The sequence below is a fragment of the Callionymus lyra genome, chromosome 4 (assembly GCF_982586985.1).
Source record: "Callionymus lyra chromosome 4, fCalLyr1.hap1.1, whole genome shotgun sequence".
Lineage (NCBI taxonomy): Eukaryota > Metazoa > Chordata > Actinopteri > Syngnathiformes > Callionymidae > Callionymus > Callionymus lyra.
In genome coordinates, this window is record NC_141821.1 from 29,818,133 (window position 1) to 29,961,914 (window position 143,782).

The following is a 143,782-nucleotide window of genomic DNA, read 5'->3' on the forward strand; positions in this document are numbered from 1 at the left end:
CTTGGTAGTTGATAGTGTCTCTGTAACTGTTGTTAACTTTGAAGTCATGATCACATTATTGGTAGTTGTTGGTGTTTCCGTCACTGTTGTTAACTTTGAAGTTGTGATCACATTCTTGGTAGTTGTTGGTGTTTCTGTAACTATGGTTAACTTTGAAGTTGTGATCACATTCTTGGTAGTTGTTGGTGTTTCTGTCACTGTTGTTAACCTTGAAGTTGTGATCACTTTCTTGGTAGTTGTTGGTGTTTCTGTAAGTGTTGTTAACTGTGAAGTTGTGATCAAATTCTTGGTAGTTGTTGGTGTTTCTGTAACAGTTGTTAACTTTGATGTTGTGATCACATTATTGGTAGTAGTTGGTGTTTCTGTCACTGTTGTTAACTTTGATGTTGTGATCACATTCTTGGTAGTTGTTGGTCTTTCTGTAACTGTTGTTAACTTTGAAGTTGTGATCACATTCTTGGTAGTTGTTGGTGTTTCTGTCACTGTTGTTAACTTTGAAGTCGTGATCAAATTCTTGGTAGTTGTAGATGTTTCTGTCACTGTTGTTAACTTTGAAGTTGTGATCAAATTCTTGGTAGTTGTTGGTGTTTCTGTAACTGTTGTTAACTTTGATGTTGTGATCACATTCTTGGTAGTTGTTGGTGTTTCTGTAACTGTTGTTAACTTTGATGTTGTGATCCCATTCTTGGTAGTTGTTGGTGTTTGTGTCACTGTTGTTAACTTTGAAGTTGTGATCACATTCTTGGTAGTTGGTGGTGTTTTTGTAACTGTTGTTAACTTTGAAGTCGTGATCACATTCTTGATAGTAGTTGGTGTTTCTGTAACTGTTGTTAACGTTGAAGTTGTGATCACATTCTTGGTAGTTGTTGGTGTTTCTGTAACTGTTGTTAACTTTGAAGTTGTGATCACGTTCTTTGTAGTTGTTGGTGTTTCTGTAACTGTTGTCAACTTTGATGTTGTGATCACATTGTTGGTAGTTGTTGGTGTTTCTGTAACTGTTGTTAACTTTGAAGTTGTGATCACATTCTTTGTAGTTGTTGGTGTTTCTGTCACTGTTGTTAACTTTGAAGTCGTGAACACATTGTTGGTAGTTGTTGGTGTTTCCGTCACTGTTGTTAACTTTGAAGTTGTGAACACATTCTTGGTAGTTGTTGGTGTTTCTGTAACAGTTGTTAACTTTGAAGTTGTGAACACATTCTTGGTAGTTGTTGGTGTTTCTGTCACTGTTGTTAACTTTGAAGTTGTGAACACATTCTTGGTAGTTGTTGGTGTTTCTCTAACTGTTGTTAACTTTGAAGTTGTGATCCCATTCTTGGTAGTTGTTGGTGTTTCTGTCACTGTAGTTAACTTTGAAGTTGTGAACACATTCTTGGTAGTTCTTGGTGTTTCTGTCACTTTTGTTAACTTTGAAGTCGTGAACACATTCTTTGTAGTTGTTGGTGTTTCTGTCACTGTTGTTAACTTTGAAGTTGTGATCCCATTCTTGGTAGTTGTTGGTGTTTTTGTCACTGTTGTTAACTTTGAAGTTGTGATCACATTCTTGGTAGTTGGTGGTGTTTCTGTAACTGTTGTTAACTTTGAAGTTGTGATCACATTCTTGGTAGTTATTGGTGTTTCTGTCACTGTTGTTAACTTTGAAGTTGTGATCACATTCTTGGTAGTAGTTGGTGTTTCTGTTACTGTTGTTAACTTTGATGTTGTGATCACATTCTTGGTAGTTGTTGGTGTTTCTGTCACTGTTGTTAACTTTGAAGTTGTGATCACATTCTTGGTAGTTGTTGGTGTTTCTGTCACTGTTGTTAACTTTGAAGTTGTGATCACATTCTTGGTAGTTGTTGGTGTGTCTGTCACTGTTGTTAACTTTGAAGTTGTGATCACATTCTTGGTAGTTGTTGGTGTTTCTGTAACTGTTGTTAAATTTGATGTTGTGATCACATTATTGGTAGTTGTTGGTGTTTCTGTCACTGTTGTTAACTTTGAAGTTGTGATCACATTCTTGGTAGTTGTTGGTGTTTCTGTCACTGTTGTTAACTTTGAAGTTGTGATCACATTCTTGGTAGTTGTTGGTGTTTCTGTCACTGTTGTTAACTTTGAAGTTGTGAACACATTCTTGGTAGTTGTTGGCGTTTCTGTCACTGTTGTTAACTTTGAAGTCGTGATCACATTCTTGGTAGTTGTTGGTGTTTCTGTCACTGTTGTTAACTTTGTAGTCGTGAACACATTGTTGGTAGTTGTTGGTGTTTCTGTAACTGTTGTTAACTTTGTAGTTGTGAACACATTCTTGGTTGTTGTTGGTGTTTCTGTCACTGTTGTTAACTTTGAAGTTGTGATTACATTCTTGGTAGTTGTTGGTGTTTCTGTCACTGTTGTTAACTTTGTAGTTGTGAACACATTGTTGTTAGTTGTTAGTGTTTCTGTCACTGTTGTTAACTTTGAAGTCATGATCACATTATTGGTAGTTGTTGGTGTTTCCGTCACTGTTGTTAACTTTGAAGTTGTGATCACATTCTTGGTAGTTGTTGCTGATTCTGTAACTATTGTTAACTTTGAAGTTGTGATCACATTCTTGGTAGTTGTTGGTGTTTCTGCCACTGTTGTTAACTTTGAAGTTGTGATCACATTCTTGGTAGTTGTTGGTGTTTCTGTAAGTGTTGTTAACTTTGAAGTCGTGATCACATTCTTGGTAGTTGTTGGTGTTTCTGTCACTGTTGTTAACTTTGAAGTTGTGAACACATTCTTGGTAGTTGGTGGTGTTTCTGTAAGTGTTGTTAACTTTGAAGTCGTGATCACATTCTTGGTAGTTGTTGGTGTTTCTGTCACTGTTGTTAACGTTGAAGTTGTGATCACATTCTTGGTAGTTGTTGGTGTTTCTGTAACTGTTGTTAACTTTGAAGTTGTGATCACGTTCTTTGTAGTTGTTGGTGTTTCTGTAACTGTTGTCAACTTTGATGTTGTGATCACATTGTTGGTAGTTGTTGGTGTTTCTGTAACTGTTGTTAACTTTGAAGTTGTGATCACATTCTTTGTAGTTGTTGGTGTTTCTGTCACTGTTGTTAACTTTGAAGTCGTGAACACATTGTTGGTAGTTGTTGGTGTTTCCGTCACTGTTGTTAACTTTGAAGTTGTGAACACATTCTTGGTAGTTGTTGGTGTTTCTGTAACAGTTGTTAACTTTGAAGTTGTGAACACATTCTTGGTAGTTGTTGGTGTTTCTGTCACTGTTGTTAACTTTGAAGTCGTGAACACATTCTTGGTAGTTGTTGGTGTTTCTCTAACTGTTGTTAACTTTGAAGTTGTGATCCCATTCTTGGTAGTTGTTGGTGTTTCTGTCACTGTAGTTAACTTTGAAGTTGTGAACACATTCTTGGTAGTTCTTGGTGTTTCTGTCACTTTTGTTAACTTTGAAGTCGTGAACACATTCTTTGTAGTTGTTGGTGTTTCTGTCACTGTTGTTAACTTTGAAGTTGTGATCCCATTCTTGGTAGTTGTTGGTGTTTTTGTCACTGTTGTTAACTTTGAAGTTGTGATCACATTCTTGGTAGTTGGTGGTGTTTCTGTAACTGTTGTTAACTTTGAAGTTGTGATCACATTCTTGGTAGTTATTGGTGTTTCTGTCACTGTTGTTAACTTTGAAGTTGTGATCACATTCTTGGTAGTAGTTGGTGTTTCTGTTACTGTTGTTAACTTTGATGTTGTGATCACATTCTTGGTAGTTGTTGGTGTTTCTGTCACTGTTGTTAACTTTGAAGTTGTGATCACATTCTTGGTAGTTGTTGGTGTTTCTGTCACTGTTGTTAACTTTGAAGTTGTGATCACATTCTTGGTAGTTGTTGGTGTGTCTGTCACTGTTGTTAACTTTGAAGTTGTGATCACATTCTTGGTAGTTGTTGGTGTTTCTGTAACTGTTGTTAAATTTGATGTTGTGATCACATTCTTGGTAGTTGTTGGTGTTTCTGTCACTGTTGTTAACTTTGAAGTTGTGATCACATTCTTGGTAGTTGTTGGTGTTTCTGTCACTGTTGTTAACTTTGAAGTTGTGATCACATTCTTGGTAGTTGTTGGTGTTTCTGTCACTGTTGTTAACTTTGAAGTTGTGAACACATTCTTGGTAGTTGTTGGCGTTTCTGTCACTGTTGTTAACTTTGAAGTCGTGATCACATTCTTGGTAGTTGTTGGTGTTTCTGTCACTGTTGTTAACTTTGTAGTCGTGAACACATTGTTGGTAGTTGTTGGTGTTTCTGTAACTGTTGTTAACTTTGTAGTTGTGAACACATTCTTGGTTGTTGTTGGTGTTTCTGTCACTGTTGTTAACTTTGAAGTTGTGATTACATTCTTGGTAGTTGTTGGTGTTTCTGTCACTGTTGTTAACTTTGTAGTTGTGAACACATTGTTGTTAGTTGTTAGTGTTTCTGTCACTGTTGTTAACTTTGAAGTCATGATCACATTATTGGTAGTTGTTGGTGTTTCCGTCACTGTTGTTAACTTTGAAGTTGTGATCACATTCTTGGTAGTTGTTGCTGATTCTGTAACTATTGTTAACTTTGAAGTTGTGATCACATTCTTGGTAGTTGTTGGTGTTTCTGCCACTGTTGTTAACTTTGAAGTTGTGATCACATTCTTGGTAGTTGTTGGTGTTTCTGTAAGTGTTGTTAACTTTGAAGTCGTGATCACATTCTTGGTAGTTGTTGGTGTTTCTGTCACTGTTGTTAACTTTGAAGTTGTGAACACATTGTTGGTAGTTGTTGGTGTTTCTGTAAGTGTTGTTAACTTTGAAGTCGTGATCACATTCTTGGTAGTTGTTGGTGTTTCTGTCACTGTTGTTAACTTTGAAGTTGTGAACACATTCTTGGTCGTTGTTGGTGTTTCTGTAACAGTTGTTAACTTTGAAGTTGTGAACACATTCTTGGTAGTTGTTGGTGTTTCTGTCACTGTTGTTAACTTTGAAGTCGTGAACACATTCTTGGTAGTTGTTGGTGTTTGTGTCACTGTTGTTAACTTTGATGTTGTGATCACATTCTTGGTAGTTGGTGGTGTTTCTGTAACTGTTGTTAACTTTGAAGTTGTGATCACATTATTGGTAGTTGTTGGTGTTTCTTTCACTGATGTTAACTTTGAAGTCATGATCACATTCTTGGTAGTAGTTGGTGTTTCTGTCAATGTTGTTAACTTTGACGTTGTGAACACATTCTTGGTAGTTCTTGGTGTTTCTGTCACTGTTGTTAACTTTGAAGTTGTGATCACATTCTTGGTAGTTGTTGGTGTTTCTGTCACTGTTGTTAACTTTGAAGTTGTGAACACATTCTTGGTAGTTCTTGGTGTTTCTGTCACTTTTGTTAACTTTGAAGTCGTGAACACATTCTTGGTAGTTGTTGGTGTTTCTGTCACTGTTGTTAACTTTGAAGTCGTGAACACATTCTTGGTAGTTGTTGGTGTTTCTGTCACTGTTGTTAACTTTGAAGTCGTGAACACATTCTTGGTAGTTGTTGGTGTTTCTGTGACTGTTGTTAACTTTGAAGTCATGATCACATTCTTGGTAGTAGTTGGTGTTTCTGTCAATGTTGTTAACTTTGACGTTGTGAACACATTGTTGATAGTTGTTGGTGTTCCTAAAAATGTTGTCAACTTTGCAGTTGTGAACACCTTGTTTTTAGTTGTCGGTATGCATGTAACCCTAGTGAAGACTGATTTAGATGTTTCTACAGATGCTGTTGTTGTTGTTCCTGCGTGTGTCACTGAAGGAAGAAAAAGACAACTCTTGCTGTAAATCCATCTAGGATACTTTAACTGGAATTGTACAGTTTACACTTTACCTTCTGCCACGTACACAATCACACACCTTAGATCTGAGTGATACTTGAATGATCTGAGAATAGACAAAACATTCAGGTCTCAATAGTCTGTTATATCATCTCTCTGTATTCTTTTTCAAAAGAGGCTATTATACAGACTTGTGAACTGCCTGGACAATAAAGCAAAAGGCATGGATTTCACCATATTCTTGCTCTGATGGTGTCCATGCCAAGGTGAAGAGTCCTGGTCCTGTTTGGTTTTGAACTGTGTTCGAGGGTCCACTGAACAGAAGCTCTGATATCCTTTCAAAAAGCAGTTAGAATAATATTTAGGACAAAATTTTCTCTTTTTTTTTTTCATTTAACCTTTACCTAGGATTTTTTTTTCTGTCTTTCTGTCTGTTCATGTGTCTGTCTCTGTCTCAAAATACGGTCTTTGATAAGCTTTTCAGGAAATTTTCATAATGGGAAAATAAGATTTTGGTGGTGCTCCGAATTACCATCTGGATTCAGGAATGTTTTAAAGTATTTGTCATTCTAGTTAAAGAGCGAGAGCTGCTTCAAATTACTCATTTATTGTGCATGTGTCCAAAGAAAAGAAAATGATAAAGAAAGGGTGATCATTTTGGATTAAGTAAATATGTATGGGCGTAAAGTAATTGTATGGTTAATGCAGCAATGATCTCTATTCTCTGGCTCAAACCGACCCTTGACTTGAGTACAAAACCTTTAGATTTTTGGTGGAGAAAAGAATGGAGCTTTATATAGGTAAACATGTTTTTTGTTTTTTTTACTTACTCAGAGATATTTGCAACAGCTTTGATGACGATTTCTAACTTCTGACCGGCATATATTTCCTGGGAAGCTCTGTTGTCTGGGGTCGGAGGAAGAAACTTGGGTAAGAACAGGCCCTCCGTGCAGGATGGAACTGGTGGATCAACTGCAAGGAAGCATAAAAGCAAGTATAAATTAAAAATGTTGCTTTGAATATCTTCAAACCCATTATGAAATATTAGTAAGTAAGTAAGTAATATTTATTTATATAGCGCTTTTCGAGACCAGGGTCACAAGGCGCTTAAACAATCAAAACAATACTCAAAGAAGTACATACTTTAAAGATCAAGATAATACTGAGAACAACACAGGAGTTCGAGAAATTCAAGGAAAAGCCTGAACAAATAGAAACGTCTTAAGATGTTTCTTAAATTTAGAACAGGAATTGTCAACGGCTCCATATTTTATAACACAATATCGTATCAATATTATATATAATCAACTAATTTGATGCCGCTTTTGTACTATAAACATAGCGTCTGGCAGAGTCAAACAAGAAAGAAATGACTGATTACAGGACAAGAGATCTCACTAAACGTGGAGGGAGTTTAGAGTAGGGGGGAAATCACATGTCATTTGTCAATCATTCTCCTCTGTCACAGACACCTTGAGAAACCCCTCTGCCCCTCAGAAAACTGATTCCAGGAATGCTGGTTGTGTGGAGTGTGATTTCTCCATTTCCACATAAGCAGTATGTGATGAACAGGAAGCTGATTCCTCCAAGCTATTGTGAACTCTGAACACTCATCCACTCTAAAAAGTACCAACATATTGGAGTTCAATCTGTGACTGGTAAATGCAGTCGTGCATTCATCCAAATATGGCCCTTTTGAGAACGTGAACGATCTGGTTTGAGCCTCAGTGGAAAAATTTAACAAAGCACGTTGATTTGATAATACATGGTGTCCAAAAAAAAAATCAGCATTATACAGATACATATGATCAATTTTGCATTTCTTGTTGTTAAAATTGCCAAATTAGCCAAATATTGTATGACACTGTGTATCTGGTTTGTCGGTGGATCAATGACTTGCTTCTCCTTCATGCATATATTTAAAAGCATCTTGTTGTGCAACTGACTCTTTAAAACAAACTGCACTGGAATCTTGCTGACACGGTTGGCTCCCGTGATTGTTGTTGCGTTTGCAGAGGTTCCAAGAGTGATGTTCTGTCTTGGAAAGTCCTCCATCACAATCTGGACCAAATATGATCCCTCTGCAGCGCTGGCGCTGGCATTGTAAGACAGTGTACATGACTGCAAAACAAAGTGAGATAATCAATTATTTTCTCCTCATAATGAAGAAAACCAGGACAAGAGGTACTCACTGCTGAGAGGCGAGCAATGTCAGGCGGGGTACAGTCGGTACATTCCCCTGCTAGAGAGTTCCCATATCTGCATTCAACTTCATCACCGTCAGGATCAAAGGCTAACAGGTCAAAGTTTCTCTCACAGTTTGAAGGAAGTCTTGGAACAAAAATGGGATAAACAAGTTAATAAACAAGTTTCTCCTTGAGAAGTTTCCGCAAGGACTTCTGGTACCTGATTTCTGGTATGATTGTGGTCTGGGGAGATCTGTTGGCTCGACCAGTGTCGGATCTATTCCTAAGTTCCACCAGAATTAAGGCTCTCACAAGGCTGATGTTATTGAAACTGTTATCTATCCAGTCACCACCATTACTCCTTGGTGCGTAAATGAAAGGGAAAATTAATTATTTAGTTGTACCCCTTTAGTACTTGTCGGTTTGTTATCAGAATCAGAAACTCCTCTCCCATTTGATTTAATGTTATTTACTTAAATCATTTAAGATTTCCGAGATTGAAAGGGGTTAAAATCGAATAACTCTTCCTACTTTTCCTGCCTCCTTAGTTATTGTTGTTGATATTTATGTTTTATCTTTTTCAATTTCAACAATAATGTTTTGGTGTGTTGTCTGGATCTTAGTTAGAATAAAATCACGAGGGGGCATTTATAGCACTCAGGGCAGACCTTATAAATCATGACTAAGTGGAAGTATTTGTGGATGATACTAATCTATCATATGAGGTATTTTAAGATACATTTTTGTTGTGTTAGGATCACCATTGCCCGTTGAAAGAGTATAGACAAAATCCAAAAAAGAAGAGAAAACCATGGTTTACCAGAGGGTGTTGGAAAAGGCTTGTGAAAAGAAAAATCGGCTCGATAGGGAATTTATCACATACAGAAGAAAGGAAAAAGTACAAAAGTATAAAAATATAAAAACAAACTGATATTAAGGATAATTGGGGAGTGCTTAATGGTTTGATCAAAAAAACTGTAGTAAAAATGATTTTCCAACACATTTTGTAAATAATGACAATTCTATTGTTGAAAATCCAGAGGAAATTGCAAATTAGTTTATTGTTGTATTTGTTTTTGTCAATGTAGGCTTAAATTTATCGAGGGAGATTAGTGATGTAAACCATAAAGTAACAAATCAATGTTTCTTTGAGGAGCTTTTGAAAGTGATCTATTTGAAGTGGTAGAAGTTAAAAGCATAAAATCCACTGACGATTATTGACTGACTATTGATATGTCGCTTATAAAGGAAGTAATGGACTCAAACCATTTTCTTATATACGTATAATTAATACCTAATAAATCTTTTTAAACTGGGAATTTTTTTTCTGATATGATGAAAATGGCTCAAGTCTATGAAAATGGTGACAAACGTATGATATCAAATTATAGACCAGTGTCTTTGCTACCTCAGTTTTCAAAAATACTCGAAAAATGTTTGTCAACAGATTGGATCATTTAAGGAGAAATAGGAATTACTGAGTGACCATCAATGTGGGTTTAAGAGCAACGATCAACATCCTTAGCAGTGTTGGAATTTGTAGAAAATAGCTATGGCTATAGATAAGAAACAATACGCTGTACGTTATTGATTTACGTAAAGCGTTTGTAACAATTAATCATTCCCTACTACTGCAGATATTGGAGTGTAATGGGATAAGAGGTGTTACACTAAATTGGAAAAGCAGTTATTTAAATAATAGGGTTCAATGTGTACAAAATAATAATACTGTGTCGCATTTTGGAAAAGTTACTTGTGGTGTACCACGGGGTTCAATATTGGGACCCAAGTTATTTATACTTTTTATGAATGATATTGGTACAGTATTTAACAAGTTGAAATGTATTACATTTGTTGATGAATGCAACTTTATTTTGTTCACAACCAGACATAAAAGAATTGTTGACAACAGTAGAAAAGGTGAAAAAGTTGATGGTGAGAAAAGAATGGTTTGATATGAATAAGTTGTCATTAAAGGAAAGTCAAACGGTGTTTGGTGGTGTCAGGTCTAATTCTGAATTAAATTAATCCTGAAGGGAGTAAACATTTTAGTATTTGAGACTTAGTTCTGGGGAGTAATGGTAGATTTTAAATTTAGTTGAAAATCACATATAGAGTATATTTAAAAGAAATAAGCTTAATCTATTGGTATTATCTACGAAGTAGGGGATTTGTTGAACAATAAATGTCTGCGTACTGTATATAATACTTCTTACTTATAATGCCATGTGTTGAGGTTTGGGGAAATACACGCAGGACATACATAGACCCTATATAATAAACTCCAGAAAAGAGTTATCAGAATAATTAACAAAGCTTCCTATTGCGAAACCACTAATTAATTATTTCTATGTAAATTATTAAGTCTGGCATCCTAAAGTTCTTAACTTAAATAACTTAAACTGAGAGAAAAACATAATAATCTTAAGAGGAGAATCTTTGTGTGTCTTTCAAAAATGTAAAGTTAGTTGAAAAAGTCAATTATTTTGTGTGTGTGTGTGTGTTTTCTTCTGCTTTGTATGATTTATATTTTGGGTTAATTCATGGATTGCATAGCATAGGCAAAAATAAGCCTTGGCTTCAGCCTGTTCCTTTTTCGTTTACAGAGTTTGTTTAAAATTCTTTTCTCCCAGCCTCTTTTCTTATCAAATGTATTTTCTTTACCAGGGTAACAAAAAGTATGCTGACACAATTTCTTAGAATTGGTAAGAAAATGAAGTATAAAATAATCTTCATCTTATAGATGGAGTTTTCAACTTAGAAATGAGCCATTTGCCATCAGTAAAATCATCTTATTTGGCTCTGATCTGCTTTGAAAGACACAAAAAAATAGCTCCATATATACTCACCACATCTCAAACGAAGCATCGGGAGGAACTCGGTGATACATGATCTCCTCAGTCTGACACCATGCGTCGCCGCTTTCGCTGTATACAACGGCATCTAGATTTCCAATCCACGTCCCACAATCCCCACTCTTACAGGACCACTCCAATGTTCTGCAAGTGTTGAAGCTTGCTTTATAGCGGAGTGCCACCTGCAAGAAAGTAATGATTAAAAGATCAACAACATTGATCAGGAAAAAATAAATAAACCTCAGCAAAATATACCTCGGAATATGTCGTTGATGAATTTCTACTTTTTGGATAGTATGTCATCACAGTCCCAAAGTAATTACTCGCTCCGTGGCCGACGAACAGCAGCAGCAACAGACACAGCCAGAACATTTTGCTTTAATGACAACTCAAATAAGTTTGACTGACAACTATATTTGAATGTCTTTCCTCTTGAAAGGGGCATGACAGGGTATGAGGAAGTGAACAGAAAATAAGACATACCTGGTTTTGTGTTGGAAAAATGTATGTAAAGCATGTGCAAATGGAACTGAAACAAGCTGAGTAGAAAGTAACAAAATGTATTTGATCAATCCTGCCACACAAATAATAAAAAAAAACAAGAGTGATTTGATGTCACTATTCTAAGATATTTTCTCTTATTTTGTAGCTCTCCTGTATACTACTAACAGTTCACAGTTTTGAGTTATACACAAGCTGTGTTGAAGTAAAATGATTAGGTATTTAAAACTTGGTTTAGTTTTATTTTGTTTATTATTTGTGTTATCGTATTTCATTCTTTTATTCTGTACTGGAACCACAAATATTATGTTGTGTTTACAAAACTGGAAATACAAGTTTCTGATTCTGATTCTGATAAGGGATGCAACATTGTAAACTTTTAGAAAATATTCGATATCTTGTATATAAATCTAGTTTATATACTTGAAATCACCACAACCGATAATATTGTTGTTTTGTTGGATGTTCTGATGAAGAATGCAAAAAAAATGTATGTATCCAAAAGTGTTATAAACGACATAATGCAAGTTTAAGGACAATTTCCCCATTAGCAAAGTCCCACATATAAAGAGCCCCTTCTATTATATTAAAAACTTGTTTTTTTTAACCATTGCTTTTTCTATTTTCTATATTTCTCTTATATTTTCTTGATGCTAAACAACATATTTTTATATTAAATATATTATAATAATTTTATATCAAGTTATAAATATATAACATATATATACACGTGTTTTTATATATATATATATATATATATATATATATATAAAATGTTTTATGTTATTAAATTATATTCATCATCACAATGACAATGACAACTTCCAGTTACATTTAACAGTTACCTTAAAATAATTATACATATAAAATAATTAACTGTAGTTATTTTGAGGTAAAGGTTTATTATATAAAAAAGACAATTAATAAAACGTATTAAATTGGCACCTGGGTAACAATAAAAAAGACAAATAACAAAAGGGATTGGATGGTAAAATGTTCTGCAAGTGTTGAAGCTTGTTTTATAGCGGAGTGCCACCTGCAAGAAAGTAATGATTAAAAGATCAACAACATTGATCAGGAAAAAATAAATAAACCTCAGCAAAATATACCTCGGAATACATCATTGATGAATTTCTACTTTTTGGATAGTATGTCATCACAGTCCCAAAGTAATTACTCGCTCCGTGGCCGACGAACAGCAGCAGCAACAGACACAGCCAGAACATTTTGCTTTAATGACAACTCAAATAAGTTTTACTGACAACTATATTTGAATGTCTTTCCTCTTGAAAAGGGCATGAGAGGATATGAGGAAGTGACCAGAAAATAAGACATACCTGGTTTTGTGTTGGAAAAATGTATGTAAAGCATGTGCAAATGGAACTGAAACAAGCTGAGTAGAAAGTAACAAAATGTATTTGATCAATCCTGCCACACAAATAATAAAAAAAAAACAAGAGTGATTTGATTTCACTATTCTAAGATATTTTCTCTTATTTTGTAGCTCTTCTGTATACTACTAACAGTTCACAGTTTTGAGTTATACACAAGCTGTGTTGAAGTAAAATGATTAGGTATTTAAAACTTGGTTTAGTTTTATATTGTTTATTATGTGAGTTATCTTATTTCATTCTTTTATTCTGTACTGGCACCACAAATATTATGTTGTGTTTACAAAACTGGAAATACAAGTTTCTGATTCTGATTCTGATAAGGTATGCAACATTGTAAACTTTTAGAAAATATTCGATATCTTGTATATACATCTAATTTATATACTTGAAATCACCACAACCGGTAATATTGTTGTTTTGTTGGATGTTCTGATGAAGAATGCCAAAAAAATGTATGTATCCAAAAGTGTTATAAACGACATAATGCAACTATTATATTAAAAACTTGTTTTTTTAACCATTGCTTTTACTATTTTCTATATTTCTCTTATATTTTCTTGATGCTAAACAACATATTTTTATCTTAAATATATTATAATAATTTTATATCAAGTTATAAATATATAACATATATATACACGTGTTTTTATATATATATATATATATATACATATATATATATATGTATATATATATAATGTTTTATATTATTAAATGATATTCATCATCACAATGACAGTTACCTTAAAATAATTATACAGATAAAATAATTAACTGTAGTTATTTTGAGGTAAAGGTTTATTATATAAAAAGACAATTAATAAAACGTTTTAAATTGGCACCAGGGTAACAATAAAAAAGACAAATAACAAAGGGGAATTGAATGGTAAAATGATTGAAATGGCGCCATCTAGTGTTGAATGTCTAAAAACTCGAAGAATCATAAAGTCAGATTGAGTGCTGTCTGTGTGACGTCATCGCCTATCAAGCCTCAAATCCTATATAAGTTTGTAAAAAAAAAGATGTTACCTTCATTTTTTTTTCTCTCTCCGTGACTTTGATGCATCCTCTGTCAGCACACCTGGCGGAAAATGATGAATTCTGAATCTACCATCACAATCTACTTCGATGCCGATGAAAACATCCCACGTGACGCATGTGAGTTCAAACATCCCTGTTTGGATAGTTGGACTGACTGAACGATTAGTAGGTTTTGATATATTTAATGCAGCAGTGTTATGGTGCAGATTGTTGGATAAAAATGCTTGCTAAAATATAATCAAAGTTAGAGGGTAATAAAATATACTCTGCTTGATGCTGAAGGCGGGAAGATCCGAACCCCTTGGTCGGGGAGATGAACGCAAATAGATCGAGCTTTCCAGAGGTCACGCTCTTCTGTTCTGGACAGTCAATTTGTTGAGTGGCAGGAAGAAAGAGGCCTAGTTGATCGTGAAGAAGCTTGTATTTCTTTTACTTGGAAGTGGTAAATAAACGACCTGAACGTACTCTGGATTGTTCCTTTCCTCCACAAATCGAAGGATAAGACCCGGGACAGGACTGATTTCGTGTTTGACTTTAATAGGATTGTTGAAGTCTATGCAAAATCTTCTTTTTTTCCCAGTTAAAAAATACAATTCAGTTTCAGAAATGTGTGCCAAAGAGCAGAAGGAAGAAGTTAAATGTATAGTTGGTCGTTTAAATCGTTTAAAACAACAGGTGTTTGTTGTCAATGACAGAAAATGTTTGAAATATATTTTTAGATTTACTCTGATTACAGTTCTTTGAAGGTTTTCTCAGAATGTACTCAATTTGAAGTTGCTGTTTTCCTATCCCGCAGTATTAACAGACACCAAGCCAGTCCTGCTCTTGCCTGAGGCCAGTTTGGACTCGCTGGTGGTCACGTGTCGCGTTTGTCAATGTTGTATATCGCTGGAAAGAAAAGCCCATCAGAATGTGGTCAAGTGCAGCACCTGCAAAGAAGTCACAGTGAGTAACACACACCCCACAACAAGGTGCTTCCACCTACACCCTTGGTTACCAAAATAGGGCGCTGAAAGTATCCCAGGTACATAAGTATGAGTTGAATAAGCACTTTACCAAACACTTCTTCTTCCAGCCAATAAAAAGCGCCCCGGTTGGAAAGAAGTATGTTTGCTGCCAGTGCAACCTCCTGTTGATCTGTAAAGCCACAGCCCAGCTGATCCCTTGCCCAAGACCATCTTGGTGAGACAAGACTTCATTTTAAAGAAATGTCAACATGATAATAACACATCTAAGTCTTTTTAAAGTCACAAAAATCATCGTCTTTGGTTGTTTCCAGTAAACGCATGATTAATCTGGGACCCATGGATGAAGACAGTAGCAGTCCTGGAATAGGGGAGCCGGTGGGAGCCAGGGTCATCTGCATCCACTGCTCCTGCTCGTTCCTGGTAGGACACGTATGCACTCGTCCGGTTTAAGTCTGTAGCCATAAATCATATATTTTAAGACCAATATATTTAGAAAGAAATGTTTTACTTTAATACATGCTTTCATATTCCTAACATAGTGGACATGGACGGACAAATCCGGGAAGACACTAGCGCAGTGTCCACACTGCAAGAAGATGTAAGTTTATCTGCCACATGAACAATATCTCTCAGTAATCATTCAATATTTTTCCTAGTTCCTACGTGGGTCATCACTACCCACGAAAGAGGAGCATTATGTGTTTTCTGATTTTCCTGGTTATTGTCTTCTCCACGGCTGGGACTGTGGTATGTTTTAAGTGCAGTGGATCAAGATGAATCCAGAGGTTTGTCTACATATTAACCTGTTTCTCTCACAGGCAGCTACATGGAAGCTCTCTGAGAAATACGTGGTGATCTATGTCGCGTGGGGACAGATGCTTCTTCCGGCCGTGTATTCCCTGACAAGAACCATCTATTGGATGTGCCTGAAAACCAGCGACGCCATTTCAAGCGTCAGTGCCGACGACGGTATAGAATGTTGAGTTCGTTCAGTGAACAAAATCAACACCTTCGCACTTACTTTACATCTTCACGAGTTATTTTGTTTGATCGACTTAGATTAAAGGAACATCATTGTGGGTGACAAAAAAAAACTAGTGATCGCTTTGTATTCAAACACAAAACTGACATTGAACATTCTAACGTGTTAATGAATACATTCATAGTAATGTCAACAGTTTAGTGAATGTGTAAACATTAAAGGTCACCTAATGTGCTGATTTAAGTGTCTCTTAAATTGTTCTAGGACCTCTATTATACTCATCAGTATGTTTATTTTATCACAAAACTCTCATTTAATAAAGATATTTACATTAGAAAATACGCTTAAGCCCCGCCCACTTAAAATGCGGCGTTTTGGCTGAGAAGAAATCTCGTCCAAGCAACCTTGCCTACTCTGCTCTGATTGGTCACAAAACACGAGTTGCATTCAAGGACTCACGTAGATTTCAAACTCAAAATAGATTCAAATAAAAATAAGGTTTGCTGCTTAATGTACACATTACAAAAACACCTAAAGGCAGAAGTAACTCTCACCATGTTTACAAAAATATTTATTTTGTTTCACGATTAACATGTAGGTTCTTAACCGAGGGCTTCTAGGGGAGACACCTGCACCAGAGTGATGTCAGAATGTTTAATTTAAACCGTAGTTTCGTTTGGCGAGATTTCAGATGGGAGAGAACTTTATTAAGTAATAACTTAAAAACGGAGCAACATCATGATGAATGACCAACTGCACTTTGAAGAGGACGACTTCAACATTTACAACATGTGAATAAGTCAGGAGAGTTGGGTTTTCACATTAGGTGCCCTTTAAACTCATATTAATTTCACAAAAGTGTCCTTTAAGGGGAATAGTATATTTCAACAACTTTCTGCATCCACATTTTGGGAATAACATTTATCATCTTTAAATATAAATCTACTGGATAGTTGAACTGAAATTGAATAGTTTTGAGTTCTAAAATCACAATGCTGAGATGGCTTTGGTTCATTTTATCAGTTCAGGTTATTTTAACTGCCCTCACGCAGAAAAAGAGGGGTTTGTTATCTTTCTGCTTAGTGGTATTTACCACCGTGTCGTTAAAGAAGGTGGTTTAGGGGCCGTTTCATTTGTCTCACTGTTCATTGAGTGCTCTGCAAACATTCTACGTTCCTTCACCGTGGATGAGCTTTACAGCAGGAAGTTTAAATGTACCGACTTACTTATTATGTTGATTCAGCGAGCGCTTCACTGACTGATTGGGTTAAAGATATAACTCTAAAACTAGTAAATTTGATCTTCATGAATCAACAGAAAGAGGGCCGCACTTCAGAGATAAAAACGTCTAAAAATAACAAAATTCAAAAATACATTTTGTGCAAACTTTTGGGAATAAACAAAAAAATACAGTTAGATATGGACAGGATACAAAATAATAATGGAAATCTACAGATAATAATATTAAAATATTAACAAAATATAAGATTACAGAAGGCAAAAATAAAATCTGTAAAAGTAGCAAATGGTAGAATGGCAAAAGGTAGCAGCAACATAGACCTTGTGTTGGAAAATGTACATGTTAAGCAAGTATAAGCTACACCTCTGCACTCACAACATACATGTTTTTATTTTATTTTCCTAATACACATGAGATAAATGATGGATGTGCTTTGAGGGGACCAAGTCTCAATCCCAAAGGATAAATAGATTGTTAATAAAAAATATGAAATGTTTGGATTGAGTAATTCTGTTGGTCTGACATCCGTAAAACAACTGAGGTATCCCAGACCTTTATTCTATCTTATAAGAGTGGGAAGTTACCAGACACTCCAGCCGTGGAACCAGGTGCAAACCATCTGGCAGGATTATTTATCAAGAGGACATGTTCAAAATGCAAACATTTCGTTGTGTCGTCTTCAGACCAGCTGAGAGAAAACCAGATCCAAACTGGGTTTCAGACTCATATTGGTAAGTGAAGAATACTAAACCAAGACTTGTGTTACCAAGTAGCTTTTGAGGAAATCAAAGGTCAGGAATGGCGAATCCAAAGCTCCCACATTTATGTGGGAAAAGAGGGAGTAGCAGCTCCTTCTAAATTGACAAGAGACCAAGGTGAGTGGTATCTGATGACTGAGACATCTGTTCCTCACATCTCTCTTGCATGAGGCGAGGGAGATGGGACCTATGGTCGAACGTCTTGAGGAAACCACCGATGGGCAAATATGTCAGTTAACAAACATGTTGTATTCCCCGAGTGAAAATAACACCAATGATAAGTGTTGCTTGTGACCATAATAAACACATTAAGTCCCACAGAGTAAGTATGAAAAGGACACGAATGAGAAGGTGCGAGTGGGAAGGTACGGGTCACGTGTGGAGGTCGAGGAAGAGTACTGAGCGTGGTTCGAGAGTGGAGAATGGGTGCGGACGTGAGCGAGGGTTTTGCAGATGGGGAACTGCAGTTGCGCAATAGAAGAACTGCACGGTTGAGCAGCGATAAGCAGCGAAGTCAAGGTGAGGACAAGAAAACAAAAGAAACATCTTCTTGAGACTCCTTTGTTTGTCTCTGTGGAATATGTCAAACATTATGTTACGCATTATATCGACTCACGGTACGAATAACCAAGATACACAGCAGGGCCGGGTCTAGACAGGCATGTATGAGGGGGCAGCCACAGATCTTGAGGTGGCATTGTGCTGTTACTTACTTACTTACATGTAAGTTTGAGGGGGCAAAACATTTATTTGAGGGGGCCAGGCCCCCTCTTGCCCCTGCCTAGACCCGGCCCTGATACACAGTATGTCGGGTCATGGGAGCAAGAACAGTTGTCATTGCATCGGGCTGCACAGTATATCAAGCCATGGGAACAGGAACAGTTGTCGTTGCATTGGCTGCACAGTATATCAAGTCCTGGGAACAAGAACGGTGGTTACAAGTTGCCATTGCATCAAGGTGTTTAGCAGTGGATGGGAAGAAAGTAGGTGATAACACAGTATGATAATAAACCATGTATCAGCATCTTGGAATGCATCTGCTGCGACATCCTGTCTGACACCTTGACCCCGATACGAACACGATGAAAATACCAAGAACTCTACGTAAAGAATAGCATTTGTGGAATATGTCAAACGTTATACATTGTATTGAGTTACGCATGAATAGATAAAGCTACACAATATATTAAGTCACGGTATGAGCAGCCAAGCAGTATATACGTATACGGTATGTATGGCTGGGCCGATCAGTATGCCAAGTCACGGTAACGAGCACTGTGTTTAGATAATGAGCAGTGTATCAGCATATTGGAGGGACTTTTGCTGAGGCCCTCGGGCTGACCTCTGCCACAGAGCCCCCGTAAGGACCTCTTGAAGATATGAGGAACTGATAACGCATGTTAAACTGTCTGTGACTTGTGGAACTTTACAATAAATTGACGCTGAAATGTACAGCGGATCAGAACTCAGAGAGCTAGGTTCTCCTCCTCATCAGGCTGGACCTTGATTTTGACTTTGTGTGGAGTTTTGATTCATCATCGACCAATCTCTCCGAAGAGTCCTACTACGTCAAATATAATTCGGGAATGACACCTTGCTAACAGAGGAAGCTAAAGTCATAACACATTCCAGGAAATGATGACGTATTTTGTGCCTTTTGTGACTTGTCGAACTTTTGCAATAAATTGACCCTGAAATCTGTAGGAGAGCAGAACTTAGTGAGCAGCTGCAGGAGCAAGTTCGGAACTTGTATTGAGCTCGCTAGGTTCTCCTCCTCATCAGGCTGAATCTTGATTCTGACTTTGTGTGGTGTTTGGATTCATCATCGACCAATCTCTCCGAAGAGTCCTACTACGTCAAATGTAATTCGGGAGTGACACCTTGCAGCAGAGAAAGCTCAAGTCACAACATTATCTTGACCTTTTAGGCATATATTTTATTGGGTATTGTTTTGATTGTTTAAGCGCTTTGTGACCCTGTATGGAAAAGCAAACAAATATAGATTACTTACTTACTTTCTTAGAAAAGCCCACTGATTGGAGGAACCAGCGTGGACTCCTCTAATCTTATCAGTTCTGGGGGCACGCTGACCACACTCGCCCCGTGACCGAAGTTGCAACAGCCGAATGAGAGAAACGATGCTGGACCAGTTACGAACATATACATCGTCATCATAATAATAATGATGATGATGATACAATTATGATGTATATTAATGTATATATAACCCTTCAGAGTCACACAGTGCTTTACATAAGAAGAGTTATAAACAAACATTAGTCAGTTCATCAGGACAAACTGCAGTAAAAATACAGTAAAAAACATGGTAATGATAATTGTCAATGCTTAAAGTGATAGTTCACCAAGAGTAATCAGTTCCTTGTTGGAGTTATAGACAAAAATGTTTGTTCATTTTAATGTCGCGACTGGAGCTCAGTTGTTTTCGTCCTCATCTTCGTCCAAAAAGACACTTAAAAATATCCAAATACCTCAATACTGCTCGTCTGTAACGTCCCTCTTGTATCGAAGCCTCGTCATGAGACATTTAGGCTGCGGGCCTGGTATCCTCCACTAACAACAAGCCTAAAATATAGACTTTTTGGGAACAATTCCTCATATTTGGATGTTTTTGTGTGTCTTTTTGGACTAAGATGAAGATGAAGACAACTGAGCTCCAGTCGCTACATTAAAATGAACAAACTTTTTTGTCTATAACTGTAAAAAAGAACAGATTACTCTGAAAATAATCCCAACCCTTAGTCGACATGAGAGTAGAAAATGAGTGAAGTTTTGAATTTTGTGTGAACTATCACCAACGTTTTATTTATAGTTTATTTATATATAGCATGAGGGCAAACAAAGAAAGTTAACATTGTATTGAATTAAATTGAATTTTCAGAATCAGCTTTATTTGCCAGTGATGTAAGAACAACACAGGAATTTGTTGTGTTGAAGTGGAAAAAGCGAGACAATCCCAGAAAGACAATCTGTAGAAAAGGGGTCCAGAGCCCTGTTGGTGTTAGTTTTCCTCTGTAAGGGCAATAAATCTTTTTGACTTTAACCTACAGTTAAAAATAAACGACTATAAAATAGCTTGAATGACTTTTGTATCATTATACAGTGATTCTGAGATACTCTGTTCATCACAAGACAATTCATCTAGAATATATATTGATGCTTGTGTAACAGAAGAGAAAATAAATATTTCTGAGGCAGTGAAAAGTGGACTTTATTTGTATGGATTGAATACATCTGTCCATCACGCAGTACTATTGCCTTAAAAAATGTACCTAACATGTGTAAATAAATTCAAAAACACACATTCTGGTTGTCAACATGCATATATAACTCAATGTAAAAAACACATTTTAACTTTGTACATCCCCTGCAGAAGTCGGTCCACCTAAAACATACTGTTATCAACTTTAAACATCTCTATTCCTTTAAACATAGTTAATATTCAAGATTATGCATAAAATCTATATTTTGCATTACAATCTATGTTTTTAGAAGAATTAAGATGTATTTTAATTAAATATTATACAAAACAAACAAAAATTGCTGAATAAACGAAAGTCCAAAAACGTATCATAAAACAACTTAATTTAAGAGTTTCTTTTTGTTCTTTTATTGCAGAGATCAAGGAGGGACAGGGAAGACCTCTAGTTTCAGGGGGCGGGGGGGGACCTCACAGGTCACGTGATCTACCACATTACACCGATAAGTGTGTGTGTGTGTCGCGGTTCGGATCTGGTTGCTCTCAGGAGGTCTGAAGGAGGTCTACACACAGTGAAAAAAGTCTCTGCAAGTTTGGAGTTCACGAAGCGGACACAGCTGGGCGGAAGTTGATCAGCCGAACACGGAAACGAGGCGTGAAATCCAAGCACGGTTTGGTTAGTGCGGGCGAACAAACAAGGTAAGAAACTCCACTATTGTCATTTATTCTCGTGTACGAACTCAAACCAGGCGCGTGTCTCTCTCTTTGATGCCGGTCACTTTCAAGCAAGACGTCACTGGTTTGTAACGCGCGAGGAGCAACAGTTATTTCCCTCGCGTCAGAGATATTGCGACATTCCGTGACATGCGCGGCTGAAAACATTCAGTACCATGCTCGAAAAAAAACGGTTTTTCGTCTCTGTTATTGAGAATAAAAGTAGTTTCACGTTCTAGTCATTGACTATAGCATGATGTCCAGCTGCACTGAGGACGGATATTTTGTTTAAAATTCAAACAAACCATTATTGTTGGTGTTTTGTGGCATTATATTTAATATAATGCTGCAAGAAAAAAACATCAAGAGAAACATGGTTGTTTTAAATGAAAAGATCCGTCCTTTGAGCAAAACAGAAAAAAGCAGAAGTTTAAACCATTATCTTAAAATAGACTTTCGATTTTACTGATCAGTAAAATTTATTTTCATAGATATCTATATAGATATATATAAACACATACACACTCATATTTATGAAGGGCCATAAATTACATAATTATAAATAAGTAAAAAAATAAATCAATAACTTCAGATGATTTGTCGAAAAACGTTTTTCTGGATTTATATATATATATATATATATATATATATATATATATATATATATATATATATATATACACACACACACACATTTTGTCTTTTATTTATTTAGACGTTTCGTTGCTAGTATGAAAATAAGGTGGGCGGGCCAGATGTCATTCTAAGGCAGTGATTAGTCAGACAAGCGTCTGCAGTAACTAGTCGACTGTATCAACGCTGCACAGTGGATGGAGAAGAATCCTTTCTGAACTGTGGCGTGAAGTAGCAAACCAACTTTCGCCAGTGTTTATGTGATGGATTTAACATCCTGGAGCCTCATGTAAGAAGTCTGTGGATCTCCTATGAAGGAATATACACCTACAGGTACCTGTCACTTTATTAGGCACACCTGCGACAGGTGGATGAAGTCACAGATTTGACAAGTTTAGGACAGGAAGCATGCAAGAAGCTAGATGCATGGACGGAATGGAGTCAATGTTGCGAGGTGTGAATAACAGAATACCAGAGCATCGTATTCTGGAAATAGGTCATCTTAAGCAGATAACGTATTATCCAGTATCTATCAGTGTTTAAGTTTTGAACTTTAAACTTTGTTTTAAAGACCAAGTTAGTTCAAACATCAGCTTTAAAATATGAGGTTAAATATATATTTTACCTTTGAATTAACATTTTACTTTGATTCAAAGTTATTTTAATCGTGTAAATCATTTGATCTGTGATTTACACGATTTAAAAGTAAGTAAGTAAACCGTTTAACGGTGCTTTGACTAAACTCAATTTGTTAAAAGTCCTACATCCTTGTAGTTTCTGTTCTCGCTGTAGTCGTTGTTGTCATTGGCTTATTTATTATCGTTGGTTTTCTTTTCTTTATTACAGTTCTTGGTTGTAGAATAGGTATTGTCTTTTTTTTCTGCACTTTATTTCCGTGTTTTTTCTCTTATTGTTTGTGTTTTTGGTTTAATTGTAGTTACCTGTGCTACTTTGGTTGTTGATTCAATCGTTGATGTAGGTATCGTTGTCGGGGTTGACTTGGCCGTTATTGTCAGTGCTTTTTTAGTTGTTGGTTTAATCGTTGTTGTAAGTATTGGTGTAGAGGTTGGCTTAACTGTTGTTATCAATGTTCTTGTAGTGGTTGGTGTAGTCGTTGTCATAAATGCTGCTTTAGTGGTTGACTTAACCGTTGTTACAGGTGCTCTTTTGGTTATCTTGTGGACTGTAGGTGTTGTTATTAACTTGACTGTCGGAGGCGCTAGTAATACCTTAGCTACTGGAGCCATTGTCGTTACCTTAGCTATTGGTGGTGTCATTATTTCTTTACTCCTTTGGTTATTTGGTAGTTAGTTTATTTGTTTCTATTTAAGTTAAAATTAACTTAAACTTCAAAATGGAAAAACTTTCAAAATGTCTTGCCTTAAATTTCTAAATGGCTTCTCTTTCAAAATGGCTTCTTTTAAATGTAGAAATTATTTATTATTCAACCTGGCTATTTTTCCAAAATGGCTTCTCTTTTAAAATTACTTATTTTTTCAAAAAGGTTACTTTTTCAAAATGCCTCTTGGACTACAAAACTACTTATTTTTCAAAATGGTTACTTTACCAAGATGGCTTCTGTTAAATTTCAAAAATGGCTTCTGTTAGACTACAAATGATGACTCTGATTCAAAATGGCATAACCTTGACTTCAAAATGACTTTTTTAATTCAAAATGGTGAATCTCTGTAATCTGAGTGGGTTGGTTATATCCTTTAGTCCCACCCCTCTAGTGTCTTTCCTTATCTTCGTATTTCGGCCTTAGTCTAGTTTTGACCACGATAGTCATCTCTGAAAACCTTTTTCAACCTTGAGGTCCAGAGGTCTCTACGGGCAACACCCTTCTACTCAATTTTTAACGGCAACACACACTAGAATATTACAAGGCCGACATTTCTCCATCAAACCTGTTACTCCAAGAACACCAGATCTCAATATTGAAGAAGAAACCAAGAAGTTGTCGACTGGAAAATTGGTGAACCCAGACCAGATCAACGTGATGATGGATTTTATTAACTGTGGGTCGAAGCCCAGCAGGTAATTCACAAAGCAATCCTTACGATCATCAGATTCTTAACATCATTCACATTGACTTTATACAGGACACAGTGAGGTCCGCCCTCCAGACCTCCTTGGTATGAGTCGTGTCTGGACACGCCAAGACGATTTCACAAGATGTTTCCCAATCTCGTTACATAAGATGTTTTCCCAATCTGTGTTTATGTGTGTGTATGTAGCTTCTCCAGTAGTTGGAGAAGCCTCTAGGATGATGTCAGTTATCTTGGACCAATAACTTTACGCCTTTCCTTTTGCTTGATCCATTGAAGATTTTGACACGCCTATCGATTGAAGATGAGATTACATGTCGAAATTCAGTTTCCTGCAATGTCATATGTCAAAATATTTACAGAACACAATTTACTTGTGGTTTTAGTTAACTTCTGCTGAAATGTTCTTTACCACTCTGCAATTCGCTGATGGTTTCCTGTCATTCACACCTCGCTGCTTCCTGACTCCATTTGTCTTTGCACCTAGATTTTTGCATATTTGTTGTTGTTGTTGTTCTTGGTTTGTCACCCTGGCATCTGGGACCGCCTACCTTATTTGCAACCTGCCAAAGAAATGTTGAAATGAAAAAAGACAATGTATAAATACACAAATAAATAAAAGACAAATGTAGAAATTCATAAATAATATATGTTAAAATAACAAAATACTAAAATAAATAAATGTAAAAATAAATAAAAGTCACAATGTATAAATAAAGAAATTTGTTTATACATTTATTTATTAATTTAGAATTATGTCATCTATCCTATATCATACATACAGATTAAACTCATTAGGATATTGTCCAAAGGTTCGTTTATTCCTGCAATTAGATTTACAAGGTGAAACTAATGTATGACATAGGTTCATATCATGTAACTCACGATATTTCAAGCTTTCATTTTATATAAATTTGATGACTATAGCTTAAAACGTAGGAAAACCTAATTTGAAAATCTCATTGGAACATTACATACATTTGATTTTGTGCTTGGACATGTTTAGTAGCAGACTTGGAAAATTACTTGGTGCTGAAACTCATAGAAAAGATATCTAATGCAGAATTGGTTCAACACCACAATAATTTTACTTGTACAAGGAGAGTTAAAATTCAAGAAGCAAACAAAAGTTAGTGGTCTTTAACCTGGTTTGTATCATTTGGAGGCACCATTCCACATTTAGGTCCAGCTCCAACCCATTCAACAGTTTAAAACACAAGCCATCATTTATGTCTTAAAATGTGTGGTTGATTAAATTTGATAACACACACAACAGCTTAGTACTTTTTCATGACTTGTCAAATCAAAATCAGCGGTAAGTGAACTTCTGTCTAGAAAGGCACTGAAACGCACCTTTGGCAGAGAAACTGTTGAAGCTACATCCTTGATCTCTGTATTAGTAAATAATCATATTGTTCAAGGTCAGTCAACAATGAATTTATTTAAGATACATTTAATTATATATATGGTCAGACAAGACCTTAAGTACGAATACAAAAATCAAGACATAAAGGTTAACAAAAAGTACAGATTATTCCGATGATCACAAAATGCCAAAATCGGACAGCTTGGTTCATCCTCCGTGATATTGTTGTAGCAGGAACCGGCCGGAGGAAGGATTGACCACAGACTTGAGCAGGTGTCTTTATTGAAGAGATGCGCAGTCTCAAAGTAACAGATCAGTCGTTTATTGAGCCAGAATCATCATCGTTCCCTTGGACCTAAGACATTTGTAAGGAGGGCAGTCCTTCGTACCAAAAGTTACACGATTTCCCGACAAATGTCTCCATTTATGTCCCCGAACCAGATGCTTACGCTCTCAATGTCCAAACCAACTTCCAGATAAGGATTGGCTAACTCGGACTATTGTGTAACTTCTCTTTTTGGCGAAAACATCTTCTCCTGACTCCAGGTCACCATGACCCAGCCCCTCTTGACCTGAACATTTCCCATGTGTTTATATTTTCTCAACTCAGTGGTATTTTAGTCAGTGTCCTAGCTATGAACTTTGAAAACATTAACTTCTCCTCATGTCTTCATCTTAGAGCTTTAAACCTGTTGGATTCCCTAACGTATCCTACCTTTGTCGAACCCGTTGCGTTAAGCGTAAGTGCTCTTTATGTAATATCCCCTTAAGAGTGTTAGTACCCGTCGCAGGAAAAGTTAGTAAGGTCGCTTCCAGAAGTGCCAAAGACAAAAAGATCATCCGTGATGAACGGCTGAACAATTGTGTTTAGCTCGTAACTTGTATTGAACTTTAACTTCAACTGGATAATATGAAACTCTCTTGACGTAACTAGTTACTTATGGAAGTAATTCATGAAGTAAAACTGGAAATTAAATGTAAGTGAAATGAAATCAAACTTAAATGTAATACATGACATAGAATCAAATTGAAAACATAAAATCAAACTGAAACGTGATGCATGAAATTCAATTTACAAAATGCAATCGAAGTGTGATACATGATGAATATGACGATATGCTGAGTGGAGGTTTTTAATATTTCTTTTGACGAGTAAAATAAGTTAAAGGGTATAATGTTCAAGGCAGTGTCCATATACCAAGATTTACCTTTAACAATTCAGTTAAAAAAAAGAAAAGTGATGATCATTTTGCAAAAGAAAGTGTTCTTTCAACAAAAACTGTCCCTTCAAAAGAAGAGAAAATGTTCCTTTAAATATCGGTTCAAAAAAGAATACATGAATATGTGGTGATGATATTCGCCCAGGTTCAAAAATGTGTTGTCCCATAGTTCAGTTGGGTGTCAAAACATGTTGATTATATTCAGGATTATATTGACTTATTGCCATCATCCTCGGTTGAGGCTTAGTCAGATTCCTCCATGTAGTCCGGGATTGGGTATAGGTCTGGTTGATTGATCAGTTGAGCAAGTTGTTCAGCCGTCATCATTTCCATCATTTTCACGTGTCTGAGCTAGCCATTTGCCAACGCATCTTAACAATAGCCTCTTATCCTTTTAAAATAAACTGAACTGAACTGAATCTGAGGTGCTGCTCTTATTCTGCTCCTTAGGTTAGAAAGTTGATCACCGTTTTGGCGCCTTAAGTTTTTGATGGAGTGATCAATGATCACGAGCATGTAACGGACAAACTGAAATTTCTCTTTCTTCAGCCTGATCCCTGCTCTGGCTCGAGGCCTGCATTTGGCAGGATGGACTCGTGGTGTGGCTTCTGAGATTTCTACACATTTGTTCCCAGAATTGTTTAGCAGGAACACTAAATGGACTGTTTTCATCTCCCTCAACATAGTTGAAAGTTCAACAGAATCCCTTTCAACAAAGTTAATTCATACAATTATTGTCTGTTTAGCTAGTGGGACCGGAGGCTTTTTCCTTTTACAAAACATGTCATCAATTAGAACATGTGACTAAGACAAATTGTATATATGTTGCAAGTACAGACTTGGAGCTAAGATCTATGCTTGGTCACAATGAACAGTCTTCTGACAGGCTGTCTATCTTGCTGCTTCTGCAGTCTTAAGCGTGTCTCGCAAATTCCTGCTTCGCAACAGAACCTGTTAGCAGCTGAGAAAACAAAAAATGTTGTGACTGCATTGCAATTTGTTTAATGTCAAGCTAGCACTTGATGCCTGAAAAGAGGCAAGGTCAGTAGCCAATCCTGATGAAGGAAACCAAAGGCCATTACATTCGATGACACTCAAACTCGCACCACTGATCAACCAACTTCCAAAGGTGCTGGTAAATTAATCAAAAGGTTTGAGGAGGAGGCTGCTTGCAGAAATACAGACCCTCGGTCAAAGTAGGTCAAGAGAGACTTTAAGAGCATCAGGTACAGTTGGGAGATCAGCAACCACCAATATGATAGATACTGGAGCAACGTATACATGTACAAGGAGTTAATAATGACAGTTGTGGACAGGAATACCAAATGTAAAAAAAAAAAAAAAAAAAAAAAACATTGTGCAAAAATGTACTAGCCTGGGTGCCATCCTATTTCTACCGGGGGGTTCGCTACCCTAAAAAGATATTCTGGGAGCGCTTGACCCACTTCCGTGGGAAATTCGAAATCATGTAATGAAGGCATCATTTGGTGCACGCTGGGCGGGGCCTCTTCCGATTGAATGACCCTTCCATACCAGGATCCAATCAGATCGCCTTAATATTCACGTGACCGTGTTGTTGAGTTGTAGTGGTGGGATCAGCAGTTCTTTTGACTGTACTGAATCACTAGAATCAGTTCATTAAAATTATTTGTTCAACTAATCACTCAGTGCTTATGGAGCCCTAACTACAAAGTGCATTATTCTCAAACTTCCTGAACACAGCCAAACAATCTGTTAATAGGTCATGATTCAGACCCGAGGTTCACAATCACTGCACTTTTGGGACAATGCAAAAAATAAATAAATACAAATGGACAAGGACCAGTACAAAAACATCTGCGGAAATGCAGCAAAAAGAGCAGAGTGTACACTTACTGCAGTAGGTTTTTTGCGAGTGAGTAGCAGCGAATCAGCCTAACATGAATCACCGCTTAGTTCGCGAATCACTGGCAGCCTAACGTAACAGACTCACCTTGTGTGTAGACGCTCACAAACAAACTTTGAAAGATTTGTTTATTCAAACAAATTGTTTGCGAACGACAAATCACTATTGTGTTGGGCTACGAAACCTGCCGCAAGGGCGAGAACGTCTTTCCCAGTAAGAAGAGATATCAGTGCCTCATGTTGCTCACGTTTCAGCTCTGAAACTCCGTCTAAATCAGCAAGAACAGACAAAACCGTCTGTTCGATCAAGCTACTGTGTCGGCCATGTTGATGATGACATGAAGGCCTTACGATGGGGCGCAGATAGCAGGGACTAATCAGCACGCTCGTCCAGATTTTGGACGAATATTCAAATTCAAAAAGGAAGCAGGTCAAGTGATCCCAGACGCTGCCGTTGTGCAGCAAATATAAATGGGATAAGATGAAAAAAGAAAACATGCCTGTTGAATTACAAGCGTTGGTCAAGTGGGCTAATCCACAGAGGAGCCTCCGGCGCGGCGCAAAATCACATTTATTACATAAGTCTATGTAGGAATCTTGTGAACTGCAATACAATATATACTGAATGAATAATAAATCCCACCCTCTTGTACACCCCACATAACGACTTATGAATGACCTGGGTTGGAAGTTCTGCAGTTCTACTCTGCTCGAGACACGGTGTTGGGGCCCAATTCACACAATGGGGGATCAAAGTCACAGCGTAGGGGGATCCTACGCTGAATGGCGCTGGCGAGAACCCTGAGTAAGGTGATATGACTTAAGCTTCCTCTGTTAGCAAGGTGTCATTCCCGAATTACTTTAGACGTAGTAGGACTCTTCGGAGAGAATGGTCGACGATGAATCCAAAAGAACCACACAAAGTCAGAATCAAGATTCAGCCTGATGAGGAGGAGAACCTAGCCAGCTCAATACGAGTTCACGAACTCGCTCCTGCAACTGCTAACTAAGTTCTGCCCTCCTGTACCTTTCAGCGTCAATTTATTGAAAAGTTCCACAAGTCACAGACAGTTCAACATACATCATCAGTTCCCCAATTCGCCAAGTGGTCCATAAGTCACAGACAGCATAACAATGTGTTATCAGTTCCTCATATCAGCAAGAGGTCTTTCCGGGGGCCACTGTGGTAGAGGTCAGCCCGTGAGCCTCAGCAAACATCCCTCAATATGCTGATACAGTACTTCTTTTCTTAAACATAATGCTCGTTATCTTGCCTTGAGCATACTGATCAGCCCTAGCCATACATACCGTATAGACTGCTTGTTTGCTCATACAGTGACCCGATACACCGCGCATCTCCATCCACCCATGCGTCATCCCATACAACGTACAACGTTTGACATATTCCACAAAGGATAAAGCTGAAACCATATTTGAAGCTACCATCCCCTCCACAACAGTTAGAACCAGAAGCTAAAAATAACTACTTAAAGCAGAAAAATTTGTTGAAATGCCAAGCCAATATTATTTTTCCATTCTTAAACCAGATGAATCCAAATATCAACTTGTACATGACCGCTGAACAGTTAAGGAAAACAAAGTTTCAAACCCAGACACATTTCTTCCTAGTAATGGATATTTGCTCAGCATTTTTCTGCATTTCATTAAATGAAGATAAAAGACATGCTTTTGCATGGAGAAGAAAACAATACAGCTACAACTGCCTTTCACAGGGATTCAAACACTGACCACATGTATTCAATGAGATCTAGAATATCAAGACATAAAAACATATTGAAAAATGTTATTGACTACTTGATTTGGTCAAAAAAACGTACAGTACTGATTAATTTTTACGAGTGGCAATCTCAATAGCCAGGGACAAAAACCCCAGACTCACACAAAGTCCAGGCTGGCGCGGTTTAGAAAATACAAAAACCATAAGATAAGTTTCAATCCTAATTTCCCCACGTGAACGCAGTCGAAGGGTGAAAGGAGTTTTAAAAGTAAAGTGTGTCCATTCAGTTTCCAAAATAAAACAAAATTGGCAGACATTAAATTACACTTGATACATGAATTATTAAGTTAAAGCAGACTAGGGCTGTGTATGGGCAAAAATCTGGCAATACGATACGAATCATGATACACATGTGATGAAAGGTTATATTGCAATACTGTAGGAAAATCGATATATTGTTTGGTTTAAAGAATTGAATTGTACAAAAACAATCCTAGCATGGTCAGTCAGATGTAGAGAATACTCATTAATGCAGAAACTTGTTCCTCACCTCAAACAAGAATTAAATGCATTATCTCTCAAAATTATACACATAACACCCCATAATGACATTTTTGCTAATTTATTTAAAAAAAAAAGAGATATCACATTTACATAAGTATTCACAGCCTTTCCCAAGAAGCTGCAAATTGAGCTCATGTACACATCTATGTATGGAAGGTCACACAGTCGACGGTGCTTGTCAGAGCACAAAACGAGAATGAAGTCCAAGGAATTGTCTGTAGACCTCCAAGACAGGAACTCTCTGGCACAAATCTGCGGAAGGTTACAGAAAAATCTCTACTGCTTTGAAGGTCCCAATGAGCACAGTGGCCTCCATCATCTGTAAGTGGAAGATGTTTGGAACCACCAGGACTCTTCCTAGAGCTGGCCAACCATCTAAACTGAGTGATCGGGGGAGAAGGGCCTTAATCTGACAGAGTGACCACCGGGTTCTTGGTCCCTTCCCTGAGTTCCTCTGTGGAGAGGAGAACCCTTCATAAGGACAACCATCTCTACCAGTCATCACCAATCCAATGCCATCCCTACAGTGAAGCATTGTGGTGGCAACACTATGCTGGGGGGGTGTATTTCAGCAGCGACCCTAAGCACACAGGCAAGATATCAAAGGAGTGGCATCAGGGATGAGACTGTGAATTTTCTTGAGTGGCCAGGCCAGATCCCAGACTTGAATCCAAGTGAACATCTCTTAAGAGATCTTATAATGGATGTGCACCGACGCTTCCCATCCAACCTAATGGAGCTTGATTTACAAAGTATTGCGAAAAAGGCCATGAATAATCATGTACACGTCATTTCTCAGTTTTTACATTTTTAATACATTTGAAAAAAATCATGTTTTGACATTTTGGCAAATTGGCAGAGGTGTTGCTTGTTCCTTGAAGGCCAACTCAAGTTCAGACAGGAAACGGGTGCGGCTGTAAATGTTTTCCATCACCGTCGATACTTTGCTCACACACACACATTCTTAGATGATTGATTACTATAATAGCAGTTTGCATACACGCTGTTTAGCACCGTAATTTGATATAATGCGTAACTTAATATAATGCGTAACTTGATATAGAATAGAATAGAATAGAAAAGCTTTATTCATCCCCAGAGGGGAAACACACTTTCACAACAGCGCAGTTGAAAAAAAAAATAAAGTGCAAGGAAAAAAGAAATAATAAAAGAGATAATATAAAATAAAAACGATCTGAAGAATATACAAATTATTTACAAAATTAGAAATTTAACACTATTAACAAAATAAAATAGAATAAAAATAAAATAAAATAGAAATAAAAACGGAAAAAAAATAAAATAAAAAACACACGAGAAGAAAAACACACTACGGATTAGCATCAGGATATTTAAAGTAGAGAGTTAAATATCCTGACACCAGTTGGGATGAAGGACCTTCTATAACGCTCCGTCCTACACTGGGGGTGCCTGAGCCTGCCACTGAAGGAGCTGGCCAGCTCCTCCACGGTCAGGTGCAGTGGGTGAAGAGCGTTGTCCCTGATGGAGGATAGTCTGGAGAGTGTCCTCCTCTCTCCCACCTCCTCCACCGAGTCCAGCGAGCGGCCCAGGACAGAGCCGGCCCTTGTGACCAGCCTGTTCAGTCTCTTCTTGTCCCGGTCCGTGCTGCCTGCTCCCCAGCAGACCACAGCGTAGTGGATAGCAGAGGCTACCACAGATTCATAAAAGGTCCTTAGTGGTCTGCACACTCTGAAGGACCTCAGTCTCCCCAGGAGGTGGAGGCGACTTCGGCCCTTCTTATACACGGCGTTGATATGTGTAGACCAGTTCAGTTTATTGTTGAGGTGAACACCCAGGTATTTGAAGCTGTCCACCAGCTAATCCACAATACACAAACTAGTATGTCCTTTGGTAAAGTTTTGCAACATTGAACATGAAATGTCATTTGAACATGAAATATCCCGGGGGGCAGCCCACAGTCCATGGACGCAGCTATAGTCAGCGCGCTCAGCAAGTCCCACTAGCCCGGGGGCGAGAGGAGAAGATGGTATCTCGTAGGCGGTGAATTGTAGAAGTCCTGTGTCTCCCAATTTCTCCCAAAATGTCCCAGTCTCTGCCTGCAGGTGGTACGCGGCCTTGGGAGCTGGTCCAGAGAGGAATTCGGAGTCCGTGGGAGGGTGCGGGGGGTAGCGGAGTTTCAGTCTACGTGTTTTCCAAGGAGAGATTTTGATAACTGGCCTCCAAGACTTTGTTTGGGAGCAGGCTGGAATTTTCCACACACTTTTCAGTGGCCCCTCTGTCAAGCCAAATGGCCGAATTATGCTTCAAGCCGAGCTCTTCTCTCCAAGATAATACCTGATGAGCGGACGAGGTCATGAACTGCAGATATCCACCAGCTCCAATAAGCAGAAATTCATTTTTCATAAGACCAAATAGGTAGATGTCTTCCACGTCCTCAACGGAAAGAATTGACAGACACAAGATCTTCCACTTTCCCCAGGAATCCATCATATATCCAGCTGTGTGCGTTTCCGCAGGACATGTTCAGTTCAGTTCAGTTTATTTAAAAGGACAATGTGCAGTAACATTAAAAACATGGCTGCACCAGATTTAGCACAATGCTACTTTCCATCTGTAGTCGAAGATGCAGAAAGTTTACATAATACATCAAATACAAATAAGGCAAAAACACAATAATATACAATTTATTATACAATAAATGTGGGCTCCCCATTGCCAGCTCTTTTGTTGGAAAAATGTTATCCATTGCATTGAGAGACCAGCTGACCAGATCCATAGTTGATTTAGATTTAGGAAGAAATTAGTGAGTTAGATAGATGAGTGAGATAGACAGGACAAGTGCAGTTGGGAGAGTGTAGGTCAGGAGGGAAAGAAAAAGTGACTCTGCATTAAAGTCACACTGTTAACAATACAGTTCGACTCATAACCCAGATACACATGAATATAAAACGGACACATAAAAAACTTGGTAATGTGCAGAGGAACGTTGTGGCCATCTTGGGAAAATCGCCGTTTCCATCTGAAGAATATAGCTGTTGAAACATGTCATTCTGCACTTGCTGCTATGCACTTAATGTGCAACTTGAAACATTATACTAATACCAAGCATATTAGTATAACGTTAGCACCATTCGAGTGACCCTGCCAGGTGAGAAGACAAATGGAGGACAGGGAACTGTCAGCGAAGAGCAGAGTGGAAAAGAACATTCCGAACAAGTTATTTAAAACCATAGTACCTGTGAATGTGTCGACATTCAAACTAAGTGCAATCCGGCTTGCAATCTTATACCTTCAACAGAAAGACATGTCAAAGATCTTCAACGGACCATGCAAAGAAGGGGGCCAACCTTGAGAAGGCAGAGACACCAACAGAAAATGACGTAGCTCAGGGACCGATAGTGTCCTTCTGTTGAAGGTATTGGATTGCACACCGGATCTTAACGCATCCTAGTGATGAATGGATTCGGCGTCAATGTTTACAGACAGGTTTGCATGAAGTACCTGGAGGCATTACCAAGTGTTGATCATATGATTGATGCGTACAGAAACTTGGTACAGACAGATGATGTATGTTTGGATACTCTATACTACCAAAGCATTTCTATTTGTCAAGAGAGGAATGATGATCCATGGCTAAAGATTTGAAAGATTTCAGACAATGCTGATAAGCATCATAGTACTCCAGCTACACTGAAATATAGTTCTTCTAATTCTGACAGAAAATAGATTCAACCCAATAGATGAATAACTATAATAAAAAAAAAATGGATCAATGACTGTCTGCTTCTAAATATAAATTGCTAATTCTGATTTTTTTTTCGACAGAAAACATAGTAGCCATTGCCACTCACTTCATTGTTTTGTTTCTTTCAGTTCTCCAACCATGCATTGAAATTGGACCATTATCGGCACTCTTTCATCCCCAGGACTCCTGGTTTAGAAGACTTGCTTAATCACCATTTAGACTTTGCTCTGACTTACCTTGTCGCAGGACTTGGAGGCCTGACTATAAAAGAAATTGACTGTGCTACATACATCCTATGGGACTGTTGTTCACCATTTCTTTAGCCTAGTAACTATTCTACTACTAACTGCCTCTGCAATCATTGAGACAGTTTTAAGGTTATAACTACAATGTCAAACCACCAGCTGTATATTGGAAGTAAACCGCCAGCTATAGAGTCTAGTAGGGGACCTTCTCAACTGGCAGAAGAATCCAGTAGATCGAGCGCTCCTTCAGGCCCCATAAGCAGGTTCTCTATTTCCTCAGATCAAAAGTTTCACCCGGCATCCATTCCAGGCCTTGGGGATATTGATCTTCCAGTATCAGCAAGAAAAACAGGGCCACCCACACGCAGTGAAAGTGTAAACTCAGCAAAGAAAATCCTTGAGCAGGCTGGACTTGGAGAAGAATACCTGTATGGGATTCTGCTTTACCCTGACGAGCAGATTAGTGCTGATAGTTTACCAACCATCTTAGACAAAATCCATGCTCAAAAATTAAAAAATCAGACAAGCTCAGGGCAATCAAGACCAAGTCCTAGCCTGGCATGGATCAAGCCAGAGCAAAAAGATGCCTGCTTTCAAAGTAAGGCTGCTGAGGAAGGACTGAAGAGAATAAAACCTAAAGGCATCGGAGAGAGTCTGGAAAGGAGCATCAGGAAAACAACCTTAGATGGTGCATGTGATGGATTGGTATTAAAAAACAGCTGTAGCTCTGGTCTTGGACATGAGGCAGGGAACATAGCCGTGTTGAGTTCTTACAAGCTGACGGACCAGACAGAAGAGAGACCTAGCATTTCAATCTCTTCAGTGCCCAAATCATTGCCAGCCACTAAGCATGATTTGAGGAAATCTACCGTGAGTCTCCCAAGTGTTGGTCTTTCCATTTCAAAGGATCCAAATTTAAAATTTGAAACGACTTTGATCACACAATCTGATCACATCAAAGAAAAGCAAATACAATTTGCACCTGACTCTATCGATCAGCCAGACCCTCGCATCCATGTACAAACTGCTCATCCACGCCAATCAGCCCCTGTTGCTGATGAGACCGAAAACAGCTGTTCTATTACTTCTAACGCTTTTACACAAGTATCGACAGTGATGAGGCTGACGCAACGGGAGGAGACGTCACAGGAGAAGGAACAGATTCAACAACCTATGTGTCATCAACAGGATCTACAAAAGAAAGCTCACACAAATTTGCATCCTCAGCAGACACTAAAACAACAGCAGCAGCAGCAGCCGCCACATGAACGACCTGAAGAACAGGTGGGACATCTGCAGTTGCCACCGAAGAAGACGATCCCAGAAGAGCAGCAGCCACAGAAAGGGGACCCAGACTTGCCTCCTCAAGATAAAGACCAAAAAGAAACTGTGAAAGATCAGGAAACACAGAAGCATTCTTTTCAGTCTATTCATTTAAGCAATTTTATATCCAAACCACCTGTGTACTATAACTTTGGTATTTCAAAACCAGACAGTCAATCAAAATGTGATGATATTCAATTAACTGCAACTGGTGCACCTCCTGCACTGACGGAGACCTCTTGTGCGCCTCCTCCAAGCTCTAGAAACAAAGAATGTCCTCCAACAAAGGTAAGAAGTAGAATGTTATAGATGGTTGTTTTTCAGTCTTTACAATTGTATTCATTATTTTATCACTGAATTGAGTTTTGGTTCTCTATTGGGATAAAAAATGTGTCAAGATGATGAATGGTTAAATGATATATCCTCATTTTATGTATTCATGTTCATCAATTGTTTACATTGACAATATTACCTTTTAACTCAGAATTAAAACATATTCTTGTATTTCATCTTTTAAACTTATTATTCCCAAAAGAAAGGTTCAAAAGGTTCTGTGACATCTGTGCCTGAACTTTGTACGAACCCTCGTGTGTGGCTCTGATGTAAAAAAATAGAGGCCTCTGTGAGCCGTGGAAAGATATATGGAAAGCATATGTTTTAAGAAGTATCTGCCAACCCAGGAACTCCTTCCATGTTGAGATGAGAACTGGGTCGGCTCGTCAAAATGTCAAAACCCAGAAATCATGTTCCATTACCCAGGTGAAAGGGTAACGTAGTGTGAAGAAAGACTGGAAGTTGAAGATTCAGCGACTGTCTGTAAGAATATATACCAAGAATGAAAGTAAAATATGTTATCTATAATGGAATCAGATTCCACAAGCTATACCATACCCTTATTTCGCTATTGTATAAGGCTTCTACTTCATGTGTAGGAGGAGGGTCCCGGGGTCTTTAAAAAGAAGGGCATGCTCGGAGGTTTTCAACCATCCTCTAGAAGAAACTTGGTGTACGCCAGGATTTCGGACAGAGACTGAACCGAGCGTTCAAACTTCTGGTATTTCTGCATTTTTTTTTAGGTCTTGTATGGCCTACTTTCGTAATCATTTTTTACTTTTAATAAATTCGCTGTTTTAATTCAAAATTTCGCTTGGATCAAATGAATGCATAGAACTCAATAGACGGGGAGGAGGATTGAGTTCTCTTTAATGGTTAATCTAGTGTTTTTTAAACCAGTACTGATATAATGTATATTTTCTAGATGTTTAACTTCCTGTTAAAAATAAATAGACCACATTGTTTTCTTTAATTTCTTTTTTTTTACCTTAATGCATAGTACAACTAATTGTACACTTGGATAGATAAACTTGATTAACCCCTCTGGAGATCTCCTTCGGGAAATTAGGCATTTGTTTGACAAAGTCTAAAGGTTAGATCCTAAACTGTTATGAGCCCTTTTTTCTTATTAGACATTTCTGTTGGTGTTATTGATAATGACCAAAATCACTACTTTTATCAATAAATAAATATTGTCCTGATTATTCTCAAAAGAAAATGACTCAATAATTTCATATATTGCTTTTATTTGCATTGTAAACATTTACATTGAACATTCAGGTTTTGTACCTGTAGAAAATTGTAATTTTTTTTTAACTTGAAAGTGCCAAAGCAATTCTGTCATTTCAGTCTTCACACAACTTTCATAACTCTTGAATTGCATTTTTGGTAAAATATGTGCTGGAAGGCAATTGATATCTTCAGTTGAACTCCTTTAAAAGATCCAAAAGCCATCGTTACATACTGAATTGACTGAAAGAGTGCATTTTGCGATATAATGTGTGGCAGCTCCTACAGTGAAGCGGCATCTATTGACCACATGCATTTATAGTTGCGCGTGATTGGTCTAAGTGCAAAATTAAGAAACGCTTGTTTATACAATAAATAATTAGGAATTATGGCACGTTTTCAATTTGTATATCGCAAGTGCCAATATCGCGATATCAATATTTTTTCGATATATCATGCAGCCCTATTGCCAGGATATAAAAATAAATTTGAAAACAAAATGACCCAAAAACTCAGAAGGTGAGGTAGGAGAGAAATTAGTATTTAGATGGATTATGGGCCAAAGGGAGCAAAAATTTGGTAAAACGTCCTCTGTATGTATTAAAAATGGTTATGAATCTAAAATCTTGTACTGTTTAACATTATTTTGGGAGTTCTCCCAATTTCATAAAAATGAGACATTTATATATTTTTGGTGGGCCTTGTGAAGGCCTAAATGTAACTGGATGAATAGGGAGTTGCTTGTAAAAATGTTACTTTTGTTCAAGAATTCATTTGACTGAGTTTTCTCTCGTAATTAAAAAAAACCCCGTAAATTTGAATGATGATCCATAGTAAGAAAGTAAGAACCAAAATCCTGAAAGAAACTGGCAGCCAGTAAAGAGATTTAAGGATCGGAGAAATGTGAGTTCTTCTACTAGAGCAGGTCAGAATCTCTTTAAACTTCTAATTTAAATGGAATTAGGTGCATTCTAAACTTTTTAAATTAATAAAGCGTCTTCATCTTTTTAAGTTGGTTGGAGAGGCAGATGTACCATTATCCGTTTTTTGTTTAACTGTCGGGTGTAAAGGGTTAAAATTCAGACACTCACTATTTGTTTCACAATACACAACCTTGCAAAATGAGTTTTGCAAACACACATTCAGTATACAATGGGGATATCATCTATAAAAACACTGTGTAATATCTGTCAATATATACTACTTAAATATTCTCTTTAAGTATTCTCACTCTATTCCTCCATTTGTAGTAAATAGTTTGCTTCTGCTTGGTGTCAAAATCTGCTCGTTAAATCTCCTCCCCATCAGACCGTTTTGGTTGCAGGTTCTCTGTTAGAGTCTTTTAGGTAGTCCTGGGGCCTGAGTACAAAATGTGGATTTTCTACTAAAAACAATTGTACACTAAAATCCAGAAAATGGTGCACATACAAAAATATTCAGATGTATGAATCTTTGCATGCACACAAATGCAAGCCCTTTTCCTTTCTACATCCCAATCAACATAGAATTAATCGCAGACTTCCCTTTGCACACCCTAATTTACATATTTAAATTAAGCAGAGTCTGATTTTTCTCCCTGAAATAAGAAAAAAACGAATGAAAACATGAATTTAAACTGGATTAACAGTTTATATTCATTCATCTAAACATTTCTGACACAGACCAGATACTTAAATTTAAATTAGTGAAGACAAGCTCATGGTGTAAATCTTTTTATAGTGTCACAACATGATCTGGAGCTTGAAATCCATGCGTTTGTTCTTCTCGTCTGGACTATTGCAACAGTTTGTTTACATGTCTTAACAAGAAGGAGCTGTCTCGCCTGCAGTTGATACAAAACTCTGCAGCAAGAATTCTGACCTGCTCTAGTAGAAGAACTCACATTTCTCCGATCCTTAAAACTCTTCACTGGCTGCCAGTATCTTTTAGTATCAACTTTAAAATTCTGGTTCTTACTTTCAGAACTATTTCTGGTCAGGCTCCTCCTTACATCAGTGATCTGATCCAGCCTTACACCCCAGCTCGGGCTCTGAGGTCTGTGGATCAAAATCTACTGATGGTTCCTGAACAGGTTCAGGACCAGAGGAGAGAAATCCTTCCAGGCTGTTGCTCCTAAGCTTTGGAATGATCTTCCTCTACCTCTGTGTTTGATGGATCTACTGACTTGATGGATCTACTGACTCCTTCAAGAAACATCTTAAGACATTCTTATTTGAGCAGGCTTTTCCTTGATTCTCTGAGTCACTTGTGTTTGTCTCTGTGTTATCTTGACCTTTTAAGTATTTATTTTATTGGGTATTTTTTGATTGTTTAAGGTCGTGAAAAGCGCTCTATAAATATAAATTACTTATTTACTTACTTTATATTTCACAAACACCGTTATTGATGCAAATACTTTATTTACAGAGATGATCAGGGGCTTTTTTGAAACGTCTTAAACTTGAGTTTAACAAGAATGAAACTGTAAATCAGTAACTTAAAGCATTGAGTATTGATGATGTTGTGAAAATGGTCTGATCATCTGAGCGTCATATGAAGTTTGATGCAGATGCAACACACATGCAAATTTTTATTTCATTTATAAAATAAAGCGTTTCGTTTACGAATTCCAAATTAACAAATCATGTCGCGCTGTATTTATGTAAGTGTCTTTTTCAGAATTGCGTGAAATGAGCGGATTAAAATATTCGGTATAAAACCATCGATGTTGTATTAATAAATACAGATCGTCAGTTTGGTGAATGAGAAGTTTTTCATTATTGATACATATGGACTTTGACATGGGAAAGTAAGTCCATGCGTTTTTTTTACGCGTATGACCTCTTGGAACATGAGGCCCCTTATCTTTCTTTCAAGCAACATTTCGGCTGGGCCGATACCGATTGAGGAAGTGGGAGTTACTCTTAGTCATCGGGCCCGAAACAGGATCATTCTGTTTTTACTATCCCTTTTGTTATCTGTACCGCTCTCTCTGCACTACTCTTGTACATCTCAGCTTCATTTGAATTTGAGCAGGTTTCTAACCGCAACATCTGCGTCTGTTCACATACAGCTGCTGTGCCACTCACAAAAATGTAGTTTTTGGAAAGTTGAGATGCGAGGTTGATTTGAGGAAGTGGTTAAGATGGGGTGTTTAAGTACATTTGAGTGTAAGATGTTGTTTAGAAGACGTGTCTTCTAAACAGACAATGTTTTAATACCCATGTCTCTCTGCTAAAATATAACTGTCAATGTTATCATCATTAACACGGTTTTTAAAACGCCTTGTTGTTAATGCTCAAGTCGAATACTGCTCCTGTAAGTCGAGCTGATCTTTAATAGTTGTTTATTAAAAATAAATTATGTCATGGGAGGAACTATGAAGAGGTTACAGCTCTCGAACACAAGTGAAAAATGATATAATCATTTGGACCTAGGATTTTTTCCGACCACAGAGACGTTGTATCACGTGCTTTTTTGCTTATCACTGTGACCCAGCTTTGGTGTCCAATACACATAACTTTTTTTTGGCTTCCTGTTTTTGCAAAATGTAGATGAATTAACCAGATCAAGCAGATTTCTTTCTCAGTCTGTGACAACAACTATTGTACCAACTATTTCTTCTTGCTAATAAATATCTTGTGATATCTTTTGAAACAATGTCAGTTTTGAGCTTAAAATATCATGATTTGAAAAAATGGGTCCTCAAATTGTGGGTACAGTTAATCTTTGGCTGAGAAGAACTTTGTGTTTACATTTGAAATAATAATGACTTTCATTTCAAAATCAACTGATTTATTATATCATGTGTTTCACTAATTAGTTCGTATTTAAGGGTATTACCTTCCTGTTGATTTGTACATTTTTCTGTGTTATTTTAAAGGATCCTTAAGTTACGTGAATTAGCCTCTGCTATCTATATGACAACAAATAATCATTGTACTGTTTTGAATACCAGGTGCAGTTGTCTTCCAACCCAGATAGCTTTGAAGACATCGCGGAAAGGTCTGAATTTCATGTTGTACCTTTTTATGTTTTTTACTGTACTGTTAATTTTTTATCTTTCGATATGCAGAACATACGATTATCTCTGTTGGTAGAAATTGAGTGTTGCATGGTTTCCAGATTATAGTTAAAGATTGTAAAGCGGGTTAAGAGATATTTTTTGACACCATGTGAACTTTTACAATAGGTGCCTGACCTTTGTTCAAGAGTATGAGTGTGTCGCTTCTTCTTTTGTCCCCTTTGACGGGAAAATAAAATGTCCTGGTTTTAGAATTCCACTTGCATGATAGCACCAAGTATAACATTTAACCATTGATGTAAACATTGAGATCTCAAAATAGAATTTCAAATTCTACCTTATGATTCAAATATAGGGCATAACAAGTCTGATGTTGATGTTTTGATTTATTATTTTTTCTTCTTTTGGTCAGTGTGACAAGTAAACATGTGAAGACCTCCAAGTCCACTGCAACAAGTGTTAAGGAAAACGATGACACAAAAGCTCCACAGAAATCCTGCAACATTAAGCCGAGAGAAAGATCACCACAGACATCAAGACACAGGTTTAATATCCGTCAATTTCTTTCCTTGATAAATGTTTTTGTCATCGTAACACTCAAAATAAACCATTACATTTGTGTTGAACTTCAGTAGTGGCTGAATATGTTTGTGGTATCCCTTGTGGTGTCTGTGGGTCAAGGTGAACGACCTCCAACAACAACACAAGGGATACCACATACACATTTGTTTTCAGGACTTTCAGGTCACCTTGACCTTGAAATAAGCACTTGTTTACCTCTTACTTTTATTTTGATTTTAGTAGTTCTTCATGCTTCATATATGTCCAAAGTAGAGACTCAACAAACGTTTACTAAAACATGTTTATTTTCGTGTTCATTCTGTGATTATGTATTTCTTTCTGCTTAGTGATAAAGATGTGAAAACGTCCACCTCAAAACGTGCGTTGGAAAACCGCGATCCAGAGAATCCCCTGCATTGCCGCTACAGACGGGATAATGACGTGAAACCAACAGGCAGATCCAGATCCAGATCACCCTGGAAATCCAGACATACCTTCAGGTTATTCCTAAATTTAATACTTGATTATTTGGTGTTGTAATATCTGTCATTACTGTGTCATACTTGTCATCTTTTTATCGATGAAGAGCTTGAAGCATTGACATTCTTTTGGATTCATTCCTAGTTTTAAGTCATCTTTCATTGGAAGTGAACACAATTGCTGCAAAAACAGAAGTAGCTGGTTATTATATATATTAAAGCATCTCTACTTAATATTTACACATTTATACATATGATTTATACATATAATTATGGTGTTTTGTTCAATGTCTTTAGAAAAAAGGAAAACAGCATTTTGGGTCCATTTTTTTTTCTTATTGCACATAGACACCAGGAGTCTCGTGACAAACGGAATCCTAGTCGAGTCTATGAGTCGGACAATGCAAAGAGGAGAAGAAGCACCAGATCACGCGCAGATACACCGCCACGTACATCCAGACGTGGATCCAGGTTCTGTCTAAATTTTCCATTTCAACATGAACGTCCAATTTATTAATTCAATTCAAATTCACTAAAGGAGCCGCGAGGGATTTACTAGTCATAGAAAAATATTCCCTGTCAGAAGTCCCCGTAAAACAACACCACCGTGTAGGAATGATTCCGTCCATCGAAGGTCCCCAAGAAGACATTCCTCTACATCCAAACCCCCAGCAGTTCACAGAAAGCAGACCACGTCATCTGACCAAGGAGAGAGGATGAACGCAGAGCAGCTAGCACAATATTTGCTGGAAATTCCAGGTAAGTGTCGCCTCCTTATAGATGAAACATTTTGAATTACTCATTTGTCAAACCTAAACTTCAACAATATTTGCCCAGATGTTCGAGCTTTGTCTGAGAAATGTGACATTGAGGCTGTGGTCAAAGCCTTGAGTGCAGTAGTCCTGGCTGATTGGGACGAAATCATGGACACACCCTCTTCTCGCATTATTGGAGTAGATAAAGTTGAATCCAAAAGATCATCGTCATTATCATCACATGACCCTCCACCTGCTCCATCACCTCCACCCGTCATAAAGAATGTAAGTATGCTCAGAAGGGTCTATCTTGATCTACTACCGTGGTTATTCTGTCTTTATCACAAACTTAAAAAGGGTAACAAGGCTTGAATGAAGCTGAGCACTTAAAAAAAATTTAATTTCAGTATTTGTCCAAGTGTTCAGATTAGTTCATGTTCATTAAGGAAAAACATTTATCATCCATCATAATATTTGTTAACTTCTGCAATCTTTTACACTTATTACAAAACAACTTATGAACACAAAGCATAATATTTAGTAGAGCATCAAAAATAAAAAGAAGGGGCCAATATTCTCCTTAAATGCGGCTTTTGCATGTGAGCAACATGGTTAGACCCTGTTCAAGGGCAAGTATGTAGAAGCAGGAGGGTACATTTAAAGTCACGAGATAAAGAGGGGACTGTCAGGTTGTTTGTCAACAGTGTGGATGAATATGAATTAGAGTAAAATATTACATAACAGTTACTTCTACAAATCATTATTTTTTAATTGCAAAACAACGATGACAAATATTCAGTTCACTGACAATCTAAACCGTATAATTCTCTGTTGTGTCATTGTTTAAGTTCAAAACTTCATATTGCTTCATAAACCCATTGCTTTGTTTTAGTGTTCTAACATTTGGACAGAGGTTCCACATTCTCTTGTCACCCACCACACAAGTGTCAATCATAGAACACACAGAAAACAAAGATAAATTACTGATGTACCAATAACGATAATGTCCGACTGTGTTTTTCACACAGGCTCATAAACCGTCCTCTCCTACCATGGTGAGACTGTTTGGAGTTGTACCCTGTGTCACCCGTGATGACGTGGTTTCTGCTGTGAGTGAATTTGGGAAAACCAAATCAGTTATACTGCTACGCTCTCGGCAGGAAGTGAGTTTGGGTTTTCTTCTTTTATTGTCTTGGATTACGACCCACTGTAATTCCCATTTAATTCCGGCCTTAACATCGGTTTCTTTTAGGTTGTGGTTTGCTTTGAGAAGGAGGAAGATGCAAAAAGATTGAAGACTCTTGAAATCAAAGGATGCACCATAACTGTCAGGCCAACGGTATGAAAGAATCTCTTTGTTTGGTTCATGCTAATTTGATTTCACTTCCATGCATTCGTCCAATGTGAGGAGCTGATGTGTGCTGCTAATTCTATAGTATTTTTAATTGAATCATTCTGTTACTCTCGTTTTATCTCACACCACAGGAACCATCATCTGAAAATATAGCGACTCCAGACAAGTAAGATAAATCATTTCTTTGAGTTCAGTTCATGTCACTATAGCAAGTACAACAATAATTTTTAGAGGTATTAACGCTAATACCTAGACACATTTAAAGAAAAAAAACAACTTGGCCTTGTTTTTTTGGGAGACCTACTAAGGTCAGAGTTACTATAAAACTGATCATGTAAACATATTTCTGACTCCTAAATAACAAGCGTATTCCAAATACAAGAAACTATAATTTAAAAGAAAATGAAATCAAATAATTTTAGGTGTTATCCCCCCAAAAAAACTTAATTTATTTATAAAATAAAATGATTAAAATAAATCTTATTCCATTCACCAGAATTAGTTATTTAAAGCTTAACAAGAATTTAAAACCTAATCAAAATCATGTAGTGAGATAAAAAGACTATTGTTTGTGTACAACTATAATAAATTTAATCTCATTATTGTTAATATATCGTGTTCACACAATCCTTTAGTTTTAGAGTACGTCTTCTCCAAAGAACTTAGAAAAAGTATAAGTAAAAATATGGTCATAAGTACGTACATGTTTCCCAATTTATGACCAAGGGCAACTTCTTCACATCCACATGTGCACCATTTTTTCAAGGTCTCATCCGTCTGATAAGGAGGGTTCAGAATGCTTTTGGACTGAACGGGGCAGGTGCATGTGATGAATGTTTTGGGGTCTGATTAAAGGAGTGGGAGGACTGTGTTTGAGGAGAGCTCCAAGGTCTTCTTCTGAGAATCTGTCCTCTAATATCAGAGAACGTGTCACCAAATGTTACTCTAAAGAAATAATCCAGTTACCTTAAATTTTCTGATTCACTTTCATAATGTCAAATACCACTGGATGGCACTGTCTGCTTTATAATCTTTAGCTCAGAACAATTAATTTAATGAAACCAATAATTATCTGTGCCCAGTAGGGGGCAGTAAATGTAACTGAACTGTATGTTCCAGGAGCTTTATTTAACTCTTGGTGTTTGTTTTATTCATTGTCCAGCAGAGTACTTCAAGCCAAACCCTCACATCTAGTTGAGACTTTGAAGCCGGAAACCATTGCTACTTTACCAGTCGTCAGCGCACTTGTCAACGCAAACCCTCCACCAAGAGCCTCTTTAACTCCCCGGGAGGCTGCAGTTGTTGACCAGGAGCACCAGAAGTGCGAAGCTCCATCCACTCCTCTCCAACTAAGGGAAAGCCAAGATGAACCGCTTTTGAAGCCAAGTAATGAGCGGCGGACTTTGAAACCAGGTTTTTTTTAATTGTTTAATGAAGTTTCTAAATGTACTTAAAGTCTTTTTCTTTTTTTTGAATTGCTAATTCTTCTTCTAAAGGGAAGCCAGAGACAACAGCGGGACCTTCGTCTTCCTCCACAGAGGAAGCGGAAGAGTCTGATAAACCTTCATCACAGAAAGTGCAGGAATGTTTCAAAAAGTTTCAACCTCACGGTGGTACGTGTTGCATTTAATAACACTCTTGACTTCACATTTCCGGAAAATGTGGAAAGTCACTGAAATATAATGGGGCTTCTTTTAATTCTTTAAATATATTGATTACATATCTGTGGCATTTCTATGATTGATACATGAATTTAAAAAAATCTTTTATTCTAACTGCATCCGTTCATTCTTCTAAAATACATATGCAGTGGTGGAGGTTGTTCACCTTGACCCGGAGACAACACAAGGGATAAAACATTTGTTTTCGAGCTTTCGGGTCACCTTGACCCTTAGATAAAAACAATGGTTTAATGCATGAAAACTGCATTTAAAAACAAAATTAATCGGCACAGCATTCACGGTAGTTTTCTCTGTTTTAAGATTGTCCCACATAGAGTTTATGTTTCACTAATTTTTACTTATTTAAATATTTATTTAGTAAACTTGACAGAATGCATCATGATGTGTCTATTGTCACTGTTACCTTTGTGAAAATATGTTATAAATACATCTTTTTATACAGCAGTGATTATATAAACACGATTTCTTTCTATTTAACTCTACGACATAACCATCAAAGAATTGTAAAATTTGTTACAATGACATAAGTTCAGAAGAAACGTTGTTTTTATTCAATCTATTTTTGATTTTAGATGTGCTCAAACAAGGACAAACAAGTATTATTCAAGTTCCAGGCCTCATTGAACAACATCAAAAGTGTAAACCAGAGTCAACTCAAGTCCAAACAAAGCAAAGTCAAGATGTGTCGCTCATGAAGAAAAATGTTAAGATGAATAACTTGAAACCAGGTTTGTATTTGTAAACTTTCAGCTCTAAAGAAGTGGTGACTAATGTATTAAAATGTACATTTTCTGAAGGTCCTGCTTCTACAGTGAAGACGGTAGATACACCTGCCTCTTCACCTTCAGCAGAGACAGCAATGGAGACTGACAAATTAAATACATGTTTGTCAGAGAATGTCCAGAAGAGCTCGACTGTAGATAAGTTACCACCTCAAACTGGTAAGTATTTAACTAGTTTTAAGTCAATAAAGAGGTTTATTCGTGGTGTATTTTAAACAATATTTTTTAATTACTTTTCTCCTTTTTGGTCAAAGAAAATACAGAAGCAATTAACCACATTTATTTTAGTTTGTATTAGTCATCAATTTTGCATTATATAGTCATTTATCATCACATGACTTCATTTACATTGAGCCATGTCTCATTTAGTCACAAAATAAAAATTGTTGACAATATTATTTAAATCTATATATAGGAGTGAAAAACAAATCTCTGTTAAGACTACTGTTCAGGCCCCAGACCAGACGAGACTGAGACCATAAATACAGCCCCTCTTATTTAAAGGTTGTTTCTTACATGTTCAACGGTTATTTTCTTTGTTCAAACCTGCATTTTGGTATTTTCTATTCACTCAATTAGCAAATGTGGCCTGACTATGAATAAGATAACTTTCTTTTTTGGATGATGTACTGTTGTACTTTGGTGTATTAAAGTGAACAAGAATTAAAGATGATGTTCTTTTTAATGATGGTTCTTCAACTCAAGTTCCAGGCTTCACTGAACAACATCAAAAGTGTAAACCAGAGTCAACTCAAGTCCAAACAAAGAAAAGTCAAGATGTGTCGCTCATGAAGAAAAATGTGAAGATGAAGAACTTGAAACCAGGTTTGTATTTGTAAACTTTCAGCTCTAAAGAAGTGGTGACTAATGTATTAAAATGTACATTTTCTGAAGGTCCTGCTTCTACAGTGAAGACGGTAGATACACCTGCCTCTTCACCTTCAGCAGTGACAGCAATGGAGACTGACAAATTAAATACATGTTTGTCAGAGAATGTCCAGAAGAGCTCGACTGTAGATAAGTTACCACCTCAAACTGGTAAGTATTTAACTTTTATATAAATTTGATGCAATGGCAATTGAAAGAGGTGTTCGCCTGTTTTAGTTGACACTATGTTCTTCTCTTTTCTATGTACTATACTTCTTCTTTTTTCTATGCACTATAGTTCTTTTTTTTCCTTGCACTATAGTTCTTTTTTTTTTTATATGCACTGTAGTTAATTTTTTTCTATGCACTATAGTTCTTTTTTTTCTATGCACTATAGTTCTTTTTTTTTTAATATGCACTGTAGTTAATTTTTTTTTCTATGCACTATAGTTCTTCTTTTTTCTATGCACTATAGTTCTTCTTTTTTCTATGCACTACAGTTCTTCCTACACTATTGAACGCAGCACACTCGCCTGCATCAATACAATATGGTAAACTTTATTAATGGTGTTTTTAAACATATTTAAGAACGTATTGTCTCATCTGTGTGACAGGAAATAAAGAAGCATTATCCTTTGTTTGAATGTCATAAACCATGTTTATTCTAGTTTTTATTATTCATCAATTTTTCATTATATAGTAATTTATCATCACATGACTTCATTTATGTTGAGCCATGTCTCATTTAGTCACATGATAAAGGTTGATGACAATATTATTAATTAATACAATGATATAAAGGAGTGGAAAATAATCTCTGTCAAGACCAATATTCAGGCCCAAGTTGTGGCTGAATTTCTAAGGTTGATTCTTACATGTTCAACAATCATTTTCTTCTTTCAAGCCTGCATTGTCTATGTCTATTTGGTATTTTCTATTCACTCAATTAGCAAATATGGCCTGACTATGACAAATATGACTCTTTTTGGATCATGTACTGTTGTTTTTTGGTGTACTAAAGTGAGCAAGATTTAAACAGTATCTTATTTTTGCTGATGATTCTTCAATTCAAGTTCCAGGCTTTACTGAACAACATCAAAAGTGTAAACCAGAGTCAACTCAAGTCCAAACAAAGCAAAGTCAAGATGTGTCACTCATGAATAAAAATGTTAAGATGAAGAACTTGAAACCAGGTTTGTATTTGTAAACTTTCAGCTCTAAAGAAGGGGTGACTTATGTATTAAAATGTACATTTTCTGAAGGTCCTGCTTCTACAGTGAAGACAGTAGATACACCTGCCTCTTCACCTTCAGCAGAGACAGCAATGGAGACTGACAAATTAAATACATGTTTGTCAGAGAATGTCCAGAAGAGCCCAACCGTACATAAGTTACCACCTCAAACTGGTAAGTAATTTTACGTCTTCAGGCCTTAGGGGATTATTTACACCAAATATGCTCCAACAGACATGTCAAAGAAGTGTTGGTGTATTTCATTTTAGTTTCAGTTTATCCTTTTTTATTCGTATATGTTGTCCACAGATGAACATTTCATTCAAGATGATCTTCTTGTGAGTGATTTCTGTATTCTATTTAAGTTCCAGGCACCACTGAGCAGCACCAGGAGTGCAAACCAGACTCCACTCAACTCCAAACCAAGCAAAGTCAAAATGTGTCACTTATAAAGGAAATTGATGAGATGAACTTCAAACCAGGTTACTAAATGACTGCAAATGATGTTGATGCAGAGAAGTGGTGTCTAAATTCTTACACTGCACTGTTTCCGTAGGTCCTGCTAAACCAGCAACAGCACAGACCATGAAGCCGACTCAGAGTGTATTTTTGTCGCAGAATGTTTGGGAGTGCATTGATATGACCACATTCAAGAATAACCTTGGTAATTATTTTATTATTGAAGCTATAAGAATCATTTCTTTCTCTGCTCTGATTGTTTTATTTTCATCTTCTTTAACAAACATTGATGCAAATAATTATTTAGATTCATTCACTTTTTCTGCCGTTTCTGCAGAGTCTGCTTGCATCTTTGACCTAATGTTGCTGAGCCAAAAAGAGGTGAGCATCTTTCAGCTGAGAAGTGGAAGTTAGAATTCCAATGAGTGAATAATGGCATTCAGAGAATCAGGCCTTGTGTAGGAAAGAACATGTAAATAGGATACATTTTAAAGAACTGCTTGAAACCAGTTGGAAGTAATATATTTGTCCCTGGTTTCTTTAGTTGATCTCAAGAAACAAGAGGCAACTGCTGATTACCAACTTGCCACCGTATCGTGATGGCGGCTACACTGAGAATGAGCTCAACGATCTGATCCGACCGTACTCGCCCGGTTCTCCCATCAACGTGGTTTACATTATGACCGAAGCACGAATGGTATGTGCACCACAGTAGTTCACATGTTGTGTTATTTTCTTCATGAGTTTTTTTTCTCACATTTTTCAGGCCCTCGTCATCTTTACGTATGCAAAGTTTTTGCACAGTCTCCTCCAGTGTTCTCTGGTTCTTGAAGGCTATAAACTGAAACTCCATGTTTTGAATGTTGACACAATAGCGAGCTCACCGGTAAGCACAACATTTTGTCTGATGTTATCTGATAATCTGTTGATGAAGTGCTTCTACCCACACCTCTTAAAAAATCAGAGTGTAATGCATACAGTATTACATTTTCCAGCATGAGTTTTTTGTTGTTTCTTTGCAGATTCTTTTTTTAAATTATGTCATCAAGGAAGTGCGTCAAGTAAGAACATGTTCATTCACTCTACGTTGCTTTACGGAGACTTCACCTGTGGCCAAATTAACGTTTGATGTGGTGATTTACTTTTGCAGGCTCAACCCCCTGATGCTTGTAAAACCATCTATTTCCCAAACATTTCGCAGAGTAAGATCAAAGTACTAACTGAAGCTTTAAAAGGCAACAATTCAGTTCTCTATATCCTGCCAGTGCTCAGCAAGGTAAGCTCTGTTTCACATACGAAAACGATAATGTTTGGTTCATTGCAAAGCGAAAAGAAATTAATTTAAAAAAGAGACGTAATTAAAGGGAAAACATAAACTATACTCGTATTTGAACAACACAACTTTAATACAAGGTTCCTTTTGTATAGTTTTTTGTGGAATTCAAAACTCTTGAGGATTCAGACCAGTTTGGACTTTGGCTCCACCAACAGAAGCATTCGTTCGGAACAGGAATTCGAAGGCTACAGTGTAAGTACCTTCAACTACATTCATTAACCAATCATGAACTGAAGTCAAACTATTTCCATATGTAATCTATATATATTTATTTTAATTGTCATACATATTACAGACAAAATGAAAGAAACAATACATTCTCAAACGATAAACAAGAGTAGGCATACATCCACTGTCCTGCATTATCTGTAAATAAACACAGAAATCCAGCCCAGAAAACAAAACGCAGAAAGTAAAGTACAATTAATTATCAAGTCATCATTTGTCTTCCAATTGTGTATTCCTCCCTCTAATCATCTTCGTGGTTTGGTTTTCAAAGATTTAAATTCCTTTTCCTTGCCCTCGATGTATATGTTAGTTTCTCCAAACCAATACTTTTGAACTGATTCCGTCATCCATAAGTAACTCTCCAACAACTTCCTTGTTATTGCATTTGCAAAACTGTTTGGGTAGATACCAAGTAAACACAATTTTACTTGTATTTTCAATCACACCATTTCTTGGCTGAATAAACAAGATATTTTAGATTTACAAGTATCAAGTTATATATCTGACTTAACACTGAAACTCAGAATTATAGAACATACATCCTCATCTTAATCACACAATGTCCATGTGTGATTAAATTAATGTGATAACATACTCTAACTTAGCCATTTTCTATCAAAAGGGCCAATAAAATAGTTCTTATTATTTCTGGCCCTTAGTCGCACATTTCTATTCCAGAAAAATAAACTTTTATTGCGAGTGTTGTTAACACAACATAGCATTTTTTGCGAATAAAATAATGAAATGAAGAAACACACTAAGTCATGAACTCACTATTAAAATGATCAAAAAGACTTTGTGTGAAATGTACTGATGCGTACATGAACAATGGATTAATTTATTATTATTTCTACCAAGTGCCCAAATGCACCGATCTTGCAAAGAATGCTGAAATGAACTCCGGGATTCCGAAAGGATGTTCTGGTCCATTTAGCTTGACGCTGCCACAGACTCCTTATACCTTCATAACTGCGACTCCAACTTTCCTCATCCCAGGTGTGTAAAACATTTCTTAATGCTCCCGATCACACTTGATTGTTGCTGACAGTGTTTCTTTCTCTCTGGTTGCCAGAGTATGTGAGCGTGAGTGATATGACAGATATTGAGGTAAGTTCCTTTATAGTCACGGTTAGTTTTGCAATATTATTTGCAGGCTTTTTCGCTTTTACATCTGGTATGAAAATAAACAAAAATAACTTTAAGGTTAACCTTACGAAGGTCAAAAGCAAATATTCTTTACCGTACCATACCACTACTGGATATGGTTTTGTGAACAATCAAGTCACATTGATCTGTGTGTACTTTGTGAACCTATGTTGTCAAGGGTCTTGTACTTCTGAAGGACAACTAGACAGTGAATTTATTTCCAAAGGCCACTAGAACGGCAACCTCTGCTCTATAACCTCAGGCTCTCAACCAATTATTCAAAGACCTCACATCGTTACCAACTGAGAGCATCACCTACAGCTCTGAATGTTATTTAACACCTCATGAGCTGTATCGTGAAACCTCGTCTATCCATCAGTGAAGTTAGTTTAGATCAGTGAAGGAGTGACCTCAGCTCATGCTGTTTGATCGTTTCAAGTGGCAGAAATTTGAATCTTTGTGGATGTTATTGGAAGTACAGTTTCCCACTGTATCTCCCACGCGTTTGTTGTCTCGACCTCAAAGAGAACCAGAAGGCAAACCGTTAAAATAACTTGTGTTTATTCTAACAACAGAAGGAGATTAAGGCACAGAATTCTGGGTCAGCGACTGTTACCTGAGGAACTCTCAGATACAGCCTACCAACTGACGACAGAAGTACAGAAACAGTCATTTCTTATACAGTCAAGCTTGGGCGAGGAGGCTTCGGATTGGCTCCGTGGACCCGGACCTCGTTTTGGGTTGGTACACGCCAGGTTGCTGGGCAGATTAGGGTGTTGTAGCAGTGTCCCCAGACGTGAACCTTTGACCCAGACCTGGAACGTTATCAGACCAGTTGCGTTTGGAGAATGGCGCGTTCGGTTCCTCTTCACAGCACTGATGTTTCCTGTTCTGTCACTCATCAGCATTTCACACTTTTAATTCTCGCTTCACACTTACATCGTGGCCTGGTGCTTTCCATGCACTCGGCCTTAAATTCAGGTTAGATTTCTTACCAGGTTAGATTGTACTCTGGGGAATGTTCAGTTTATTCTTTATTGGTTAATACATTGTATATTTTATCTATATTCTATAATGTTCAACACTTTTCTGCACAGAGACTCAACAGAGATGGGGCGAAGCTCCAAACCATCATGATGACAGGTTTTCCAGCAAAAGGATTCACCTTTAAAGACATTGCTGAGCAGATGGCAACTTATTTTCCAAATACAAGTCTGCATCTACTCGTCCACAAAGTCATCATTCTTCCTCTACAGCGAAGGGTAACAACGATCACGCTCCAAACTTTAAATAATTATCGATTAAACCATTACTGTTGTGTTATTATGATCTTGATGCTTACTTTCAGGCCTTTGCACATTTCGAGGATTGGACCTCATGTTACAACTTTGCCAGCAAACAACTGAAAAATCCTTTGTATGTCAAGGGCAACAAGCTCCACGTTCACCTTGTCATCGATGATCTATTCAAACCCTATAACGAGGTACGTCGGACCCTTTTATCATCAACACGTCCCTGTATTTTTTTTGCACTTTACCCCAGTCTTGGTCTATAATCAAGTGCGGGCTTGAGACCATAGGTGTTCTTTTTGACTGCATGAATCTTGTTCTCAACAAGAAAACTATCAAATTCATCATTTAGAAATGCTTCTGACATATTGTATTAGTTTGTTTCTGGCTTATTTTTCTCATTCATAACAAGAAATACAATTAGCTTAACCTTTTATATGATTGATATCACCTCTTAACACAACTGTTTATAGACCTGTGACGCTGTCTTCTTCTCTGGTTATCATCTTATCAAAGATTTGTACTTGTTTTTATCATGATCAGTTTCTTGTTTTGTTACTACCGCTTTTTTGCCTTTTTAAGTGCGTTATTGTCTTTGGTTGTTGGTGTACTTCATAACAGCTGTTTTGCTAAGGACTCAATTATTTTTCTTTGAAATAATTGTAGTGGACTTTTCCATTTTAAGCCAAAGTTAATGCACTTATATTTGACATGTGCAACGTTTCCTCTTTCCAGGAGAACATTTTCACATCCATGATGAAATTAAGCAACTCTGTAAGTCAGTCTTCTCTCTCAAATGTCTGCTCTCACTATAAGCAATTGTCTGAAAACATATCTTTTCATTTTCAGCCTGTCATGCAACCAGAATCTCTCGCTGACCATTTGCTGTATGTGTGGATCACTGAGTTTTCCGATGAGGTCTTTGAAAATGTTTTGAAATTCATGACATCAGTGGGTCCTTTCGTCAGCATACTGCCACTGGCCAACAGGGTAAATAGTAGTAACTGATCTTTTTTTCTTTTGTCCTTCCCTCACTCAGGAACACAATGTTTTGGAAAGCACCTAGCCCACTGTTAAGAACAGACTTTATTTAATTTCATCAATTTCTGTCATCCCCCCCCCCCCCCCAGATCTGCTTTGAAATGGCCAACACGTCTTATCGGATACCACGATTCCTTCCTTCACAACAGTTCTCAATGTACGTCGTGTTTCAGTTGATGTGATGAAATGTAATTTTAGATTTTAAGGTTAATCATCGAGTTGGCTTTGTGTGCAAAAACTTCTTAACTCTATCAGATCAAATTTTATTTCCACTTTGTCTTGCAAATACAGTATTCCAGGTCCAGGTACTTACCATTATATACATTTGTAAATCTAACCACAAATACATGTTTTATCGTAATCTTGACTCAATCTAATCCTGTTTTTCCTTTGTCATTTTAGGTCTCCAATCCTTAGAGTTGAAAGGTATTTATTTTTTAATATAATCTATTTTAACTTTCTTTCAACTGAGGAAAATCTCTAAATTTAGGAAAATGATGTCACTGACACAATCTGGAGTTATAATCCATGTGTTTGTGTCTTCTTGTTTGGACTATTGTAACAGTTTATTTTTGTGTCTAAACTGATACAAAACTCTGTAGCGAGAATTCTGACTCACTCTAATAGAAGAACTCACATTTCCCCGATCCTTAAAACTCTTCACTGGCTGCCAGTTCCTTTTAGGATCATTTTAAAAATTCTGGTTCTTACTTTCAGATCTATTCATGGTCAGGCTCCTCCTTACATCAGTGATCTGATCCAGCCTTACACCCCAGCTCGGGCTCTGAGGTCTGTGGATCAGAATCTACTGATGGTTCCTCGCACACGGTTCAGGACCAGAGGAGAGAAATCCTTCCAGGCTGTTGCTCCTAAGCTTTGGAACGATCTTCCTCTCTCTTTGCGCTTGATGGATCTACTGACTCCTTCAAGAAACATCTTAAGACACTTTCATGTGTGCAGGCCTTTACCTGATTTTTTTGGGACTCCTGTATTTGTTTTATGTTTCTTGGCCTTTTATAGTCTATAGTTTTACTTTTTAACTAATATTTTCTTTTCTTCAATCATTTTGAAATGAGTAAGTTCTCACATTGGCATAAAGTTTCAGATCAACTCTTGACAATTGAACACAAATCCAAATAAAACATTTTTAAAATAAGAATTTAATAATGCATATAGTTTTTCAAGGAATAATATTAGTCTCACAGATGTATAGTTACAGTGACTCTGACTCAATTGTGGTGTTAAAATGGTTAATAACGACTATAAATCAACCTCTTCTACTATAATCGTTCAAAAAAGGATTCATTGTGGATGGTATCATTTTACATGTGAGGAGGTTTTATCGTTGTTTTAAATTGTGAATTTCTTTTGTTAGTTTGCAGAATCTCAAACGGTTGCTACAAAGCTCCATAGACAAATCTGGAGCTCTTCCCTCATCCACGGAGAAGCAGCCTCAACCTTCAGTTCTGGACGTCCAGAATCAAGTATTTCAATCCTCACAGTCGGCCGAGGTTCCTACTTCTCAATCTGCTGGAGGCAACATTTCTAGTGCCACAGCAGACGCAAGTCATCCTGAGAGTGACGCACCCGAATCCAAAGAAATGGACAAAGTGGTGAGTGTTTCACTTCAAGGCTTACCTGGTGTTAACCATGTGCAGGTTTTTCCTCATTTACGGTCTACAGATTAATGTAGCAGGAGATATTTGGACTTCAGAAAGGAGAAGACAAACTTGTGTACAAGGAGAATGTTTATGAAAAGCAACAATGTTTTTTCACGTGAAAGTCAAACTAAACCTTTATGGTTATTTTGTTAAATGTTTGTTGTATAATTTTAAGTTTGTTGTTTTCTAACCTCATCTTTTTAAACCCAAACAGACTACCGATGACGAGTCTCAACCCACACCTAGTCCTGACGCTGCTGCTGTTGTTGCTCTTGATCAAATCTCTGAAAAATTTCCAAATCAGAAGGTCGATGCTCAATGCACAGTGATGGGCAACTCAACCATCTGGAAATCCACAACAGAAGAATCTGACAAAGAATCCCAAAGTTGTGGGTTCAAGGCAGCCACTGCTCAATCGGAAAAGAACGGCTATTGTGCTACAACACAGGGAGACGGTCAAGCAGCTGATGGAGTGAAATCAATCTGTGGAAACCAGAATGATGAGAAAAAGAAAGGAGCAACAGCAGACACGGCAACATTAGATGGAAAGGGATTAAAGGACGACAGCCGGAAAGAACCGACATCAGCCATCGACGATAGTAACGTCTCAGTTCCTGATGTGATTGAGGAAAGTTCTTCACAAGAGGAAGGTCAAACTTCAATTGTAAATGATTTTAGTAAAGATGAGAAACTACAGGAACTTGATGGGTCTAAAGCAGAGAAGAACGAGCCAACTGGAGAATCTTTGGACTCGTTCAATGACGTAGATGACGAGCAAAAAGAGTCCAAAAACTCTGATACTTCCCTGAGTGACGAATGTTCAGATGAGCAGAGCCACACATCGAAGGGCGATGAGGCAGAAATCAATTCAGAAACCATCCAGAGACTAGACGATCAAACTGCCAGTCGACCTGAGTCAACAGTTGGCCAAAGATGTTCCACAGCAGAGGACAGATCAATCACAGGGAATCTCACGCCAGAACACACTGACCCGGTTCCACAAAAGGATGTTTTAGGTGCTCCTGATGAAGATTCAACAAAAGCTAAATTGATGATCACAAGGTCTTCAAAAAGGAAACAAGTGACTGATTTTACGAGCGAACCTTTGACCGAGGAAACCAACGTGTCCCGGAAAGAAAGAGTGATGACAAGGAGTCATTCACTCTCACCTAGAAGCACTGCATTGATAAAAAACAGCGGCGTGAAAAGGGAAGTGACATCAGTGGTATTAGCTCCCACCAATACTGATCACAAGTGCAGAAGAGGAAGACCAAAGAAGATCACAGTGAGCGAAAGTGTTCTACAACATAATGATGAGGTGAAGAAGCAAGAGGCTGCTGAAAGCAAAGAAACTCCATCTGGGTGTCTAAACAAAAAAAGGGGAAGGTGGAAGAAGGAAGAAGAAATTCAGGAAGTCTGCATTATCCTGCAAAAAAACACAAGTAAGGAAAGTGATCAAGAACCTTACAAAGATCTCTCCCTGGGAAGTGTTACCTGTATAAAAGAAGAATTGATAAATGAAGCTTCAGACCAATCTGTAAAAAGAGGAATCCGTTCCAGTACCAGAACTGACCAGTTATTGAAAACTGACCCGAAGACGGTCGAGGTCGATGGAAGGAAACCTGTTACAGAGAGCATTATTAGCAACAAGAGACCAAATATCCTTCAGGGTGATCTGCATGAAAAAAACACAAAAGAAGAAGAGGGAAGAGAACAACCTGCACAGGTGAAACTTAAAAATGTTCAATTCATTTAAAATGTATTTTACTCAAGACTTTTTTCTCTAGACATTACGAAACGTATCAATTGAAGCCGTGGATGAGCCAAACAAGAAAGGAAAAACCAAACCATTAAAACGCCTGCACAAGGACAACAAAGGTCGGTATAAACATGTTTCTTTTTTCTTAACTATAAAACTTCTGAACCTATTTTCAGAGATGAAAACTTTAGGACTCGATAATTACCTCGGATAACCGTAAACACACCATCATTCTCCCCTTTTGACAGTCAAAGTAGTACGAAACATTGACAAGCTAGATAAGCAGGGTCAGGTTTTTAATGTTGCCTCACAGTGTCGACCACAAAAAAGGGACACGAAAGAGATTTGTCTGGGACAATCCAAGGTCAAAGAAAACCACAACCTTTGGCTTTTATGCAAAATCCATAGAAAAACTCTGTAGGAATTTGCAACAATGTTATGGACCAGAAAGGATTCTGGTTTCTAATCATTTTTCCAGAGAAGTCAAATTAACAAATACGTTTTTGGCTCCCCCTGTTGTTGGGACACTTGGATGGTGTTAAGTGAACTGGCCACCTTGGACTTCTTCAATAGATCAGACCTTATCCCACTGTTTCTGTGGTCCTCTCGTCTTTTTTGGAAAAATCAACGGATTTTTGTCTCACTATGTCAGCAGTCGACACCAAGCTAGAAGTCAAGACGGATGTTCCTGAGAGAAAGCGTTTCTGTCCCCCAGCCTCCTCTGGTGCAGTTGACCAACTAGCCAAATTCAAATCGAACAAACCTTTTGGTGAGACAGTCGAGACATTGTTCCTCACGCTGGATGGTTGAACAACCTTATTTACCCTCTTTATAATTGTTTTTCTCTCCGATAGGTCAGGAATTTATTCAGCTCAAGACCGGGTACTGCTGCAGTATTTGTACCACGTTCTACGTCAATGAGAGGGCTATGTTAGACCACTGCTCCAGCCAAAAGCACTGTAACAATGTGAAGGTACATACCATCCATCCAGCATTACAAGTGATATTTTCTATCGCTTTAACATCTATTTATGTTGTCTTCTTCTCACCCCCATCACCAGGCTTATTACCAGAAGAAGCTTCAACTCAAACAGATGAGCACACAGAAGAAATGACCATTTACGTCTACATCAGACGTAAACTCTTTGTCGTTGCAGAAATATGTAGCGCCTTGATGCTGCTATGATGTTCCATTAAGTTGTTGTTTTTTTTTCTTTACGTGAACATCAGCAAAACACTTTTCTACATTTTCCTTAATGTTTTTATTTAACTGTGATGGACATATGGAGGAAATGAATGTTAAAACCGTGATAGTATTTTCATCTCCAATATTTCTGTATTGTTCTTCAAACCACACTTTGATGTTTTTGTTACAACTTTTGTATTTCTAAAAATGTGTGCACATGGCTTTATCGCCCAGCGTCTGCTGTTCATACATTTTTACTATTTGATCTGCCTTAGTGATTGTTTTTTTCCTCATGCAAGAGGAGCATTAAGAATTTAAATGTCGTGTTGCCTGTACATTATATCAGTTTTATACAGTATATTGAAAGTTTTGTTTTTCAAATAAAATATGTTTGTAAGGATTTGCATGAGGTGTGTTGTGAGCAAAATGATTGAAGGATGTTTTTACCAGAGATTTTCCACCTAATTCTAAGCAGATGCTCACGTTGCTGAGGGAAAGTTCTTGGCGGTTCAACCGTATCTGAAGTGACTTTCCACAACTTTGAAGTTGCAGCTTGCTGGGACAAGAACAGATGAGAGATGACGACGACGACCTGAGTTTAGCAGGACGCGGAACTCGGATGGACGCTTGCTTCTCGCTGAAGAGATAAGGATGAGGAACCAGTTGCAGACGGACTTGGCCGGAGAAAAAGCCAGTAGTTGTCTTGACGGGCTGTTTATATTAACCAACCCCGGACAGTTGACAAGCCTTTCTGTGTTCCTATTGGCTGCTATTCAGGCTCTCTGCTGAGGTCCTTCTTCTGTGTCCTCATCCTTCCTTCTCAATCACTCTCATTCCCTAACCCGAATCATCCTGGGATCATTTAATCGACTTGTTCTAAAACACATCAATTTTATGACGAGTACAACCACATTCAAGTATTATATAGTTAGGCATCTTATTGAGGTTTATCAGATTAGTTCTCATTCTTTTTTAATTCTTTCATTTGTTTATCCAGCACTTTTCTACAAATCTATTTGCACACTAACACACATACTCATCTACACATGTTCATACATAAGGACATATCAATGTGTCTTATCCACGGAGGGTCTTGGTCAGAAAATTGGTTCTTAACATGTATAAAATATAAACCTATACATTATTCCAGGACTATTCCTTATGTCGAGCCTTCAATACAAGAAAGACGTTACAGACGAGCACCACAGAGATGATTTTAAGTTTGTCTTTTTGGAGGAGGATGAAGACTAAGACCACTGAGCGTTTAACATTTTGCCTAGAACTCTAAAATGTAATTTACTGCTCAACCCTAATCCCAACCCTTGGTCGACATGAGGGTGAGTAAATTATGAGTGAAGTTTGAGTTTGCATTGCTTATTCTAAACCTTTTTACATATATGCTGGTACGAAAGATGTATAACTGTTGATTAAAATACTAAATATATTGAATACAAAACATGTGAAGAAATATTTTCTGAAAATTTGAACGTAATTACTCTTGATAAAAACGGTTGTGTAATCACATGTTTACTTAAGTGCAGTGACATATGATCCAACGAGGTTTCATCGATTATTTGTTAAAAGCAACAAAATAACAGCGGATGTTGTTGTTCTTCAATGGGCTTTTATTCTGAAAGCAGCGGATATGGTGTCGCCATTTTGGATTTCCGGTGTTAGCGTCTTAGCCAGACCGCTGCTCAGAAGTTTGTCAGACTGTGAACCCACAAAATATACTGTGTGGACATTCTTCGCAAACAACATGAGGTATGGTATGGTTTAAATATCTTTCTGTTGAAACCATTTACACATGACGAAGTTACAAACTACGACTTTTTGTCCCATAGTAGCAATTTCACGTTAGCCATAGCTAATGTTTACTACAGCCAAACTACCACGCGTTCGGGTTTCTCCAGCTAACGAGCCACACTTAAAGTTAGGATGCGATTTTTTTGATCGTGCTTTGAATAAAAGGAAAACATACAAAGTTGATATTTAGTGAAACTCTTTAAATGTTTACCACTACAAGGATTTTTAAAAATACATACAAACAAGCAACACAATACACGTTAAAACCATGTGCAACACCACTGACGCTTAATAGGTTAACACAAATATTCATGAATGTAGAATAAACATAAGGAATGAATTTAATCTGACAGTTATTGTGTCCAATATGATACCGGTTGTCATTATCTGAAATATTTAGACATTATTTTATAACTATTTTAGGTAATAAAGGTACACTCAAATTCTTCTCCGCTGCTATAAGATACATTGTGGTTTGTAAGTACATGCAAGTCGAAAAAAGGCACTGAAATATATTAGAACAACAAAATGATTTGACAAATAAACTAGTCTGAAGCACATGTGTGTGAGGGGCCTGCTTCAGACAAATGCGAATACCAGTTCAGAGCCCAGCAGAAGTTTGGACAACTTTCACACATGGATTTTAATACATACAATCACTCAGTAAATACACATTCACTGTTCACAGAGTCGTGCTGTATTTATTGAACGCTAAGAGAGTTTTATGTGCCAAACCTCAAACTTTGATTATCCTCTAGTACAGGGGTCGGGAACCTGTGGCTCTTTTGATGATTGCATCTGGCTCGCAGATTTCGGCTTTTCAGATAAAACATAAAATATTATCACTTGTTTCAGGGGTGGGCAATACGTCGATCACGATCGACCGGTCGCGAAGCTGTTGCGAATAGATCGCGTGATTTAATAAAATATGATATAAGAAAATAGTAAAGAGAGCTCTGATTGGCTGCTGTGCATGTCAATCAAATGGTTATTGTGCCGATTGTTTGAAAATTTGATTGACATTCACAGCAGCCAATCAGAGCTCCTGCCTCTTCCACTGAACGCACGGAAAAGATCATATGAATCGAGAATAAAAAGAGCAAAACGTGCGACAGTCATTTTACGCAATTCAGGAAAACGATATAGAATTATAAGCTTGTTTTTTTTAAATAATATATCGAACAAAATAATGCGCGTTTGATCGCTTCAGGTTCTTCTCTACGAGAGTCACAGAAACATGACGTCAGGTCCATCAAAGTTAAGCTGCAGGTTTCAATGAAAGCGCAACAAATGCTGGTTTTCCTTGTGTGATCGCGGTCCTTAAAACCCACTTGTATTAATACACCATCACATGATGACTATTTGTAAATTACCTTTATCTCACGAATGTAATAAGAATACGCTGAAACACAAACACGTTAAACAGGTGCAGGTGAGACACACATTCTAATGACGTCAGAGACGATCAGACAAAGCGATGACGATGTGAAGTTACTGATGAACAGTTTTATTCTCGTTAAACTTCATCTGAAATTTAATTAATCCACTTGTGTGATTCATATCAGACATGTTTAAAATTAACAAATATAAACTGTTAGTTTGAATTCATGTTTTCATTTGTTTTTGTTTTTTCATGATCACAGAAATGGAGAAATTTTAGTCTTGTGCTTCATTTAAATATGATGGACATATTGAAATGGAGTCATGGAAAGGGATGAACCCGTCTGAATTCTTTGTTGATTTTGATGAACAAAGGAAAAGGGCTTGAATTCGTGTCAAGCACAGATTCTTACATCTGAATATTATTTATATGGCTCTCACTGAAATAAATTTCCAAATATTTTTCTTTCATGGCTCTCTGAGTCAAAAAGGTTCCCGACCCCTGCTCTAGTATATGATTGACGTGATTTAAAGTCGGTAAAGCATTGGTTGTCGTGTATTATTAAGTTAGTTGATCGCTGTGAGTTCATTTTATTTAGCCGAGTGTCAACAGACACGCTAGAAGTTTCACTCCTCTGTTTAGTAGTCGTCTGTCGTTGTTGTTTCTCTGATCTGTTCATATTCTTTGGTATGATAGATGGATAAACTTTACGTTTTATACTTTAAAGATAAATGCTTATTAAAGTAATTGGTGTGGAATCTGGTTGCACTACTTCTCCTCTTCCGAAGATCAGCACACATTTCTTTCACCAATACCCAATTCGACTTTGAGAGGTCGGGCCAGACCGATATCCCATAACAGTAGTGGGTCGGTGCATCCCTACTTATAGTCTTTCATATCACAGTCATACTCGGTTTAAAATGTACATTTTTTATATATTCATATCATTTCATCATAATATGCAGGCCTAGCAGTGTGAAATGACTATCCGGTCAAATATTGTGTTGGTCACAATGTACAGTGATTTTTTTTTTTATTATTATTATTTTTATACCATTTGTTAAACAAAAAAGTAGATTTTCACCCAGTTAATGGGTTTCAGTAAATTAAAATGGCTTAAGATGCAATAAATAATACTTGAATACTTCTACTGGATTTAAACTACCTTTTTACATTATAGCATACCATTTATCGTGGAATTTTGGTGAAATTGAAAAGAAACGTATAAAAGAACCGCGCAAATTTGATAAAATGATAAATGAACCTCTGTTTCAAAGTCTTGCTCATCAAACAGTTACAGTTAACGGCTAAGTAATTATATTTTCTAGGTGGTAAGGGTTTGCATCTCCTAAATAAGATATTTGATTGTAACTGTAACCATTTTTATTATTTAATAGCACCTTAAACTAGTCATATTTAATACGTCATAGTTAACATCATAATATTATTATTTATTTATTTTAGTTTCAACCGTGTTGTGTTTGTGGGAAAGTAGTATACATCTTCTTGAAGAGATTTGAGGCTGTTATTGATTGTAACTAGTTGTAATTATTGATTTATTGCACTTTAAACCTGCCATCTATGGAAGTTATTCTATGCATCATAACTACAAAATATAATCATTTAGTTATTTGTTTCTCTAAAATTCTATTGTCATGATACTATGTTAAATAGGAGTCCAGATCCTCAATCGGATCATTGGTTGTGACTGGGGATCTTTTATTGATTTATAGCACCTTGAATCTGACATTATTTACAATAATCTAACATATATTTATTGGGTGAAAATCCAAAATTGTTGCAGTTTAGTTTGTTTTGACTGTGCTCATTTGTCTAATGCAAGCCTTTTGTGGAATGTCATTGCAAAGCAATGCTTCACCATCTGCTGCCAAAGCTGGACATTTGCTCAACAACGTGTCGTTTTGGTTACATTTTGAACCACCACATACTTTACCCCCAATTCAAGCTACCAACTAATACAATGTTGACAGAATCATGGGCTTTGGAAGAACAGAACCCTATTTTTCTGGCGTGATTTATGTGAAATAATGTCTTAAATTATTTTTGCTTTCTCCCCCCCCTATTGGCTATTTAAAAATGACCTTACGTACACGTTTAATCGTATTTCCAAACATGTTTTTACCTAATTCAAACACGTTTAATACTCAGTGTTCGAAATACCCACGTGCAGTCTGCAATTTGCAGATGAATTTTAAAGATTGCAGAATAAAAATTAAACAACCTGCAATTTTCCAGAAGTCTAAAATCGGATACGTTATTGGTGAAAAAGCTGCGATCCACACATCTGATCCAAGCAGTTTAATAACTATATTTGCGCTGATGTCACGCGTCGGTGCTGCTTCACTAGCAACCCTGCTGCAGAGAAGACGTGAGCGGATGTTTGGAGAGGAACATTCGCTTCACAAGATTTAACACCACTAAAGCATCACGACAAAAATATTAAGAGATTGATGAAAAAATAAGTAGTTAACTTTGCTGTTCGGTAGACACGAGAGAAACTTTCAGTCGACTGCGTGAAAGTCAAAAATAACAAATTTTATTGTTAGTTTTAATGTTGACTTCATTATAGGAATCTGTCTCGTTCCAATAAATAGCGAATTTGTGTTTAATATTGGTTGAAAAAAGACTGACAGTGCAGAGTTCTGTGTGTTTGACGTCAGCGCTCCCTTAAATTTTAATTCCCCAACATCAGGACGATCAATAATGTCACAAAAATGCATTTGAAAGGTTAAGTTTAGTTTTAACACGTTAAACGCTTTACTAACTTACTTTTAAATTGTGTTAATCACGGATCAAATTATCTTTTTTTTTATTTTTTTTTTTTAATAATAATTAAAATAACTTAAAAAGTGAATTCAAAGGTTGAATATGTATTAAATTTAAAGCTGATGTTTGGACTCTTCTTGTCTTTAAAACAAAGTTTAAAGTAAAAAATTAAACACTGACAGATGTTGGATATTGCATGTTGCTCCAGGTTGTTTGAGACTTCATGCACCTTATTGTGAATATAAGTTAACATTTTTGTTCATATTTTGAGAAGCACTTTTCTACAATCACTTTCACATTTGGTTAGAGAAAGCAAATTATTAAATTCTTGTTGTTAAAGCCAAAATAAGTTTTATAGTTTTGTTCCTACAGTATCGCAATATATCGTATCGTCACACATGTATCGTGATGCATATCGTATCGCCAGATTTTTGCCAATATACAGCCCTATTATGTATCTATTAATAGACCCAGGACCTCAAAAGCCAGTGCACTTGTGTACACTGCCATCTCTGAATAAAAAAATAAACATATCCGTTTTTTCCTATGTGGAGAAACATTGCTACATGCATGTTCTCTCTGAAATGGATATTCTTCTCAGTACTGGGGTAAGAAATGAGGGATGATAGGGGGTATCAGTCAGAATCTGACACATTGGCAATGAGACGATTTATTGCGATATAATGTAATACTGTAGTAACAAGGATATATTTGTAGTATTGAGTACTTGAATTAACAGACTGCATAACTCAGGATTTCATTGCTCCTTTAGCTGCAGAGGATGTAATGACTGTTTTATTCGAAGGTTCAATTACAACACAAATGGTGTTAATATTTGCATATTAATTGTATATAAAGAAAATCTGATTAATTAATTTTACACACACTTTGTTGAAATATAAATCTATGCTCTGTATTTCCACACATTTGAATCGTCACCCCATTGTATTCGGTTACTATATAAAAGTTTACCACTTTTGAATATGTCTACAATTGTATGAATACCCCACTTAAATTAAGACATTGTTGTTGTAAAAAATATTTATTAAGCACTGTCATTTAGCATCAACAACAATTTGTTTTGCCTTTATTTAATTTGATTTTTGAATGAAATGTATTTGTAACTGATCTTGTGTCAAGCACTGTGATTCCTTTTGCATCTGGAAGTTGTTAGAAATAAAGATGTATTGTGTGTCTTTCTCAACTTCATTGACATGTTTACTGTATCCAGACAAGTGCACTTTTTTTCTTACTTCACAATGTTTTGGTGTGGAAACCAGTGTTTCAGCTGAAAATTCTCCTTCGGGCAAATTTTCAACAAAACCACAGTTTTCACATTTACATTTTTCAGCGGCCACATTCTTGCGGTCTAATTCTTTATTTCCTAGCTTTAACAAGGTCCTCTGTAGAAAGTTACATTTGCTGGACTGAGTGCAAACCTGCACAGTGAAGAATCTTTGGAAGCTACTCGGTCCACAAACCTGGATGTCCACCTCAGCGCAGAACTCACCTGGATCATGTTCTCCACAAGGTGAGGAAGGTTGCAAATAGGATAACGGCAGCCTCCCCACCACAATGGACATTTACTAGATGTAGTAGTCACATTTGGTTAATAATTTTCCTTAATTTAATTATATTTATTTGATTTATTATTGCTTTTATCCTGTTAATTGTTTTCTCGTGCTGGTATCTTTCTGTCATTATTGAAATTTTTTTTTTTGTTGTTTCCTGGTGATTGGGCAAACACTTGTGTGGTGTTAAAAGCCCAACACAAGTCCTATTATGTGATGCAATGGAATGTTGGTTTGGCATTATTACATCAGTAATGGGGTAAAGTGATAATCTATCTCCTACGTGATCATCTGTTTTGTGAGGTCATGTTGGCACATGTTAGACAACTAACGTGCATGATGAGATGCTTGCATGCCAATTTGTTTCACTTCTAAACCCATGAAGTAACATTTTGTTTTGTTTTTCAGCCATGCATTGCCATCGGACCATTGAGATATCCTCACCTTCTTCTTCAGGGTTTTTAGCAAATGTGGACCTTGGAAATGCTCCCTCGGAGCTTACTCGTGATTAGGCTGTAGACTTTGTCCATTGTGGATGGAGCAACCTAATTTCAAACTTGATTCCAAAAATCATTTGGAACACTCCGAAGACGATGTCTAATTATTCACATAATCCTTTTCTGCATGGAACTGAAAAAGACTCCTGTACTGGACCTCCTCAACCAGGAACAGGGTCATATCAAAGTGGTTTGGGACATCATTCAGGACCCTTAGGTGAATTATGTGCGTCATTAGCCCATAATTCAATGACAAGCAGTGTGCAAGGCAGGCCTGCAACTACTGGAAATGTACCATTTAACAATGGAGAGAGAGACAATGGTAGGCTTCCTGTAAAGCGGCTGTGTCACCCTGCAGATCAAGCAATTTACAGGAGTGAGGTTCTTTCTACTAATGAAGCAACAACTTCTTACCCCCCCTTTGTTGGACACTATGAAATGCAAAGGAATTCTCTGAATTTACCTCCACCTGCATTTATGGGTGGTTTTGTTCGAGCAGAAAATGTACCTCCTTTTCATGCAGCAGAGGATTACAACCGTTCTATTCCGGGTTTGGGAGATGCGGACCATAAAATGCATACATCTGTGCGGCCCCCTCCATCAAGTCAACCAAAATACACATTTGAGGCAGCTTCCAACATTCTTCAACAGTTTGGACTCGGAATTGATGACCTGGAGCCACTTCTTTCCTTCCCAGAAGACCAGGTTACCTCTGCCAATTTGCCGTTCATTTTGCAAAAAATCAGAACTTGTAAAGAAAATGCAACATCAAGTACTGATCAGTCAAAACCAAATTCTGAAACATCCAATGAAAAAGGTTTTGATGGGGTTCAATCTTCAAGAAAACATGCATCTATGGATAAGATGGTTCTGGCAAATAAAGTAATTGACTATGGCCATACGAGCAAGTATCCCGACAACTGTTACAGTGGAGTCGACCGTGGGAAGAGAAAAGGCAAAGAAGATTTGTTTTGTTATACACAAGGAATGCAAACAGAAGGGAAGGGTATCGAGAAGAGGCACGATCCTAATCTTTTTTATTCTCACCCTGACCCCTACAATGAAGACCGAAAGTGTTTGCCAGAACAAGCGGTTGCCAGTGTTGTTCCTAAAAAGTGTGATTATAGAATAAGCACATCAGAGACTGTGAAACGTGTTCCATCAAGCTCCCGTCCTAAATCAACCATCGATGCTCCTCGGTCCTTTCATCCTAGCAGACCAGATCTTATAATTATTACAAATGAAAACACCAGCGACAAGTCCAGTACCAACCTTTCAAAAATGGCTCCTGCAGGATCTCAGTTGACCAAAATTCAGACAAACCAGAAGACTGGGATGCTGACCATGAAAAGAAGGCAACCTGTTTTGCCACAGCCGATTGCCCAGAATGTGTATAAAACTGTCGGATTGCGTCCCAAGCCACCCCCTCCTTTGTCCTCAAGTCCTCCAAGTATCTCTGAGAGAACTTTCAAAGGCTCACACATGATCGACAAGAGTTTACCAACAACTGCCATGATGCATGACTATGCAGCAACCACACCAAAAGTCTTTCCACATACATGTTCTCTTTGTTACAAAGAATTTGTTCAAATGAAGGTGAGTGAGAAAACTGCACTCTTAAACTACAATACGATACCGTACTAAGCAGTTGTGAGTTTTTTTATTTCTTTGTTTTGTCAAATGATGTATATTGGTATGTCTGCATTTTAAATTTTCGATGTGTCAAGTGTCAAACATTGTGATTGAGTTAGTATACATTGGTAGAGTTTTCAAGCCTGTAAGGATCAAATACTAATCAGTCTTGGAGAAATATTTTGTCAACCCTTTCTTTTTTTTTTCTTTTTTTTTAAACAATGCTTGTGTATTCAATTACTAACTTGTGTCTGTATCATGAAACTAACGTAGATAAAAGAAAATGTGGAATGCATTAAAGGACTGGCAAAACAATGTCAAAGCTATTACTGTAAAAACAGTAATACAAGGGTTGACAAATATTTTAAAAATAAATTGAACAAGTAGAGCTTTGAAAAAAATGTTTTCATGTAAAAAGAAAAAAAGAAAGCCCTTTCAAGATGGATTTATTGCCCATATTTGTCTTGAAATCTTTGTATGTAGTTTACGGTGACTGAACTTAAAACATTGGCCATCATTTACAACGACTGAAAAGGCAGGTTGTGAATGGCATCTTCTAGACTTTGAATTTAAGTAATATGCTTGTTGTTATTGAAAAAAAAAAAAGGTAAAATGTATGGAATTCTGGGATACTCTAACGACTTCTGGATGTGCCTTTGAATAACATTTATATTTAATATAGAAACACAAGTCTCAAATATGGAAGATGTTGTATGGGTTTAATATTTCAAATGTTGTGTAGAGGTGTAACATGCATTGTTTTTGTTGTAAAGAATATACTGTTTTTTATTAAATAGCATCTGTTATTTTACTGCCTTTTGTAAAATGATGATGAAAATAGACTAAAATGTATATTCATTATGGATGAAGAAAATGTGCATCTGAAGAGAAAAGGACCACTACACTGAGGATCTTTTTATCCATCTACTCAACTTGGAACCTGAAGGATGCCGATCAACAATTTTTATATTTTTGGACTTGTGTTATGGACTGGCAAAGATGTATCTCCCTAAACAAAGAAGAGAAACCCTCCACGAAAGGATAATTCTTGGCTAGATTAGAAATGTTGATCTTTGATCCAACTTCATAGAGTTTTGTCTTGCATTTATGTATTGCACTTCGTCTAAATAGCACTTGTCTTTATGCAAATACATCTTAAAATTGAGCTAATTGAAAACTGTCTTTTGTTTACCAGGAGTGGGCGGGCCACCAGAACAGCACATTGCATCTTGAAAAGTGCAAACTCCTCCGAAAAGAGTAGGTTCAATTGCTCCTTTGTTAGTTTTAATTATAGTTTAGTGGTTGCTTCTTAAATTTTAACATTAACCTTAAGTTGTCGCATTCTGTTTATTTTCTTGTGTATCTATTTCTAAATGTATCTTTATATACAAATCTTAATATCTGCGTCTTACTTCTTATTCTTTTAACTTCATCCTTTATGTCATTCTTTCATTTAGATACCCTCAATGGGATGGGTCTATTACAATTGCTCTCAGGTAAATAAGTTAGTGATATTTGCATTTTAAAGGTCGTTTGATTTTTCTCTTTCATTGAAATGACATTTCTCTTCCAATCAGCAGTGAAAGGAATAATCCAAAGCCAACTACTGCCACTGACAAAAGGTCTCAGGGAAGCCATACGTCATCTAAAAGGCAGAGTCCCCATCGTAGCGGAACCAGGGACCAGGCATTGGAGCTACAAAGAAGCAGATCACGATCAAGATCCCCACACACCTCAAGATACATTCACAGGTTATTTTACATTTTTATAATATTGAATGTCTTAAATTGTTAGATAATTTTTTTTAAACTCTTCTCATTCCATACATTTTTTTTCTTAAAGTAGATACCATGAGAATCTGAACCCGCCTCCGCGACTGTATGGAAGTTCATCACCAAGGAGGAGAAATGACAAAATCTATTCAGCAACTTCCGGACGCCATGGTTGTTCATCGCCAAGAAGGAGCCAAGAGAGACGGTACACCCCGGCGAGACGTCATGATAGTTCATCACCAAGAAGGAGCCAAGAGAGGCGTTACTCGCCAGCAAGACGTCATGATAGTCCATCACCAAGAAGGATTCAAGAGAGGCGTTACTCGCCAGCAAGACTTCATGATAGTTCATCACCAAGAAGGAGCAATGAGAAATGGTACTTTTCAGCAAGACGACATGATAGTTTATCACCAAGAAGGAGCCAGGAGAGGCGGTACTCGCCAGCAAGACTTCATGGTAGTTCACCCCCAAGAAGGAGCCAAGAGAGGCGGTACTCGCCAGCAAGATGTCATGGTAGTTTGTCACCAAGGAGGATCCAGGTGAAGCGGTATTCACCATCAAAAAGATCCTCTCTAGAGCGGGGAGCTATCCAACCCGCCCCTGGTAGCAGCAAACATCTAAAAGACCCTAAGAAGCAAGTGTTGTATCAAAAGATTCAAGAGAAAAACACACCACTTGCAAGGCATGAACCAGATGCGTTTCTTCAGTCCAACAAAACATCTGCCCAGGGAATGAAAAAGACTGCGGAGAAACTGGCAAAGACAGTACTGGAATCATCAGGTTTGAAAATCAAATGTGTCATACAGTTAAAATGTTACAAAGAATGTCACTTCATTTAAGTATGTTATTCTTTAAAGTATGGATGCCAATCTAAACTGGGTAACTTGTATTTTATGACGGAGTTTGTTTTTTATACAGTATTTTGATGGATTCTAAGGAAACCTTTTTTAATAATGCATTATCTTTCCTCTAGTACTGCAGTCTTTGCCAAAACAGTGTGATGTCGAGGCTGTGGTTAAAACTCTAACACCGGTCCTTCTAAAAGAGTGGGGGAAAATCATGGTGTCATCTGCTGCTAAAAAGAAAAAACTGGCATCATCAACCACTGTGACTTCATCTTCAGTGTCTTCAGCAAAGAAAATGCTCATCAAGAAGAAACCAGAGGTTTCTTGTTCAGAGGTTTGTTGTCATATCACAAAACCATTTACATGGCATTTATTCCTCAAAAGAAGCAAACGCAACAAAGGTGTGTGTTGACATTTGTAGAACCTCTGAATATCTCTCACAAACAGATATTGTGAAAGTAGATTTCTGTTCCTGAAACAGCGGTGGCTCACTTGCATGTAATCGTAATAAGCAAATACGTTTGAGTGAAAATGGCAGACAGGTCCAGGTGCTGGGTAGCATTGTGTAATGACGTTTTCCAGGCCCTCTTTTTCAATGGCTAATTATCATGTGTTGAGGCCTGACATCACAAGGCAGTTAAGAGAAAGGTATCTGAGGAGGTCTCCGGTTGACCTACGATGGGTAATTGTTGGAGCCGTGTGCCTTGGAGGTGCCCACAGACTACTTGGAGCAAGTAGACGGCTATCATCCTCAGCCATGCGGCAACCATACCAGAGTGACAAAGTATTTATTCTAGTACCTTAACTTCAATTTCGTCCTTTACCAACTTGTAACTACAGCTCAACCATGTCCACTGGTGATTTGCCCCCTTACCCTTCCATTCTCCAAGACGACGGCTGCCAAACAACAGGAAGTAGGCTTTTTACCCATTAGTCTCACTCCGGCGTACTTTCTCACTTTAAAGGTGCTCACAGATGAATACTGACTTCCTAGACTTAAGGGAAAAGCCGTTCAAAAAGGAACCAAGGAAGTCATCTGCCAGTCGAACCTAGATAAGAGTGTTGATACCTGCCTCTCTTCGACGTGTATCATCCCAAGAGGCCACAAGAAGATAATTGTAGTCTTTGACGGTGTGCATCATGTGTAGGTCTGTCACACTGCCGGCCCGACCTAAATAACAGTCTGCTGGGAGTACTCGTTAGGTTCAGAAAGGAAAAGATGGCCAACACTCCTGACATCGTGCACATGTTCCACTGCTTTGTCATGAAGGAAGACCACAACTTCCCTAGTTTTCTGTTGTTAAGAATAACGATCGCAACTCTGACATCGAGGAATACAGGATAAGGGTCCACCTTTTATTTGCCTGTTGTTTCAGTATATTGGTACCGATGAGCAGCCATGGCAGCAGAGGCAGAGTATAGATTACCACGCTATAAGAGGAGTGAGAAAGTCAGCAAATCTTCCATCTGAATGGCTACTAGTAGTACCCCCATTCACTTACGTAGGTGTCGATGTCTTCTAGCCTTGGGACATCGTTTCACGCCGCACAAGCGGAGTCGTCTCCAACTCTAAACAATGGCCCGTGATATTCTTTGTGATATTCGTTGAAGGGCAGTTCAAAATGAGGCAATGAGTTCCAGCAGCTTCATCAATGCTTTGAGGAGGTTTGTTGCAACCCATAAACAAATCTGCTCCCAATGTGGTACTAACCTTGTTGGTGCCTCTAGAGAACAAGAAATGGACAGGTCTAATTTGAGCTTTACCAGTGTGGAAAAGTATCTGGACACACAGCCCTACTCATGCATTGCTTATGGGAGCGAATGATATGCATTGCTTCATATATATATATCTATATAGATATATATAGATATATATATATCTATATATATATATAGAAACTGATAGCTTAAAACCACAAGCAAGGAGAAACTTGTGGCATATCGGTGTCATCACAAAAACCTTTCCAGGAATTGGTTCGGAAGATTGAAGTTGAAGTCAAGGAACCAGAAAGATGGTCTTCTCCTTCTCTCTCTCTAGAAGAATGATGAATTCAGTATAATTTGAATTGTTGAAGCTGACAAGAAGCAATTCTGTGACATAAATGATAAACCTAATTCTTTTTTTCATTTCGCAGCCTGGTAAGATCACTCCTCCAACCATGGTTAAACTGTGTGGAATTCAATCTTGTATGTCCCATCACGATGTGCTGTCAGCTTTGGAGCACTATGGAAGGACAAAATCTGTTTTACTTATTCGTTCAAGACAAGAAGTGAGTTCATAGACGGTAGTTTCTTTCAACTCTGCACGTTTTTTGTTTATTGAAGTTGATCGCCTCAAATGTTTGTAGGCAGTGGTATGTTTTGAGAAAGAAGAGGACGCCAGAAAAGTAAAGACTTTTGAAATAAAAGGATGTGTAGTCGCAGTGAAACCAAAGGTAACACAAAAACATAGTTAAGATGTTATAACACTTTTATATTCATTATAATCTCTTGCTTTATTCTACCACAGGAAACTCTTAAAAAGTTGGAAGTTGGAAAGAAGAGCAACGTGATGAAAAAGTAAGATGTACTTTTGCAAGTACTATTCTCAGTATACCATTAGTCAGTGGTTTGTTTGACACTTTTTTTGTCTCTTTTTAAATACACTTCAGTGCTTACACAAAAGCAAATGGAACCTGAATAAATTAGTTCATTTAAATCTTGTTTCGTTTGTTTAGCCACTGTCCTTCACATCGGAACAGATGTGTTTGACCCAAACCTTAACATACCATGATTAATTTGAGTAAATCTTGATTTAAGTTTAAGTTAAGTAAAACCATGTTAAGTGTGGTTTTTGAATGGTACTTAACTATTGTGTTCAATTACAGGAGGCCTGCTGTTTCCAAACGTTCTCCTCTTAAAATTGCCAAATCAACCCCAGGCCACAGCAAAGGACGTTCTTCATCATTAATTAAAAAAAGACCAATAAGTAAGAGAAAATGTCCATCAGATGCTGCTCGAGTAGATGCGTTGGTCTCCAAAGCAAAAAGTGTTTTGACTGGTGGAACCGTAACAAGACGAAAAGTAAAAGTTGCAAGCAGGCCACAGCCCTTGAAGGACGGCACATCAGAAACTCAAACTGATGTCGAAGAGGGGCAAGTTACAAGTATTTCTGATGATCAGGGAGGAATAACCCAGCCTGAAAATACACTATTGCCACAGTCTGATTTGGTCAGCTGCGAGAAAACCCTTCCACCTGAACAGTCGGAGAAGATAGAAGATTGTCCAGACACGATTGATGAAACTGGTTTTCCCAAAAAAGATTGTGTTGAAGAGGGAATGAAAGTCGACGCAACTACTGCAAACATACAAGCTGAAATGGCAAAAGAAAGCATAACCGAAACAAATGTGTGTGCTGACCAAGGAGGAATAACTCAGATTATCAGTAGTCCTTCTTGTTCCCCCACAAAAAGCATGGGCTCACTAGGAGAAAGCATGGATGTTGGACAGACTGAATGCACAAGTGGGACTCAGTCACACAAGGACCAAACGAAGATACCAAACGAATCTTCAATAAAACTTGAGAATTCCAATAAGGTGAGTTCTGCTGTTTTTTTCTGCTTGGCAAAAAAATGTACAAGCAGATAAAGTTTGAGCTCAAAAGCCAACACTGGCTCAGAATCCTGTCATTCTTCAGACTCAAACTGATGTTCTTCTTGAATTTCTGAAGGGAGAAGAATCGTGTGGCAAAACTGATGCATCAGCTATTATAATAGACTTGACTCTAGATGAACCGGATCCGCCATTGACCAACGTTGCTGTTAAACCTAAACAAGCAGCTTCTGTTGCAACTCCAGCGGATCAGTGGAAGAAGCCTTTCAATGAAACCTCAAGCAGAGTAACTTGCAAAGGGACAACAAAGTCAACAGGGTCATCAAAATTAGTTTGGAGCACGGTTACCCCGGCACAGTTCACATTCAGAATCGGTAAGTATCCTAAAGTGGACAGGCTCTTATCTTAGTCCATCCACAATTGCTATGCTACTTTCTTGTCATCAGTTCTACCTGATCTTGATGAACAACTACCTTAAATGTTCTAAAAAAAAATGTTTTTCTCTTTCTTTAGAGGCACTTGCTGATAAAGTGAATCTTCAAACAAAGTTGAAAGATGTAAGTATTTTAACTGATCAAATGTTGCCCTTTTCTTATAAATTAACAGTTAATGAATCTATGTTGTAAATGTATTTTTTTGCAGTTTGTTAACCGTAAACTGAACCATCTTCTAATTACCAACCTGCCTTGTGGCAAACTGAGCAAAACCATAATGAAAGCTTTTACCAATATGCTGCTGAAATTCTTGCCAGAAGAATGGAAACTTGATATCTTTTTCATGATGGCCGTTGGTGTGGTAAGTGCCTGAGCGACAGATTGCTGCTATAAAATGTTATTATTGTTATTACTATTTTTAAAATTAGTTTTTTTTATTTACTAGGCTGTTGTCCCGCTACCCCATGGGAGGTTTGGGCATGACATTATCCACGCTGCCAAGAAACCTTTTTCTCTAAGGAAAATCAAACTAAAAATCTTGAATAGCAACCTGGCACAGTCACCGGTAAGTGAATCATTAAACTATTTCTGCAACGTGTACGTCTGTGATTATTTGTGGGTAGGTTGTTAATGTTCCAGGTTTGTCCTTTTTTATGTGGACTTGTGTGCTCCCTTTTCCTGTCAAAACCCAAAGGTTTTGCATTATGTGCCACTAATGTTAAGATTTTCATTTTTCTATTAAATTGATCCAGAATTAAAATTGACAAAACAAAATATCACATTTGTAGCTATTTAAACTTGGTCCTTAGTGTGTGCATTTTGAAACAAATTACTTCCTCCATTGTGTACTTTGAACTCGTTCGTAGTTTTTCTATCTTGTTGTTTGAATATATAGTATTTCAGTTTGTGACATAATTTAATCTGAAATAAGAGACACTGGTTGATGGTGAAACTAATCAATCTGCAAAGTTATTGTATGACGTGGTAAAAAAACAAACAATATTGAGTCGTGGGAGATAATTAAAATCTTTAAATTCATGAATGGCTGTATACCCTGCTTTATAATCAGCTCACGGCTCTCAATCCGAAATACTGGGTTCGAGACCTGTCTGGTTATTGACATTTCTACATGACTGTTTTTAAAACCTTATTGTGATGTAGAGATTCATATATTTGGGTACTGGTCTCAATAAAATACATTGTTTTAGGAAATAACCAAACCTTACTCTTGTTTCTTTCTTTTTGTTTAGACATTATTTATATTATCACAGTATTGACACCAAAAATTATATTCTGAAATATATACTTCCTCAATATTTCTACGATTTTTTTGTAAACGAGAGAGATGTTAAGTTGTATTTTATTAAACATCACAATATTTATACGGCAATGTATACTTTTTGAGATTTAGAATACGGTTACCCTAAATGCAGGTATCGTGTGCACATGTTATAGCTTTTCCTCGACAGCTGGGTAAGAAAACCGATAATAATTAAGATAATTATTTCGTGGTCACGGGCCGTAATTATTGCATTGCAATTAAGAACATTATTGTAGCATTGTATCTTATAATATTTTTTATTTTTTCGTGCAGGGGACTTTTTATAATGCAATCATGGAAATCATTAAAAAGGTATGTATATTACCCAACTTAAATAAGCCAAACCATGTCTTAACTTATTTCCTTTTTTTTAACCACAAACTTTTATTATTTTGTAGTCTACAGAGACTGATGCCTCAAGAACAGTCTTCTTTGGAAATATCACGAATGCAGAAGTTTTTAATTTACAAAAAACCTACAAGTACAGTTCGTCTGTCAAATACATCATGCCCCTCTACAACAAGGTACGTTAAGTGATTTTTACTTTATCCTTTTGACATTGGTGTGCCATTAAGCTGTCTTTTATTTAAAGCTTTTCATAGAGTTTTCAACACTTGAGGATCTGGATAAAGTCTGGCCTCATCTCAGTACGGAATTTGGAAATGAAGTCTTCAGACTTGGGTTAGATCCTGATCCCACGTCAGCCTGTAAGTGTTTATTGATGTGAACAATATTAAAGGAAATTAATTACATTTATTTATGTCATTTGCTACTCATTATGAACAGCTACAAAGCCTTCAAGCACATTTGATGCGGAACTTGCAGATACTAAGTCATTCAATTCAAGCATATCTGAGGGAAGCCGTGGACCTTTTTCGGTCACATTGTCCAGTAGTCCTTATTTGTCTCCCACTGCGAGACCTTTTTTCATTACTCCAGGTAATATATGTTGGTTATATTTTGTATATAGTGTATCTATAATACATGCACTATTTGTTTTTATCCGACAAAGTTTTGTTTATCGTGTTTGCACTGTATTTGATCTGTGTTGATTAATATCCTTTAGAGCACAAGACGATAAGGAACATGGCTGATGTTGAGGTAAATTCTACTTTTAAAGAGACTTTTTTAAGGGATGTACAAGTCTAAAATGTTGAACAATCTTAAATGTATCGTAAATGTTTAATCTGTATTTGTCAGCCAATTTAAGGAGCATTGAGCTCATTCAGTAGAGTCATGGATTTGTGATGACCTGTTTTCTTTTTTAGTGTATCTGACAAAATATGAACACATTTTATATTAAGACCACAGTTGCAACTAAAACAACAAGTATTGCTTCTACAAGGGAAGCTGAATCATATGTTCATATTAATATCGGCCATCTACGTTTAAAATAACAAAACAAAAACACTGCAGTCTTAAGTTTCATTATCTGGGTGTATCTATTACTATGATTATTTGTTTGTGTTATTTTTGCATTTAAAAATAACTTTTCTCTTTTCTCGCAGTCAATCACCGAGAGTGATTGTAGCAACTACAGAACCATAATGCTCACCAATCTGCCAGAGGGATACAACGTTCACAGAACCATTAAATGGCGTGTTCAGTGCCAAGTGAAAAATCTGACAGAAGACTACGATATAATGGTTCTCCCTCTGCAGAGACGGGTAAAATAATTAGTCTAAATGTTTATATAGTATAATGGTCTTTGATTTTACTTCATCAAGTTCGTTCTCACCTCTTGCATTGTAGGCTTTTGTGCACTTTGATGACTGGAACTCCTTCTACACCTGTGTTCGGACTTTCACTCAAACGCCAATTTCTTTTGGAAAGAACGTACTTTGCCTTCATCTTGTGACACAGTCCATGTGTCCACAGTACAGTGAGGTACAAAACCGCACACATCTGTCTTCGTTGACAAATCTTTAAACAAATATGCCTAATTCTCTGAATCTGTTTTCTCTACACAGGCCACTATGTACCAGTCTTTAATGGCTCTAAGTAACATTGTAAGGAAATCATCATAAGATATATTACATACATGTGAAGAATACGTCCTAACAATTTTTTTTTTTTTTTTTTTTTTTAGCCTGTTCAAAACCCTGAATCTCTTTCTGGTCGTTTGGTTGTGGTACGTGTCTTTTCTGTTCTGAGAAATGCCATCTGCAAACTTCTGGATGAGGTGAAATCTGTGGGGCCATTCGTCAACTTTCTACCACTTGGCAACAGGGTATGACAACATTAATGTTGGTTTAAGTGACTTTTTAATGTAATAAGCTTTCATACACTGTATATACAAATCCAACGCATCTGCTGATATGCCAACCTTTTGTCAGCCATTAGAAACTATTATTATTTATTTATTATTATTTGCATTCAAACCATTTGTTTTAGTTTGAACAAGACATTGCTGTTGTGAAATAATTCTCAGGTAATTCTTTTTTTTCTACAGATCTTCATTGAGATGGTGAACTCCAAGGATGTAAACCGGCTTGTTAAACATTACAAGAAGATACCTACACATTTAAAACACAATATGTATGTTTTTTTTTAACTAATTATAAATGATGTGAAAATATCTGCGATGTTCTTAATTAAACCATTTTTGCATTTGATTACAGGAGGCTGATTGGTTTTTTTAGCTGTCAGTACATTCAAAGCAGTGTAAACTTTAACAACAAAAAGCAAAAGGATGTGATCACGCATGAAGGCAGCGTTGGAGCACGTCTTCCTCCGTCAGATCAGGAAATGGAACCTACTTGCTCAGATGTTATCGTTCTGGAGTCGCAGTGCATTCAGCCGTCAGTATCCAGCATGGCTAGTTTGACCATTCCTGACTCCTTGGATACATCAGCAGGAGCTACAGAGTCCAACTTGTCTGCTACAGTACAAGATTCAAAGTCTGATTCTGCCACTGATGTCGGATTGGATTTCATTGCGATTGATGCTCAGAAAAACAAAGTAATAAGTGAATCTGGATCAACTGACAGGGTTGATGACAGGTCAGCAAATGCGCCCATTTCTGATCCGAAATCTTCCACCAAAACCCAAGATGTCCTGCAGAAAAGCTGTTATCCAGCAATGTTTTTTACCATTAAAGCAGCAATACGAGAACATCGTCTTGCAAAGGCCCGCCTTTTGGAGAGCCAAAATCCTGGGATTCCATTGGTAAGTTGTGATTTTTGATTTTTTTTTTTTCCTTTCTTAAAATCAAATTAATTAATTCTTAGATGTATGAAACAGGATTCACCTGTAGATGCCAGCTCGTTTTTGTAATTTAAAAAAAAAGTATATTGCTAGCAATAGCTTACTTGTGATTACCAAAAATGGAATGCATTTAATATTTATCCATAGGGGGTTGAACTCACAAAATTAACAGAAATCGGCTTAAAAACACTTTTTCATTTGTATACAGGGCTATCGCTCTCAAGAATCTTATATGTTCAGCTTTATCCAGCTTTGCTCTTAACTGCACTGTTGAGAAGGCATTGTACTGTATATTCACTGGAAACATCCTAATTAATGATGACTTCTAAACCAGTAACAATCGATAAAACACTGAACAAAAACACTTTTGTTTTCGCTCCCATTTTAAATGAGATGATCTCAAAAATTTAAAACATTTTCTACATACACAAAATAACAAAAATATCTCAAATATTGTTCACAAATCTGTCTAAATCTGTGATCGTGAGAACTTCTCCTTTGCCGGGATAATCCATCCCACCTCACAGGTGTGGCACATCAAGATGCTGATCAGGCACATGGTTATGGTACATCCAACTAGCCTCACAATCGTCTGAGACCAGCCACTTGGACAGCTGCTGCAGATGAAGATTTGTGAACAAATTTCAGAGATATGTTTCATCTCATAAAAAATGGTAGCAAAATCAAAAGTGTTGCATTTATATTTATACTTTATAGTTGAAACAATTTCACAATCATTCAAATCTCTTGATTTAATAGCTCCGGGAATACAGAGACCCCTCTAACCCGAAACAGAGTTTAATATCATAGGTCACAGCTGCAATAAACTGTCTAAATAAAGTGCTCTGTTATTATGAAACGATTCTGTATCTACACCTTTCTGTTTTTTGTCTTGCCCCAGACTACAGATGGGTCCCTCCAAGAGACCAATGAAGAACTCCAGGTTGAAGTATTTAAAGCCCCAGATGAAATTAATGACTGTAATATAAAGCAGGCAGACCAACTTCATTCCTCATTTGAGTTCAGAGAAACAATCAAGACAAATCAGCCATCGACAGGATTGCATGGCTCATTACCTGAAATTGAGGCTGTCGAGGCACAATTGCCAGAGAACCAGCTGAAAGTAGTGGGGACTTGCGACTCAAACACGGACAGAAAAATGTCATCCCTGCAAGGGCAAGAGCTGGCATCCACCATCCAGGAAGAGGCTCCATATTTAGGGGTTCAAACTGATCCCTGCATCATATTACCCAGTTATATTGACACGGGTAAACATCCAGACGGTAAAGATGTTCATTTTGAAGATTTTGAAGTACTAGATGAGTTTGACGACCAAATGGCTAAGGAGATGGATGTTGTTGACAAAGAAGGCAGACTTGAAGCATCTTGTTCTAAATATAGTGGAGGGCCTTCAGGAAAAGCACATCAAGAAGAGAATGATGCCTACCAAATAATCGGTGAAGGTCAAGAAGAAGGCACTCTAATCAAGAACGCTGATTTAGCTTTAATGTCCGAGGGACATTCTGGGAAAAACTGGAGTGCAGAAAAATCTTCTGAAGATTCAGAAAATCAATGTGTCCTTATCTCTACAGAAGAACAACCTAGTCAGGATTGTGCCATACAAGCCAACCTTAATTTGTCTGATGACAACGATGGTCCTCCAGAAACATTTCAGATTCTTGATTCGGTAGACGATTTGTCTGAAAATGATGATGAACCTCTGGATTCAGCAGATCAGTCTGGAGACGGAAATGTAGCAAAATATGTCTCATCAGAAGAGGACGTGGAATTTGAAGTGATCGATTGTGTAGATGACCAGCCAATAACATCTGTAACTGCAGAGATGGACAATAGTAGTAATTGGGATTCAACCACCACTATGGATGAGCCAAACACACCTACTACAGCTAACAAAGCGGAGACGCATACAGGTGTGTGTGAGGAAATGTATCACATCATAGATTCTGTGGAAGGGGACCCAATCCCAGTCAGAAGAAGTGAAACCTCAAGGAGGAGAAGTTCAAGAAGACGTGGAAAGGAGGGACCCATCTGTGATCGGACAGCTGGAATTGATCAGCCCGACGAATGCAACGAAACCTCTCTCAGGGTTTTGGACAGGGTTGCTAAGAAGACTGCTACTTCTAAAACAAGATCCATCAGAAGCCAAAGCCGATCGACTTTGAATGAAACTTCCAAAAAGGAAACAAATACCAGAGGAAGAATAACAAGGAGTCAGTCACTTGTAAAAGACACCAGAAGTGTACAGTCAAGAAATTGCACACCATCCAGAAGTTCTCCTGAGATTTGGGATTCTGTTGAGGGTGATCTTAAGTATAAGACTTCTGGGAAAGGACGAAGACGACAATCTAAGAGTCAGAATAAAGTGGATCAACCTTATGCAGCTGTTGAAAATGTTGCTTTTAAATTACTGGACCATGTAGATGAAGACACAAGCAGTCGGCCTCCCTCTGAAGAAAGTATCTATCAGGTATTGGATTCAGTGGAAGGTGAAGATAAAACTGATGCAGATACACATTTAGAGAAAGAAGAGGAAATGTTTCAGATATTGGATTCATCCAAGGTTGAACGCCCCAGTCAACGGTTGACAGAATCGGAGGTGACGGCTAAAAACCTAGCTTTGCAACATGGGGAGTATCGGATAATCGATGATCTGGAGGTTCCTCAAGAGCATCATAATTCCTCTGACCAAACCAAAATGGCTAAAATGGAAACAAAACAAAATAACGAGAACACGCCAATGTCTAGCATTGAAGATCCAAGACTAAAAGAGTCTTTGAAGTCATCGGAAAAAAATGAATGTAACGAAGACTTGCATGACAATGTTGGGCAGTCTGAGTGCAGTACCGGCCTGCAAGTACGAGAAGTGGACATAATCTCCAATGTGGCTTCAACTTCAATTCTAGAGGATGTCAGTGAGGAAGAGGAGGATTCCTTTAACGACACTTTGGAGGAGGAAGGATTGAAAGAACACCTGTCAATGGTTAAGACACCCCTCAGGGTGAGTAAAAGGATAAGTGAAAGAAGCCAAACTGAAGCGGAACATTTTGTGAAAAGAAGAAGCAACAAAAGGAATAGCCTATCAGAGAGGGAAAATGTGTTTATAGACCCAAGTGAGCTGGTGACGGTGGATGAAGTGACAGCTGATGAGATTCATGATGAAAATACAGACAATACATTGGAGGAAGATTATCTTGCAATGGTTACTCTGGATGAAATCACAGGGGAAGAAGAAGAAGGAACCGTTGTGTCAGAGGTGAGGCAAACATTTAAGTGAATAATATAGTGTATTGATTGTAACTGTGGAAAAGTAATTCAATTGTTTTTTTCAGATGCTGGAATCTTCAAACAAGCTGGACAGTGAAGAAGAAAAGGTGGACCAAACAACAAAAATATCACATTCTATGAAACGCAAGCATAATGCCAACAAAGGTGTGTAGATTTATTTTTTTCTTTGTTTACTTGATGGTGAAATAAATAAAAACAGTTTTTTACATCAGCAGCATTTTCAATAGGGTTTACCTGCACTTGAGAGTGAATGACCCTAGTCTTTTGTAGACATGGAGCATATAGTGTAGACTTTGTGTTGCTAGAGTGAAAACTAAATCCAAAAAAGTCTTTAATTATTGAAATTACTTGGATGCATACACTACCGGTTAAAATTATTTTTGAATACCCCACAGTTTTTTAATGAAATTGAAGCCCTTAATGTCCAATGAATAGTTTGAGATCGTAAACAGGCAAGTAGTAATGCAGCCTTAAGAAGTCACAAGCCAGTGTCTTTTTTTTGAGATGGTCCAAAGCCTGAATAAATGCACAGGGTTTTGTCAGGAAGGACATCTGACGTAAAACCTTTGCCAAAACCAAATATGCGAATCTAAACTAGGACTTCCATACCTGATCTGACGAGGCCCAGTTTAACAACGAACGCCATTGGTGCTGATAACCTACAGGGCAACAATGGAAATTGGACTAGTGTAGGTCGAGACGAAGTAGGAGAGGAGGAAGGCGGGTTCAGAAAAGAAGAGAAAAGAGCAAAGGCAATAGTCTGGGACTGAGAGTAGGGGCTTTGAACATTTGGATGATGACGGGAAAAAGTAGAGAGTTAATTGACATGATGCAGAGCAGGAAGGTGGATATACTGTGTCCTCATAACCAGGTGAAAATGTAGCAAGGCCAGAAGCCTGGGTGCAGGACATGTTTTAAGTTGTACTACTATGGTATTGATAGGAAGAGAAATGGTAGAGGTTATCCTAAAAGAGGAGTTTGTTAGGAATGTCCTGGAAGTGAAAAGGGTGTCAGATGGACTGGTGAGTCTGAAGCTTGAAATTGAAGGTGTCATGTTAAATGTTATTAGTGGCTATGCCCCACGGGTGGGATGTGAATTAGAGGGAGGTAGCAGAAATGAAGATGTTGAGGTTCTCTTTGGGAGAGATGAATAGGATTGAGTCAATCAGAGGAACAGCAAATGTAGATATTTTGGAGATAAGGTCATAGAGGCCAGAATGAGATGGTTTGGTCATGTGCAGAGGAGTGATAGTGAGTATATTGATAGGAGGAGGCTTGGGTTGGAACTGGAACTAGGCTGGAGGTCCAGAGGAAGACTAAAGAGAAGGTTTATGGATGTAGTGGGAAGTTGGTTGGTGTGAGAAAAGGGGATACAGAGAACAGGGTAAGATGGAGGAGGTTGATTCGCTGTGGCGACCCCTGAAGGGAGCGGCCAAAAGAAGCAGGTAAAAAGTATTGAACTACTAGAGGTTTAAAAAAAAGTAACAAAAAAACAACAAACTTAAAGCTGTTCTGCAGCAATGGAATTGATCATGCCTTGAAAGTTGGTGATATCCATTCATATTGATTACTTACATCTTCCCTATGTTTGCATAAAAGTAGTGTTGGAGCACACCGTGGTGCCATACCCTTGTGAGCATCATTTGAATAGTATTTTACTACAGAAAGTGTCATCGTTAAAATCACCATAAAGTAAAAGGATTGTCTCCCAGTATGTGTGGCATAAACTGTTAAACATGTAGGAGAGTTGTGATAAGTAAAATGAGACCTTAAACTGGAAGAATTGGAGTGTTCTAAAACTTTTGACTAGTAGTGTAGAGCAGTGATTCCCAACCTGTGGTATTGCAAGTGTGCCGCAAAATCGTTTCCAAAATGGTATCATTTTTTTGTGGGAAGGTGGATGTAATTATAAGTAATACACAAAATAATGTTTTAAAAGTTCAAACTTGTTAAGTTTAAAAGTATATTAAATATTTTCAAATATTCTTATCATTATATTGTTTTTCCTTCAGGTTTTATACATGTGAATGTGTATGCGTGCAAGTGCATGTGCGTGCATCTCATACTGAAGGTGTTGCAACATGTTACAAATGCTGTGTTAGTGACTGGAGCTTCCAATATGTTTCTCCTTTATTGATTTCAGTCCTGAGAACGCATTATAATGCCTTCGTATTTATGGGGTCAGAGGTGGGCCACAAAGACTTAATAGTGGGCCCTGAGTTGAAAAGGTTGGGGACCAAAGGTGTAGAGAATATTGATATACATCACAAATGTTAATGTCTCCATTTTTTGTTTTCTGTTTGAAGTTTCAGCAGAGGGCAAATCTGAGACCGCTGGATCTGAAGCCAAGAAATTTGCTGCCAACTTTGATTTTCCAGCATTTACACCAAACAACCCTCTTGGTACGATTTATGAGTTCTTCTTTAGCATTTTAAACGATGTATCTAGCTAACTATTCATGCTTTTCTTCAAATATCAAGGTCAGGAATTCATACATCCAAGATCTGGATTCTTCTGTGATCTGTGCTCTGTGTTCTACGTGAATGAGAGAACTGCCAAGGAAGAGCACTGCAGCAGCCAGATGCATTACGACAATCTTAAGGTAACAACGACATCCATCCCGAGGCTACCGAATAATACGCCGCCAGCATTTCACCATCATCAAGATATTTATTGAAACCTCCTGTTTGAGCCTAGTATTGCCTTATATGATCTCGCCAACGGACCAGTAGGGTTGTTTTTGCAATATATTTTGAGTTGATTTTCTTTTTGCTTCTCTTGTGTCCTTTCAGAATCATTACCTGAAGCTTCAACACATGGAATCAAAACCTTCAAAAGAATCTTCTCCCCTGTCAACACCAGATTTCTCATGCTAAAATGTGTGTTATGAGTGTAACATGAAGTCTTATACAGAGCAGCATAATGTTTTCTTAGTCTTCTTTATCACTTTAACATCTGAACTGTTTTATTAAAGTCATTATGTGATTACAGTACCACTTTAGAACAGTGTTTAAAAAGAATATGATCCATTTCTGCTAATACGCTGCTAGGTTTGACTTAAAAATAAATAAAAAAATGTTCTTGTTTCTTTATAATTTGCTTCAGTGTTAATTCTGCTAATGTGAAATAAGTTTCATGTATAACATGTCATGTATGTCACATATTTTTTTTATTCATGTTGTACCTGTCTGAATCATAATCAAATGTTTTTTTTGTGTACATTTACATAGCATGGTGTTTGGGGTCTAATAAATGTGTGCAAAATGCTCTGTCTTAAGTTTCTCTGATGCTGCTGGTTTGGCTGCTCTAACTTGACGTTTTTACCGTCATTTATTTCAGGGAAATCCCAAATCAGTTCGAGTCCATCTTTTAAACACCAATCATTTTTCTCCATATCCAGCATTTAATAAACTCAATGATCAATTTGAAGTGTTTCAGTCTGGTTTTAAGGATACCACAGCACGGACACCGCCCTGGTAAAAGTTAGTAACAACCTGCTAATGGCTTCTGCTATGGTGTCCCACAAAGTTATGTTCTTGGTCCAATCCTATTCACAATCTATATGCTCCCACTAGGGGACTTGATCAGAAGACACTCTATAAACGTTCACTGTTATGCTGATGACACCCAACTCTACTTGTCAATGAAGGCAGATGAAAGAAATCAGCTTACACAACTACAGTCCTGTATTACAGATATCAAGTCCTGGATGACCAAAAACTCACTTCTATTGAACTCCGACAAATTTGAGGTTCTGATAGTTAGCCTACAACATCCCAGACAATCGTTAACTAATGATCTAGCTTTCCAAAATGGACTTTTCCCTGCTGCTAGCACCACTGTAAAGAATCTGGGTGTCTGCTTTGACGAGGACGTGAAAACAAATCTCACGGACTGCCTACTTCCTCCCTCGTAACATCTCAAAAATCAGGCACTTCCTTCCTTTAGATGCTGCTGAGAAACTCATCCATGCTTTTGTTACCTCCAGGCTGGACTATTGTAACTCTCTTCTGTCAGGATGTTCTAAGAAGTCTCTCAGATCTCTGCAGCTCGTGTCCTGACTAAGAGGCGCAAACACATTTCCCCTGTGCTGTCTTCTTTACATTGGCCAGTAGCAGTACACTTCCAGTAGAATTTAGAATACAATTTAAAAACCTATAAAGCTTAACATGGTCTAGCACCAACATACATTAATCATCCAATCCAAACGTATCAACCCTCTAGGACAGGGGTGTCCAAACTACGGCCCGCGGGCCAACTGCGGCCCACGGACCAGTTTTTATTGGCCCGCCGCAAATTCTGAAAATATTTACCTTTGGATTCACTTATCACTGATCGCAACCTTTTTTGGACTTTAAGTTGGACATGAACATTGGACATTGATCGCGGGGGGTTTTGACTGTGGGGTTGTCGCGGGTGTTAATTGTTTTGTTTCCTGTTTGTTTGATCCCTCCGTTACGGAGCGCTTTTTGTTAAATTTCTGATTAGGTTATTAAGTAAAGATATTTTGATTAATTTCAATATCAGCTTCATGTGTGGTTAGTTTCACTTGAATAAACGCTGTCACTCTGGAGCGTCACTAAGTCCGCACCAGAAGCTCCGCCCCATGAAACATGCGTGTGAGGCGATCTCTCGAGGTAGGAGTTAGTTGAGAAGGTCCGTTACAACTGTTACAGCTACTAAACAAAATTAAGCAAAGAAAAACTTTTACCGCGAGTCACCAGAAATGGCAGCACCAAAGAAACGAAAATTAGCAAGTGAGTGTAGAAAATTTCAAACACGGTGGGAGAATGATTATTTTTTCAAAGAAATCAACGGAAAGTGTGTCTGTTTGATTTGTAATGAATATGTTGCTGTGATGAAAGACTATAATGTTCGTCGGCACTATGAATCAAACGCCATCCTTCAATCCAAAGGACAACTGCTCCTACTGAGTGCAATGTTCTTCACATTATAAGTAAGTTAGAAATACACACTGTTACGACACCCTGAGCCACCTGCAGGCCTGTTGACACTTTTTACTTTAATAATAAACAGTTATTTATTTAAAACATAAATTATTTGTTTGTGTTCCTTTTTATGTTGAGACCTTGAGTAATGAGCCAGGTCGTAACAACACAGTATCCATGTGTCACCTCTAGTGTGTGGCCCGGCCCTTTGTTTATTTTTCTGTATTTGGCCCTCACTAAAAAAAACTTTGGACACCCCTGCTCTAGGACCTTACGATCCTTAAACTCACATCTTTTAGTTATACCACAAATCTCTAAATGTAGATTTGGAGCCAGGGCCAGTTTCAGTCCTGAGGGCAGACACCCTCTCTATGTTTAAAAACAATCTTAAAACCTTACTTTTCGACTGACTCGGGCTCTGCCTGAATCTTTCTGTTTATCTTAGCTGCTATAGGCTTAGATTGCTGGAGGACTTTTAGACACCGAGCTCTGTATATCCTCCTTTTCTACATTACATTCATCACCTGTGCAGTTTAAACCCACACTTTTTATTTCTCTCTAAGAGCCCCAGGGCTCCACCTCCAGAGCTGCTGCTGATCCAGGACCTCCACCAGGTCATCGGATCCAGAGTTCTCTCCAGTACCTCCATGGACTCCTATGCTCTCCACCTTTTTTTTTTTTTTTTGTTTTACTGTATCCTCCCTCACTCTTCTCTCCGTCCATCTGTCTACCCCCCCATCCTTCCTCAAAGCCGGTCACAGCAGGAGGCCGTCAACGATGAGTCTGGTTCTGCTAAAGGTTTCTGCCTTCTAAAAGGCATTTTTTTCCTCGCCAACACCACGATGTGATTCACTCATTGTTGAATTGCTGGATCTGTTTTTCTTTCTCCAATATAGTCTTACTTCGACTGTGAATTGTCTTAAGATAACTTTGTTATGATAAGACACTTTAATTAAAATTGCATTGAATTGAAGTAAACTCTGGCCTGTTGTCTGTCACCAACTATTTAAGCAACCCATATAAAGCAAGTATCTGAATTGTTAGATTCAAAATTATTATACACTATACGTATACGCCATACTTAAATTAATGCTAAAAGATAATCAAAATATAAAGTATAAAATACTAGCTACATCTAAGAGCTTTGAATACACATTCACAATCAACATTTCACTCCAGACTGATACACTGTTTCAAGAAAAGCTTGGAACAGAACTAGAGTCATGACAGCGATTAATTTTTTTTTTTTTAATATATTTTATTTATACAGTTTTTATAACAAAGTGCAAACATGTTCAAGAGTACAAAAGAAAACCAGGTTATTAAAGCACAGGAAACAAAGAAAATTAAAATAACAAGAAACAAGAATACACAGTACCGAATAAAGTAGACAAGAGTAGAAATATAAGAGAAAAAAATAAATAAATTAAAAATAAATAATAAAATAAATAAAATAAAATAAAACAACTGTCAGGCAAAAGCTCAATGATAATAAACACTCTTGTAGTACGTCAAGGGGTTCAAAGGACCTCGGTGTCCAGGAGAAAAGTCCAGCTCAAGGATAATTTATAAATGTCTATGCGTCTCTCTTAATGAATTGAATGAAAGGATCCCAGATTTTTTTGTACTTTCCTGCATTCCCAGAAAGGGAAAATCGAATCTCCTCCAGATAGAGGCATGAGGCCATGTCGTTCATCCAGACTTTGTATGATGGAGGAGAAGCTGACTTCCACTCCCGAAGAATAGTCCTCTTTGCCACAACCAAACCGAAGGCGAGGGCCTGCTGAAATGCTTTGGGAAGCTTTTTTGTATCGTTGGTACAACCCATAATAACCAATGATCCATCTGGTACAAGAGTCTGATTGTACGCAACACAAAGACTATTAAAAACATTGGACCAGAAAGAAGTGAGACTTGGACAGGACCAGAACAGGTGTGCAAGAGTACCATCACATTGTTTACATTTATCACATATTGACGAAACATTTGGGAAAATTCGATTCAATTTTGTCTTAGAGTAATGGAGCCGATGAACAACCTTAAACTGAATGAGCTGTAGTCGTACATTTATGGAACAAGATGTTATTGTGGACAAAGAGTCGTTCCACACCTCCTCAGGAATGCTCACATTCAGATCCCTTTCCCATGCATCGTGAATGTGATTTGACGACGGCTTAGTTTCAAATAGTTTGACAAGATGGCTGATAAGATGTTTACAGGTGGGAGACTTCGAGACAATGGTAAAAAAGTTGTGGTCCATTGGGAGCGATTCAAAATTAAGAAAAGACCTACTGACAAAGTTCCTCACTTGAAAATACCTAAAAAGATGGTTGTTTGGCAACTCAAATTTTTCCTTTAACTGCCCGAATGAAGCAAAGGTGCCATCTATATACAGGTCTTTAATTGTTGTAAGGCCTCTCTTAGCCCAGTCGATGAACACCGGGTCTGTTTGGCCTGGTTTGAAGGCAGGATTGTTACATAACGGACTTAAGACTGATTGCTCTGTTATGTTGAGCGTCTTCTTTATCTGTGCCAAGATTTTAAAGGAATTTTGAAGTACGAAATCGAGGATATTTTTTGTTTGAAGCTTAACGTTTGAGAGTAAGACAGCAGATGGCGATAAACCCTGACTTGTTATTAATTTGTTGGTCTCAATTACAGGCCAAAGTGGGGAAAGAGAGTCAGATTCAGTTTTTACATGTTTTAGTGGATTCCAAAAAATAAAATTTCTCGCATTACATGACCAATAATAATGACGGAAGACAGGGAGACCAAAGCCCCCATCAACTTTGGATTTTTGTAGGTGATCTTTGGATATTCGGGGGTGCTTGTAGGACCAAATAAAGGGCATGATAATTGAGTCAATGTTTTTGAAAAATGATGTTTTTAATAATATAGGGATATTTTGAAACAGATAAGTTAGTTTAGGAAGTATCGTCATCTTAACAGCATTGATACGTCCAACAAGAGAAAGAGGTAATAACTTCCATCTCTCAACCAGTGTTTTAATTTTATCAGTGATGATCAAGTAGTTTTTCTTAAATAGGTATTTGGGATTTCTAGTGATATTTATGCCCAGGTAAGTAAAGTAATCGATTGAAAGCTTAAAGGGAAGATTTGAAAGGAAGTTTTGGTCAAGGTCATTGTTTAGTGGCATGAGGACACTTTTGTTCCAGTTTATAGTAAAACCAGAAAGTTGGCCGAATGTTTTCATAAATTCAAGGAGTGGTGGAAGGGAGCTTTGAATTTTTGATAGAGTAAGAATCAGGTCATCTGCATACAGACTGATCTTAGAGGTAATCATGCCACATTTGATGCCCTCAATATTTACATTGTCCCGAATTGCAATGGCGAAAAGCTCAATCACCAAAGCAAAAAGCATTGGTGACAAACAACAGCCCTGTCGAGTGCCTCTGTTCAAGCTAAGAGGGGGGGATTTGTCAAAGTTTGTTAGTATAGAGGATTTAGGATCCCTATAGAGAAGTTTAACAAATGAAATAAATGTGTCGCCAAAACCAAACCTACGGAGAGCTAAAAACTTTCCATTCGACTTGGTCAAATGCTTGTTGCGCATCTAAAGATATAATTGCAGAATGAGGATGCGTTGTGGAATTAACAATGTTTAGAATACGTCGTGTATTTGAAAGTGGAAACCTGTTTGGTATGAAACCTGTTTGATCAGAGTGGATTAAACTATGTATATGTTTGGACAGTCTGTTTGTAAGAATTTTAGCTATTATTTTTTGGTCACAATTTAGAAGGCTTAAGGGTCGGTATGATGAAACTTCTGCACCATCACGGTCTTTTTTCAAAAGCAGACAGACATTAGCTTCGTATAACGTATTGGGAAGTGAATTTTCTTTTAATGAGCAGATTATCATGCGAAGTAATAAAGGGGAAAGTAAGTCAATATGTGATTTATAAAATTCTATACCGTATCCGTCTGGGCCACAAGCTTTACCGCTAGGGAATTGCCGAATAGCTAATTTGATCTCATCCAAGGTGATCTCTGCATCTATTTCGTCTCTGGCTTTAGCTGGAAGAGTGGGTGAATTGATCATATTAAGAAATGTGTTTATGTCTGCTTCTGTCGCTTTGGATTTTGAGGCGTACACATCAGTATAGAAATCCAAAAATCTACCATTGATCGATTTGGGATCTGTTATCAACTGTCCATCTGGAGAGAGTATCTTGTTGATAGCGGTGGCGGATCTGATGCCCTTAAGCTACGTGGCAAGTAGTGTGTGTGGTTTATCTCCTAACTCAAAATGTTTTTGTTTTAATCGCATTATGTAGTTTTTTACCTGATCGCAGAGCAAGTGGTTGTATTCATATTTAAGCTTTAGCATGGACTGTAGTGTATCATCCGAATTTGTATTTTGGTAGTCAGTTTCTAGTTTCGTTAATTCTGTTTCAATCTCCTGGAATCTCTGGCGTCTGAGCTTTTTTTGCCGTGATTGGTATGATATAATGTAACCTCTGATCACCACTTTTAGTGTCTCCCATAATGTATTGTCTGAAACGGTCCCATTGTCGTTGCACAGAGTGAAGTCTGTTATCTTATTTGCGATATATTGTGTGAACGTATGATCTTGGCACAGATAAGGGTTATACTTCCAATTAAATGGCCGGGTGGGGATGTTAAAATCTATTTTCATTGAGATGGGGGCATGGTCTGATACAATAATATTATGATAGGTCGAGTGAGTAACATTTGAAATTAGCTTTGAGTCCAAAATAAAGTAATCAATCCTAGTAAAGGTATGATGTACGGGGGAAAAAAAAGAATATTGTCTATTAGATGGGTGCTGAAGGCGCCATATGTCTACTAGGTCCATTTGTTTGATTAAGTTATTTATAACAGGAACTGATCTCAAGGATGAAGCTGTTTTCAAAGATGATCGGTCTAGTACAGGATCTAGGTAACAGTTTAGATCTCCCCCAATTATTAAGCTGCGATTACTATACTGTGCAGCCACATCAAAAATGTTCTTGAAAAAGTCAGGTGAATCAAAATTAGGCGCATAAACATTTAGTAGAGTTAAATTAAATGAGTTGATGGAGCCGGTAACAACAATAAATCTCCCACCTGGGTCTGTGGTTATGGAATGGAGCTCGAATGGGACGGTTTTGCGGATAAGAATGGCAACACCTCTGGCCCTGGAGGAAAATGAAGACTGATATACATGCGAGACCCAGTTAGCCCTCAATCGTCTCTGCTCAGAAGGTCGAATGTGAGTTTCCTGTAAGTAGATTATATCAGAATTAAGAGACTTAAGATGTGAAAATACCTTTGCTTTTTTAATGGCGCTACCCAAACCTCTACAGTTCCAAGATGTAAATGTAATTGGAACAGATCCTGAACCCGCACTACAATTATTAACCATTATCGAATAGTGTCACATTTTTTGCATATGCACAGAAAGAAACCTGACAGCCGTCAAAAGTAAAGATAAAAAAAAACAAAAAGTGAAAATTCTATAAAAAATTCAAACCCACTTGTTGTGTAAAAACAACAAAACCCCACATACCCCAAATTCAAGCAAGCTTTTGGTAATAGAACAAACACTAACCCAACTCTTGAGTCCGTGGAATATAATACAGAGCACCAGAACAATAATTGGAAACAAATAAATGAATAATTATTTTAAAGAAATCCCAAATGTACAATACTGAGCAGCACACTGCTTATCAGCATGTCTGCATATTATAAAAAAAAAATGGAATACCAAGAACAATTGAACAGTTGAAAACGTATATAATAAAAAAAGAGATTGAACGTTACCATAGTGACAATAAACAAATTAATGCAATAACGCATTGATCAAACTTAACAGAGACTGTTAAACATTTAAACGCTGTGCGAACAGTGTTACCACAATAAGTTTATGACTTGTTTGGCAAGGATTTGGCAAACCGTTCAGCATCTTCAGCTGTGTTGAACACCGAGGTGGTGTTGTTGTAAACAACGTGCAGTATGGCAGGGAAGCGCAGAGAGCACTTTGCACCAGCTTCATCCAGGTTCTTCCTCACGATGTTGAAAGACTGACGTTGTGCCAGCACCTCAGCGGTATAATCCGGAAAGATGTAGATTCTCTTTCCATTATGGTGTAAAGGGCCGTGTTGTCGGTTCAGGCGAAAGATCTTTCCCACGTCGCTGTCGTTGTGTAGCTTCGCCATGAAGACTCGGGGCCGCTCCGAGGCCTGCGGTTTAGCTCGACGGATCCTGTGAGCTCTGTCGACCTTGAGAGGCTTCTCAAAGTGTTCTTTGCCCAGTAGTTCGGGGATGAGCTGGGAGACGAACCGGGTGGGGTTACCTGCCTCTTCGCCCTCCGCGATGCCCACAATCCGGATGTTGAGTCGTCGTGAGTGCCCCTCCAAGTCGTTTAGCTTAGCTTTTAGCATACCGTTAGCCGACTTTAGGCCCTCACAAACGGACTCCAGCGCAGCGATGCGGCTATCGGACGCCGATAAGGCCTCTTCCGCGCCGTCCAGGCGCTGGTGTACGTCCAGGTTATCCTTCTGAAGGGCCGAAAGGTTACCTTCGATGGTGTCCAAACGACCCTCCATAGAAGTTTTAAGGGAATTCACCAATTCACACACTTTGGCCAGTTCGTCACCTTGTTTAGCGATAGCAGCTAGTATGTCCTCTGTGTCCTTGCTAACACAGACTCGTGTACTGGCATTTGCCGCTCTGGAGTTTTTCTCGCTATCGTCCTTCTTGGGCATCCTGTTTAAATTATGTATTCCAGACGAATAAAGTTGGGATTTCTTTGGTGCCAGAAAGTTTTTTTTTGTTGTAAAAGTATAACTTCTTCACTGAGCACAAGGCTAACACGTCTACTCCATTACACGGCCAAGCTCCGCCCCCCGACAGCGATTAATTTAACATCTGATTCGTCTGCCCGTTTCACACCTGGGGGCGTGAAACAAAGAGCGAAGCGGAACACACCCAAAAAAGAGGGGCTGGAAGACAAAGGCATCCGCCCACGCGACAGGGAAGCAAGGAAGTTTCTCTCCAGGTGACCGAGACATGGACAAACTTGAAAGAACCATCTGCCCCGAAAGCTATTGAGCTGTAGAGCTGCAGGCAAAGAGCGTGTCCGATCGATCGTAAAAGTTTGTATCTTTGTTTGACTTGAAGCGGCGAATAAACGACCCGTTACACTCTGCATTGACCTCTTTTCTCCATAAAGCAAAGTATTAAGACCCGGAGGTGACATCGTGTTGGAGCGACGGAAACAGACTCAGTTTAAGCCATATTAAATGGTGCCGTGACCCGGATTTGTTGTTGAGATTCTTGGACGAAAAGACGGCAACTGATGCCAGTCAGACGAACGGGCCCAAAATAAGGTAAGCAGAAAACCTTTTATTTAATTTCTGCATTTAGTTTCATCTGGCTGAGGTAATCGATGTCTGAAGCCGTGAGAGTGGATGGGTTGTGGATTGGTTCTGCTTGTAAGGCAAACAAACATATAGCTTGTTGTTGTGGTTTGGTTGTTGTCCGTTACGACTCTTGGCACATAAAAGCAACCACAGATTGAATAAAATTGGCTTGGGATTCTTTCGACTGGCAAATATATCTCTATTAGCTTAACCCCCTAGAGTACGAATGGTATGTTTTCTTTAAAAAAAAAAAAAAGAAAAAAAAGGCTTTTATAGGTTATGCTGCCTTATGAATACTTATATTAAAAAAAACAAAAAAACTTTCTTGATTCATGCAACGTTAACGCTAATGTGTGTTTTTCAAGTTTTAAATAAAGAAATTTATAGATAAGCTTTCTTAAATTTCTATTGGCTAAAAAAGATTTTTTTTTCTTGTAAATTTTATGCTGCAAGTTTATTTTTAAAAGAAGGAGTAAAAACGGCTTACTTGGTCTTTACCAAGGTATATGAAAAAGTAGTTTTACGGTCAACTACCGTAGACTTCTATTGGTTAAAAAAGGCGTTTTTTGCTTGTGAATTTCATGTTGCAAGTTTTTTATAAAGATTTTTGGTCATTATAAAATAAGTATTCAAGCGTGTTATAATATTTTTGGGGAAGGAAAAAAAGCATTTCTTGCGAGGTTAGTGCCGCAAGTTTATTGAAACAAGTTAAAATACTCTTGTCGTTTCTTATGTTTACGTTGGTTGCATACTGAGTACCTATATTGTGATAAAAAAAACAGGCTTTCTTGACTAATGCGACATTAATGCTAATGCAGGTTTTTCAAGTTTTGTGTAAAGAAATTCTTCAGTTTCTGTTGGTTTAAAAAATAGTTTTTTCTTGTAAGTTCTATGAGTTTTTTTTAAAAGGGTAAAAATAAATTTCTTTGATTGTCATATCTCTTAGTTCTCTTATGGAGAGGGAGACGAACAATTGGTGTAAAAATAAATAAAATTAAAAATAAATAAGGAAAAAATAAAATAAATACAATAAGAAATGGATTTATCTGAACTGCGGGTAAAATGGCAGTCTCGTGGAATAGGATCATCATGTGGTGCTGTATTGTTTCGCTCTGTAAGTGTGGAATGTATGTATGTGGAAAGAATGAGTCTGTTGGATCAGAAAAATGTTGTGAAAAACTGGTATGAATGGGCTAAAAAGTAGAGAAAGGTTGGAAGCCTGCCTGACTGGGACAGGGAGATGCCTGAAGAAGATATTCTTAAAGAAACTGTGAAAAACATTACCATAGAACTTGAAGTCATTAAAGGGAGAAGAACAAGCATGTTGTTTAGTGATAAACGCAAACTGGCTCTTTTAGAAAAAACAAAAACTGATAAAGACAGATTTTCTATGCTAAAATGATAAAGTCGAATACTGAAGTGATCACACCAGTGAAAGCTGCTAAAAAGGAAGTTGTTGATGAAAATAATGTTACTGAAAAAACAGATTCACCACCACATTCCCTAGAAGGTGAAAACCAAAATGTGAATCTACAACTGTCAGGAAAAAATCCTTTTAATCCTTATGAACAACTGTCTGCTGAATTTCAAGAAATGGTAATAAAAGAGAAAGTAAGCACCCAGGCACCAGTGTTCAATGTTACAGGAGGGCAGCTGATGATGGATGCAGATGGTAATGAAATGGATAAAACAAAAATGATAAATTTAAAAGAGATAATCGATAATGTAGCAATAATAACACATAGGCAAGAAATTCTCACAAGAGATCTGTTAGAAACAGCAGAAAAAACACTTAACAGATCATTTGAAATAGCAATAAGACAAGGACAAGAAAAAGTAGATAAAGATGTGCACTTGAAACTATAGAGCAGCTGTGTGAGGAGGTAGATGACAAATCAGAAAAATTGAAAAAGAAAAATGACAGTGAGGAAAGAAGCAGCAGTAAGAATGAGGAACAAGACAAACATTGTAATTATAGACTTGACCCAGGCACGCCACTGACACCCTCTAAACATAAAGTTAAAACTAGAAAAGGTGAGAAAGGGAGACTAGATGGATTGGGAACAGGACCTTATGGACAGTTTCCTCTAGTGGTGAAGAGTAGAAGAAAGAGGGATTATACTGATTACATCTCAGCGAGTATGATAAACGTGCAATGTTTGAAAGAAGAACTTCCGCAGTTAGAAATGGGAGCAAACCTATGGATAAAGGTCTACATCAAGAAAATGGAAGGGTTTGTTTTGGCCATTGGCAATTGGAGACAAATTGTTATGGCATGTGTGGGTTTTGATAATTTGTTAAAAATAGAGGAAAAAGCAGGAACTTGTAGGTGGTCATATGAAGCACTTTTTTCTCATCATGCAAAACGAATATTTAGGGCCATGAGAAAGGTGTTCCCTACAAAGCTGGATGTGAATGAACTGATGTCATGCATGCACAAAGATAGGGAAGCTGAACAGCGGCCGCAAATGGCTGCAGTCAAACAGTATTTCACACCAGGCAACGACTGCTGCTTTTCATGTGGACAACCAGGTCACTGGAGTAATGAATGTCCTTTCTACCCACAGATCCCAGCATATTACAAATCTCTTAAAATAAAAAGGGGATGTAGATTTTTTTGTAGTCATGCAGGACCACAGTTCCGCCAGCCGAGTAGAAGGGGCCGACATCACCTGCCCCTACATGATATGAATCCTCAGCCCTCATCATACTAGGGATAGCAGAAAGAAAAGCTAAAAATGACAGATTAATAATCAGCAAGACAAAGGAATTCAATTTTATGGCTATTACTAACTGAATGTGTTAAGTTGTGTTATTACAGGATGGGAGATGTTTTAAATCAGCTGCACAGAGGCTGGAGCGAGTTGTGTTGTGAGGACAGTTAAAACAAAGGACACGGACCCCTGCTGACATTCCACAGGTTGTAAACAATTCCACATGAGCCGTGGTGCAGCAGAGGAGATGATGTCAGGCTCATGGAGAAAGTGACTCCTGTGTCCATCAGTTGTAAGATATAGGTAAGGAGAAGAATTTTGAGTAGTAGTGGAGGTGTGAATCAGGTTGTAGAAGTGGGGGTGTGAATCAGTTGCTGAAATGGTCAGTTAAGAAAGGTCTTTGGGTAATTAATGATAAAAACATTTGGTCAAAATTTAACATCTGATTTGTCTGCCCGTTTCACACCTGGGGGTGTGAAACAAAGAGCGAAGCGGAACACACCCAAAAAAGGGGGGCTGGAAGACAACAGCAGAGACGGCGTAGTTAAACAGGGGGAGTTGGATCAAGGTGATCTATGAGATGATCAGACAACAGTAGCCCAAAGTACAGGTAACATAAAAAGATGTTATGTGTCCTCTAGGCGAAATTTAAGTATGAATGGAATGAGAAATGAATGAACAGTGAACAGTATAGATGAAAGTGAAGTTCCTAATTTGGGGATTCCTGGTTTTATGTTCTAATGGGGGATGCCCCGGGTAAAACAAGGTGAAAAAGAAAAGAATAATGAAAAAATAAGCAAACAAAAACTAAGAATGAACCTAAAACTTAAACTACACTAACAATGAAAAAAATGAGCTCATTTAGATTAAAACTAAGACTGAACTAGATTTAAAATAAACTTAAGAAGAAATAAAATATATATTAAAAGTATAAATAAAAATATATATATAAAAAATGTTAATAGAACCAATATGGAAATAATAAAAATGTAAAATAAATACGAACAACAAAAGAAATGGGGTAAAATAAGATGTATTGTGGTCGGCTCATACTGCCAGATAACAAGCAGGAGGGCAGTGGACGTGTATATTACTCTCTCCAACCAGGGTCAAAATCAGTGGACGCAGGATTTTCTGACCTAAATGAGTAAACGCACTCAGAAGCATCAACCACATTCCCCATCAGAAGAAACAAGCGGATAAGTACATGGGGAAATTACCCAATTTTATTACATTAATAAAACATTATTTTGTCAGAGCTACTCCTGAATGAAGGTTGTTTGTGTGTAGGTTGAAGAAGATGGAGTCGGAGAAGATCGAAGAAGACGGATTTCTGGGATTGGCTTTTCCTCTGCACGCCTGGAATCGGGACGTGGATGAAGATTACTTGATGACGAAGGAGAACAGTCAGAATCAGAATCAGAATCAGAAAACCTTTATTAGTCCCGCGAGGGGAAATTCGGTTTAACAGCAGCAAGAGAAATAAAAACACACAGAAATAAAAACGAGAAATAGAATAAAAGATAAATCTGCGCTATATAATATATACACAATCATATTTACATAAATAACAAGAGGTGCAGTTAAATAGTTATCTTGGTGTGTTCTTGTTGTGGAGTCTGATGGCAGCAGGGAGGAAAGACCTGCGGTACCTCTCCCTCACACACCGGGGATGGAGCATCCTATCACTGATGGAGCTCCTCAATGCCCTCAGTGTGTGCTGGAGAGGGTGAGACAAGTTCCTCCTCATGGAGCCCAGCTTGCTCCGCATCCTCCCTCCAGTCACTTCCTCCACAGGATCCAGGGGGCGCCCTAGGACGTAACCGGCCTTCTTAATAAGGCTGTCCAGTTTAGCCCTATCCTTTGCTGTCATGCTGCTCCCCCAGCAGACCACACCGTTGAAGATGGCAGAGGCCACTACTGAGTCATAGAATGACTTCAGGAGTGGCCCCCGGACACCAAACGACCTCAACCTCCGGAGCAGGTAGATTCTACTCCGCCCCTTTTTATAAAGAGCAGCAGTGTTATCCACCCAGTCCAGGCGGTTGTTGAGGTGAACACCCAGGAACTTGTAAGTCGTGACAATCTCAATGTCCTGTCCCTGGATGTTCAGTGGTGAGGGGGAGATGGAGGGACACCGCCGGAAATCCACAATCAACTCCTTAGTTTTGCTGGAGTTGATCTGAAGGTGGTTTTCCAGGCACCAGTCAACAAAGTCCTGGACAAGTCCCCGGTACGGCCCGTCATCCCCGTCCCTAATGAGGCCGACGATGGCGGAGTCGTCCGAGAACTTCTGCAGGTGACTGGTGGGAGACAGGTGTTGGAAGTCTGCAGTGTACAGTGAAAAGAGGAACGGTGCTAACACTGTTCCCTGGGGGACCCCTACACTGCACAGTACAGTCCTCGAAACACCATCCCGGGTCCTCACGAACTGTGGACGGTTGGTGAGGTAGTCCACAATCCAGTCCGTGAGGTGAGTGTCCGCTCCAGACAGCTCCAGCTTGTCCCTCAGGATGTTTGACCTGATGGTATTGAAAGCACTGCTTAGATCCAGGAAAAGGATCCTCACAGTGCTTCCAGGCGACTCCAGGTGAGAAAGTGCTCGGTGGAGAAGGAAGATGATGGCGTCCTCCACGCCGATGTCAGGTTGGTAGGCAAACTGCAACGGATCCATGGAGGAGTGCACCAGAGGACTCAGGTAACTAAGGACCAGCCGCTCCAGAGCCTTCATAAGGTGGGATGTCAAGGCCACAGGTCTGTAGCAGCTGGGATCCTTAGGGTGCTGAGTCTTCGGCACCGGTACCACACAGGACGTCTTCCACAGTAGTGGAACTCTTCCCAGGGTCAAGCTCATGTTGAACAGAAGTCCAACAATTTCACTTAACTGGTCAGAGCACGTCCTGAGTACTTTGCCACCGATGCCGTCTGGTCCAGGGGCCTTTGTTGTCTTGGTTCTCCTAAGCTGATTTCTCACCTGGAGAGGTGTGAGGGACAGGCTGGGGTGGGGGGGCATTGTCCCCTGCGGAGTCAGCGGGGGGGCTGAGACAATACAAGCTCGGGGGAGAGGAGAAGGTAAGTGTAGAGGTGTGAATGGTTGAGCAGGGGGGGGAGCCGACACCTCAAACCTTGAAAAATAACTGTTTAAGTTGTCGGCCCAATTTTTATCCCCCGCTGCTACAGAGAGCCTGGTCTGATGTCCGGATATGGATTTCAAACCTCTCCAGACATCTCTGGTGTTGTTGTTGGCCAGACTCTCTTCCATCCTCCTCCTGTACCTCCCCTTTCCCTCCCTGATCTTTCTTCTCAGCTCCCTCTGGACTGCCATCAGATCCTCTTTGTTTCCTGACCTAAAGACTCTCTTCTTCTCCTTTAGGAGAGCCTTTATATCAGGATTAATCCAGGGTTTGTTGTTGGAGAAGCATCGTACAGTTCTGGTTGGCACAATGCTCTCCACACAGAAGTTTATGTAGTCCGTGACACATGAAGTTAGTCCGTCAATATCCTCCTTGTGGGACTCACTGAAGATGCTCCAGTCCGTGGTCTCAAAGCAGACCTGCAGAGCTTCCTCAGCTTCTTCAGACCACTTCTTGACTGAGCGAGTCACTGCTGGTTGCCTGCTCACAAGTGGCTTGTAAACAGGTAGGAGATGGACCAGACAGTGGTCAGCTCGTCCCAAAGGAGGAAGGGGGGATGATAAATAAGCGTCTTTAGTGTTCGCATAGAAAAGGTCCAGTGTGTTATTGTCTCTGGTGGCACAAGTGACGTACTGCGTGAATTTGGGCAGACAGGAGGAAAGAGATGCGTGATTAAAATCACCGGAGATAATAAAGAGGGCCTGAGGGCTCTGAGTCTGTAACCCGTTCACTACTCCAGTGATGACGTCACATGCTGCCTCCGCGCTCGCCGACGGTGGAATGTACACAAGCACCGCGACAACATGTGAAAACTCCCGTGGCAAGTAGAAGGGTCTCAGACTCAGCGCCAAAAGTTCAATGTCAGGACAGCAGTGTTGATCCTTTAAAGTGACGTGCCTGGGAAGGCACCACTTCTCGTTGACGAACACTGCCAGTCCTCCGCCCTTTCTCTTCCCGCTCATCTCCGTCCGGTCCGCGCGTAATAAGCAGAATCCATCCAGCGCAGCAATCGCGTCCGTGTGGTTCTGGTTCAGCCACGTCTCCGTGAGCATCAGCATGCTGCACCGTCGATATTCCGGGTCGAACCTGGTCGCCGCCGCGAGTTCTTCCATCTTGTTTGGCAGAGATCTCACGTTGCCCATGACGACGGACGGCAGCGCCGGTCGATAAGCTCTCCTCAGCTCCCGGCGTTTAACTCCGGCGCGGCGTCCCCGTCTCCTCTTCATAATATCCCGGGGGATGATGGGTCGCTCCTCCGGCCGCACCGCGGAGAAACGCAGCGCCAGCAGCTGATCCCATATGTAGACGATGGCCATTACGCGCGCAGGACGCCCGTTGCGCACCAGAAAAGGCGATGAAAAACTTTCCTTTTTCACTGAAAGTTTCCAATTTTTATAGAAAACTGTCCGCGAGTCTTAAAGAGACAGTATGATGAAAAGAAAAGTTTGAAAAGACAGAGGCAAACCTCGGAAAAAAGTAATAAACCCAAAAAACACTCTGCTGTTAAAGTCGCCGTCCTGTCGGCGCCATCTTGAACTCACACCGACTATGGAAGATGAAGAACGAACACACCGACTGCAGATGATAATGATAACGATAATGCTGATGGACTGGACTACTGAGAAACATCATAAAAGACAACTACTGAATAAGGCCAAACATTGTGTCACTGTTTAAAAAATAAATAAAATGAATATTGCAGACAAATGATTATATTTTCGGTTATACATATAGCGTGTGCAGGTACATGATAATAATATGTTGTTGGGAAGATGATAATATTAGATAAATAATGATAAAATGTTGCTGCGGAACAACCATAAATTTAGAAAATTGGACTTTTTCGTTTATGACGTGACCTATAAAGGCCACATCAACAGGGGGAGTTGTTCGATTCAAAATTATTATACACTATACGTATACGCCATACTTAAATTAATGCTGAAAGATAATCAAAATATAAAGTATAAATTACTAGCTTAATCTAAGAGCTTAAACGTTTGAATACACATTCACAATCAAGATTTCATTCCAGACTGATACACTGTTTCAGAACTAGAGTCATGACAGCGATTAATTTAACATCTGATTCGTCTGCCTGTTCATTTGTGTGTGTGTCGAATTCTCGCTTTGAGATTGTGTGAATTAAAACAAAATATACAAGAGACAAGATAAGACATCATTCTCATCGTACAGTCATACATTTGTTCAATAATAGGAATACACGTGGCTTTCATTCTGGTAAAGCACACAAACTTATTATGTTTGTTGAATCTCGATTTTGTTGGCTCTCTATGAAAGTTGAAGTGGATCAAATGTTGGTGAGAGTCGGGAAATGAACATCTAGAATGTGTAACTTGACTATTTCCTCAAGAGAACTGAAGATACAGCAGTCAGGACTAATCTGTGGGAAGCTTTTCCAGGAAATCTTTGATTTCAGTGCTATTTGGGGTCTTTGGATAATTTGCACTCTTCTTCAAGAACTGGATGCTGTTGTCACGGAAGAACCATCGTGGTTTCATTTCAGCTGCTTTCATGTGGTATTCCACTGATCTTCTGCAATCTCTAGGAGGGAAGAAGAGAAATCTTGCATAATGGTTGAAAAGCATTTGTTTGTGATGATCATCAAGATCTCTTGCTAGAAGTTCCTGGTACATTTCCTCTCCTACCTCCGGATCTCTACGTCCTTGTATGGCTGCAAGATTACTTTCCTTTACCAGGCAAGTGTCAGGGTACAAGGCAATGACTTCCTGGTGTAGGTTTATGGCCCTGTTCATTGTATTGCTCCTGCTATCGTATCGGGTGAAGATCTTCAAATAGTAGCAGTGCAGCACACCTTTTCAGGTAGCGTTCATCTGGATGTTCTCTCAGGGCTTCTTCTGCCAGCTCAACTGCCTCATCAATGGAGACAATTTTTTTGTAAAATCTTATCATTGGTTTCAGACCACTGTAACCACTGACGGGGTTTCTTAGAACCTGCTCAGCCATCTCTCGAGCTTTGTCTCTAACATCTACACGTCCTTGTTGTCCATGATGAAGGTGTTTGACTGCAATGTACACGTTCTCTGGATCTTTTTGTCTGGCACGTTGTAATCTCTGCCAGGCGTCATCTGTCAGGGGAAGCTCATGCTTCTGAGCTCTGACTAATGCTAAGAAGAGGGAGGTCTTCCACTCCACCCGCTCTGGTTCTATTTCAATGGCAGCCAGAAAAAGTTCTTCAACCTTCTTCAGATGGTTGTCGACCAATTTCATCAGTGTCCAGGCCTTCTCGGCAGTCACCTCTGCGTGCAGGTCATCCTGGCTCACATTTGGGTGTTGACTCCTCAGATCTTCAACCTTTGATAGGTATCGCTCACTTTTTGACTGGTGTCCCATGAGATGGTGCAACCAAGCCAGGTTCCCGGAGTTCACCATCATCCAAGGACCCTCTTCAGTGTCGTGTCTGCGCTCAAACTCCTCTGTGGCCAGGTTAAGAAACCTCAAGGCCTCTTCATCTGAGCCCAGACGGTGATGAAGGTAACCCAGGAGGTTGTAGATGTGAGGCAGCCAACAGTTCCCTTCATCTGTGCCGATGTCCTCCAGATCATCCCTGACAACCCATGGTTTCTTCTCCTGGGCGAGTTCCCATGGGCGAGTTCCCATGTGAAGTGACACTGCAGGGTCTTCAGTCTGGCCTCCATGTTTGTCTGACTCTCACTGTTGGAGACAAGTACACACTTTAGTACCACAGTGTTGTGTGTCCGTGTGTGTTTGCAATCATGAAACTGTGCAATCAACTTTAATTATTGTTTATTGCTTGTGTGTTTTTATATTTCTGTCTGTGAGAGTGTGTTCCTTCTTTAAAAAAAGGATAGAAAATAATGTTTAATGGTGTCATGTGTCACATGAAAATGTGAATGTGTGTTGAGACATTGTCAAGTTGAGTTTTCTTACTTGTTTCTAAATCTTTTAGCTGCAAATCACTATACAGTTACCTTTAATATAACCAATTGCATTATACCTCTGTGTTTGTGCCTCTGTGCGTGCGTATGTGTGTTTGAGTGTGTGTGTGTGTGTGTGTGTGTGTGTGTGTGTGCGTGTGTGTGTGTGTCAAGGAAATAAAAAGTAGACAAACAATACTACTCTTACTTAATACTATGAATCATAAATATGATTATTTTTATATTTTAAATAAATGTATTTGAGTTACAGTATAAATGTAAATAAACTCACCTCATGATTGGTCAGTTTTCGTCTTCACTCTTAGTTTGTGTTTTCTTGTCAGTGCCTGGAGATCAACGAACCCCTTTATATAGAGTCAGACCAGGAGGTGTTGAGTCTGCGCACTGAAGGATCACTCTGAATCAGTTTTTATTTCACTGAACTGAAACTGAAACTGCTCAGAATCTTTGTGAATGTATTTTTATGTATGTGTTCATGGGTTCCTCTCATTCACTCACATATATTCTGTCTTGCTGCGACTAACGTTAACCTCAAAAACAGGCCAAAAGTGTCACCAAGTGGCGAAACAAATTCAATAGGTCACATATACGTATAGACACCTAGTGGGTAATCAATGTTACTACAACAACATAGAATACTTAGTCTGTGAAAAGCCCTTGACAAATATATGAATTACTTACTTACTATTCAGATTCACCCAGAATCAAATAGTTCCCTCGTCTTTTCTAACACCATACTTTCCCATTATTAACATCATCTGAAGGATCACTGTATCAGTTTTTATTTCACTGAACTGAAACTGAAACTGATCAGAATTCTTGTGAATGCATTTTTATGTGTGAGTTCAGTTTTTAGAGTATAATTATTTATTAATTTGCTGTATTTGGTAGTTAATCACCATGTATTTTTTATGTTCATCATTTAACTTCGTTGTTGTGTTTAGTGAATCATAAAATGTTCAAACCATTCAACAGAAAACTTATGAATCCCTAAAACATTTCTTTATTCGAACAACCACAACGATTTCTCCTAAACTGCACATTTCATACATTTAATGTCTTTTCGAAATAAAAACAAATGAAGCTTCATGACAAGTCAAACATAAACTCTTCATTTATTACTTGTATTGACCGATTATTGTACATGAAATAAAACCCAGAGAGTAAAGTTCATGAGAAGCTGTTTGAACGTGCTTGTGTGTGTCGAATTCTCGCTTTGAGATTGTGTGAATTAAAACAAAATATACAAAGAGACAAGATAAGACATCATTCTCATCGTACAGTCATACGTTTGTTCAATAATAGGAATACACGTGGCTTTCATTCTGGTAAAGCACACACACTTATCATGTATGTAAAATCTCGATTTGTTGGCTCTCTATGACAGTTGGAGTGGATCAAATGTTGGTGAGAGTCGGGACATGAACGTCTCTGAGGAATGTGTAACTTGACTATTTCCTCAAGAGAACTGAAGATACAGCAGTCAGGACTAATCTGTGGGAAGCTTTTCCAGGAAATCTTTGATTTCAGTGCCATCTGTGAATTTTGGATTATTTGCACTCTTCTTCAAGAACTTGATGCTGTTGTCACGGAAGAACGATTGTGGTTTCATTTCAGCTGCTTTCATGTGGTATTCCACTGATCTTCTGCAATCTCTAAGAGGGAAGTAGAGAAATTTTGCATAATGGTTGAAAAGCATTTGTTTGTGATGATCATCAAGATCTCTTGCTAGAAGTTCCTGGTACATTTCCTCTCCTACCTCCGGATCTCTACGTCCTTGTATGGCTGCAAGATTACTTTCCTTTACCAGGCAAGTGTCAGGGTACAAAGCAATGACTTCCTGGTGTAGGTTTATGGCCCTGTTCATTGTATTGCTCCTCCTATCGTATCGGGTGAAGATCTTCCAATAGTAGCAGAGTGCAGCACACCTTTTCAGGTAGCGTTCATCTGGATGTTCTCTCAGGGCTTCTTCTGCCAGCTCAACTGCCTCATCAATGGAGACAAATTTTTTGTAAAATCTTATCATTGGTTTCAGACCACTGTAACTACTGACGGGGTTTCTTAGAACCTGCTCTGCCATCTCTCGAGCTTTGTCTCTAACATCTATACCTCCTTGTTGTACATGATGAAGGTGTTTGACTGCAATGTACACGTTCTCTGGATCCTCTTGTCTGGCACGTTGTAATCTCTGCCAGGCGTCATCTGTCAGGGGAAGCTCGTGCTTCTGAGCTCTGACTAATGCTAAGACGAGGGAGGTCTTCCACTCCACCCGCTCTGGTTCCATCTCAATGGCAGCCAGAAAAAGTTCTTCAACCTTCTTCAGATGGTTGTCGACCAATGTCATCATTGTCCAGGCCTTCTCGGCAGTCACCTCTGCGTGCAGGTCATCCTGGCTCACATTTGGGTGTTGACTCCTCAGATCTTCAACCTTTGATAGGTATCGCTCACTTTCTGACTGGTGTCCCATGAGATGGTGCAACCAAGCCAGGTTCCCGGAGTTCACCATCATCCAAGGACCCTCTTCAGTGTGGTGTCTGCGCTCGAACTCCTCTGTGGCCAGGTTAAGAAACCTCAAGGCCTCTCCATCTGAGCCCAGACGGTGATGAAGGTAACCCAGGAGGTTGTAGATGTGAGGCAGCCAACAGTTCCCTTCATCTGTGCCGATGTCCTCCAGATCATCCCTGACAACCCATGGTTTCTTCTCCTGGGCGAGTTCCTCCCATGTGAAGTGACACTGCAGGGTCTTCAGTCTGGCCTCCATGTTTGTCTGACTCTCACTGTTGGAGACAAGTACACACTTTAGTACCATAGTGTTGTGTGTCCGTGTGTGTTTGCAATCATGAAACTGTGCAATCAACTTTAATTATTGTTTATTGCTTGTGTGTTTTTATATTTCTGTCTGCGATAGTGTGTTCCTTCTTTAAAAAAAGAATAGAAAATAATGTTTAATGGTGTCATGTGTCACATGACTATGTGAATGTGTTGAGACATTGTCAAGTTGAGTTTTCTTACTTGTTTCTAAATCTTTTAGCTGCAAATCACTATACAGTTACATTTAATATAACCAATTGCATTATACCTCTGTGTTTGTGCCTCTGTGCGTGCGTATGTGTGTTTGAGTGTGTGCCTAGGTGTGTGTGTGTGTGTGGGGGGGGGTGGGGGATGGTGTGTGCGTGTGTGTGTGCGTGTGTGTGTGTGTGTCAAGGAAATAAAAGTAGACAAACAATACTACTCTTACTTAATACTATGAATCATAAATATGATTATTTTTATATTTTAAATAAATGTATTTGAGTTATAAATGTAAATAAACTCACCTCATGATTGGTTAGTTTTCGTCTTCACTCTTAGTTTGTGTTTTCTTGTCAGTGCCTGGAGATCAACGAACCCCTTTATATAGTCAGACCAGGAGGTGTTGAGTCTGCGCACTGAAGGATCACTCGGAATCAGTTTTTATTTCACTGAACTGAAACTGAAACTGCTCAGAATCTTTGTGAATGTATTTTTATGTATGTGTTCATGGGTTCCTCTCATTCACTCACATATATTCTGTCTTGCTGCGACTAACGTTAACCTCAAAAACAGGCCAAAAGTGTCACCAAGTGGCGAAACAAATTCAATAGGTCACATATACATATAGACACCTAGTGGGTAATCAATGTTACTACAACAACATAGAATACTTAGTCTGTGAAAAGCCCTTGACAAATATATGAATTACTTACTTACTATTCAGATTCACCCAGAATCAAATAGTTCCCTCGTCTTTTCTAACACCATACTTTCCCATTATTAACATCATCTGAAGGATCACTGTATCAGTTTTTATTTCACTGAACTGAAACTGAAACTGATCAGAATTCTTGTGAATGCATTTTTATGTGTGAGTTCAGTTTTTAGAATATAATTATTTATTAATTTGCTGTATTTGGTAGTTAATCACCATGTATTTTTTATGTTCATCATTTAACTTCGTTGTTGTGTTTAGTGAATCATAAAATGTTCAAACCATTCAACAGAAAACTTATGAATTCCTAAAACATTTCTTTATTTGAACAACCACAACGATTTCTCCTAAACTGCACATTTCATACATTTAATGTCTTTTCGAAATAAAAACAAATGAAGCTTCATGACAAGTCAAACATAAACTCCTCCTTTATTACTTGTATTGACCGATTATTGTACATGAAATAAAACCCAGAGAGTAAAGTTCATGAGAAGCTGTGTGAACGTGCTTGTGTGTGTCGAATTCTCGCTTTGAGATTGTGTGAATTAAAACAAAATATACAAGAGACAAGATAAGACATCATTTTCATCATACAGTCATACATTTGTTCAATAATAGGAATACACGTGGCTTTCATTCTGGTAAAGCACACACACTTATCATGTATGTTAAATCTCGATTTTTTTTGGCTCTCTATGAAAGTTGAAGTGGATCAAATGTCGGTGAGAGTCGGGACATGAACGTCTCTGAGGAATGTGTAACTTGACTATTTCCTCAAGAGAACTGAAGATACAGCAGTCAGGACTAATCTGTGGGAAGCTTTTCCAGGAAATCTTTGATTTCAGTGCCATCTGTGAATTTTGGATTATTTGCATGCTTCTTCAAGAACTTGATGCTGTTGTCACGGAAGAACGATTGTGGTTTCATTTCAGCTGCTTTCATGTGGTATTCCACTGATCTTCTGCAATCTCTAAGAGGGAAGTAGAGAAATCTTGCATAATGGTTGAAAATCATTTGTTTGTGATGATCATCAAGATCTCTTGCTAGAAGTTCCTGGTACATTTCCTCTCCTACCTCCGGATCTCTACGTCCTTGTATGGCTGCAAGATTACTTTCCTTTACCAGGCAAGTGTCAGGGTACAAAGCAATGACTTCCTGGTGTAGGTTTATGGCCCTGTTCATTGTATTGCTCCTCCTATCGTATCGGGTGAAGATCTTCCAATAGTGGCAGAGTGCAGCACACCTTTTCAGGTAGCGTTCATCTGGATGTTCTCTCAGGGCTTCTTCTGCCAGCTCAACTGCCTCATCAATGGAGACAAATTTTTTGTAAAATCTTATCATTGGTTTCAGACCACTGTAACTACTGACGGGGTTTCTTAGAACCTGCTCAGCCATCTCTCGAGCTTTGTCTCTAACATCTACACCTCCTTGTTGTCCATAACAAAGGTGTTTGACTGCAATGTACACGTTCTCTGGATCCTCTTGTCTGGCACGTTGTAATCTCTGCCAGGCGTCATCTGTCAGGGGAAGCTCATGCTTCTGAGCTCTGACTAATGCTAAGACGAGGGAGGTCTTCCACTCCACCCGCTCTGGTTCCATCTCAATGGCAGCCAGAAAAAGTTCTTCAACCTTCTTCAGATGGTTGTCGACCAATGTCATCAGTGTCCAGGCCTTCTCAGCAGTCACCTCTGCGTGCAGGTCATCCTGGCTCACATTTGGGTGTTGACTCCTCAGATCTTCAACCTTTGATAGGTATCGCTCACTTTCTGACTGGTGTCCCATGAGATGGTGCAACCAAGCCAGGTTCCCGGAGTTCACCATCATCCAAGGACCCTCTTCAGTGTGGTGTCTGCGCTCGAACTCCTCTGTGGCCAGGTTAAGAAACCTCAAGGCCTCTCCATCTGAGCCCAGACGGTGATGAAGGTAACCCAGGAGGTTGTAGATGTGAGGCAGCCAACAGTTCCCTTCATCTGTGCCGATGTCCTCCAGATCATCCCTGACAACCCATGGTTTCTTCTCCTGGGCGAGTTCCTCCCATGTGAAGTGACACTGCAGGGTCTTCAGTCTGGCCTCCATGTTTGTCTGACTCTCACTGTTGGAGACAAGTACACACTTTAGTACCACAGTGTTGTGTGTCCGTGTGTGTTTGCAATCATGAAACTGTGCAATCAACTTTAATTATTGTTTATTGCTCGTGTGTTTTTATATTTCTGTCTGCGATAGTGTGTTCCTTCTTTAAAAAAAGAATAGAAAATAATGTTTAATGGTGTCATGTGTCACATGACAATGTGAATGTGTGTTGAGACATTGTCAAGTTGAGTTTTCTTACTTGTTTCTAAATCTTTTAGCTGCAAATCACTATACAGTTACCTTTAATATAACCAATTGCATTATACCTCTGTGTTTGTGCCTCTGTGCGTGCGTATGTGTGTTTGAGTGTGTGTATGTGTGTGTGTGTGTGTGTGTGTGCGTGTGTGTGTGTGTCAAGGAAATAAAAAGTAGACAAACAATACTACTCTTACTTAATACTATGAATCATAAATATGATTATTTTTATATTTTAAATAAATGTATTTGAGTAACAGTATAAATGTAAATAAACTCACCTCATGATTGGTCAGTTTTCGTCTTCACTCTTTGTTTGTGTTTTCTTGTCAGTGCCTGGAGATCAACGAACCCCTTTATATAGAGTCAGACCAGGAGGTGTTGAGTCTGCGCACTGAAGGATCACTCGGAATCAGTTTTTATTTCACTGAACTGAAACTGAAACTGCTCAGAATCTTTGTGAATGTATTTTTAAGTATGTGTTCATGGGTTCCTCTCATTCACTCACATATATTCTGTCTTGCTGCGACTAACGTTAACCTCAAAAAGAGGCCAAAAGTGTCACCAAGTGGCGAAACAAATTCAATAGGTCACATATACATATAGACACCTAGTGGGTAATCGATGTTACTACAACAACATAGAATACTTCGTCTGTGAAAAGCCCTTGACAAATATATGAATTACTTACTTACTATTCAGATTCACCCAGAATCAAATGGTTCCCTGGTCTTTTCTAACACCATAATTTCCTATTATTAACATCATCTGAAGGATCCCTGCATCAGTTTTTATTTCACTGAAACTGAAACTGATCAGAATTCTTGTGAATGCATTTTTATGTGTGTGTTCAGTTTTTAGAGTATAATTATTTATTACTTTGCTGTATTTGGTAGTTAATCACCATGTATTTTGTTTGTTTAGCATTTAACTTTGTTGTTGTGTTTAGTGAATCATAAAATGTTCAAACGATTCAACAGAAAACTTATGAATTCCTAAAACCTTTCTTTATTTGAACAACCACAACACTTTCTCCTAAACTGCTCATTTCATACATGTACTGTCTTTTCGAAATAAAAAAAAAAGCTTCATGACAAGTCAAACATAAACTCCTCCTTTATTACTTGTCTTGACCGATTATTGTACATGAAATAAAACCCAGAGAGTAAAGTTCATGAGAAGCTGTGTAAACGTGCTTGTGTGTGTCGAATTCTCGCTTTGAGATTGTGTGAATTAAAACAAAATATACAAGAGACAAGATAAGACATCATTCTCATCGTACAGTCATACATTTGTTCAATAATAGGAATACACTTGGCTTTCATTCTGATAAAGCACACACACTTATCATGTATGTTAAATCTCGATTTGTTGGCTCTCTATGACAGTTGAAGTGGATCAAATGTTGGTGAGAGTCGGGAGATGAACGTCTCTGAGGAATGTGTAACTTGACTATTTCCTCAAGAGAACTAAAGATACAGCAGTCAGGACTAATCTGTGGGAAGCTTTTCCAGGAAATCTTTGATTTCAGTGCTATTTGGGGTCTTTGGATGATTTGCACTCTTCTTCAAGAACTTGATGCTGTTGTCACGGAAGAACGATCGTGGTTTCATTTCAGCTGCTTTCATGTGGTATTCCACTGATCTTCTGCAATCTCTAAGAGGGAAGTAGAGAAATCTTGCATAATGGTTGAAAATCATTTGTTTGTGATGATCATCAAGATCTCTTGCTAGAAGTTCCTGGTACATTTCCTCTCCTACCTCCGGATATCTACGTCCTTGTATGGCTGCAAGATTACTTTCCTTTACCAGGCAAGTGTCAGGGTACAAAGCAATGACTTCCTGGTGTAGGTTTATGGCCCTGTTCATTGTATTGCTCCTCCTATCGTATCGGGTGAAGATCTTCCAATAGTAGCAGAGTGCAGCACACCTTTTCAGGTAGCGTTCATCTGGATGTTCTCTCAGGGCTTCTTCTGCCAGCTCAACTGCCTCATCAATGGAGACAAATTTTTTGTAAAATCTTATCATTGGTTTCAGACCACTGTAACTACTGACGGGATTTCTTAGAACCTGCTCAGCCATCTCTCGAGCTTTGTCTCTTACATCTACACCGCCTTTTTTTCCATGATGAAGGTGTTTGACTGCAATGTACACGTTCTCTGGATCTTCTTGTCTGGCACGTTGTAATCTCTGCCAGGCGTCATCTGTCAGGGGAAGCTCATGCTTCTGAGCTCTGACTAATGCTAAGAAGAGGGAGGTCTTCCACTCCACCCGCTCTGGTTCTATTTCAATGGCAGCCAGAAAAAGTTCTTCCACCTTCTTCAGATGGTTGTCGACCAATGTCATCAGTGTCCAGGCCTTCTCGGCAGTCACCTCTGCGTGCAGGTCATCCTGGCTCACATTTGGGTGTTGACTCCTCAGATCTTCAACCTTTGATAGGTGTCGCTCACTTTCTGACTGGTGTCCCATGAGATGGTGCAACCAAGCCAGGTTCCCGGAGTTCACCATCATCCAAGGACCCTCTTCAGTGTCATGTCTGCGCTCGAACTCCTCTGCGGCCAGGTTAAGAAACCTCAAGGCCTCTTCATCTGAGCCCAGACGGTGATGAAGGTAACCCAGGAGGTTGTAGATGTGAGGCAGCCAACAGTTCCCTTCATCTGTGCCGATGTCCTCCAGATCATCCCTGACCACCCATGGTTTCTTCTCCTGGGCGAGTTCCTCCCATGTGAAGTGACACTGCAGGGTCTTCAGTCTGGCCTCCATGTTCGTCTGACTCTCACTGTTGGAGACAAGTCCACACTTTAGTACCACAGTGTTGTGTGTCCGTGTGTGTTTGCAATCATGAAACTCTGCAATCAACTTTATTTATTGTTTATTGCTTGTGTGTGTTTTTATATTTCTGTCGGCGCTAGTGTGTTCCTTCTTTAAGAAAAAAGAAAATGAATAACAATAAATTAAATGTGTGCTTTAAAAGAGTTAGGTGGAGGGCCAAAGGTCGTGTGTAAAAGCCAGTTTGTGATAGAAATAATGTTTAATGGTGTCATGTGTCACATGACTATGTGAATGTGTGTTGAGACATAGTCAAGTTGAGTTTTCTTACTTGTTTCTAAATCTTTTAGCTGCAAATCACTATACAGTTACCTTTAATATAACAAATTGCATTATACCTCTGTGTTTGTGCCTCTGTGCGTGCGTATGTGTGTTTGAGTGTGTGTATGTGCGTGTGTGTGGGGGTGTGTGTGTGTGTGTGTGTGCGTGTGTGTGTGTGTCAAGGAAATAAAAAGTAGACAAACAATACTACTCTTACTTAATACTATGAATCATAAATATGATTATTGACCTATAAAGGCCACGTTAACAGGGGGAGTTGTTAGATTCAAAATTATTATACACTATACGTATACGCCATACTTAAATTAATGCTGAAAGATAATCAAAATATAAAGTATAAATTACAAGCTTCATCTAAGAGCTTAAACGTTTGAATACACATTCACAATCAAGATTTCACTCTAGACTGATACACTGTTTCAGAACTAGAGTCAAAACAGCGATTAATTTAACATCTGATTCGTCTGCCTGTTCATTCGTAAAGTTCATGAGAAGCTGTGTGAACTTGCTTGTGTGTGTCGAATTCTCGCTTTGTGATTGTGTGAATTAAAACAAAATATACAAGAGACAAGATAAGACATAATTTTCATCATACAGTCATACATTTGTTCAATAATAGGAATACACGTGGCTTTCATTCTGGTAAAGCACACACACTTATCATGTATGTAAAATCTCGATTTTTTTTGGCTCTCTATGAAAGTTGAAGTGGATCAAATGTGGGTGAGAGTCGGGATATGAACGTCTCTGAGGAATGTGTAACTTGACTATTTCCTCAAGAGAACTGAAGATACAGCAGTCAGGACTAATCTGTGGGAAGCTTTTCCAGGAAATCTTTGATTTCAGTGCCATCTGTGAATTTTGGATTATTTGCACTCTTCTTCAAGAACTTGATGCTGTTGTCACGGAAGAACGATCGTGGTTTCATTTCAGCTGCTTTCATGTGGTATTCCACTGATCGTCTGTAATCTCTAAGAGGGAAGTAGAGAAATCTTGCATAATGGTTGAAAATCATTTGTTTGTTTAGATCATCAAGATCTCTTGCTAGAAGTTCCTGGTACATTTCCTCTCCTACCTTCGGATCTCTACGTCCTTGTATGGCTGCAAGATTACTTTCCTTTACCAGGCAAGTGTCAGGGTACAAAGCAATGACTTCCTGGTGTAGGTTTATGGCCCTGTTCATTATATTGCTCTTCCTATCGTATCGGGTGAAGCTCTTCCAATAGTAGCAGAGTGCAGCACACCTTTTCAGGTAGCGTTCATCTGGATGTTCTCTCAGGGCTTCTTCTGCCAGCTCAACTGCCTCATCAATGGAGACAAATTTTTTGTAAAATCTTATCATTGGTTTCAGACCACTGTAACTACTGACAGGGTTTCTTAGAACCTGCTCAGCCATCTCTCGAGCTTTGTCTCTAACATCTACACCTCCTTTTTTTACAAGATGAAGGTGTTTGACTGCAATGTACACGTTCTCTGGATCCTCTTGTCTGGCACGTTGTAATCTCTGCCAGGCGTCATCTGTCAGGGGAAGCTCATGCTTCTGAGCTCTGACTAATGCTAAGACGAGGGAGGTCTTCCACTCCACCCGCTCTGGTTCCATCTCAATGGCAGCCAGAAAAAGTTCTTCAACCTTCTTCAGATGGTTGTCGACCAATGTCATCAGTGTCCAGGCCTTCTCAGCAGTCACCTCTGCGTGCAGGTCATCCTGGCTCACATTTGGGTGTTGACTCCTCAGATCTTCCAACTTTGATAGGTATCGCTCACTTTCTGACTGGTGTCCCATGAGATGGTGCAACCAAGCCAGGTTCCCGGAGTTCACCATCATCCAAGGACCCTCTTCAGTGTCGTGTCTGCGCTCGAACTCCTCTGTGGCCAGGTTAAGAAACCTCAAGGCCTCTTCATCTGAGCCCAGACGGTGATGAAGGTAACCCAGGAGGTTGTAGATGTGAGGTAGCCAACAGTTCCCTTCATCTGTGCCGATGTCCTCCAGATCATCCCTGACCACCCATGGTTTCTTCTCCTGGGCGAGTTCCTCCCATGTGAAGTGACACTGCAGGGTCTTCAGTCTGGCCTCCATGTTCGTCTGACTCTCACTGTTGGAGACAAGTACACACTTTAGTACCACAGTGTTGTGTGTCCGTGTGTGTTTGCAATCATGAAACTGTGCAATCAACTTTAATTATTGTTTATTGCTTGTGTGTTTTTATATTTCTGTCTGCGATAGTGTGTTCCTTCTTTAAAAAAAGAATAGAAAATAATGTTTAATGGTGTCATGTGTCACATGACTATGTGAATGTGTTGAGACATTGTCAAGTTGAGTTTTCTTACTTGTTTCTAAATCTTTTAGCTGCAAATCACTATACAGTTACCTTTAATATAACCAATTGCATTATACCTCTGTGTTTGTGCCTCTGTGCGTGCGTATGTGTGTTTGAGTGTGTGCCTAGGTGTGTGTGTGTGTGTGTGTGCGTGTGTGTGTGCGTGTGTGTGTGTGTGTGTGTGTCAAGGAAATAAAAAATAGACAAACAATACTACTTTTACTTAATACTATGAATCATAAATATGATTATTTTTATATTTTAAATAAATGTATTTGAGTTATAAATGTAAATAAACTCACCTCATGATTGGTCAGTTTTCGTCTTCACTCTTTGTTTGTGTTTTCTTGTCAGTGCCTGGAGATCAACGAACCCCTTTATATAGAGTCAGACCAGGAGGTGTTGAGTCTGCGCACTGAAGGATCACTCGGAATCAGTTTTTATTTCACTGAACTGAAACTGAAACTGCTCAGAATCTTTGTGAATGTATTTTTAAGTATGTGTTCATGGGTTCCTCTCATTCACTCACATATATTCTGTCTTGCTGCGACTAACGTTAACCTCAAAAAGAGGCCAAAAGTGTCACCAAGTGGCGAAACAAATTCAATAGAAGTCACGTATACATATATGACACCTAGTGGGTAATCAATGTTACTACAACAGCATAGAATACTTCGTCTGTGAAAAGCCCTTGACAAATATATGAATTACTTACTTACTATTCAGATTCACCCAGAATCAAATAGTTTCCTCGTCTTTTCTAACACCATACTTTCCCATTATTAACATCATCTGAAGGATCACTCTGTATCAGTTTTTATTTCACTGAAACTGAAACTGATCAGAATCCTTGTGAATGCATTTTTATGTGTGTGTTCAGTTTTAAGAGTAGAATTATTTATTAATTTGCTGTATTTGGTAGTTAATCACCATGTTTCTACGTCATTGGTGCTCCGCCCTCTAACGGCTTCGCTATTGGTTTACCCCGAGGCACCGCCTCGTCTCTGAGAAAGGTTAATGAACTCGCCACCCAGCAGGGGGCAGTCCACTTCCTATAAAGGCGGGAAGCACCCGCCGCACTTTCTCCTTTTTCAACTCAGCGAGAAAGCTCCTGACAGTGGAATGTATGATGGCGAATGAATATTGAAGTGAACCATGTGTGCACGAAGACTCCCTGAAGAGGAGACACACATGTCTGCTTCATTTGCCTAGAGGCCCAAATCACACGTGATGATTATGTGGCCTTCCGAGCGCTTCCCACGGCTTTTGACAGTGATGGGAAGCGTTCGAGGCTTGTCGACCCACGCCACCTCAGATCATGATCAACACAGGACTGCAGTGTTGTTTAAGAAAACAACATGGCAGTCCCGTGCGCTGCACTCGACAAGCTCACGTTCCAACGTGTTGGGCCCTGATGAGTCGAGCTGAGTCGTCCATCGATCATGAACAGACGTCGACTAGGAGGACGACTGGCTCGCTGCATGGAGTCGACCATGAGGTATGCGAGAGCGATCAGGTAAGTATCTCTTGCAGGCCACAGGGCCCTCCTGCAGCGCACTTGACGGGTTCACTTGAGAGGTGTTAGTGTGCATGTGTTTCCGCCTGTGAGTGTGACGTATTCACAGGCGTCATTAGAGACTTTCGCCGCTAATGCTAAGCTAACATGCTCCGCCGTTCATAGACGGCGAGAGTTTCCTCTCAGAACACAGTTCGGAGGAGGTTTTAAACCCCTTCGTCCGGGTCATGCCGAGACTGTAATAACGGAGTCTGTCCACACGAATGAAGGGCAGACTCAACCATGTGCCTTGTTTCCAGATAAGCAAATGTCCACGAGACCGGCTTGATCAGCTGTGTTTACTTCACTTCCGTGTTGACATGCGCTGACGGGGTTTGACCGCCGATGAGCGTTGTCAAAAAAAATCCCGGCGCCATGGATGACGTCACGTTTGGCGGAGAAACGTCATGGATGACGTCACGTTTGGCGCGATGACAAGGCGCGACGGGGATACGCGGAGACGGAGATCCCGTTCGTCGGCATCATCATCTGGTGCTGGGGGGAAGCGTCACCAGAGACCAGCCACCCCAGCAGCACCAACAACATCGGCAACAGCGGCGGCGTGCGACGAGTGAGCGTCGCCAAGATCCGCAGCGCGAGCCGGGGAGCCAGCAGCCGCAGCAGAGTCAACGGCCGAGGGCTCCTCCCCCCTATTCATTCAAGGGAATGTGTCGGGAATAAAACAAGAGAACGTATGACGTTTCTGTGGTTCGTTCTGAGAGATGTTAGTAGTGTGCATGTGTTTCCATCTGTGAGTGTGACGTATTCACAGGCGTCATTAGAGACTTTCGTCGCTAATGCTAAGCTAACATGCTCCGCCGTTCATAGACGGCGAGAGTTTCCTCTCAGAACACAGTTCGAAGGAGGGTTTAAACCCCTTCGCCCGGGTCATGCCGAGACTGTAATAACGGAGTCTGTCCACACGAATGAGGGGCAGACTCCAACCACGTGTGTTTTGTTTACAGACGAGCAGAGGTCCGCGAGACCGGCTGAGTCAGCTGTGTTTACTTCCGCGTCGACCAGCGCTCGTGCCCGACAGAGCTTGACAGCTGAGGTGAGTGGAACTAGTCCAGACATGTCTATGTTGACCGGAGGTTGTTCCTTCCCCCACAGCGCTGTCTACAAGCACTGGCACCGTGGAGGACGTCACGTTTGGCGGCGGAGAAACGCCATGGAACCGACGCAACCTGGTGTTTTTACGCGCAAGTTTCTCGCCGTCCTGAGACCAGGCGAGGGCGAAGAACTTCCGCCCCGTCTGGTCGATCAACTGGAGAGGTGCGTGGCGGTCGGATCTCACGAGTGACGAGCAGGTCTGGACCGTAGTGGAGAGTAAGTGGGGTAAGGATCTTGACCTATCTGGATGACTGGTTGATCCTTGCCAGGTCAGAGGCAGGAAGTTGCGCTCACACACAGGTGTTGAGCCATATTGCCACCCTGGGGTTCACAGTGAACCTCAGCAAGAGCGCTCTGACTCCAGTTCAACAGTTCAACAGAGGGATACGCGCGCCTCCCGGACGTGCGTATCCAGCCCATTCTCCGACTGACAACACAGTTGCTGGAAGCTCGGTGTCACGTGACAACAGCAGGCACTGTTATGTCCCTCCTGGGGCTCATGGCAGCAGCCCACACGGTAGTTCGGCTGGGCTTGCTGCACATGAGGGAGCTTCAGAGATGGTTTGGTCGTCTCAAGCTAGACCTCAAGCGGGAAAGAGGCGGAAAGCGCCTTCCCGCTCGGGTTTTGCAGGACATCCAGTTTTGGAACTCTCTAGCCAACCTCAGGCGGAGAGTTCCATTGGGTTGCGTCCTTCGTTACACTCAAGTGTTCACAGACGCTTCTCTGACAGGTTGGGGAGGCTCCTCGGGTCAGGCCTATGCCAGTGGGGTCTGGAGCAGTCCTGTGCTCAGAAACATAAACTGGCTAGAGCTGAAGGCGATTCACAATGTCCTGCTTCACCTCTCTCCCCAACTGTCACGGTCCAACGTCCTAGTACTATCCGACAGCTCCACCGCCGTGGCGTACGTAAATCGCCAAGGTGGAGTCAGATCCCCAGCCCTTCTGAGTGTGGCAAAGAAGGCTTGGCTGTGGGCAGACTGTCACCTGCTTTTGCTCAGAGCTCAGCACGTACCGGGCGAGCTGACTGTCGAGGGGGGCCGTCCAGGACGAATGGGGTCTGTCCGAGGCAGTGGCGAGCGATATCTGGTCTCGGTTCGGTCACCCGGTTGCAGACCTCTTCGCCAGCAAGGAGAACTTCAAATGCCCTCTTTGGTTCTCCCTCAGGGCTTCGGATGCCCCCCACTAGGCGTGGACGCTTTAGCCCATTCGAGGTGGCCGGTCGGTCTACTGTTCGCCTTCCCTCCTCCTCCGTAGAACCCCTGAGTTATCTATCATAACCTCAGGTTCTACGAGTTGGTGCGAAGCCCTCTAACCTCGTCGCCCAGCGGCCGCCCTTCTCGCCGAGTTTTCAGTTGGAGAAAGTGCGGCGGGTGCTTCCCGCCTTTATAGGAAGTGGACTGCCCCCTGCTGGGTGGCGAGTTCATTAAGCTTTCTCAGAGACGAGGCGGTGCCTCGGGGTAAACCAATAGCGAATCGGCCAAATCAGATTCTTGCCATTGACTTCACTCTTTTAGAGCGTGCAGAGGATGGTAGAGAGCTGGTGATGGTAATGACTGATGTGTTTTCAAAGTTCACCCAGGCTGTGTGTGGGGGTGTGTGTGCGTGTGTGTGTCTGTGTCAAGGAAATAAAAAGTAGACAAACAACATGTGGAATATGTCAAACATTATATTACGCATTGTATTGAGTTGCGCATGAATAGTTAAAGCTACGCAATATATCAAGTCACGGTATGGACAGCCAAGCAGTATATCCATATACGGTATGAGTAGCTGGGCTGAGCAGTATGCCAAGTCACAATAACAAGAACTGTGTTTAGATAATGAGCAGTGTATCAGCATATTGGAGAGACTTCTGCTTCGGCCCCTAAAAGGACACCTTTGCTGCAGAGGCCCCTAAAAGGACACCATAAAGAATGGAGAACCGAAGACGTATGTTAAACTGTATGTGACTTGTGGAACTTTACAATAAATTGACGCTGAAATGTGCAGGAGATCAGAACTCGGTGAGCAGCTGCAGGAGCAAGTTCGGGACTTGTATTGAGCTGGTTGGGTTCTCCTCCTCATCAGGCTGAACCATGATTCTGACTTTGTGTGGCGTTTTTGATTCATCATCGACCATTCTCTCCGAAGAGTCCTACCACGTCAAATGTAATTCGGGAGTGACACCTTGCAACAAGAGGAAGCTAAAGTCATAACAAATACTACTCTTACTTAATACTATGAATCATAGAAGATTATTTTTATATTTAAAATCAATATATTTGAGTTATAAATGTAAATAAACTCACCTCATGATTGGTCAGTTCTGCTTCATTGGTGCTCCGCCCTCCAACGGCTTCGCTATGGGTTTACCCCGAGGCACCGCCTCGTCTCTGAGAAAGCTTAATGAACTCGCCACCCAGCAGGGGGCAGTACCTTCCTATAAAGGCGGGCAGCACCCGCCGCACTTTCTCCTTTTTCAACTCAGCGAGAAAGCTCCTGACAGTGGAATGTAATGATGGCGAATGAATATTGAAGTGAACCATGTGTGCACGAAGACTCCCTGAAGAGGAGACACACATGTCTGCTTCATTTGCCTAGAGGCCCAAATCACACGGGATGATTATGTGGCCTTCCGAGCGCTTCCCACGGCTTTTGACAGTGTTGGGAAGCGTTCGAGGCTTGTCGACCCACGCCGCCTCAGATCATGATTATGATCAACACAGGACTGCCGTGTTGTTTAAAATAGACAACACGGCAGTCCTGTGAGCTGCACTCGACAAGCTCACGTTCCAACGTGTTGGGCCCTGATGAGTCGAGCTGAGTCGTCCATCGGTCATGAACAGATGTCGACGAGGAGGACGACTGGCTCGCTGCATGGAGTCGACCATGGGGTATGCGAGAGCGATCAGGTGAGTATCTCTTGCAGGTCTCATGGCCCTCCTGCAGCGCACTCGACGGGTTCACTTGAGAGGTATTAGTGTGCATGTGGCTCCGCCTGTGAGTGTGACGTATTCACAGGCGTCATTAGAGACTTTCGCCGCTAATGCTAAGCTAACATGCTCCGCCGTTCATAGACGGCGAGAGTTTCCTCTCAGAACACAGTTCGGAGGAGGTTTTAAACCCCTTCGTCCGGGTCATACCGAGACTGTAATAACGGAGTCTGTCCACACGAATGAAGGGCAGACTCAACCATGTGCTTTGTTTCCAGATAAGCAAATGTCCACGAGACCGGCTTGATCAGCTGTGTTTACTTCACTTCCGTGTTGACATGCGCTGACGGGGTTTGACCGCCGATGAGCGTTGTCAAAAAAATCCCGGCGCCATGGATGACGTCACGTTTGGCGGAGAAACGTCATGGATGACGTCACGTTGGCGGAGAAACGTCATGGATGACGTCACGTTTGGCGGAGAAACGCCATGGAACGGACGCACCATTGAGAGGAATGGCCCGGCAGGAGGCGGCGCAGCTCCGCCATCACCTGCATGGGCGTGATGACGAGGCGCGACGAGGATACGCGGAGAAGATCCCGTTCGTCGGCCTGATAAGCAAATGTCCACGAGACCGGCTTGATCAGCTGTGTTTACTTCCGTGTTGACATGCGCTGACGGGGTTTGACCGCCGATGAGCGTTGTCAAGAAAATCCCGGCGCCATGGATGACGTCACGTTTGGCGGAGAAACGTCATGGATGACGTCACGTTTGGCGTGATGACGATGCGCGACGGGGATACGCGGAGACGGAGATCCCGTTCGTCGGCATCATCATCTGGTGCTGGGGGGAAGCGTCACCAGAGACCAGCCACCCCAGCAGCACCAACAACATCGGCAACAGCGGCGGCGTGCGACGAGTGAGCGTCGCCAAGATCCGCAGCGCGAGCCGGGGAGCCAGCAGCCGCAGCAGAGTCGACGGCCGAGGGCTCCTCCACCCTATTCATTCAAGGGAATGTGTCGGGAATAAAACAAGAGAACGTATGACGTTTTCTGTGGTTCGTTCTGAGAGAGATGTTGGTAGCGTGCATGTGTTTCCGCCTGTGAGTGTGACGTATTCACAGGCGTCATTAGAAACTTTCGCCGCTAATGCTAAGCTAACATGCTCCGCCGGTCATAGACGGCGTGATTTTCCTCTCATAACACAGTCCGAAGGAGGTTTTAAACCCCTTCGTCCGGGTCATACCGAGACTGCAATAACGGAGTCTGTCCACACGAATGAGGGGCAGACTCCAACCACATGTGTTTTGTTTACAGACGAGCAGAGGTCCGCGAGACCGGCTGAATCAGCTGTGTTTACTTCCGCGTCGACCAGCGCTCGTGCCCGACAGAGCGTGACAGCTGATGAGGTGAGTGGAACTTGTCCGGACATGTCTATGTTAACCGGAGGTTGTTCCTTTCCCCACAGCGCTGTCTACAAACACTGGCACCGTGGAGGACGTCACGTTTGGCGGCGGAGAAGCGCCATGGAACTGACGCAACCTGGTGTTTTTACGCGCGAGTTTTTTCGCCGTTCTGAGACCAGGCGAGGGCGAGGAACTTCCGTCCCGTCTGGTCGATCAACTGGAGAGGTGCGTGGCGGTCGGATCTCACGAGTGACGAACAGATCGGGACCGCCAGCGGGGCTGGAGAATGTACGGGACCGGGTGAGTGATGCGGTGCCGACGCGCGCGCGACCTAACTCACTTCAGCTCCGGGTTAATTCTCCAGCGCTTTCCTCCACATCGCGGGTTTTGTCAGCTCCGGTGACACTAAGAAGTGCTCAGGGAGTTGGGAAGACTTCCGGGGGGGGAAGGAAACACGCACGACGCGCATCTGAGGTGTCTCACGCGCACTTGCGCGCTTCTCCCACAGAGCCGGCTTTTATGTATGAGAGTGGGGGTTCTATTGAATTCAACTCGAGTACATGCTCTGTGGATTCAAGAGATAGAGACGCGGCTTGTGTGATGCCCTTTCGTCTACGGCCCGTCCATGGGGGGCGGGCCGGAGGACTACCCAAGGTTCGCCAGGGCTGCGGTTCTGACAGAACATTATTCGGCTTGGAGTTGCCTGGTTTTACTTCTAGGACCCACTTGGCTGGGGGGAGTAATCAGGCGGGGCTATGCGCTACAGTTTGCCCGTCAACCCCCGCGTTTTTCAGGGATTCTCTGGACGGGTATGGTGGAGCAGGAGAAACTATCCTGTCTGAGAAACGAGGTGTCTACTCTGCTGCAGAAGGAGGTCGTAGAACTGGTCCCTGCAGCCGAGATGATGTCAGGGTTTTACTCCCGGTACTTCCTCGTGGCGAAGAAGACCGGGGGTTGGAGGCCCATTCTGGACCTCAGCTATTTGAACAAGTTCATAGCTACCCGCCCGTTTCGCATGTTGACGGTCAAGAAACTGCTTTCAGGTGTATGTCCAGGAGATTGGATGACATCTATCAACCTGACCGACGCGTACTTTCACATACCGATAGTCAAGAGACATCGAAAGTACTTGCGTTTCGCCCTCGAGGGTCGGGTGTTTCAGTACACTCGACTTCCGTTCGGCTACTCTCTGGCACCCAGGACCTTCACCAAGTGTGTGGAAGCGGCAGTGGAGCCTTTGAGAGTGAGTGGGGTAAGGATCTTGACCTATCTGGACGACTGGTTGATCCTTGCCAGGTCAGAGGCAGAAAGTTACGCTCACACACAGAAGGTGTTGAGCCATATTGCCACCCTGGGGTTCACAGTGAACCTCAGCAAGAGCGCTCTGACTCCAGCTCAACAGTTAGTTTACCTGGGGGTACTGTTGAACTCGGAGGAAGGATACGCGCGCCTCCCGGACGTGCGTATCCAGCCCATTCTCCGACTGACAACACAGTTGCTGGAAGCTCGGTGTCACGTGACAACAGCAGGCACTGTTATGTCCCTCCTGGGGCTCATGGCGGCAGCCCACACGGTTGTTCGGCTGGGCTTGCTGCACATGAGGGAGCTTCAGAGATGGTTTGGTCGTCTCAAGCTAGACCTCAAGCGGGAAAGAGGTCGGAAAGTGCGCCTTCCCGCTCGGGTTTTGCAGGACATCCAGTTCTGGAACTCTCACGCCAACCTCAGGCGGAGAGTTCCATTGGGTTGCGTCCTTCGTTACACTCAAGTGTTCACAGACGCTTCCCTGACAGGTTGGGGAGGCACCTCGGGTCAGGCCTATGCCAGTGGGGTCTGGAGCAGTCCGGTGCTCAGACACATAAACTGGCTAGAGCTGAAGGCAATTCACAATGTCCTGCTTCACCTCTCTCCCCAACTGTCACAGTCCAACGTCCTAGTATTTTCAGACAGCTCCACCGCCGTGGCGTACGTAAATCGCCAAGGTGGAGTCAGATCCCCAGCCCTTCTGTGTGTGGCAAGGAAGATTTGGCTGTGGGCGGACTGTCACCTGCTTTCGCTCAGAGCCCAGCACGTCCCGGGCGAGCTGAATGCAGTAGCGGACAGACTGTCGAGGGGGGCCGTCCAGGACGAATGGGGTCTGTCCGAGGCAGTGGCAAGCGAGATCTGGTCTCGATTCGGTCACCCGGTTGCAGACCTCTTCGCCAGCAAGGAGAACTTCAAATGCCCTCTTTGGTTCTCCCTCAGGGCTTCGGACCGCCCCCCACTAGGCGTGGACGCTTTAGCCCATTCGAGGTGGCCGGTCGGTCTGCTGTTCGCCTTCCCTCCTCCGCGGCTCCTTCTCCCCCTGATTCGGAGGACGAGGCGGGGGGGGCTGAGGTTAATTCTAGTGGCACCAGACTCCCCGGGGGCGCTCTGGTTCCCAGAGCTGGTGCGCATGGCGGTCGGGGCCCCGTGGGCCATCCCTTGGGGCCCCGCTGCCCTGTGTCAGGCGGGGGGGGACACTGACAGCGCCCCCGGTGCTGGGCCGGCCTCTCAAGGTGTGGCTCCTGCACGGGACGAGCTGATCGGGACCCTGGACCCGGACGTTCTCCACACGCTGGAGAACGCCCGGGCCCCATCAACACGTAGGCTTTATGCCTCAAAGTGGGGGATATTCTCCCGCTGGTGTTCAGACAGGTCCTTGGACCCCAGCTCTTGTTTGGTCTCCGCTATCCTGTCTTTCCTGCAACATTTGCTGGATAACGGGCGGACTGTGGCGACACTGAGAGTGTTCGCATCAGCCATAGCGACGAGGCATGTCGGTTTTGAGGGTGCTTCGGTTCGCGCCCACCCTTTGGTGGCGCGTTTCCTGCGGGGTGCCTGCAGGCTTCGACCTCCTGCAAGGCCTTCCAGCCCTCAGTGGGATCTCCAGTTGGTACTGGACTCTCTCACAGGGCCGACCTTCGAGCCTCTTGACCAAGTCCCATTGGATATCTTGTCTTTCAAGGTATCGCTCCTTCTGGCACTAACAACCACGAAGAGAGCAAGTGAGCTTTGTGCCCTCTCCATTAGCCCTGAGTGTCTTTCCTTTGGCGTCGAGGAGTCTTCGGTGTCTTTGCGTCCTAACCCAGCGTTCCGCCCGAAGATTCTGAGTTCCTTGTTCCGGGCGACGACCTTCACGCTGCGGGCCTTTCACCCGCCGCCTCACTCGGACCCGGGTCAGGAGCGTCTCCACCTGTTGTGTCCAGTGAGGGCGTTGGCCTGTTACTTGCGGCGGGTGGCCGAGTTTAGGCGCTCTGATGCCCTTTTTGTCTGCCACGGTAGATGCCGGCGGGGAGAGGCTCTCTCCCCCCAGAGGTTCTCTCATTGGGTGAGATCGGCCATTATCCGTGCCTACCGAGCAGCGGGTGGATCCGCTCCTAGCAGTCTGAGGGCACATTCCACCCGTGGCGTGGCAGCCTAAGTGGCTCTTTTGCGGGGTGTGGCAGCAGAGGATATCTGCTCTGCTGCCTCTTGGGCGTCCACGTCTACCTTCGCTAAGGCCTATCTCCTCGACGTAACGGCGGGATCAGTAGCTCATACTGTCTTGAGCGCTGTTGTGCCCCCCTCAGGGCCCACGGCTCAAGTGGGATTGGACCCTGGGCCGGCGGGGCCCTAGTGATGCTGCTCCAGGAGCGGCGTCCAGCTGGGGGTACATTTATCCCGTCAGGCTTCGCCTTTTGGGTAAACCCATAGCGAAGCCGTTGGAGGGCGGAGCACCAATGAAGCAGAACCCCTGAGTTATCTATTATAACCTCAGGTTCTGCGAGTTGGTGCGAAGCCCTCCAACCTCGTCGCCCAGCGGCCGCCCTTCTCGCTGAGTTTTCAGTTGGAGAAAGTGCGGCGGGTGCTGCCCGCCTTTATAGGAAGGTACTGCCCCCTGCTGGGTGGCGAGTTCATTAAGCTTTCTCAGAGACGAGGCGGTGCCTCGGGGTAAACCCATAGCGAAGCCGTTGGAGGGCTTCGCACCAACTCGCAGAACCTGAGGTTATAATAGATAACTCAGGGGTTTTCGTCTTCACTCTTTGTTTGTGTTTTCTTGTCAGTGCCTGGAGATCAACGAACCCCTTTATATAGAGTCAGACCAGGAGGTGTTGAGTCTGCGCACTGAAGGATCACTCTGAATCAGTTTTTATTTCACTGAACTGAAACTGAAACTGCTCAGAATCTTTGTGAATGTATTTTTATGTATGTGTTCATGGGTTCCTCTCATTCACACACATATATTCTGTCTTGCTGCGACTAACGTTAACCTCAAAAACAGGCCAAAAGTGTCACCAAGTGGCGAAACAAATTCAATAGAAGTCACGTATACATATATGACACCTAGTGGGTAATCAATGTTACAACAACAACATAGAATACTTCGTCTGTGAAAAGCCCTTGACAAATATATGAATTACTTACTTACTATTCAGATTCACCCAGAATCAAATGGTTTCCTGGTCTTTTCTAACACCATAATTTCCTATTATTAACATCATCTGAAGGATCACTGTATCAGTTTTTATTTCACTGAACTGCTCCTACTACAGACACCAGTTCAACAGGCAGGATCTGACTCAGGCGCTCATCATGATCCAGCCCGTCTTCTACGCCTACTCCTTCAACGGCCCTCCAGAGGTGCTCGCGCTGCTGGGAATTTCCTCCCAGACCCACAACAACATGTACACCTGGGGACAGGAGACACACACGTCATTCAACCTGCGACGCTCGTTGACGACACTTTGTCTTTAGGACTCTGGCGCCCCCATCCTGACGGACGACAGCAGCCTGCAGGTGTTCATGGACCACCTGAAGAAGCTCGCCGTGTCCAGCGCCGCCTGATGATGACATCACTTATTTTTTTTATACACGCACGCGCTGCCTCGCTGTTACCGCGGTATCGAACCGCCGCCAGACTCGGAGACTGTTCTTCATTTGACCAGCGGGTGTCAGCCTCACCCCGAACAGAACAAACATTTCAATAGGAACTTATTTAACGTCTTAAACGAGGTCATGTGACCTGCGGCCGCGTGACAAGGTCAGCTGCCTGTTTCTAATAAACCATGATTCAAAGTCAAAGTCCACGTTTTTTCAAGATCAACAACGTTTTTAAACAATCATTTTTTACAAGGACACACACACACACACACACACACTCACACTTCACTAGATGGTTGTGCCAAGAGGAAAGTCACGAAGGCCATCAGGAAAACAAAGTCTATACAAACCAGCGCTAAAAAAAAAAAAAAGTTTTCTCCGGAGCCACAGATTCAGAACAAAACCAAAAAATGTGATGAATGAACCGTCGCCACGGCAACCTGAAACCTCCCGTCCTCAGAACCTTCACTTCCTGTCATTCTTTACACACTTCCTCCAGGAAATGGGAATGATCCGAGTCACCATGACAACAATCATCTGTCAGCTTCCACTGTTTGTTCAACTTCCTCTCATTCACTCACATATATTCTGTCTTGCTGTGACTAACGTTAACCTCAAAAACAACCCCAACCCCAAAAGTGTCACCAGGTCACATATACATATAAACACCTAGTGGGTAATCAATGTTACTACAACAACATAGAATACTTTGTCTGTGAAAATCACTTGATAAATATATGAATTACTTACTATTCAGATTCACCCAGAATCAAATAGTTTCCTGGTCTTTTCTAACACCATAATTTCCTATTATTAACATCATCTGAAGGATCACTGTATCAGTTTTTATTTCACTGAAACTGAAACTGATCAGAATTCTTGTGAATGTATTTTTATGTGTGTGTTCAGTTTTTAGAGTATAATTATTTATTAATTTGATGTATTTGGTAGTTAATCACCATGTTATTTTGTTTGTTTATCATTTAGCTTTGTTGTTGTGTTTAGTGAATCATAAAATGTTCAAACGATTCAACAGAAAACTTGTGAATTCCTAAAACCTTTGTTTATTTGAACAACCACAACACTTTCTCCTAAACTGCACATTTCATACATTTAATGTCTTTTCGAAATACAACAAATGAAGCTTCATGACAAGTCAAACATAAACTCCTCCTTTATTACTTGTATTGACCGATTATTGTACATGAAATAAAACCCAGAGAGTAAAGTTCATGAGAAGCTGTGTGAACGTGCTTGTGTGTGTCGAATTCTCGCTTTGAGATTGTGTGAATTAAAACAAAATATACAAGAGACAAGATAAAACATAATTTTCATCGTACAGTCATACATTTGTTCAATAATAGGAATACACGTGGCTTTCATTCTGGTAAAGCACACACACACTTATCATGTATGTAAAATCTCGATTTGTTGGCTCTCTATGACAGTTGAAGTGGATCAAATGTGGGTGAGAGTCAGGACATGAACGTCTCCGAGGAATGTGTAACTTGACTATTTCCTCAAGAGAACTGAAGATACAGCAGTCAGGACTAATCTGGGGGAAGATTTTCCAGGCAAGCTTTGATTTCAGTGCAATTTGGGAATTTTGGATTATTTGCACTCTTCTTCAAGAACTGGATGCTGTTGTCACGGAAGAACGATCGTGGTTTCATATCAACTGCTTTCATGTTATATTCCGCTGATCTTTTGTAATCTCTAAGAGGGAAGAAGAGAAATTTTGCATAATGGTTGAAAATCATTTGTTTGTTTTGGTCATCAAGATCTCTTGCTAGAAGTTCCTGGTACATTTCCTCTCCTACCTTCGGATCTCTACGTCCTTGTATGGCTGCAAGATTACTTTCCTTTACCAGGCAAGTGTCAGGGTACAAAGCAATGACTTCCTGGTGTAGGTTTATGGCCCTGTTCATTGTATTGCTCCAACTATCGTATCGGGTGAAGATCTTCCAAAAGTGGCAGAGTGCAGCACACCTTTTCAGGTAGCGTTCATCTGGATGTTCTCTCAGGGCTTCTTCTGCCAGCTCAACTGCCTCATCAATGGAGACAAATTTTTTGTAAAATCTTATCATTGGTTTCAGACCACTGTAACTACTGACGGGGTTTCTTAGAACCTGCTCAGCCATCTCTCGGGCTTTGTCCCTAACATCTATACCTCCTTGTTGTCCATGATGAAGGTGTTTGACTGCAATGTACACGTTCTCTGGATCCTCTCGTCTGGCACGTTCTAATCTCTGCCAGGTGTCATCTGTCAGGGGAAGCTCATGCTTCTGAGCTCTGACTAATGCTAAGACGAGGGAGGTCTTCCACTCCACCCGCTCTGGTTCTCTCTCAATGGCAGCCAGAAAAAGTTCTTCAACCTTCTTCAGATGGTTGTCGACCAATGTCATCAGTGTCCAGGCCTTCTCGGCAGTCACCTCTGCGTGCAGGTCATCCTGGCTCACATTTGGGTGTTGACTCCTCAGATCTTCAACCTTTGATAGGTATCGCTCACTTTCTGACTGGTGTCCCATGAGATGGTGCAACCAAGCCAGGTTCCCGGAGTTCACCATCATCCAAGGACCCTCTTCAGTGTCGTGTCTGCGCTCCAACTCCTCTGTGGCCAGGTTAAGAAACCTCAAGGCCTCTTCATCTGAGCCCAGACGGCGATGAAGGTAACCCAGGAGGTTGTAGATGTGAGGTAGCCAACAGTTCCCTTCATCTGTGCCGATGTCCTCCAGATCATCCCTGACCACCCATGGTTTGATCTCCTGGGCGAGTTCCTCCCATGTGAAGTGACACTGCAGGGTCTTCAGTCTGGCCTCCATGTTTGTCTGACTCTCACTGTTGGAGACAAGTACACACTTTAGTACCACAGTGTTGTGTGTCCGTGTGTGTTTGCAATCATGAAACTGTGCAATCAACTTTAATTATTGTCTATTGCTTGTGTGTGTTTTTATATTTCTGTCGGCGCTAGTGTGTTCCTTCTTTAAAAAAAAAAGAAAATTAATAACAATAAATTAAATGTGTGTGCTTCTACCAGTTCTACATGTTCTACCAGTCTGTGGTGGCCAGTGTCCTGTTCTATGCTGTGGTGTGTTGGGGTGGAAATGTGTCCAAGAGGAGTGTCAACAGGTTGGACAGGTTGATCAGGAGGGCTGGTTCTGTGGTTGGAATGAAGCTGGACTCACTGGTGACAGTTGCTGAGAGGATTTCATTGAACAAACTACTGTCCATCATGGATGATGACAGTCATCCTCTGAACACTGTCATCAGTGAGCAGAGAAGCAGAATGAGTGCACGAATGCTCCTACCCAGGTGCAAAACAAATAGACTCAGGGACTCATTCATCCCTCGGGCTATTAAATTGTACAATTCTGAGTTCGGGGGCAGGAGTGGAGTGAAAGTATCTGGATGTTCTGTTCCATGTTAGTCTCTGTATCTTTGTCTTTGTTGTTTTTCTTTCCTTGACCTATGTCCTTTGTCTTTGTCTTTAGACTTAGATTGTGTCATCTTGTTCTTCCTCTTTATGTTCTTCTTATTTTATTTTTTATGTATTATTTTTTATTGTTTATGAAAAATTGCTGGCTATTGGTAAAAAACAATTTCCCAAAGGAGACCTCCTGAGGGATCAATAAAGTTTTACCTTACCTTACCTTACCTTACCTTTAAAAGAGTTAGGTGGAGGGCCAAAGGTCATGTGTAAAAGCCAGTATGTGATAGAAATAATGTTTAATGGTGTCATGTGTCACATGACTATGTGAATGTGTTGAGACATTGTCAAGTTGAGTTTTCTTACTTGTTTCTAAATCTTTTAGCTGCAAATCACTATACAGTTACCTTTAATATAACAAATTGCATTATACCTCTGTGTTTGTGCCTCTGTGCGTGCGTATGTGTGTTTGAGTGTTTGCCTATGTGTGTGTATGTGTGTGTGTGTGTGTGTGTGTGTGTGTGTGTGTCAAGGAAATAAAAAGTAGACAAACAATACTACTCTTACTTAATACTATGAATCATAAAGATGATTATTTTTACATTTAAAATCAATATATTTGAGTTATAAATGTAAATAAACTCACCTCATGATTGGTCAGTTTTCGTCTTCACTCTTTGTTTGTGTTTTCTTGTCAGTGCCTGGAGATCAACGAACCCCTTTATATAGAGTCAGACCAGGAGGTGTTGAGTCTGCGCACTGAAGGATCACTCTGAATCAGTTTTTATTTCACTGAACTGAAACTGAAACTGCTCAGAATCTTTGTGAATGTATTATTAAGTATGTGTTCATGGGTTCCTCTCATTCACTCACATATATTCTGTCTTGCTGCGACTAACGTTAACCTCAAAAAGAGGCCAAAAGTGTCACCAAGTGGCGAAACAAATTCAATAGAAGTCACGTATACATATATGACATCTAGTGGGTAATCGATGTTACTACAACAACATAGAATACTTCGTCTGTGAAAAGCCCTTGACAAATATATGAATTACTTACTTACTATTCAGATTCACCCAGAATCAAATAGTTCCCTCGTCTTTCGTCTTTTTCATAATTTCCTATTATTAACATCATCTGAAGGATCTGTAAGGAAATGACAACTTTACTGTAATCAATCATCTAGATTTAACACACATTTCAAATAGTCACTTGATTAACTGATAATCTTACATATTTAATTCATATTAAATAATCCTATTCTTGCATTGCATTCACTTAAACTAAACTCAGGTTCACAACTCAAAGGCCGAGGTCACAAAGCCTTGCACACACAGAAAGATTAAACAATCCCAGATTCCAGGACGTCTGGACACCTGTCTGAGAATTCACTCTGAAGGACACAAGTCGCTGGGAACAGATTCTTGAAAACAACAACTTTTGGTAAATTTCCACTATGTTCACGTGCGACCGGCCATCTTAGAATCAAATGTTTACACTTACTGACCAATCCTACATTCACATTTGACTAGAGGCGTTAACCTGAATATTCTACTATAAAGATCCACCATTTTGTCTGATCTTTGCGTTCTGGCATTCGAAGACGTCTGCGATAGATCTCTCTGCTTGCTAGCGCCCGTGTTCACGTAAGTTTGTCTCTGACCTTTGCATAATTCACTAAACGAGCATTTTTCTTAAACTCATCCATGTGTCTGTCCTTCATTCCATCACCACGTACGAGGCTGGGGAGGGGTCGCTTCATGGAAACACAAAAACCCCTAACAACTTGGTGCACGTGACCCTTGGCGTGGACTGATGGTTTGAAGGCCTTTTCGATTCCGAGACGAACTCTGAGCTGATTGTTCTCCAGGCAACCAGGCGCGCCATTATACCTTACTTCAAGAATCAGGTGAGAAAGATTTTATCTTATTTTCTACATAGATTTTATAATCTATAATCTAAAATTAAGTTTATATTTGGTTAGGAAAAGATTACATATATATTTTATATTAGTTTTGGTTGCCTGGAAGAATAAACGTAAGTCTCTGGTTCTGTCACAAATTTAGATTATATTTCTCAATAGTGCTTTTAAAGCTGATGCTCGTTTTTGAGGTATTGCATTGTCTGTTGCTGTTTGTTGTTGTATTAAGTGTAGACGACATTATCGTGTCCCGGGAAGAAGAAGCATCGTTGAAAAAAGGAAAAAAACGTTGATTAGAATTTAAGTTGAATTGATAGGCAGAGGAGACGGTTACACGACCTGGTAACCCTTGGTAATTCTGAGTAGGGGTGGAATATAACCGGTTCCCTCTACGGGGCATCTGACGTTTTTCCAGATTCCTAAACTAGTTAGGATGCTTGGCCAATGGGTGATTATAGTAGACGTACTTTTTCAGTAAGCCAAGTAGCTATCATTAATTTGGGGATGTGTGGGATTTGAGCGGGTCTCTCCCAATATCCTGGTCTGAAGACTCTGCCAGCCGGTGTGTAGGCCAGTTAGATCTCATTGTGTTTCTGTGTCGAGGGGCTCCACAGGTATTTGGCAGTATAGTTAGGGCTAGTTAATTTTTCCGAACAATCACGGTGATGGATAAAGTCTCATTGATGATTAGTTTAGAGTTAGTTCGACGGGGGTTGAAATAGAATGGATGAGTTGAGAGGTCTCCTATCCAGGGTGTTTTGAAACTGATTACGGATCGAGAGGCTCTCCAATCTGATTTCGACACTTTAGACACGACAGGCTGGTCAAGAGTCTCGTTCCACGTAGCATAGTGTGTCTCTCTGGCCTGTTTTGGTAAAATACTGTTGTCGTCGTATTGTCATGACATATTGTTCTGTTAAAATTGTCTGTGTCTGTATGTTTGTATCTTTTGAATAATTTTTTCTCGCTGCGGTACTTGTAAAAATGATCATTCATTTGTGTGAGATCTCTGACTTTCTGTGACTCAGCTGAGAGTCCAGGTTCGTGTGTCTTTGGTCACTATCTCTTGCTGATAAGAACTGCTGCTTGGCAGACTTGTCTCTTTAGCTGCTGCAAGTACGAATGAGCTCCGAAAGAGTTTTTCCTTGTTGGTGGGAGTGGTTTCGCTTGGAGGTTGAACTTTTAAGACTTCCTTCTTTTCCTCACCGACCCTCCCGTTGTATTCATGTCTTCTTTAAACACACATTCTTACGTCATCTTGAATTCTATTCACTATTGGGTTTGATTACTTAATTGAGGTATATATGAATATATACAGTTAATTACTGGTATAATTGGTTTAAGAAGAAAAACAAACCAACTCACATTTCAATTTTCTCCTTCTTCTGCTGTGTTCAATAACAATAACACAATTGACATTGATTGTTGGCACACTGTTGTATGTATTAATGATCTTGATCATCCTCTCTTCATATTTCACATTATCAATCGATCAACTCACAATTGGTCACATTGAGTGTAACTTGGTTGTTTTGTGTTGCTAATACTGCTTATCTAAAACAAGTGTGTCACTGACTGCTTGCACGTGTGTACGTTTGTTGATATCTAGTTCCTGTTTTCTCTTCTTCTCTCAATTTCTGATCTTTGGTGTTGTATTTGCTATGCTGCCCCCTGCTGGTTTGCTCTTTGTTTACTTCCTAATTGACTTTTGTTCTGACTCAATTGGTTTAATTATTTAATTATTAATTAATTGAATCAATTGCAGTTTATTTTGTTTTTTTAATTTTTCAATTATTACTCTAAATACATTTTATTATTTTAACAATAAGTTAAATGTACTACTGTTTTATTATTTTTAGTAAATTAGGGATTGGATTTTTATCTTTTTAATTATTGGAGGAATATTAACTTATGTGTTGTATTTGGTCTTTAGACAGTCACTCTTATTCCTCTTTGTCAATTGTGCTAAATATATATGCAACTAATTAGGAAGTTAAATAAATAAAAATAAATTAATACTAAGTTGTTAATTGACAATTGTTTTGACTTGAATAATTGTAATTGATTAGTATACATTTGATTAGATCTAATTGAATTTATTATTTTCAAATTATTCCATTTTATTTTTATTTTTTTTTATTTTTTATTATTAATATCGTGGTTTACTATTTGTTTTATTTTTATTATTATCTCGGATTTTATAATGGATTTTAATTAGTTAATTGAAATCTTAATTTAGATTTTTAAATTCTTCATCTTTTATATTTTCATTTAATTTTTTTTTTGATAATCGCCTCTTTACTTATTATTATTTTTAGCATTAATATTAATATCATTATTATTATTATTAATTTGTTCTATTCATTTATTGACCTTCTCTTTTTTAAGACAAAAGTAACTTTTACTACAGGTGACAAGTTAAAGCTCCTGACAGGGAAGAAAATAAGAAACTTTAAACTCTGTTTTTTAATTTAATGGTTAATCTTATGAGTGTGTTACTCACATCAATGATTTCTGAGAATTCATAATAAATAAAATAGTTAAACAAAGTGCTCTTATTGAGCTCTTGAGCTAGCTTGATACAGCTAATTAAGATTCAAATTAAAGACTTGAAAGAGCTTCTCTAAAAAATAGAGAAGATGATAGATGATGATAGTTCTAGGGTCCTATCATAGCTCCCTATTGGCCACTGGCAGGAGTGCATGGGTGTGGCAGGAGAAGAGGACGAGGGGATGGAAACAAACAAAGAATTTTGGTCAACAATGGCGCATCTTTGGCTTTTACTCCAGGAACTTTGGTCCAGTTCCCTATTGGTGACACCTACGATTGAAGCAATTTTTCTGAGCTGAACAAACAAGAACTCAACCTCAACAACTCTCCACCAAGAATGAACTTCTGCTCCAGAGAGGGAGGAGCTGTACTGGTTCAACGTGATTGAACATCTGATTTCCCTGATCTTGAAAAGACTTTTGAGACTTCATTCCTATGATCCACCTTTGGACCCCCCACACAGCACTATGAACTATATCTGGGATGATGATGAACGTGATAATGACGACAAATGGCACGATCTGGTCACAAACATGAACTTGACTCTTGTCTGCGGTGACATTTTTGTGGGTCCTGATGGTGTGGCTGCTGAACTAACAAACAAACAAGGTGTTCTCTATGCTCTCTCTGACACTTCTGTCCCTCGTGTTGCTCTTGCTGTGGTTGCTGGTGGAGAAGCTAGGGCCCTGAGACACATGATTAAGAAATGCAAAGTTGTTCGTTATTTGACGAAAAAATTAGACAAAGCTAAACTGTTAGAGACATGATATCTTAAATTGTAACAGTAAACAGTTAATCCCAGAATAACATACTCTGATTGCTCCACTCAGAGCTACGATGAAAGCAGCCATAAGGCAATAAAAAAAAAATAAAAAAAACATGTGTGGTCAACTGATGCAGAATTTTATTTTTAACTAATTAAAAGTGACTCTGTCTAGAGCTGCTCGCTTGTCACCTCCAGAAACTAGACTATAGAGACTAGACAATAAAGAATATACTATAGAGACTAGACTATACTATACTAAGCCACTCCATATTGATGCGAGTGAAATTTATGTTATTGTTCTTTGGTAATTAGACTTAAAATAGTGAAAATGGAAAAAATAGAGACTAAAATACTGTAGGAGGAAAGTTCAAAGAAAAAAAATAGATTAAGAGATAAATTAAAAGAAACACTGAGAAATATTAATATGATATTCTTCTCTCTAGTTGCATAAACCAAACACCTATAGACCAAGAGGAAATCTCATTGAAGTGAATATTAATTAAAGAAACTAGTCAAGATAAGCAAAATAGTAATCTAGAATAGATACTGTATTTATGTTGTGGGTAAATAATCAAAGAGGTCTGACTCACACCTGATCAAATTAACAATTACATTCAGAAAATACATTTGAACTGACACAACACTCTCATTCATTCACATAGATACTACAAATAACACACTGATCTCAGAGACAAACAAACAAACACATGACTTACATTTTAAATTGAATAAGATAAAAAAGTGTCTCTGCTACAAACTGCTCCCTGTGTGTGTGTGAGAGAATGAAAGAATTGCCTCGAACCCACCTCTGTTACCCTCTTCACCATGAAGTCAAACCATACTGATAATTTGAACTCTCTGCTAACTTCAAGGTTTATTCAAATAAAACACATGACAATCTTTAACAGACATCCACAGATCAAAGTTATGAATACACAACTCATGACACAAACACAATATCCTCATCACCACCTGAATAGATGCATAACTGACCTTCTCATAACTTCTGATCATTCTTATCCTGTTAGAGGTGGTGTTGAGAAGCTCCAGTGAGGGAGAAATAAGAAGCCACTGTCCACTGTAGACTTTTAAATATATCAAAAGATCTCCTTGTTAGAAGGTGAACAAGAAACATGAGCCAGCATGAGTAAAGCTAAAAACTTGACTAGCATACTTTTAAATATATATATGAACAAATGTAGTTTTAGGAAACTACTCTTTGGACATGTGGTGAAATAGTTAAGATGTTTAAATTACCAAACACAAGAAATCATGATTTGAGATAAATACAACTTCCCACAAACTAATAAGACTTTACTTAAAGCTAAAAGAAGGAACATATTGGTGTTATATATTTAAAAGGACAATCAGATGGGCTGGAAATTGTTGGAGAAGTTTCAAAGAACAGAAAACATATTGTTATGATTAAACATATTTCTCAGAATTAATCATTAATCAATTTAAGAAGATGTATAATTTAAATAAATTAAAATAGAATACTTTTATCTACATCAATAGCAGCCAATAATACAATACACAATATAGAAAGTGAAACTTGGAATTAAAAACTGAAATTGATTAATTGAAAAAGTTCAATAAGAAATGGAAATGTGTTTCTAAAGCTGCTTCTAACGTTCTAAGGCAACTATAAACATTAAACAAAATATAAAGCAGGGAAAAGAATTGACTTTGAAAAATATAAGACCCATCAGAAAAAATAAATAAATGATGCCTTCAGGAAAGAAAATAGTAAATAATCTATTTAGAAACTACAGAATCATATCAATCTTTAAATTAACTTTGTTAAGGGTAAATCTACCTTTAATCTAAGTTGATCAAAAAATAAGAACTAGAGCAAGAGATTGATGGAAAATAAACAAGTTGAGTTCTAAATTAAAATATGGACTAGCAAGTGTAATTTATTGAAGGAATTGAATTACATAAGCATTGAAAATTACTAGTCTTCATCTACATGACAAAATGAACCTGAATAAACCTAAAATAAATACCAATTTGAAATACTAGAGTTTAACAGTTTTTTGGGGAACTTTAAAATAAAGATAATAAATTGGTTGTAACGATAAGACACTTAAAATTAAATTAAATTGAATTGGTTAATAATGGAAAATAAGGTTACAAATTTTAGTGGAGTTCTATATCTAACAAAGGAGAAGAAAAGAAAAGAAAAGAATGAATCATTATAATTATAATCGGAAAAAATATTTTATAGAGTAGATTTTTACTTTTTTTATTTTTAATTTTTAATTTGTTAATTTTTAAATTATTCATAAATTAAGTCTTGGTTAGTCTTTATTAATTGGTTAAACTTAGGTCCGGAAATCCAACAATAGAAATGCTAATATAGAAAAAACAAAATTGAATAAATAAATGGATGTAGAAATGGTCACTTTTGACAGTCACTTTTTTATTTTGATATTATCCATTTACTTTAGCAATAGACTTTCAAACCAAATCTAAGAGGAATAATAAAGATTAAACAAAGCTTAGAATATTTTTTTTTAGCTAATAATGTCATATATTTTAATTTAATTAAATTAATAATTAATTAATCGAATTTAAGAGAGTTAATACAAAGAGTATTGTGATTAATTAAATGATTTGACAATAGATTTGGATATAAAGTTATTCAAGAAAACATTTTTTAAATACAAATAAATTAGGTTGTTCTATTTGTCCCTCAGGGGGAGGACTTAGATAGATACTTAGCTGGATAATAGGTTTGTTACGTGATTGTGATTCTTGTTGCACGGTTCTGTCGATCAACACTGCTGAAGGGAGCTCTGTCCAGATTGCATTCAATTAGTTTAAATTTTTGGTGTAGAAAACAGCTCGAGAATAAGGTACGACTGTGTTTTACTATCTCTCTGACTTGGGTAGTAAATAGGAAGGGGTTAATTTTGTCTGCATGAAGTAGTATGAGTCAATTCTAAATAAAAAGCATGATTTAAAGATGTATTGTTTCTCATTTGTCCAAAGAATGCGATGCTGTTCATGTCTTTCCTATGTTGCAGGACGAGCTCAATGATGCACTGTTGACGGGGGAGTACGTCAACAACACCTCACACGAAGAGCCCACATCCAAGTCGCCGAAAACGGGGCTGCTGCTTTCTTTTTACCTCGTTAAAGAGGTTTTTCAAAGCAGTGGATACTGGCTCCATATCAATATATATTTTATCAAAATCTCTACTTCAAAATAGACTTATTAGATTTGAGTTAGTTATTGTGAATATGTTTTTTGATGATTTGGCATTCTATTACTTCAGTTTTAATTCATAGCATAATTTGGAATTATTATTATTATTAATTATTTTTTTTGGATTTTTTCTTTTTTTTGTGATTTGAGAGAAATGCTCATAATGTATAATTGTTTTCATTAAATGAATCTGTGTTTCCTCTGTTGCTTTCTCACCATATGTAATCTTTGTGTGGCACTATACGGATGATAGTTTAGCATGTTTAGTTTATAATCAGATTTGCGATCATTATTTTGAAATCGGACTTGTCTTTGTTTTATTGCATCATTAGTTCATGATGCAATCAGGGGGAATGTAAGGAAATGACAACTTTACTGTAATCAATCATCTAGATTTAACACACATTTCAAATAGTCACTTGATTAACTGATAATCTTACATATTTAATTCATATTAAATAATCCTATTCTTGCATTGCATTCACTTAAACTAAACTCAGGTTCACAACTCAAAGGCCGAGGTCACAAAGCCTTGCACACACAGAAAGATTAAACAATCCCAGATTCCAGGACGTCTGGACACCTGTCTGAGAATTCACTCTGAAGGACACAAGTCGCTGGGAACAGATTCTTGAAAACAACAACTTTTGGTAAATTTCCACTATGTTCACGTGCGACCGGCCATCTTAGAATCAAATGTTTACACTTACTGACCAATCCTACATTCACATTTGACTAGAGGCGTTAACCTGAATATTCTACTATAAAGATCCACCATTTTGTCTGATCTTTGCGTTCTGGCATTCGAAGACGTCTGCGATAGATCTCTCTGCTTGCTAGCGCCCGTGTTCACGTAAGTTTGTCTCTGACCTTTGCATAATTCACTAAACGAGCATTTTTCTTAAACTCATCCATGTGTCTGTCCTTCATTCCATCACCACGTACGAGGCTGGGGAGGGGTCGCTTCATGGAAACACAAAAACCCCTAACAACTTGGTGCACGTGACCCTTGGCGTGGACTGATGGTTTGAAGGCCTTTTCGATTCCGAGACGAACTCTGAGCTGATTGTTCTCCAGGCAACCAGGCGCGCCATTATACCTTACTTCAAGAATCAGGTGAGAAAGATTTTATCTTATTTTCTACATAGATTTTATAATCTATAATCTAAAATTAAGTTTATATTTGGTTAGGAAAAGATTACATATATATTTTATATTAGTTTTGGTTGCCTGGAAGAATAAACGTAAGTCTCTGGTTCTGTCACAAATTTAGATTATATTTCTCAATAGTGCTTTTAAAGCTGATGCTCGTTTTTGAGGTATTGCATTGTCTGTTGCTGTTTGTTGTTGTATTAAGTGTAGACGACATTATCGTGTCCCGGGAAGAAGAAGCATCGTTGAAAAAAGGAAAAAAACGTTGATTAGAATTTAAGTTGAATTGATAGGCAGAGGAGACGGTTACACGACCTGGTAACCCTTGGTAATTCTGAGTAGGGGTGGAATATAACCGGTTCCCTCTACGGGGCATCTGACGTTTTTCCAGATTCCTAAACTAGTTAGGATGCTTGGCCAATGGGTGATTATAGTAGACGTACTTTTTCAGTAAGCCAAGTAGCTATCATTAATTTGGGGATGTGTGGGATTTGAGCGGGTCTCTCCCAATATCCTGGTCTGAAGACTCTGCCAGCCGGTGTGTAGGCCAGTTAGATCTCATTGTGTTTCTGTGTCGAGGGGCTCCACAGGTATTTGGCAGTATAGTTAGGGCTAGTTAATTTTTCCGAACAATCACGGTGATGGATAAAGTCTCATTGATGATTAGTTTAGAGTTAGTTCGACGGGGGTTGAAATAGAATGGATGAGTTGAGAGGTCTCCTATCCAGGGTGTTTTGAAACTGATTACGGATCGAGAGGCTCTCCAATCTGATTTCGACACTTTAGACACGACAGGCTGGTCAAGAGTCTCGTTCCACGTAGCATAGTGTGTCTCTCTGGCCTGTTTTGGTAAAATACTGTTGTCGTCGTATTGTCATGACATATTGTTCTGTTAAAATTGTCTGTGTCTGTATGTTTGTATCTTTTGAATAATTTTTTCTCGCTGCGGTACTTGTAAAAATGATCATTCATTTGTGTGAGATCTCTGACTTTCTGTGACTCAGCTGAGAGTCCAGGTTCGTGTGTCTTTGGTCACTATCTCTTGCTGATAAGAACTGCTGCTTGGCAGACTTGTCTCTTTAGCTGCTGCAAGTACGAATGAGCTCCGAAAGAGTTTTTCCTTGTTGGTGGGAGTGGTTTCGCTTGGAGGTTGAACTTTTAAGACTTCCTTCTTTTCCTCACCGACCCTCCCGTTGTATTCATGTCTTCTTTAAACACACATTCTTACGTCATCTTGAATTCTATTCACTATTGGGTTTGATTACTTAATTGAGGTATATATGAATATATACAGTTAATTACTGGTATAATTGGTTTAAGAAGAAAAACAAACCAACTCACATTTCAATTTTCTCCTTCTTCTGCTGTGTTCAATAACAATAACACAAT

The 143,782-nt window shown here is 39.4% G+C and overlaps 8 protein-coding genes and 1 pseudogene across 13 annotated transcripts; 3 read left to right on the plus strand and 6 right to left on the minus strand.

Moving 5' to 3' along the window:
* Positions 1-5,799: 5,799 nt before the first annotated feature.
* On the minus strand, positions 5,800-11,170 carry LOC148082461 (uncharacterized). Its single transcript, XM_087790209.1, has 8 exons — positions 11,054-11,170; positions 10,793-10,980; positions 8,164-8,304; positions 7,950-8,088; positions 7,704-7,878; positions 6,588-6,729; positions 5,949-6,092; positions 5,800-5,863 (listed from the first exon to the last, which is right to left on the minus strand). Exons 1-8 carry the CDS (start codon positions 11,168-11,170, stop codon positions 5,800-5,802), a joined length of 1,110 nt encoding a protein of 369 aa, XP_087646335.1.
* Positions 11,171-13,754: 2,584 nt separating this feature from the next.
* LOC148082462 (type I phosphatidylinositol 4,5-bisphosphate 4-phosphatase-B-like) lies at positions 13,755-15,857 on the plus strand. Its single transcript, XM_087788199.1, has 7 exons — positions 13,755-13,851; positions 14,531-14,679; positions 14,810-14,916; positions 15,014-15,122; positions 15,242-15,300; positions 15,359-15,449; positions 15,521-15,857. The coding sequence occupies exons 1-7, from the start codon at positions 13,785-13,787 to the stop codon at positions 15,683-15,685; spliced, it is 747 nt and encodes a 248-aa protein (XP_087644325.1). The 5' UTR covers positions 13,755-13,784; the 3' UTR covers positions 15,686-15,857.
* Positions 15,858-21,400: 5,543 nt separating this feature from the next.
* LOC148082463 (uncharacterized) lies at positions 21,401-60,144 on the plus strand. 5 transcript variants are annotated; one of them, XM_087789640.1, is made up of 41 exons: positions 21,401-21,598; positions 34,922-36,649; positions 41,862-41,908; positions 42,340-42,471; positions 42,836-42,988; positions 43,316-43,438; positions 43,506-43,726; positions 43,805-44,007; positions 44,751-44,885; positions 44,975-45,061; positions 45,208-45,242; positions 46,239-46,489; positions 46,573-46,689; positions 47,331-47,486; positions 47,556-47,699; positions 48,246-48,365; positions 48,435-48,578; positions 49,481-49,600; positions 49,670-49,813; positions 50,005-50,121; positions 50,196-50,303; positions 50,436-50,479; positions 50,643-50,795; positions 50,865-50,984; positions 51,121-51,159; positions 51,249-51,374; positions 51,527-51,626; positions 52,521-52,658; positions 52,735-52,769; positions 53,906-54,070; positions 54,157-54,291; positions 54,833-54,871; positions 54,947-55,087; positions 55,228-55,295; positions 55,541-55,564; positions 56,514-56,751; positions 57,014-58,525; positions 58,587-58,677; positions 59,211-59,327; positions 59,413-59,531; positions 59,620-60,144. In XM_087789640.1, exons 2-41 carry the CDS (start codon positions 35,183-35,185, stop codon positions 59,671-59,673), a joined length of 7,482 nt encoding a protein of 2,493 aa, XP_087645766.1. In that variant the 5' UTR covers positions 21,401-21,598; positions 34,922-35,182; the 3' UTR covers positions 59,674-60,144. The 5 variants fall into 5 exon arrangements, with proteins under 5 accessions (XP_087645766.1, XP_087645769.1, XP_087645770.1 ...); XM_087789643.1 differs by having other exon boundaries at positions 59,214-59,327; XM_087789644.1 differs by having other exon boundaries at positions 46,239-46,462.
* A 1,328-nt stretch (positions 60,145-61,472) lies between these two features.
* On the plus strand, positions 61,473-87,160 carry LOC148082464 (uncharacterized; the record flags this gene model as incomplete). The annotated part of the gene is made up of 30 exons (XM_087790210.1): positions 61,473-61,508; positions 70,614-70,675; positions 70,876-70,914; positions 70,996-71,169; positions 71,261-71,970; positions 72,164-72,369; positions 74,171-74,305; positions 74,384-74,470; positions 74,545-74,594; positions 74,903-75,611; positions 75,745-76,000; positions 76,140-76,183; positions 76,269-76,421; positions 76,506-76,625; positions 77,655-77,693; positions 77,780-77,905; positions 77,974-78,088; positions 78,168-78,320; positions 78,448-78,482; positions 78,890-79,048; positions 79,134-79,268; positions 79,352-79,390; positions 79,471-79,611; positions 79,834-79,919; positions 80,003-80,549; positions 81,490-83,862; positions 83,939-84,038; positions 86,201-86,296; positions 86,375-86,496; positions 86,687-87,160. Coding segments are annotated over 30 exons (7,131 nt in total), but the record flags the coding sequence as incomplete, so codon positions are not given.
* Positions 87,161-104,244: 17,084 nt separating this feature from the next.
* Positions 104,245-106,759, minus strand: LOC148082465 (antiviral innate immune response effector IFIT1-like; annotated as a pseudogene). Its single transcript, XR_015710929.1, has 3 exons — positions 106,704-106,759; positions 106,290-106,344; positions 104,245-105,773 (listed from the first exon to the last, which is right to left on the minus strand). The product of XR_015710929.1 is annotated as an antiviral innate immune response effector IFIT1-like (transcript).
* Positions 106,760-107,109: 350 nt separating this feature from the next.
* On the minus strand, positions 107,110-109,458 carry LOC148082466 (antiviral innate immune response effector IFIT1-like). The gene is made up of 2 exons (XM_087789657.1): positions 109,336-109,458; positions 107,110-108,795 (listed from the first exon to the last, which is right to left on the minus strand). The coding sequence occupies exons 1-2, from the start codon at positions 109,338-109,340 to the stop codon at positions 107,508-107,510; spliced, it is 1,293 nt and encodes a 430-aa protein (XP_087645783.1). The 5' UTR covers positions 109,341-109,458; the 3' UTR covers positions 107,110-107,507.
* A 1,094-nt stretch (positions 109,459-110,552) lies between these two features.
* On the minus strand, positions 110,553-111,824 carry LOC148082467 (antiviral innate immune response effector IFIT1-like). The gene is made up of 2 exons (XM_087790211.1): positions 110,992-111,824; positions 110,553-110,718 (listed from the first exon to the last, which is right to left on the minus strand). Exons 1-2 carry the CDS (start codon positions 111,822-111,824, stop codon positions 110,553-110,555), a joined length of 999 nt encoding a protein of 332 aa, XP_087646337.1.
* A 1,347-nt stretch (positions 111,825-113,171) lies between these two features.
* On the minus strand, positions 113,172-118,025 carry LOC148082468 (antiviral innate immune response effector IFIT1-like). Its single transcript, XM_087789656.1, has 3 exons — positions 117,804-118,025; positions 116,428-117,276; positions 113,172-114,851 (listed from the first exon to the last, which is right to left on the minus strand). The coding sequence occupies exons 1-3, from the start codon at positions 117,806-117,808 to the stop codon at positions 113,564-113,566; spliced, it is 2,142 nt and encodes a 713-aa protein (XP_087645782.1). The 5' UTR covers positions 117,809-118,025; the 3' UTR covers positions 113,172-113,563.
* A 12,489-nt stretch (positions 118,026-130,514) lies between these two features.
* LOC148082469 (antiviral innate immune response effector IFIT1-like) lies at positions 130,515-133,557 on the minus strand. Its single transcript, XM_087789658.1, has 2 exons — positions 133,437-133,557; positions 130,515-132,201 (listed from the first exon to the last, which is right to left on the minus strand). The coding sequence occupies exons 1-2, from the start codon at positions 133,439-133,441 to the stop codon at positions 130,914-130,916; spliced, it is 1,293 nt and encodes a 430-aa protein (XP_087645784.1). The 5' UTR covers positions 133,442-133,557; the 3' UTR covers positions 130,515-130,913.
* Positions 133,558-143,782: the final 10,225 nt, after the last annotated feature.

Bases quoted from the DNA above. Each gene is read 5' to 3' on its own strand.
- LOC148082468 (XM_087789656.1), bottom strand. The intron at 114,852-116,427 runs GTGTGCTGCACT...TGTCTCCAACAG, and splicing joins GATGAACGCTACCTGAAAAG to TGAGAGTCAGACGAACATGG.
- LOC148082467 (XM_087790211.1), bottom strand. From the start codon at position 111,824: ATGGAGGCCAGACTGAAGACCCTGCAGTGTCACTTCACATGGGAGGAA. The intron at 110,719-110,991 runs GTGTGCTGCACT...CTTCCCTCTTAG, and splicing joins GATGAACGCTACCTGAAAAG to AGATTGCAGAAGATCAGTGG.
- LOC148082463 (XM_087789640.1), top strand. From the start codon at position 35,183: ATGTCAAACCACCAGCTGTATATTGGAAGTAAACCGCCAGCTATAGAG. The intron at 52,659-52,734 runs GTGTGTAAAACA...TCTGGTTGCCAG, and splicing joins TCCAACTTTCCTCATCCCAG to AGTATGTGAGCGTGAGTGAT. The intron at 59,328-59,412 runs GTGAGACAGTCG...TCTCTCCGATAG, and splicing joins CAAATCGAACAAACCTTTTG to GTCAGGAATTTATTCAGCTC.
- LOC148082461 (XM_087790209.1), bottom strand. From the start codon at position 11,170: ATGTTCTGGCTGTGTCTGTTGCTGCTGCTGTTCGTCGGCCACGGAGCG. The intron at 8,089-8,163 runs GTACCAGAAGTC...TTTTGTTCCAAG, and splicing joins ACAATCATACCAGAAATCAG to ACTTCCTTCAAACTGTGAGA. The intron at 6,093-6,587 runs GTAAGTAAAAAA...GCTTTTTGAAAG, and splicing joins GCTGTTGCAAATATCTCTGA to GATATCAGAGCTTCTGTTCA.
- LOC148082462 (XM_087788199.1), top strand. From the start codon at position 13,785: ATGATGAATTCTGAATCTACCATCACAATCTACTTCGATGCCGATGAA. The intron at 13,852-14,530 runs GTGAGTTCAAAC...CCTATCCCGCAG, and splicing joins AAACATCCCACGTGACGCAT to TATTAACAGACACCAAGCCA. The intron at 15,450-15,520 runs GTATGTTTTAAG...TTTCTCTCACAG, and splicing joins TCTCCACGGCTGGGACTGTG to GCAGCTACATGGAAGCTCTC.